Raw genomic sequence first — 144,179 nt, 5'->3', positions numbered from 1 at the left:
CTTCAAGGCCTACCCCAATAACAAGCCCTGGTTCAATAATAAGCTGCGCCAGCTTTGGAAACGCAAGGAGCAGGCGCACAAGTCTGGCTCCCAAGAAGAGTTTAAAGAGGAACTCCAGTGAAAATAATGTAATAAAAAAGTGCTTCATTTTTACAATAATTATGTATAAATGATTTAGTCAGTGTATGCTCATTGTAAAATCTTTCATTTCCCCGATTTACATTCTGACATTTATTACATGGTGACATTTTTACTGTGGGCAGGTTATGTAGCTGCTGCTAGCTGTTTTGGCTGTTAGAGACAGCTGTAAACAGCTAATTCCTGTCTGTGAACCTTGTTACATTGTAACAAACTGCCAAAAGTACCGCGGTCCCAGAGCTTCTTGTGGGAGGGGTTTCAGCACAAAATCAGTCATACAGCGCCCCCTGATGGTCTGTTTGTGAAAAGCAATATATTTCTCATGTAAAAGGGGGTATCAGCTACTGATTGGGATAAAGTTCAATTCTTGGTTGGAGTTTCTCTTTAAGGAGGCCAGGTATGCCCTGAAATGGGAACTGCGCACTGCAAAGAGAGCCTACTCTGACAAGCTGGGACTCCGCCTCCAATCCAACAACTCGAGGGAGGTATGGCAAGGCCTAAGAGCGGTCACCAACTTCAACCCCCCCCCCCCTCAACTGGTGACCCCGAGCACCCAGCTGGCTGAGGAACTGAATGAGTTCTACTGCAGGTTCGAGCAACAGCCCGAACAGCTCGGGGTCGGTGACTACAGCGGCCCCCTCCTCACTGAGAGACCACGCCATCACTGCACAGGTTGCAGGGTGGGGTCATGCTGCTTCGCAAGCTCAACCCCAGGAAGGCTTCAGGCCCAGACGGAGTGACATCGAACTGCTTAAGAACCTGTGTGGATCAGTTGGCTCCGGTGCTCACCACTCTATTCAGAAAATCTCTAGCGGAAGGTACAGTCCCCTCCTGTCTCAAGAGGTCCACAATCGTACCAGTCCCAAAAAAAGCCAGGCAGCACAGACCTCAACAACTTCAGACCCGTGGCGTTAACACCTACCATTATGAAGGTTCTAGAACGGCTAGTCCTCGCTCACCTCAAACGCACCACTGATGCACTGCTAGACCCACTCCAATTCGCATACAGGGCCAACAGGTCCATAGAGGACACCATTAACATCAGCCTGGCATACATCATGGAGCACCTCGTCAGGCCTGGCTCCTATGCCTGAATCCTGTTCCTGGAGTTCAGTTCAGTCTTCAACACGATCTGCCCAGACACCCTGGTCGATAACCTGGCGCGGCTCGGTGTCGACCCCACACTTCGCGCATGGGTCAAAAGCTTCCTTTCAGACAGGACACAGCAGGTCAAGCTCTGAAACTGCTCCTCCAGCGTGAGAACTACCAATACAGGGGCACCTCAAGGGTGTGTACTGTCCCCACTTCTGTTCTCTATGTACATCAATAATTGCACCTCCGCCTCGGACTGCGTCAAGGTCATCAAATTTGCTGACGACACAACAACAATCATCGGTCTCATTGGCAGAAACGGAGAGCGGGAATACCGCAGGGAGATGGAGAGAATCTGCAAGTGGTGCGAGAACAACAACCTGGTCCTCAACGCAACAAAGACTGTTGAGCTGATTGTTGATTTCAGAAGGAACCCACTCACCCACCAGTCCGCATAGGCGAGACCGAAGTCTCTAGAGTATCATCGGTCCGGTTCCTTGGCACAACCTTATCCACTGATCTAAGGAGGGAACAGAACACCATCAAAATTCAGAAAAAGGCACAGCAGAGGCTATTTTTCCTGCGCCAACTGAAAAAATTTGGCATGCCTTGGGAGCTGCTGACCAGCTTCTACACCGCTACCACAGAGTCCATACTTTGCTCCTCAGTTATCGTCTGGTACGCCTGCGCAACTACCAGCGACAGACATAAACTGCAAAGAATCATTAATGAGGCGGAAAGGATCATCGGATCACCCCTGCCACCTCTCGATCTCCTCCACATGGCTAGGATGAGAAAGAGGGCCACCAGGATTTCCTGCGACCCCGCCCACCCTGGTAGCCGCTTCTTTGAGCCCCTCCCATCCGGTCGCCGCTTCTGAACTATCCCATCCAAGACAACCAGGTGCATGAACTCTTTCTTCCCTCAGGCAGTTCTGCTGCTCAACAACTCTGACCCCTGACTCTTCCGTCCTAGCCTGAAACCAGCATACCTGTCTTAATGTTGCTCTTCCGCCTTCTCTTCTCTGTAGCCGCTAATGTATTGTAAATGCCTTTTAGTATGTGTAATTTGTTGCCGTATATGTAAAATGTACAACTGTCATTATCTACTTGCCCAAGCCATGTGTACCACAAGCAATTCTGAGTACGGCAACAACCGCACTTGGCGAATAAATCCATCTTGTATCTTGTAATAGTAGCCAGCAACTGATATTACTAATAATAAAGTTAATAATATTACACAATCTGGATTAAAAACGATTAAATATGGTTGCCTTTGCGTAAAGGGTAAGAACTTTAACCTTTAAAGTGTAACCGAGATGACATGTGACGTGTTGAAATAAACATGCGTATATAGAGTGGCAAGAACACAAATATACGGATGTCCACTGGATCTTCATGACGTCTGATGTTCCCTGGACGTTATCTGTGACCTGAGCCATTTTACAACCTTATAATGTGGGTTGTTGGGAGCTGGTAAGCCTTTTCTAGTTTTGATGTTTGGCGGATACCTACCTCTGAGCATTTGATATATTGTGGTGAAGAATTTTTCATTCCCTACATATGACTTTCTAAACCTGCGCTGTCTTTGATGTATGCCTGACTTCTGAACTTTTGGACATTGTTCTTCTCAGTGGCGGTTCCATTGTTGCCAATATATTTGCTATTATAAATAATATTACACAATCTGGATGAAAAATTATTAAATATGGTTACCTTTGCGTAAATAGTAAGAACTTTAACCTTTAAAGTGTAACCGAGATGACATGTGACGTGTTGAGATAAACATGCGTAATATACAGTGGCAAGAACACAAACACCTATGCTGTGCTCCTTCTTTTGTTTTCTCCCTGCCTGAAAGAGTTAATATCCAGCTATGCAACTGACAGTTTTTCTTCAGTCGGGACACAGTCTGGCTATAGTGTCCCTTACGGATAAACAAATTACAGCTATAAAACACTTTCCTAAGCAGATAACCGGGCTTCTGGCTGAAAGGGATATATAATCAGGTCAATAGTTCAAGTATTTTCCCCCTGGGGTGCTCGAGACACTGCAATTGAGCAGAGACAATAAAACATTAAATCTACTTTGTAAATGTTTATTTATTAAATAAAACTATGAGATGTCATTTCTAGGAGTAGGAGGACAGATCCAACTGTATATCTAATCAGTTTACTTTCATCTCGGGTTTACTTTAAGTCTTGTCACTGTTTCAGAAACTTCAGCACGTTGCTGGGTATTGTCTATAACATTTCAGCCATGTAGTAACTTAGGTGATCATTTCCAAATGACACTCTCTAAGTGAAAATCTGTTTTCTTCTTCCTCACTTATTGATCTAATTCCTCAGAAAATAAACCTTTCTGCATCAGGGGGAAGCAGCACATTATTACCTAGAGACAAAGATGGAAGACACAACTGCACAGAAAGGAACACATCACTGCTCCATCCCTACTGAAAAATAACGTGGGGCACCAGATTGCCATTGTTTCATTGAAACATGACTGCTCATTGATTTTTCTGGAGATACGTCAGTGTGATAGTCATACATCTGCACATAAACAAGTACATCTCTGCCATCAGAGGCTGTGAGCATAGTGATAGTAGTGTATAGTATTTCTGAATGCACTCGGGATAGGCCAGCAGCCAGAACATGTACTTCGGTCACAGCAGGACATTCTGTTTCCAGTGCTGGTAACTGGGCAAGCCACCAATATCCAGGAGCACGCTGAGATTCAGAGCCAGGGTCTACAAGTGGAACTGCGGCATGGAAGGGGAGTCATACATCACAGGCACAGATAGAATCCCAGTTAAGAACAGGCTCCTAACTCTCTGATAAAGAAACAAGTGTGGAGTGTTTTGCTATGAAGTGGGGACGGTATGCGTTATTCCCCTGGGTAATATGAGAGCCTAACATGGCTTGCAGAAAGGCAAACAAATCAGTGTTTTGTGCTGCTGCAGTCACGTTACATACATATAGATTTGCAAGCTTGCAAGGGCAGGTTCTCCCTATAGTGTTTCCTGTTTCTATCAAATGAAACGTACCAGTGTTGTCAGAAATGAATGAACAAAACCTTGAATTAAGGTTTTTAGGTCCGTAGATCCTGTTTAAATAATATAAAACATAACTTTTATTAAATACAAAAATGTGACAGCGTGTAATAAAACCAGTACTTCTGCCTTCAGTCCATCTGGCCACACCATGACTTCCTGAGCTGCACAATATTTGATGATGGCCACACTATATCTGGTTCTTACTTGACCAATCCATTGGGATTTCATTATCATTTCTCCAGTGATTACCATTGACAAACAATCTTTATTGATAAAATCTGATTGGCCCCTGGCTGACCAGACAGAAATGACACCTGAGGCATTGGACACATGGAATTATATTGTAGTCCACACACTGTTTTTAATTGTCTACTGCTTTGATCTATGGATATACAATGTTTAAACATAGCTGCCTTAAAAGAAGCGGCAAGCGGTAAAGCCGCGTAACATGCGTTAGGCCATTGACAGTATTGTTAGGTAGCATAAGGACTGTTTTTATTACATGTTGTCACATTTTTTGTACTTAGAGTTTTTTTTTTTAATGAAGTTTTCTTTTTAATTATTTGAATATGATCTACAGGCATTAAAACCTTCATATTTTTTTTTTATTATTCATTTCTGACAATTTCTAGAGGGGTGGCTATTCTATTACTTATTATGCCTTATTATGCCTATTCATTATGTACCAGTATTGCTGATGTTTCTAACTATACATTTGATTGTACTGCGCGTTGAGCTATTTGGGTATCTATAGTTACATAGTTACATAGTTATTTTGGTTGAAAAAAGACATACGTCCATCGAGTTCAACCAGTATGGTTACCACAATTGTGTGTTTGTACAGCCCTACAGGAGATGGCGCTATTTAAATAAATAATAATACATGAAAAAGAGGACACTGAGAGCCCAATATAGTGTAGTATGTACTAGTAGAAGCAATACTATTCACAAGACAGGGTCACCTCATAGGCTAACCACTGTAAATGCAGGTGGGGAGATTAAACCTGAAGATTAAAGGATACCAGAAGTGACATGTGACATGATGGGATAGACATGTGTATGTACAGTGCCTAGCACACAAATAACTATGCCGTGTTCCTTTTTTTCTTTCTCTGCCTGAAAGAGTTAAATATCAGGTATGTAAGTGGCTGACTCAGTCCTGACTCAGACAGGAAGTGACTACAGTGTGACCCTCACTAATATGAAATTCCCCTTTTTTCTCTTTCTTGCTCTCAGAAGCCATTTTCTGCTAGGAAAGTGTTTTATAGTTGGAATTTCTTATCGGTGAGAGTCAAACTGTAGTCACTGCCTGGTTGAGTCAGGACTGAGTCAGCCACTTACATACCTGATATTTAACTCTGTCAGGCAGAGAAAGAAAAAAAGGAACACAGCATAGTTATTTGTGTGCTAGGCACTGTACATACACATGTCTATCTCATCATGTCACATGTCACTTCGGATATCCTTTAAGAAGTCGCTCTCCATAGATCAAAAAAAATAAAGAAAAAGGGCGTAACACCCCTCCACCAAGGATGGACTCGTACAATATAATGTATAAACAGAGGTGCCAAAAAATAAAATAAGCTAAAAATTGTAAAAGTAGAGGAGATAGTGGTGGACTAACCTCCTCCAAGCACACAGAGGAAAAAGTTTGTTATATCAACAAAGAATTTTATTACATACTCAGGCGTTATATTATAATGGTATGCTGCAGCAGGAACAATTTTATTCTCTGAATCCAGGCCACGTTTTCCAGACTGGCCAGTTCAGCTCTTCCCCACAGTTCCTCAGTTTACTGTATGAGAACATTTATTACATTAGGTCCTATGAGTAATCAGATTCTTGTGTGTCCTCCTGTATCAGTTCCAAAGTATAACCTGGACCACACGTAAATTGAAAGGCTTCAGCCTCTCTATATTACCTGATAGGTTACTGCATAAAGCTAACAGCAATTAATAATGAAAGCTCTCCATCTAAGCTCCATCTAAGCTGAAATAGCTGAAACAGCCTCGAGCACAGGCACAAAAACAGACATCGGGTGTTTTACTTTATTATATCTGCAAAATCTCAAAACACTTCAGAAATATTTAAAACACCATAAAACACAACAGGCAGAGCGTTTTAGCACAAACGTGATTAAATGTGGAATGTATAATTAGATAAATGACTCAGTGAGGTCAAATACAGGAAATGTGATACATGCATAAAATTAAACCTAAAGCGAACAAAAGCGTTGAAACTGACCACAGTATACTGTGAGACAAAGCACTTACTACAGATGTAGTTATTGTTCATTACCTTCAGGATTCCCCCAGTCCCTTATTGTGACCAATTATAATATTCCACTGCACGAGCAGTGAAATCCTGTTAGCTGGAAACACGAATGCAAACACACTGGGCCCAACAAAAGGAAGTGCTTGTGTGCTTCCATTCACTGGGAATGCAATTTTTGTTTTTGTTTTTTAGGGGGATAATCTTTTTGATACACCCATGTAAAATGTCCAAAAACTAGTATCCCTTACTAGTTAAAATCAGGGACATAATAGACTCTGCAAAGGATGCAGTCGCCAGGGAGGCCAGAAGCTGCAGGAGGCCCCGTGGGGGAAGAAGATACTTTTCCCTGTCCTTAGAGACTGACAACTAAGGGCACGGAGAGAAAATGCTTTCTGCTCTCTACGCAATTGTTCTAATGACTCCATCTGCTCAGCCACTGATAAGGAATCATACAAAGATTTGTAGACAGTCCCTATTCAGTGTGCAGCCTAATAGAGACGGGGAGCAGACTAGTCTGTCTGTTTTCTGTATGTGTTTTCTGCACACCATGTGTGTCTGTATGTGTTAAAACATGTAGAAGCAGGTAGAAAGGCAGTTGGCACTGCAGCAGTATGTAGTCAGCATGGAAGGGGATTAAGCAGGTAAAACACACCTCACCCACAGTGTTGTAACTTGCATGCTCTGATCCAAGGGAAGTACATACATGGAAGAAGAAGGAGCAGGAATGATCGGCACTGAAATGTACATTTATTCTTCAACAAGTGAGGCACAGTCTGAATGCATAAATACAAAACTGTAGTGCAGCATACATGGACATACCGGTGCTCAGAGGTGTGATGGTGACGGTGGGTGCTGGGCACTGCTCGCCTGACGGCCGTTTCGCGCTATATCGCACTTCTACGGAGGCTGGAGGGCAAACTCCCACTATCCAGGATTTAAATAGGCTCTAAGGACGGCATTAGGTGTGTCTACGCCTGCAAAATCCGCCTACTTCCTTTAAGGGCAGCAAATAGCACAGTGGAATGCATATGTGTTCCACCAAAACTTCCTGATCAAATCATAGCAAGATGTTTCAGGAGATACGCAAAGCCATCCGAGTACCAAGACGACGATGAATTTGTCAAAAAGTAGAAAACCGTACACATGGAATACGCAACTAGGCTGTGCAATTTCGTCCTGGAACGTTCCCAACAAGAACACGTCAAGATGTTTGAGGAGCTCAGTATAATTAAGTTCCAGCATCAAGGTCGTGCTGACCATTAGTGTTGGGCGAACAGTGTTCGCCACTGTTCGGGTTCTGCAGAACATCACCCTGTTCGGGTGATGTTCGAGTTCGGCCGAACACCTGACGGTGCTCGGCCAAACCGTTCGGCCACCTGGCCGAACTAAGAGCGCATGGCCGAACGTTCCCCGAACGTTCGGCTAGCGCTGTGATTGGCCGAACGGGTCACGTGGTTCGGGCCCGAACGCGCTCTGATTGGCCGAACGGTCACGTGGTTCGGGTAAATAAATACCCGAACCACGTCATATCTCCGCCATTTGTCTGTGGGTTTAGCTTTGGGTAGGCAGGCAGGGTAGTTCGCTCTCCAGCCACGCTAGCCAGGGTCCCCCCCAGTCATTGTGTGTCGCTGCTGGGAACAGTAGTACACCGCTCGCTCAGCCACACTATATATAGCATTGTTTACTGCCACTGTGTACCTCGCTCAGCCACGCTATATATATAGCATTGTGTTTTCTGACACTCTGTGTACACGGCTTAGGCTAGCCTGACTAATATAGCATTGTGTGTACTGCCACTGTGCACCTCGCTCAGCCACGCTATATATAGCATTGTGTGTACTGCCACTGTGCACCTCGCTCAGCCACGCTATATATAGCATTGTGTGTACTGCCACTGTGCACCTCGCTCAGCCACGCTATATATAGCATTGTGTGTACTGCCACTGTGCACCTCGCTCAGCCACGCTATATATAGCATTGTGTTTTCTGACACTCTGTGTACACGGCTTAGCCTGGCTATATAGCATTGTGTGTACTGCCACTGTGCACCTCGCTCAGCCACGCTATATATAGCATTGTGTTTACTGCCACTCTGTGTACACCGCTCAGCCAGACTATATACCGTTGTTTACTGACACTCTGTGTACACCGCTCAGCCAGACTATATACCATTGTTTACTGACACTCTGTGTACACGGCTCAGCCTGACTATAAAGCATTGTGTGTACTGCCACTGTGCACCTCGCTCAGCCACGCTATATATAGCATTGTGTTTTCTGACACTCTGTGTACACGGCTTAGCCTGGCTATATAGCATTGTGTGTACTGCCACTGTGCACCTCGCTCAGCCACGCTATATATAGCATTGTGTTTACTGCCACTCTGTGTACACCGCTCAGCCAGACTATATACCGTTGTTTACTGACACTCTGTGTACACCGCTCAGCCAGACTATATACCGTTGTTTACTGACACTCTGTGTACACCGCTCAGCCAGACTATATACCATTGTTTACTGACACTCTGTGTACACGGCTCAGCCTGACTATAAAGCATTGTGTGTACTGCCACTGTGCACCTCGCTCAGCCACGCTATATATAGCATTGTGTTTAATGACACTCTGTGTACACGGCTTAGCCAGACTATATAGCATTGTGTGTACTGCCACTCTGTGTACACCGCTCAGCCAGACTATATAGCATTGTGTTTACTTCCACTCTGTGTCTGCTGGGCCTGGGAACAGTAGTACACCGCTCACCCGCCACTGTATAGCATTGTGCTCTGTGTCGCTGCTGGGAATAGTGGTACTGTATAGCATTTCTGTACTGCCACTGTACTGCTGCCAGTCAGCGTGTACTGTAAGGATAAGTGAAATGAGGAAGAAATCCGGTGAAAGAGGAAGGGGCAAGGGAAGAGGTGTTTCCCCTGACGGTTCACGTACAGGCCACAGGGGAGCACCCAAGAAAACCCACTCAATACCGCCCATGTTGTCCAGGACAACAACCCTCACAAATCCAAAAGAACAGGACCAGATAATTACTTGGATGACCTCTCAAGCGTCCAGCAGTGGGTTAAGCAGCACCAGCACATCACGCACGAGGTCCGAGTCCTCAGCCAGTTACAAGGAGCCAGTGGGCACAAAGCTGACACAACCGGCAGCGACACCACGCACACAACTGCCAGATAACCAGTCCTATGAATTACCTCAGGACACAATGGGGTATTCGCAGGAGCTATTCCCAGCCCAACAAACTTCCACCTATGAAAGGTCAATGGAGGAACAGCCAGAAATGTTGTGCCCGGATTCACAACCATTAACTGTGGGAAATGCACCGCGCACTGAAATACAAGGCGAGTCCGAGGAGGACTCGGAAACCCAAATCCCAGAGCAAGTTGGGCAGGAGGGGTTGCAATTGCAGGAGGTCGGCCGACAAGATCTGGAAGACGACGTTGGAGTGAGCTGCGCAGAGGTTGTTCTGGGGAGCTCTACTCCACGGCGGCGGCCCCCCACAATGACATATGACGAGTTTGAGGAGATGGAAGAGGAGGGTATGGACAATGTGGACAGAGACCCAGATTTTATTTGTGAACGAGAACATCGCCGTCGTAGCAGCAGCACAGATGAGTCTGTTGAAGAACCCACTGCTGCACGAGTTCGCCTTGTGCCCCAAGGTAGGCGGCGCGCAATTTCAGGCACCACAAGCGTGGAAGTTAGAGTGAGAGGCAAAAGAAGAGGAAACAGAAATCGCCAGCAAGGAGGCAGGTGCTCCAAAGTCTGGGCTTTCTTTGAAGACTGCACTGAGGATGTTACCATGGCGATTTGCAAGGTGTGCAAGACTCGCCTGAGCAGGGGGAAAAGTATTAACAACCTCTCCACCACCAGCATGAGCCGCCACATGCTATCCAAACATCCCACTCTGTGGGCAAACGCGGCAGGACAGGGTACCAGCAACACTGCCTCCCTTGGGTTCACCAGACTCACCACCAGACCCGCCTCAGCAGCAGCAGTAGCCCAGCCATTGCGTGGTTCACAACATTCACAAACATCAGACGACGCTGACACTGTCACTTTCCGGAGTAGTGCTCTTGAGGTCTCCCAGTGTTCATCAAACACAACAACCAACAGCCCTTCCGTGTGCAGCGCTACGGTTCAGTTGTCTGTGTCGGAGATGTTTGAGCGCAAGAGGAAATTGCCAGCAAATGACCCCCGGGCCGTGGCAGTAACAGCCAGCATAGCCAAGCTTCTGGCCTGCGAAATGCTGCCATATCGAGTGGTGGAGACAAACAGCTTCAAGGGCATGATGTCAGTGGCCATCCCACGTTACGTGGTTCCCAGCCGCTACCACTTTGCGCGCTCTGCAGTGCCTGAGTTGCATGAGCACGTGGTCAGCAAAATAACCCGAAGCTTGAAGAATGCCGTTGCCTGCAAGGTTCACCTCACCACTGACACTTGGACGAGTGCGTTCGGCCAGGGTCGATACATCTCCCTTACCGCGCACTGGGTGAACCTTGTGGAGCCTGGCAGCGATTCCTCACCTGCTACGGCGCGGGTGTTGCCCACGCCGCAAACAGCTGCACCGCCGTCCCTCCCACTGGATAACAACAGCAGCACCTACCTCTCTGACTCCTTCTCCTCCAACGCATCTGAAAGCTGTACCTCATCCGGAAACGCTAACCCAGCAGCAGTAGGATCGTGGAAGCAGTGCAGCACAGCTGTTGGCATGCGTCAGCAAGCGTTGCTGAAGCTGATCTGCCTTGGGGATAAGCAGCACACAGGGGAGGAAATTTGGAAGGGAATAAAGGAACAGACGGATTTGTGGCTGGCACCGCTGGACTTGAAACCGGGCATGGTTGTGTGTGATAATGGGAGTAATCTCATTCGCGCTTTAAGGTTGGCTAAGCTGACACACATCCCTTGCCTGGCGCACGTGATGAACCTAGTAATTCAGCGGTTCCTGAGGACATACCCAGGCGTGGCCGATCTTCTGTTGAAGGTGCGTCGAGTGGCCAAACATTGTAGAAATTCCAGTACTGCTTCGGGGGCACTCGCCAAGATGCAGGAGCGCTTCAATCTCCCCCACCATCGCTTGCTGTGTGATGTCCCTACGCGCTGGAATTCTACGCTGCACATGCTAGCACGCTTTTGTGAGCAGAAGAGTGCAGTGGTCCAGTACATGACGGCGCAGTACCGAGGCGCATCCGGCCAGCTGCCAAGCTTCTGTGGATCCGATTGGGCCAACATGTTGGACCTCTGCCAAGTCCTCCAAAATTTTGAGCAATCCACGTTGCTTGTGAGCAGTGACAACTCTTCAGTCAGCATTACCATACCACTGCTGTGTTTACTGAAGAGGTCAATGTTGAAAATCAAGGAAACAGCTGTCATGATGCAACTGGGGGAATCTGAAGGAGAAAACGATCAGCGTGATGGTACCAACATCAGGCCATCCGCCTCAGGGAACGCTGGCCCCAGCAGCTATGACGAAGAAGAGGAGGAGGAACAGCTGGAGTTGGAGCAGGAATTTCATGCCACCACTGACGAGGGCCAGAGCGGTGCACGTTGGACTACCACAATTCAGCGCGAATGGTCAGCAGAAGCAGACCAGGAGGAAGGTGACGACTATGATGCATCACAACAACTATCACAACGCTCACAAGAGGATGATGAGGATTCTGGTAGGACTCTTGCACACATGGCTCAATTCATGCTAGACTGCATTGAACGCGACCCACGCATTGTGCGCATTCTGGACAACACCAATTACTGGGTTTATACCCTTCTGGATCCACGGTACAAACACAATGTTCCAAAACTGCTTGAAGAAAGAGTCAGACAGGTCAAAATGGAAGAATACCAGCAGGCCCTTGTGGAGACTTTAGAGAGGAGATTGACATCCTCCCCCTCCTCTAGCCAGTTGTACGCCGACAGACTGACTTCCGCAAACCCAGGACGACCAGGAGGGCAGCAAACAACGCAAGCCGCAGCTAGTGCCCAAAAGGGAACGGTATCGGCAGTGTCCTTGGAGTGGGAAAATTTTCTGACACCCATGCAGCAGCAGCCCACTGAACAGGAAGCGTGCAGATCCACCTCCAACACCGATCGCCTGGAGAAGATGGTCAAGGACTACATGTCAGATGACGTAGCTGTGTCGAACAATCCATCTGCACCCTTCAACTATTGGGTATCGAAGCTAGACACCTGGCACGAACTGGCAATGTACGCAATAGAGGTGCTGGCTTGCCCGGCAGCCAGCGTTATGTCGGAACGCTGTTTCAGTACTGCCGGAGGCATCGTCACAGATCGGCGTATCCGCCTCTCCACAGAAAATGCAGACCGTCTGACTCAAATTAAAATGAATCAATCCTGGATTGGAAACGACTACGCAACACTCCAGGACCCCAACCAAGTAACATGACCAATGAACATCTGGGATGGTGTAGCGTTACCGGTCCCTGTTTATTGAACCTCTCATCTGTATTACATTTATGACTGCATGGCGGCAAAAAGCATTGCTGCTATATCCGCACGCTTTTTGTCCTCATGCAAGGCCTGGGTTGTTGTGTCTCACAAAGCGTGGCCTTCTCCTCCTGCGCCTGCTCCTGTTCCATCACGTGTGCTGCTGCTGCTGCTGGGTTAGCGTTGCCGGTCCCTGTTTATTGAACCACTTATCTTTATTACATTTATGACTGCATGGCGGTACAAAGCATGCTATCCGCACGCTTCTTGTCCTCATGCAAGGCCTGGGTTGTTGTGTCTCACAAAGCGTGGCCTTCTCCTCCTGCGCCTCCTCCTGTTCCATCACGTCTGCTGCTGCTGGGTTAGCGTTGCCGCGTGGTCCCTGTTTATTGAACCACTTATCTTTATTACATTTATGACTGCATGGCGGTACAAAGCATGCTATCCGCACGCTTCTTGTCCTCATGCAAGGCCTGGGTTGTTGTGTCTCACAAAGCGTGGCCTTCTCCTCCTGCGCCTCCTCCTGTTCCATCACGTCTGCTGCTGCTGGGTTAGCGTTGCCGCGTGGTCCCTGTTTATTGAACCACTTATCTTTATTACATTTATGACTGCATGGCGGTACAAAGCATGCTATCCGCACCCTTCTTGTCCTCATGCAAGGCCTGGGTTGTTGTGTCTCACAAAGCGTGGCCTTCTCCTCCTGCGCCTCCTCCTGTTCCATCACGTCTGCTGCTGCTGGGTTAGCGTTGCCGCGTGGTCCCTGTTTATTGAACCACTTATCTTTATTACATTTATGACTGCATGGCGGTACCTCATGCAAGGCCTGGGTTGTTGTGTCTCACAAAGCGTGGCCTTCTCCTCCTGCGCCTCCTCCTGTTCCATCACGTCTGCTGCTGCTGGGTTAGCGTTGCCGCGTGGTCCCTGTTTATTGAACCACTTATCTTTATTAAATTTATGACTGCATGGCGGTACAAAGCATGCTATCCGCACGCTTCTTGTCCTCATGCAAGGCCTGGGTTGTTGTGTCTCACAAAGCGTGGCCTTCTCCTCCTGCGCCTCCTCCTGTTCCATCACGTCTGCTGCTGCTGGGTTAGCGTTGCCGCGTGGTCCCTGTTTATTGAACCACTTATCTTTATTACATTTATGACTGCATGGCGGTACCTCATGCAAGGCCTGGGTTGTTGTGTCTCACAAAGCGTGGCCTTCTCCTCCTGCGCCTGCTCCTGTTCCATCACGTGTGCTGCTGCTGCTGCTGGGTTAGCGTTGCCGGTCCCTGTTTATGGAACCTCTTATATGTATTACATTTATGACTGCATGGCGGTACAAAGCATGCTATCCACACGCTTCTTGTCCTCATGCAAGGCCTGGGTTGTTGTGTCTCACAAAGCGTGGCCTTCTCCTCCTGCGCCACCCTCCTCCTGTTCCATCACGTGTGCTGCTGCTGGGTTAGCGTTACCGGTCCTTTTTCCTGGAACCTCTTATATGTATTACATTTATGACTGCATGCCGACAAAAAGCATGTTACCTGTGCAAAGAAAACAGACATTTCCCGCATTTAAAAGACAGTTTTCCCTTTGAAACTTTAAAATCGATTTTCTCAAAAACTATAACCTCTTTTTGCTAAAAAATTTTTTCCTCTTGTACCCACTCCCAAGGTGCACATACCCTGTAAATTTGGGGTATGTAGCATGTAAGGAGGCTTTACAAAGCACAAAAGTTCGGGTCCCCATTGACTTCCATTATGTTCGGAGTTCGGGTCGAACACCCGAACATCGCGGCCATGTTCGGCCTGTTCGGCCCGAACCCGAACATCTAGATGTTCGCCCAACACTACTGACCATATACAATATTCGAAAACACTTAAGAGAATTGATTATAAACGAACTATCATCCAAGGCACTATTAAAGAACGCAAGCTGCGAAATAGAGACATGTCTACATAGATTGTTACTAATTACCACTTAAAGAGAACCTGTACTGAGTAAAAATATTTAAAATAAACACATGAGGTAACTTCAAATGAACATTACATAGTTGCCTTGCCATCAGTTCCTCTCAGAAGCTTACCATTTTCTTCTGACAATAATCCCTTCCAATTCTGACAACATTTTGTCAGATCTGAAATATATCAGTTGCTGTCAGTAAAATATCAGTTGCTGTCAGTTATAGCTGAGAGGAAAACTGATGTACCAGGTAATGTCCATGTTTCCCTATGGCTCAAGTGGGCGATGTTACAGTTTAACTGTGTACTGACCAGAAAGCTGTTATGGGTAATGGCCATTTTCAAAATGGAGGACGGAAAATTCCCTTGATCACAGTGAACAAACAGGACGCGGGACAGGAGAAAGACATTGAGGAGTAGACTACATGGAAGGTAAGTATGACTTGTGTATGCTTATTTTAACTTTTAATTTTCAGTTCAGGTTTTCTTTAAGTGTCAACATCTGACTATGTTCCTGTTGCTTTCCCGGTCCCCCCCCCCCCCTATATCCCTCCCGCTTCCCCTTTCTCCTTCCCTCTCCCCCCTTTTTTCCCCTCCTCTCCCACCCTATTTACCTCCCTTCCTTCCTTCCCCTCCTTTACTCTTGCTAATGTAGCCATCTGATGGTATAAACAGTGGAGTTGCACCAATCCAGGCCATTTGCCTCCTCCCCAGTCTCTCCAGATACATATGATGCCAGAGCATCATTTTAAACCAGTCTATTCCCACCCAGTCCCCACCTTTGCCACTTTTGACTAATATGGTGTATTGCATAAAGTATCACATAATTTTGCATTTATATGTTTTTATAGATTTGTCTACGTATGCACTATCTGCACTTTTCTATGTGCACCAAGCATAATATGCAGTCACTGTAGCACGCTATACCACTTAGTGGTGTCTACTGCTCCAGTCCCTGCCTTAAAGGGACACTTAAGTCAAACAAAAAAAAATTAGTTTTACTCACCTAGGGCTTCCAATAGCCCCCTGCAGCTGTCCGGTGCCCTCGCCGTCTCCCTCCGATCCTCCCGGCCCCGCTGGCAGCCACTTCCTGTTTTGGTGACAGGAGCTGACAGGCTGGGGACGCGAGTGATTCTTCGCGTTCCCAGACACATTAGCACCCTCTATGCTGCTATATGGTATATGATATATGCTATAGCAGCATAGATGGCGCTATTGTGGCCAGAAACGCGAAGAATCACTCGCGTCCCCAGCCTGTCAGCTCCTGTCACCGAAACAGGAAGTGGCTGCCGGCGGGGCCAGGAGGCTCGGAGGGAGACGGCGAGGGCACCGGACAGCTGCAGGGGGCTATTGGAAACCCTAGGTGAGTAAAACTAATTTTTTTTGTTTAAGTGTCCCTTTAATTTAAATGCACTATATGTATACTTTTTTCCCTCACCAGTCATATTTTATTTAGCCACTAGATGGCACCTATACCTCCATTGGCATCCAATGCATGCAATAGCATCTTGCAGCCATCTAATAAGTTTGGTCTGCAAAGGATGCCATAAGAGGGAGGTGAGGCCACTACCAGGAAGTTTTGGTGGAACACATATGCATTCCACTGTGCTATTTGCTGCCCTTAAAGGAAGTAGGCGGATTTTGCAGGCGTAGACACGCCTAATGCCAACCTTAGAGCCTATTTAAACCCTGGATAGTGGGAGTTTACCCTCCAGCCTCCGTAGAAGCGCGATATAGCGCGAAACGGCCGTCAAGCGAGCAGTACCCAGCACCCACCGTCACCATCACACCTCTGAGCACCGGTATGTCCATGTATGCTGCACTACAGTTTTGTATTTATGCATTCGGACTGTGCCTCACTTTTTGAAGAATAAATGTACATTACAGTGCCGATCATTCCTGCTCCTGCTCCTTCTTCCATGTGTTTAAACATGCACATTTTATCACAGAAGCTAATGTAATTGATAGAGAATATGCCTGCAGCCTGTTTTTATCTGCATGGGGAAAACACAGATGTTATTTACCACGATGCAACAAAGTTCACAGACCACAAACTATCAGGACCATGGTCATGACATCAAACTGTGGGAGGGGTTTCACCACAATATCAGCAGCACAGACCACCCTGATGCACTTTTAGAGAAAAGAAAAAGATTTCTCATGGGAAACAGGGTATCGCTACTGATTTGGATGAACTTCAATCCTTGGTTAAAGTTCCTCTTTAGGATGTGTGCACAACTCTGACTGCCACCCTTAGTGATCCGATGCAGTCGCTAAGGCTACAGTTCAGGGTCCAAATACTGTACAGATGTATTGCTCTGCTGTTGGCTAGTGATGCATCTGTACATTATCAGGGCCCCTTAAACTGTCATCCTAGTGTTATAATTTAAGTAGGCCTCAGTTACTTGGCCTGAGTTTTAGGTAAAAGGCTTGTCCGCAGTGTATGCCTTTAAAATAAATAGAGGTTTTGTGATGCAGGCAGAGGCATCTCAGGGTCTGCGTGTAGCAGAGGATACACGCAGATACTGAGAACATGTTCCTAAAAGAAGGCCATCGGACTACTCTGACCTTAACACTACACCACAGGAACAGAAAACATTGGCCATATTTACTTATCATCCACGTTCCTGCATATGGGTCAAATGCCTCATTGATTATTAATCAAGTAGGTGTGTATGATGACACCACGAGTGGGTCCACCAATAATCTGGTCTAGGGGGTGGCGAAGATGATGTCATATTTAACTCTTTCCTAGTCGGTATAAAAGGCTGAGGGAGCTACGAGAGCTCACTTCTGCTTCTTCCTTCTGCACTAGCTGGCAAGGCTGACTGGGACGACTTCTAAGCATGTTCTTCCTTTCTGTAATCTGATATAATGTATGCTGTACATAGGTAGTTTAGTGTAACGTAGCTAGGAAGAAGGTACCTGATAGACTCCAGCAGGGAGTCTAATCACGAGCTTGTAACGCAACATGAAGATTGGCATAGCTAGGATATGATGAATGTATCTATCTGTATTCCTGTTTCCTGAATAAATAACGTGAACATTGAAGAAGCCTGAGAAAGTCTATATCCTGTTTGCGGTGTGGAGAGTCAAGTGATCTCACAGTCTGTGAGACGATGGTGTCGAAGCAAGGTGATTAGAACAGTTCATAACACCTAGCAGTCAGATCCAATTGCTACAGAGTACAGATGTGCAGTCTGGGGATAATCGTCCTCTACATACCCGACTAGTAATGAAATATGGCATATCTTGGGGTGTTCTAACTGGGAAGAACTAAGGAATATATTTTTAAGTGTTTTATAGCAGTAGCATTTGTAATGTAAAAAACAATTTGGAAATATGAAACCTGAATTTTTTTTTCCACATTTGTTGCTGTATCAAAAGTGAGAATAAAAAATGGTCAGGAATCTTAAAGGTTAATAACCCTGGGAAGCAAAGTGGTTGAACAATTGTAGGGCTGTTTTCACATGTGATACAGCATTGTTTTATTGCTCAATGTAATGCATATAATGTGAAAGTACCCTAACAGAGGTCCTGTGAACAGACCTGTGGGTGAGCCACAGCTTTTGCTTGACACTCCTGCCGAAAGATGACATAACGCGTCTCCTGCCTGATCCACTCACTGCCATGTTATCTACTTTACAGTACATATATTATGTGAAAAAAGTGCTCTAAGATAATGCCATAGTTATATAATTTTGCAGTTTAAATTGGTTTACGCAGTAATTTTAGCTGTGTACCTTTTGGCCCAGTATAAAAAGAAACACCAGGACAGGTTTTATGGGATCTTCAAATGTACACACACTGTAGATGCCTGGAGAGCGCGTGTAGCAGGTCAGACAAACCTGTAACTTAAGCCGGTGCCTTGTCCCAGCCGGATTGCTCCAACGGCTTTAGGCAATACCCAGAAAGACACAAGAGACGGCACACCACTGGCCGCAAACAATTTTGCTGTATTGGAACAAGTACACTACATGTTACGGATATTACATCCTTCCTCAGGTGTTAAACAGCAAATGAAACATACATGCACCATTATATATCATCAGGAGGGCAACCACACCCATCATGGCTAACTCCATCCTCTCCCATAATCACCAATGTCCATCCCTAGAAAAAGTCTTCACGGTCATATGGCACTCCAGCAGGCTACCAATAAAACATAAAAAGAACTGACCGTCATCCAGGCACTTCCTACAATGGACTGCCACTACTCCACCTAAAAATGACATGCAATAAATAGATAACATGTATAAACTGGCAACATTAAATTAGCATCTTAGAATCATACAGTGTAGCATTTTAATTCAGTATACAAACATCTTTTTATAAAAAACATTTGAGAGGTAACCTCTCGTTCATACCCCTCGGGGCTACTACATCCAACATGTGTATCCATCTGGATTCTTTTTGTTTTAGTATTTTCTCTAAATCACCCACTCTATTAGATGGGTTTAGTGACTCCAAAACACACCATCTCAGCTGTGCTGCACTATGTCCCATAGCAGCAAAGTGTCTCGCTACCGAGGTGTCATAGTTCTTTCGTTCACCTTCAGCAAATTTGCTGATGGCCCTCTTGTGTTCCTGTATCCTAGTCCTCACTGCTCTGGTGGTCTCTCCAACATACATTAGCCCGCATGGGCATTTAAGCCCATAAATAGCCTCGGGTGTAGAACAATAATGTCTTCCTTTGATAGTAATTTTACGCCCAGTGTGTGGGTGACAAACAGCCTCACCTTTAATGATGCCTCCACACACATTGCAATTGAGACACGGATGTGTCCCTGTTTTGCCTGTCCTCACCTCATCCCTCCTGGGGGAAGTATCAGTGTGCCTGACACTATCCTGAATGGTCCTACCCCTTCTAATCGAAAATATGGGCTCCTCTTTAAATAGTGCCCCAATATCTTTGTCTGTACTTAACAGGGGCCAAAATCTGCGTATGGAGTCTTTAATTAATGTAGTGTTTTTCCCCAAGTTAGTGACAAATGGTATCCCCTTGGAGCTATTCCTTCTAGAGGATCTATGTAATAAGGTGGACCTATCGATGGCTCGCACCTCCTATCTAACCTTCTCAATTTTGGAAACCTCATAACCTTTTTGTTTGAATTTAGAACAAATGGACTGGCTGGCCCGATCATAATCATCAGTGTTGGTGCAGATACGTCTGGCCCTAAGGAACTGCCCCTTCTGAAAGATGACATAACGCGTCTCCTGCCTGTTCCACACACTGCCATGTTATCTACTTTACAGTACCTATATTATGTGAAAAAAAGTGCTCTAAGATAATGCCGTAGTTATATAATTTTGCAGTTTAAATTGGTTTACGCAGTAATTTTAGCTGTGTACCTTTTGGCCCAGTATAAAAAGAAACACCAGGACAGGTTTTATGGGATCTTCAAATGTAGCCTGTAATTTTCATAATGTGACAAGTCCAGACTTCCTTCCATTCTTAGGCTCTGTAGATGAAAATTTAAAATAAAGTCCTCTATTATTATTTAGACTAGATGAAAGTTTGCTATAAGCACCGAAGTGGTGGAAAGGTCTATGAGTAGTTAATCATTAGACCTCTGTGCCTGAACATTTGTATGTACGGTTAGAGAACTGATTAATATTTGAAAGGAAGTGGAATATTTCAAAAGTATTGTGATAAAACTGAATCGCATTATGGAAAAGAGGTTTTAAAGGGAAATTCCGTTTTCATTACAAAATTGCCATAATATAGATGGAGGCTGAATTTAGTTATTAGAAATGCGGTTTCCACAGTACTGTATTTTAATCTGCACATGATATTAACCAAACTATCAGTTACCTAAAATTACAAGCATAATTCCAGAGGGGCTATTAAGGGGGAAAGCTAATAAAGTGTAGTGTATGAAAACAATAGGATAGATTTTTATAAACAGATATGGGTGTTCACAAACAGTGGTCACATGAGAGGAAACCAACTACAAGGCAGGGGAGGAACATAATCTCATCCTCATCAGGGCCGGATTTGTGGGAAGGCCTCCAAAGCACGTGCCTAGGGCGGCAGACTTTAAGGGGCGCATTGGAGACCGTCTGCGACCGACTCCCGATCCATGTACACCCTTAATTATAAATTGCCCAAGCCATGTGGTTTATTCAAAACCGCGAGCAGAAACGGACATCTCCGCCCTCCTCTACCCCAGTTCCTGCTTGCCTGCCAGCCTGAGCCTATGAGTGGTGAGGATTCCCAGGAAGTCAGTGCAGTGGCTGGAGCTGCCGCCCTCACTCGGGTGTCACGGCGGGTGCAGGGATTCTGCTGCCTGCTGGTGGCTGTGGATCATGGCACATAGCGGCTCAAATGACTTCTGGGAAGGAGGCAGACAGGAGCCGAGGAGGATTGGAGCCATGTGCCCCACGGAGGACAAGTTCATCAGACTGGGAGAGGCACCCCCGGGACCGTGCCGAATGTCTGTGGAGAAACAGGCTGCGTGAGTGACAGCTGGGGGAGGGGACAATGGGCGGAATGCATTGGCTTAGCATGCCTCGATAGTTCACCTAAAGTTTCAAAAGTGCCAGCATAGCTATCAGGCACAGTGTATGCTGACACTTCTAGTGCATTACACATAGGCTATGTCGGTACTTGTAGTGCCTCACACACAGGTCTATACAGGCTATACTTGCATTTGTAGTTCACCCCATACAGGCTGTGCTAAGACTTGTAGTGCATCACATACAGGCTACACTTGCAGGGCAATTTGCATTTCAAATGCAAGTATAGTCTGTATGTGATGCACTACAAGTGCCATCATAGCCTGTATGCGATGTACTACATGTCAAAACAGCCTATGTGTGATGCACTACAAGTGCCAGTATAGCTTATGTGTGAGGTACTACAAGTGCCTCTGTGACGAATAATTGCTGGCACTAGTCTACTTTAGGTACTCCTGCTTTACCTGCACACTTCCTTGATTTAGGGTCCCATGCCCCAGGCTGAAATTTGTCCCAGGCAATGTGTTGGCCGCCGGACATCCTGGCAGAGAGACTCTGGACGGTTACCCACTGCCCAGATCCAGAACATGAATGGCGTCTCCTACTGTCCCCCAAGGTGTGTAGGAGGGTAACAGTACGCCACAACTAGCACATATTGGACTGCACTCCTGTCACGTCAAACCACTTCCTCCCTCTTGGTAGCATCAGGGAGGAACAAGCGAAAAAGTCACATGACCTTACTGAATGTCTGGATAGTGTAATGGTTAAGGGCTCTGCCTCTGACACAGGAGACCAGGGTTCAAATCTCGGATCTGCCTATTCAGTAAGCTGCACCTATTCAGTAGGAGACCTTAGGCAAGTCTCCCTAACACTGCTACTGCCCTATAGAGCATGCCCTAGTGGCTGCAGCTCTGGCGATTTGAGTCTGCCAGGAGAAAAGTGCTATATAAGTTTGTCTTTTGAATGAATCAGTCACATGACATGCACTCTGTCCTACAGGTCTTTCACATCACAACTTCTTTCCTGTGGGCAGTCACATGGCTGTGTGACATCACAAATAGGATTAGCTATCCACTGCTAGGCAGGTGCGATGGCCGCAGATTCAATTTCAAATCCCAGTAGCTTCTGAAGGATCCGTAGTATTATTATTTATAAAGCGTCAGCATCTTCCACAGCGCTGTACATAGTATATATTGCCTTGTCACTAACTGCATCTCAGAGAAGCTCAATATCTGTCTATATTGTGTAATGTATGTTTCGTAGTCTATGGCCAATTTAGGGGGAAGTCAGTTAACTTATCTGTATATTTTTGCGATATGGGAGGAAACTGTAGTGCCCGGAGGAAACCCACACAGGCATAGGAGGAACATACAAACTCCTTGCAGATGTTGACCTGGCAGGGATTCCAACTGGGGACCCAGCGCTGCAAGGCGAGAGTGCTATCCACTAGGCCACCATGATGCCCATTGATTTACCATGCTATTATTGATTTATATAGAGCCAGCATCCTCCATGGGGCTGTGGGAGCTAAGGGCACACAGGAGAGGTGCACAACAGGCACAGTATCAGGGACTTTATAAGAGTTTGGTGATTGTTTATGATAGGTCATGTATTGTGCAACAACAGAGGAAACAGGAGTCTGTCTCACCTAACAGCTGTTCACGCAGTCACAGCTGTTGGCCCTCATTCTGAACCAAATCTTCCTGTGTATTTATCTGTTTCCTAAATATGCTATCAATGAACAGATAATTGTACAGTTGATAAAGTACGGAGACCAGTTGTCCCGCTTTACCTGGGACACATCTTAGATCTAGCATCTTCCAGGATTAAATTTGTCCCAGCTAACATTTCATGTATGTCGGGTAATGTATTTGTATTTCACATGTGTCGAAGTTAATGTTTGCCGCATTTCACGTTTGCTGCATTTCATGTGTGGGTTGTAATATATGCTGCATTTCAACAAGTGTGTGTGTGTGGGGGGGGGGGGGGGGAGTAACGTTTTCCTCATTTCATACGTTTTAATACTTGATGGTCATAGTGGCTGCATGTTGTACTTTGGGGCTATTGTTGCAGTGTTTGGCATTTTGGGGGCTCATGATTACTAAATAGTACGCTAGTAAATGAACCAAAAGAAACCTGACAGGAAAATTGATATATTGCGCTGGCCACTTTATTAGGTACTGTATGTCTTGCTAGTACTGAGTTTGACACTTTTGCCTTTAGAACTGCCTATTCTTCATGGCATTCCCCAGAGATTTTGATCCACACTGACATAACGCTGCAAAAACTGCGTGATGCTATCATCTGCACATCCATGATGCGATTCTCCCTTTCCACCACCTCATGGGGGAAACACTGCGTTCTTATGTGCTGTCTAATTACGGTACCTTTAGGGTCACTTTGCCTGTGTTTTGGGAGTTACACTGTTGGAATTGCAGTTAGCACTCCCCGTGTCATGGCCCTGCCTATTTTGCACTGCAGCCACCTCGCTCCGAATCCCCTCCCCACACACCTAATTGCTATTCGTTTGAATTTAAAACGCATCCTGCGTTGGGGAAAGCAAGAGTTCCCCTTAAAATGAAAAAATGGTTAGGATGCTGTTGGTCACGGGGCGGCTGCTGAAAGTGGGCCTAGGGCGGTAAAAAGTACAAATCCGGCCCTGATCCTCATCCTCAGGCTCATAACCCTTGGAGGATTGTTACTCTCCCAAAAAAGAAGGGGAATGAGAGTAGAAAGTAAACTTCTCCTAACCCCCATAAAAAGTGGGAAAAATAGCAAATCAAGTATACCATAAGATGTGCCAAAAACAATGCATGGGGGTGGTGGGTGCTTTCCTGCTTCTTCAAATCAAACAAATGTTGGGGGGTTATAGTGCAGCAGTGGGGGGCAGAAAGCAGCGTGGGGGGACACAGAGGCATGTCCTTCACTTTTTCACTTATTTTTTGTGTTTTTTTTTAATTGCTGAGTAGTGTTGATCGAACACCCAGATATTCGGGCTCGGGTCGGCTCGGTCGAACATGGGCCAGATGTTTGGCGTATTCGGCCGAACACCGAGCCCAATGAAAGTCTATGGGGAACCGAGCATGCCTGCTGGAGGGGACGCAGCATGAGGGGAAATCCATGGTCACAGTTGGCAGAGAGGGGCCTCGGGGCTCTCCCCTCTGCGCTCCCCTCCAGCTTGTTACAGTGTGTGCAGCGGGCAGATACCCACCGCATACTCCTCGCTCTAGCGTCTGACGTCACTTCCGGAAGTGACGTCAGACGCTAGAGCGAGGAGTATGCGGTGGAACGCACGGAAGGTATGTATCTGCCCGCCGCTGCTCACACTGTAACTTAAGCTGGAGGGGAGCGCAGAGGGTAGTGCCCCGAGGTGAGGGGGGGACCGTCCCCCCTTCCCGCCGACTGTGGCCGTGGCTTTCCCCTCATGCTGCGTCCCCTCCAGCCCCCCCGAACAGTGCAGCCGAGCACCATGAGCTCGAGCCAAACCCGAACACCCCGATATTCGGGGAATAACGAACAGTGGTGAACACTGTTCGATCAACACTATTGCTGAGTGCTGAAAAGTAATTTTAACCACTTGAGGACCCACCCTTTAAACAGCGCTGGTCCTTAAGGGGGGCTTAAGGACCAGCGCTGTTTTTTGTGATCTGTGCTGGGTGGGCTTTGCAGCCCCCAGCACAGATCAGGGTGTATGCTGAGCGATCAGATCGCCCCCCTTTTCTCCCCCCTATGGGGATGATGTGCAGGGTGGGTCTTATCGCTCCTGCTGGCTGTATTGTTGCGGGGGGGGGGGCACCTCAAAGCCCCCCTCCGCGGTGAAATTCCGCTTCTCCCTCTCCTACCTTGCCTTCTGGTGATCGGGGCTGCACAGGACGCTATCCGTCCTGTGCAGCCTGTGACAGGACGTCCCCTGTCACATGGCGGCGATCCCCGGCCGCTGATTGGCCGGGGATCGCAGATCTGCCTTACGGCACTGCTGCGCAGCAGCGCCGTACAATGTAAACAAAGGAGACATACGTCTCCTACGTTTACATTTAGTCTGCGAGCCGCAGTCAGCGGCTCGCAGGCTATTCACGGAGACTCGCTCCGTGATCTGACAGGAAACGGCCGCTCGCGCGAGCGGCCTTTCCTGATTAATTAGGGAGGCACCTGGCGACGCAGAACTGCGTAGCTGGTCCTCCAGCTACCACGTTGCCGCCGCACGGTATGAGTGTGCGGTCGGCAAGTGGTTAAACAGAAAATGAAAAATGATCTCCTATGAGAAAACTTAGGAGAAAAAGTGAATTGGATCAGGCCATATGCAATTCACTTTTTCTCCTGAGTTTTCTCCTAGAATATGATTTTTTATCTTCTCTTTAAAATAACTTTAAAGCAATTTGCAATTGAAAACCTACCGAAAAAGCTGCTGAAAAAATACTACTAAAATTATTTTTAGTATGTTCCTGTTTGCTGGTGGTTTTAAAATCATTTTATTGACAAGATGTGAAAATATCACCAAGGAGAAAACTCAGGAAAAAAAAGTTGATATATGCATATGGGACTGTGTATAGATCATGTTGGATAAAGTTTGTCTTCTAAATGGTTAATTGAGACCTTGCAAGGCTAGGGCCGTGAATGCATTTGCCAATATACATTGGTTTTTCAAGGCTGTGCTGATATTAATCTGTATGGTTTTTGAGTGAATAATCAATGCAGGTTATTTGATATATGATATATCAGCTTAGCTTGTTTCAGTATCCAGGGGTGTACCTGGGTAATATAGAGCCTATGGCAAACATTGAAATTGCGCCACCCCCCATATCAAAACTTACGACCCTTTAAGAACAGCATCCTTTCCCATGTACATGTGTTATGGTTTCCTGTGTTGTTTCGCCCGGCATATTGCTGAATTTACTTTTTGGGAAATCTCTCATTATTCCCTCTCTGTTCTCTTTTCTAACACTGAGCCAAGTGTGCCCTACATACATAAATTGAGTAGCCATGTTCTCCAGATAACCAAATTAATCTGTTCTGTGTTCTGAGTGGCAAGGAGGCACAGGGGCAGGCATTGGGTATGAGGCACAGGGGCAAGCATGACAGGGCAGCACAGGAACAGGCATGGCATCACAGCATGGGGGCAGGCAATGGCGCCTATGGCATGAGCCATACTTGCACCCCTCTAGATAAGCCTCTGTCAGTATCTCTCCAAAAATTTAGAAAATGAACTTTAATGTTATTTACTTATAAGCAAGAATAATATTTCTGTAGAGTGGAATAATTATATCAAGCTCTTACTTTCCTTGCCAAGTGAAATTATAGGTCAAGTTTTATATTCAAGCATAATCATTAACTTGAGTAATTATGTTATTGAAGGATCCTCAAATATGTTATTATAAGTGCAAGATTTTTATGCTGTATTTCCCATAATTTTTTTGTGTGTGCGTGTCAACCTATTCAACAACTACAGCATTGTGACAGACAAATGCTGATGGCATGTGCTAAAAGTTTAATATGTAAAATTATTTATTTGCAGTGCATGTAATGTCAACATAACACTCAATATGCAAATGGTATATTTGTGGAACACATGTAGCTGTATAGCCAAACTTTGGATCATTGGTGGGCACAAGTCAAGGGATCGCATCTTGCAGTCTGTCAAACTGAAATGAGATCCTCCAAATAAGGCTGGGAGCTTAGTTGTTTGAATTACGTATGTTTTGCCGCAGAGCATAAAAGACCCACACAAAATCAAACTCGATGAAAATCTGTTTTGGCTACATTGCAAATCGCATCTTTCTGTGATTTGTAATGTACCTTTTTAAAATGGCACAGGATGGTGGTTCTTCCCACATTGTGCGATTCGCCCATGGAGCTGCAAAAATGAATGTGTTTTGCATGTGTTTCCATGAGAAACATTGACATTGTGTTTTTTAAGTGGTTGAAAAGACAGATTGTTAAATGCAAACACATGGAAAACACAAATGCATACATAAACGCATCGCATACAAAAATGCAAAAGTCAGAAATGTAATTGGCAGAAAACTGCCACAGACAAGCAGCTTCAGCTTCAAATTTTGGGGAGGCGAAAAGGGGACACGATGGCTGGCAGGGCCGGCCGATCAAAATCAATGTTTGAAGGAAAGCTTTAGATATTGGGTAGTACACTTGGGTAGTAAAATTAAGGCTAACTAGTTCAGCAATGATGGGAACCAAATGTAACCATCACAAAAAGAACTCAGAGGCTTTTGAGCAGAGCAGATTGTCAAAATGATGGTGCTATTATGAGCAAGAAAAGTCACCTACAGATTTACTTGGCTAATTAGTTGGCATGCTTAAATCCTCCTTACTTGCTAGCAAGCTGCTCCTATGTGGACAGATCAAAGACAAATAATTTCAGCATCCACCCTGTGTCTGAAAACTCCACAAGCAAGGAGAGGGGGAAGATGCAGGAGGGAGAGCAACATGGTGTGTGTAATTCCTTATCTTAGTAGATAAGCATTGCTGCAGGCTAGAGCTTCTGCAGACAGGGAGTTTTGAATCAAGATAAAACCATTTATTAGGTAATTTTAAAAAAATCAGTAAGCTTTCAACTGGTAAGCCTTTTTAGACTCTATTCTTTTTGACTGACAATGCTAAAACATACAATCAGAAGGCGGTAGAGAGATTTTTTGCAAACCTTAGGCCCCGTTCACACTTGCGGTTTAGTAAAAACCGCACCGGATGTCTGGACCGCACCGTATCCGGACCGGACCTGATCCGTACGGTTCCTATCCGGATCCGGTCCGTTTGCATCCGGTTTCCGTGCGGTGTGAACACGGTTGCGGTCCGGATCCGGTTTCTTAAGGGGATAACAACCTGTAAATACCTGGGGTCTGGGAGGTCAGCAGAAGGGTCTGGGGTCATTGTTGGAGACAGGTGGACGTGTGGAGACCATCCGTGGATACAGAGACTGCAGTTGGGACCATGGATCCAGGCATTTTTTACTCGTAAACCTGGGAATTCTCTCTGTTGTTCGCCTCCTTCAGACATATCAGACATGTTGCTGGCAAAAAGAGCTCCAGCATGAAATCGCTGCTGCCCCACTCTTCGCTGGGCCCATGTGGTCCCCATCCAAAATGCATAGGAAGTGGGGTAGAACGTCCGGTTTTTGTAGCCAGTGTGTTGTGCGCTCTCCGGCTCTCATTGCTTTGTATTGGCCGGATGGTGCAGTCCGGCTCCGCTCCGGATACGGCTGCCGGAGGAGCCGGACCAAAAAATAGCGCATGTTGGAACGGACGCCGGAGTCCGGATCCGGCCCGGATCCGGTCCGGCTCCGGTCCGGCAGAACGGACGCATGTGAACGGACGCATAGGCTTTCATTGCCATGCCGTGCGTCCGTTCCGTCCGTTCTGAAAGCGGTCCGGCTCCGGCACGGCGATTCCGGACGGCCACCGCTAATGTGAACCGGGCCTTAGTGTCATCAGATACATTAATTACAAGTTATCTTGCAAGGATTGAGAAGTATTTATGGCATAGATGAGACTCTTGGTTTAATTATTGCCCACGTAGACTCAGGCTGACATGGAGAGTTTTTTACAGACCCTATCATGTTCAGTGTAAGCTCCTGGAGCCTGGAAACAGTTAACTGTATGTTACTGAGTGTGTGTGTGTGTGGGGGGGGGGGGGAGAGAGAACAGTGTTTCCCAGTGGGGGAGGTCCATTGCCCCAGTGTAGCGCTGCATAAACATATACCCCAATAGATTTTACAAAATAAATACTATACCTGGTATTTTTCCACCCTGGTGTGCCGTTACTTGAGGTTTTTTTACTAAAACTCCATGTAAAACACAGTTCATCAGAAAAGCATATTATTTAGTGGGCTGTGTGCAAAATGAAATCACCATTTTAAAAAACTTCTTATGACTAACAAATCTAGATAAAAAAATATTTTTATATTTTTCAATATGCCCTTACATTAGCAGACACCAGCAGCTCCTCCCATCTCATCACACAGCTCTCTGTGATACTTTAACCACTTCGGCCTATCTGGACGAACTTACTTGTCCAGATAGGCTCTGCTGCTGCCTCTGCATGGTGCGCGCGATCAGGCGCGCTCCCGCCGCTAGCCCCCTGATCAGTGAATGGGAATATAATTCCCATTCACTGATCTAACTTCCCCACAGAAAAACCGACGCTTTCTATTGAGAGAGCGTGGTATTTCTGCCCCCAGGAAACTTCTCTGTCGTCTTTTAGTTCCTGGATGCGAGATCGTTTGCATTCAGGACTTTTTTGACTGTGGCCATCTTGTGGCCAAATAGTAAACTGCACCCACATACATTTTTCAATAAACAATTATTGTATTTTACATTTAAAATTAGCTGTTTCCCTTCCACACCAAAAATTACCCACATACATTTTTTATTAAGAAAAAAAAAATACAATAAAAAAACAACATAAATAGTTACCCAAGGGTCTGAACTTTTTAAATATGCATGTCACTACCCCAAGAAAGCCTAATTAGTGGCGGAAAAAAACAAGATATAGATCAATTAATTGTGATAAGTAGCAATAAAGTTATTGGCGAATGAATGGGAGGTGAACGTTGCTCGGGTGAATACGATTTTTGACTCTGTAGGCTGAAGTGGTTAAGTACTATACAGAACAGGAAAGCAGAGCTAGAAGGGGCAGGCTTGGGCTTGAAAAGACATCAGAGAAGACCGTCTCCACTATGATTCCTGAGCAAAGCCAGACTGAATGCTCAGTCGGGGATTTCATCAGGGCTGATAACAAGCAGGCTGAGCAGTAAAGGATGAAACCGAGAGCAGAGTAGGTGTTTTATCTAATGTTCCCACTGATATATATGGTAAAATACATGAGGATGCTTAGTCTCCGGTTCACTTTAAAATTAGGATGATTGCTAAACTTCATACCATCTTCCATGATAAACCGAATAATAATGCTATTTAACTACTTTGGCCTCCTGGATGTACCAGCTGCGTCCAGGATCGGGCGCAGGAGCCAGTGTGCGCTCCCGCGGCCGATCGCGCGCGTGCACGCGTGCTCCCGGCCGCAGTTCGTTAGCCTGGCAATCAGTGAATTGGGCTATGGTGCCCGATCACTGATTCCTCTCCCCCGCAGAAAAAGTGACCGCTTCTCTCAGAAGCTTCGCTTTTTCTGGCTGTTGCGTCCCCCATGCGTTCCTCTAAGCATATGTTACGCTTAGAGTGACGTTATGTAAACAAACTCAAAGTAAAAAGTAAAGTAAAACAACTAAAAGTAAAAAACATGAAACTCAACACACATTTACACTCTAAGACTACTGTTTACATCCCACCCTCCCAAAAAATACCCAAATAAATGTTCCTATGTTTAATATAAAAAAATTAAAAAAAATTACAATAATAAAAACATGTAAATATTTACCTAAGGGTCTAAACTTTTTAAATATCAATGTGGAGATGAAATATTTCTATATTTTTTTTATTTTAAACTTGTAAATTGTGATAGATGCAAAACGGAAAAATTGCACTTTATTTCCAAATAAAATATTGTCGCCATACATTGTGATAGGGACATAATTTTAACGGTGTAATAACCGGGACATATGGGCAAATACAATACGTAAGTTTTAATTATGGAGGCATGTATTATTTTAAAACTATAATGGCTGAAAACTGAGAAATAATGATTTTTTTTCAGTTTTTTTCTTATTCTAAAGTAAAGTGGCTTTTAGCAAAATGTACCCCCCAAAGAAAGCCTCATTGGTGGTGGAAAAAACAAGATATAGATCAGTTCATTGTGATAAGTAATGATAAAGTTATAGGCTAATGAATGGGAGGTGAAAATTGTTTGGATGCATAAAGTGAAAACGACTGAAGGCTGAAGTGGTTAATGAACTGTCAATGTTGCGTAGGAACATTTCTAGATCTGCTAGCAAATCCAACAAGCTTGATTTTAAGTGTATTCTGCAAATTCCCTGTAACCACATTTGGCACTCTGCTTGTAGGCACTCTGCTTGTAGGCACTCTGCTTGAAGTTCTTCAGAAGCTGCAGCTTCTTGTAATTAAATCAATGACCCTTATTTAATTCACTTTTCTCCTAAGTTTTCTCCTAGGTGATATTTTCTCGCCTTAACAATAAAATGCCTTTTATTGATCCAACAACAATCAAGAAAATACTCAGACCTTCAAAAAAACACTGAGATGATGAAGGATGGGTGGTGCTGAAGTCTTACCCAAAGATACTCAACTCATGGCATCTAGCACAGAAATCGCCCAGGTTCTCACCTATATCACTCTGAACGATTTTTTAAAAAATTTATTTAAGCAAGACTATCTTTCAAAATAAATCGGTAGCGCCACACACCGGTTCATTGAATTTGGCATTAACAGCGGTGGCATAGCAATAGGGGGTGCTGAGGCTGCCACTGCATCGGGGTCCTCCCTCAACCACAGTATTCACTCTTTATTGGTCCTGTGATGATAATAATCACTTCTTTAGATGCTTTGAATAGTAGTAATCATTAAAGAGAATCTGTATTGTTAAAATCGCACAAAAGTAAACATACCAGTGCGTTAGGGGGCATCTCCTATTACCCTCTGACACAAGTTCTCCGCTCCTCGCCGCATTAAAATTGGTTAAAAACAGTTTTTAAAAGTTTGTTTATAAACAAACAAAATGGCCTCCAAAACAGGAAGTAGGTTGATGTACAGTATGTCCACACATAGAAAATACATTCATATACAAGCAGGCTGTATACAGCCTTCCTTTTGAATCTCAAGAGATCATTTGTGTGTTTCTTTCCCCCTGTTCTCATGCACTGAAGTTTCAGGCTGCTTGTTTCTTCCTGCAAACAGCTTTGCCCTTGTCTGTAATTCTTGAGTATGTGAAAGCCCAGCCAGCTCAGAGAACGATTTATCCAGCTTGTAAAAGAGAAGAGAGAAGCTGCTCTAATCCTAAATAACACACAGGCAGTGTGCAGAGAGGGGCCTGGAAGGGGGAGTTCATAGCAGAACCACAACACTGAAGAACTTGGCAGCCTTCCAGACACAGGCCGACAAGTCTGACAGGGGAAAGATACATTGATTTATTACTGAGACAGTGATAGTATAAAGTGCTGCAGTCAGCCAGAACACATTAGAATAGCTTTAGGAACTTGTAGGATGATAAAAAACAGGATGCAATTTTTGTTACGGAGTCTCTTTAACACACTGTTTCCCATCCCCTTCTGGAACCGGACACTGACGCTATGGTTTACCTTAATTGGTTTTGGTGGGCCGTATCAATTGTTATGAATATAGGGCTTGGGGGCCCCAATGTAAAACTTGCGCCGGGGCCCTCAGCTTCTTAGCTACGCCACTGAATAACGGGATTACAATGCCAGGGAGATAAGACTTGCATGAAGTGAGTTTTTTTCTCCTCTCTACTCCAAACAGACCTGTGCAGTGGGAAAATAGCTGTATTGTGCTTACAGTTTGAATATTATGCTACATTATTAACTGTCTTATACAAGATAAACACTAGATTAATGTAACCATGAGGAACTTTAAATTTATATACAGATGGCATTACTTTTGGGTCAAATGTAGACTGGATAACTGTCTAGTCAATAAGCAAGTAGGAAACTGGTTTGTATTCATAGACAGGGCTCTCTCGCCATTTGGTGACTTTGAATTTGCATATACATTTTGATCATCAGATTACATTTGTCGCTGTAATTAGTACATGATGCAGAATTGATAGATATAGTAATGTCAATATTTTGTGTATGCCATTTGTATTATGTACCCCATATTTGTTTCTTACTGTTTATAGTGCCAGGGAATATGTTAACGCTTTATAAATCAATTATAATAATATTTCTAAACTGTAATTACGCTTCAAAGTATTGTGCTTTAATGCCTTGAGGAAGTATCTCTATATTTACAAAACCAATGGTGTAAGCTTCACAGGTATGGAAGATCTCTAATCCTTCACGCCAGGGCTGTCTTAGAACAGGATAATGCTTCACCCTTGAACTCCTTTCTAAATGAGGATTTCACTGACACAAGTCAACAAAAAGTGTTGCTCCAACACAACTCTGATTTTGGGTAGGATAGCCAAGCAGGTCAAGACATTCTGGGTTTGGAAGGCCAGAATCTGAACACCATTGAGTCAGCGGCAATAAAGAGGTGGTATGTTTAGTCTCCTATACGGAAATTCCAGCAGTTAAACGAACAATGGAAGCTTAGTCTAAATTTTGAGGAATAGGTTGCTGTTAAAAAAAATAAAGACATGTTTATAGTGTTGGGGAGAGGCCATTTTAGGAAGTGTGGAGGCTACATAGGTTGTACAGAACTATGGTGTCCCTTATCATTATGGGACTTCCATCAGTGACACTATACACGGTAGCTCTGTGGGTCAGTATTTATTTTAAAGTAAACCTGAAGGCCCCCCCCCCCCCCCCCCCAAAAAAAAACCTACATACTTACCACTTTAGATCTATATTTAGATGTTCCAGATGTGTCCTTGATCAGCCTCAACCCCTCCACTGTTGGCCGGAACCCTCTTCACCTTTGTGTACGAGGAAGGCCACACTGCGCAGGGGCCCATAGTGCGACCATGGTTGTACATGGAGGAAAGTGTGACCATAAACAATATTCTGCGTTAATGTTGAATATTGTCAAAATAGTCTCAGCAGAGGAACAAAGGGGTGTAGGAAAACTAGGGAAGCCTCTGGATATCTAAAGTAACTTTTTATTTTTTTCTTCTGGCTGCAGGTGCGCTTTAATAACCTGTTTATTTCTCCTCATGAGCACCCCTAAAAAAGATAATTTTTTAAAAGAAATATGAGAAAACTATTTAGAATGAAGCTCAGTTGTTGTTAGCCTGTATTAGCCTTGCATCGATCTGCTCCTCACAACCCCATTATTTCAACATTGTTAGTGGGTGAACTGGTTGTTTTTGTGAATAGTAAGTTACATTTGTAAATATAGTTCATAGCAGGCATCTGCCTTACTAACCTAAAATGAAAGCGTCAGCCTTCTGAGCTTGTTGTGTATTATGTGGGACTCTATTTGCATGCTAGGAATGCCTGCATGCTATAACGCCAAGCACAAATCGCTTTCTTGGTTACAAAAACGTGAGATTGAGCCCTTAGGTATATATGGGCATAATGACTCAGTTAGCCTGTAGTACCACATTAAGACATCAGCACTGAAAAGCCTCTTATTTCAGGCAGATGGCTCTTGAAGGTGACTTCCAAAATAAAAAGAAATAACTTTTTTAAACTTGTTTAAAATCTATCCCCTTTGATCACTTTATCTTGCTTAACGTAGCTGTTTATGTTTGCAATGGAAACAGAGGTGCCAGCAGAGTAAAAATTGATCACGGGTAAAAACAGATGCCCTGGGGGGCAAGAGTGGACTTACCAACCCAAAACCAAACACAACCACTATGTATGGTTTAAACAAGATTTAATTCGTACTCCAGAACAAACGCGTTTCGCGGGTCTCTAGCCCGGTTCCTCAGGCAATAATAAAGATGTCATGATCGCTGCTGCAGCAGATATTGCTGGAAGTAGTAGTGCTGCAGCTCAGGCAGTTCTGATCTCTTTCCATGCAAGCTGCATAGCTTTGTCTGCCTTTCCCTGCTGTCAGCTTGTGACTGATTACCATTCACCTGTGTGGGAATCTGCATGTCTGCTCCCATTGGATGACCTCAGTATAAAGATCTGCTTCCTGCAGGACTCCTCGGGTTTTCATAGCTTCAGTTTAAGCCTGTCTTGCTGTCGCTTCAGCCCCCGATCGTGTTTCTTGTTCTAAAGATACTTTGCTGGTTTTGCATCATATATTGGTTCATTGCCCATATATATGCATACCAGCACGTTTATTATTTTCCTTGTATTCGTGTTACGTTGATACATCAGTGACGCTGATATATACGTACACGAACTGTTTATATCCTGTGTTCAGCTAGTCAGTTCTAGCACGTTGATCACCCGTGCTGAGCTAGTTATCCTGTTCCTGGTCCTGTTTGTGGATTGCGTTCATCTCTGCGAGGAAATAACGAATCCTTCTGAATCCTGTCCTGTTACCGTTTGTGGATTGCGTTCATCTCTGCGAAGAGATAGCGAATCCTTCTGAGTCCTGTTCCCTGTATCATTCCAGTCCTAAGTCAGTGTTCCTGCTTATGTCATATATCGGTTCATTGCCGATATATACATATGTTAGTCAGACGTTACAAATAGTTTCATTGATAGCTGTAATTGTAATACGCAAGGAAATCATACTTATTGTATATTTATCTGTGTTACATTCATCTATCTTGATCCTGCTATTTCCTGACTATCCTGTCCTGTCTTTGTGAGGCACGACATCGCCGCAACGCATTGGCTGCCTCATTCCAGTCTGTTTTATTGTGGACGCTTGCTGTCACTAAGTAGTGGCTAATTAAGCAAGCGTTCATTCTGACTACCTGTCCTGATTTCCTCAGTTCTGGTTTATGTGCTCAGCACTACTTTGCGCTGAGACGTTATAGCGAAAGTATTGTTTGTGGCTGTCGGATCTGCACTGGCTCTGTGCGCCACAATCTCCTATTGGAGTCAGTCCTCCCCTCCACTATACTAGGGATAGCCTGTTTCCTTGTGCTAGTGTGTGTACCTCCTTCACGTCAGCTCATGCGTTGCATGCTGACTGTGGAGAATACACCACCAAGCCTTACAAAAGATAGGAGTAACTCAGAAGTTGTGTAGCCAAGTATAGCGCCTCTGTACAGATACTGGTCCCCCTACCTTCTATATGCCATTGGCAGGGGGGCTAGCAAACAGTCGCGCGCCTTGGCAGTTGGGCATCACCCTCATCAGATAATACAAGACCTTTAACATTTGTGTCATGATTTTCTCCTGGCGGACTCCAAGCACTTCAGGTTTGCAGCCACTTAGGGCCTTTGTAATGCCTGGCAGATCTCCTGCTTTTCAGCATCTATGCCCCAATCTACAACCACCTTCTTCACCCCATGTGACGCGTCACCGCGTCAGCTCGGGCTTACCACCATGAAGGTTAAATGTCAAAACTTCTTTAGTCCAGAAGGGGAAAACCGGTCTAGATGTGAAGTGGTTATTATATAATAAGCACTTTGTTGGTAGGCAATCCTGGTACTTATATGTATTGTTTTGTGCTTGTTGTGGATTTATTATGCTTCTCTCTTGCCACCATGCTCCAACTGATGTTTTATAGATGGTTTGTATAGAGTGCTTGGGGGTGCCCAAGGTGAAACTTGCACTGGGGTCCATATCTCCTTAGTTATGCCACTGGCTGCAATAGTGACTGAATCACACCAAAAACTAGCAGCTAATCTTGTCAGATTGGACAAACATTTCAGAAAGACCTGATCTCTGATGCATGCTTGTTCAGGGTCTATGGCTAAAAGTATTAGAGGCAGAGGATCAGCAAAATAGGCAGGCAACTGGTATTGCTTAAAAGCAGGGCCAGATTTAAGGCACTGTAGGATATCCGAGGCTTAATCAGTGCCTCCTGTGAAAGTGAGAGTAGCGTGGTGGCAGTGTGGATATTGCATGCTCCTCCCTCTTTTCCGGCACCACACCAGCTGCTGTGCAGACCAGCTGTGCAGTGGTGCTCAAATACCCCTTTTTAAAATTCGAGTTTGGTCGAATTCGAATAGTAAATTATTCGAGGTCAGTCGAATATTCGAGTCGAATAATTTTTACTATTCGATTCAACCTCGGACTTCGAGCTCACTATTCGAGTCGGTATTCGAGCTCATTATTCGAGCTGACTATTCGAATTGGCCTTAAATAGCTTCCAACACTTGTTTTGAGGGTGAATGATGCAAGAAACATCTTTTTTTCCATGTAACAACAGCAAGTGATTATGTGGGGATGTTCCTTTAAAAAAAAAAATGGTGGAAAGAGAAGTTGTGTCCAGAATTTTGTTCAGTACTGTATATACTTCTTCTTCTTCTTCTTCTTCTTTATCTTCTATATCTTCTTCTTCTTTATCTTCTATATCTTCTTCTTCTATATCTTCTTCTTCTTCTTCTTCTATATTGTCTTCTTCTTCATCTTCTTCTTCTTCATCTTCTTCTTCTTCTATATTGTCTTCTTCTTCATCTTCATCTTCTTCTTCTTCATCTTCTTCATCTTCTTCATCATCATCTTCTTCTTCTTCTTCATCTTCTTCTTCTTCTTCATCTTCTTCATCTTCTTCTTCTTCTTCATCTTCTTCATCTTCTTCTTCTTCTTCATCTTCTTCTTCTTCATCTTCTTCATCTTCTTCATCTTCTTCATCTTCTTCATCTTCTTCTTCTTCATCTTCTTCTTCATCTTCTTCATCTTCTTCTTCATCTTCTTCATCTTCTTCTTCTTCTTCTTCTTCTTCTTCTCCTTCTTCTCCTTCTTCATCTTCTTCATCTTCTTCTTCATCTTCTTCATCTTCTTCTTCTTCTTCATCTTCTTCATCTTCTTCTTCTTCTTCATCTTCTTCTCCTTCTCCTTCTTCTTCTTCTTCTTCTTCTTCTTCTTCTTCTTCTTCTTCTTCATCTTCTTCTTCTTCATCTTCTTCTATATCGTCTTCTTCTTCACTTATTTCTCTTTTCAAATTTTTTTTTTTAAAGAAATGCAGCTATTTTTGAGCGTAACAAATAGCTGGTGGCGCACGCATGTTGGAAGCGCCATTGTATGTGCTCCCTGGCAGTGGTAACACACAGACAGCAGGAGGTAAATTCAGCAGCAGGAGGAGGAGGATGAGTGTGTGGCAGCAGGCAGTCAATGAGGCAGGCAGCGTGACATAATAGCCCTGGTACCTAGCGGTGATACCAGGGCTGTAAATAAACACAGCAGGCAGGAGGTCCCAGACAGCGGTCGTGCAGCCCACATCGTGTCCAATACACAACTGGGACAACACAGTTTTCAACCCGGGCACCTCAGAAAAATTAAACCTTTTTTTTTTTTTTTTAATGGTTTTGTCGTTTTGGTTTTACAACCAATTACACAGATATAGCTATTGTTTGACGTAATAGCTGGTGGCAGAGTGGCAGCAGAATGTAATTCTGTGTACCCTGACAGTGGGAAACACAGACCGACAGCAACAGCAGCAGGAGGAATGGAGGAGTAATGTGAGCAGCTATTGTTTGACGTAATAGCTGGTGGCAGAGTGGCAGCAGAATGTAATTCTGTGTACCCTGGCAGTGGGAAACACAGACCGACAGCAGCAGCAGCAGGAGGAATGGAGGAGTAATGTGAGCAGCTATTGTTTGACGTAATAGCTGGTGGCAGAGTGGCAGCAGAATGTAATTCTGTGTACCCTGGCAGTGGGAAACACAGACAGACAGCAGAAGGGCAGTACACAGCAGCCCACTGTAGTTGTAAAATGTGTGGCTGCAGGCGACGTAATAGTCAAAGTGAACCAGGCTGGCTTAGTGAGCAGGAGCCAGGAGGTGGTAAAGGGTGGTAAGGCACATTAATGATGGTTCTAAGTTCCGGCAGCCAGTTCATGTCCCCCTCTCGCCGACAACAGGGGCCAGGAACTCGCCTTCCACCCACGCCTGGTTCATCTTGAGAAACGTCAGTCTGTCCACAGACTTGTGAGACAGACGTGAGCGTTTCTCGGTGACCACGCCACCAGCTGCACTGAAGCAGCGCTCGGACAGCACGCTGGAAGGGGGCAGGACAGCACTTCCAGGGCGTACTGCGCCAGCTCGCTCCAGATCTCCAGGCGCTTGACCCAATACTCCATGGGATCAACAGGGGCATCGCTGTCAAGCCCGCTGTAGGACCCCATGTAGTCAGCCACCATGCGGGTCAGGTGCTGGCTGTGACCGGAGGAGGATGCTGCTGCATGCACCTCCTCTCTAGTCACTGCTGCCGGAGCCTCTACAGTCCTGTAGAGCTCGTGGCTGAGAGACAGCAGGTCTGTGGGGCGCTTGCTGCTGGATGCAGGCACCTGCTGCTGCCTCTGTGCTGGCTGGACAGTGGGGGTGGAAGGCTGGGGGAAGGCTTCCTCCAAGCGCTCAACAAGGGCCTGCTGCAAGCTCCTTATTTGTTGCGCTGGGTCTCCTCCTGCAGGCGGCAGGAACTGGCGCAACTTCCCCTTGAGGCGCGGGTCCAACATCATGCTGATCCAGATGTCCTCCCTCTGCTTCATCTGGATCACCCTGGGGTCCCTGCGCAGGCACGTCAGCATGTGCGCTGCCATTGGGAAGAGGCGGGCCACGTTTGCTGGCACATCGGCGGCAGTGCTGTCCTCATCCTCCTCCTCTGCCGCCTCATCCTCTCTCCACCCCCGCACCAACTCAGCTGCGCTGTGCTGATCCCCCTCATCAGCAGCAAGGTCAGGGACCTCCACCAAGTCCTCCTCCCCCTCAGAGGTGGACTGTGCAGCTGCTTGCCGCTCCTGCTGGTCCAAGGCTGCCGCTCCCTGTTCCAGCAAAGCATCGAGGGCCCTGTTCAGCAGACAAACCAGGGGCACCCACTCGCAGACCATAGCATGGTCCCTGCTCACCATGTTAGTGGCCTGCAGAAAGGGAGCCAGCACTAAGCACACCTGCTGCATGTGCCTCCAGTCATCATCGGGGACGATGGACGGGATGTTGCTGGTCTTGTCCCTTCTCTGAGCGGCGGAAACAGTGACCAGGGCAAGGTACTGGTTGACAGCGTGCTTCTGTTCAACCAGACGCTCCAACATCGCCAGGGTGGAGTTCCAGCGAGTCGGAACGTCAAGGATCAGCCGATGGCGTGGCAGCTCCAGCTCCTTTTGCACGTCTTCCAGGCTCGCACAGGCTGCAGCCGAGCGCCGGAAGTGACGCACAACGTTCCTTGCCGTTTCCAGCAGTTCGCCCATCCCCTGGTAGGTGCGCAAGAACTTCTGCACCACCAGGTTCAGCACGTGGGCAAGACAGGGGATGTGGGTCAGGTTTCCCCTGTCTATTGCGGCAACCAGATTGGCCCCATTGTCGGCCACCACCTCTCCGACTCTGAGGCCTCTGGGGGTCAGCCGAATCCTCTCCTGCTCCTGGAGTTTGGCCAACACATGGGTTGCCGTCAGCTTGGTCTTCCCAAGGCTGACCAACTGCAGCAGCGCTTGGCAGTGGCGGGCCTTCACGCTGCTGCTGAGGCGGGGGGTTTGGCCAGGTGTGCCGGAGGATGGCAGAGGATCGGAGGAACCTGCTGCAGTTCCCCCGACCCTGCGGGGTGGCACCACCCACTGTGTTGCTGCTGCTGCTGTGCCCGCTGCTGCTCTCCCATCCTCACCCCCTTCCACCAAGCTGACCCAGTGGACAGTGAAGGACAGGTAGCGGCCTGTCCCGAAGCAGCTGCTCCAGGAGTCCATGGTGACATGGACCCTTTCACCAACCGCGTGCTCCAGCCCTCGCTCCACATTGGCCATCACAAAGCAGTGCAGTGCAGGAATGGCCTTGCGGGCAAAGAAGTGTCTGCTGGGGAGCTGCCAGTCTGGGGCTGCACAAGCAAGCAGCGCACGCATGTCGCTCCCCTCCTGCACGAGCGTGTACGGCAGGAGTTAGGAGCACATGGCCCGTGCCAGCAAGCCGTTCAGCTGCCGCACGCGACGGCTGCTGGGAGGCAGAGCCCTAACCACCCCCTGGAAGGACTCGCTCAAAAGGCTCTGGCGTGGCCTTTTGCTGGCACGGGAATCAGCAGACACAGCAGAGGAGGCCACTGAGGACTGGCTGCCAGAACAGGCCTCAGTGTCGGCGGCAGGAGTTGCAGAGGGGGGAGGAGCAGTGCGTTTCCGCACTCCTGCTGGTGCTGCTGGAGGAGCAGGAGGGCGGGTGGCTGCTGTTGCTGCTGCTGCTGAAGGCTGTGCAGTGATGGGTGTGGTGCCACTGCCAGCACCAGATGCATTCAGCCTCTGGAACTCCTCATGCTGGTGGAAATGTTTCGCAGCAAGGTGGTTGATGAGCGAGCTGGTGCTGAACTTTAAGGGGTCTGCACCTCTGCTCAACTTCCGCTGACAGTGGTTGCAAGTGGCGTACTTGCTGTCCACAGTGGGCATGGTGAAAAAGCGCCAGATTGGTGACAAAAACAACCCCCTACGGCATGGAACCGCTGCTGCCTGTCTCCCTGTGGTGGTTGGGGGGGGGGGGGGGGCTTGGGTGTGGCTGGTGGTGGTACTGGCAGATGCTGCTGCTGCTGCTGCTGAGCCTGAGACACCAGCAGGCTGGGGGACCTGCCTACTGCTGCCAATGCTTGCAATGATGCGCCTCCTTGCAAGGCCCACAAGCGCATCCTCCTCCTCCTCAGAGCTGCTGATGACGACATCCCCTGGAGCTGGTGGCACCCAGTCTCTGTCTGTCACCGTGTCATCATCATCCTCCCCCTCCTGAAACATGTCCTGCTGGGATGATGACCCCCCAAACTCCTCTCCTGATGCATGGATGGGCTGCTTGACTGTCGCCACAGTCTTGCTGTCCAATCCCTCATCCCCCAAAGTGCCCATCAGCATCTCCTCCTCCAAATCGCCAACAACAGCAGACAATACCCTGATGGTGCCTGGGGTAAAAATACTGCTGAGTGACAGGTCGCCAACTTGTGACGGTGAACTGGCCTCCTCCCCAGGCTCTGCTGGGCGGCTGCTGCGAACAGGGGTGGTGGTGGTGGTGGTGAGGGTGGAGGCCTCGGATGCAGAGCTGATGGCGGGCTGCTCATCCTCCGTCATCAGTTGCACCACAGTGTCTGCATCCGTTTCCTCAATGGGACGTTTCCGACCCGGCTGGAGGAAAATCGGAGCAGGTGCTACACGCTGCTGCTGCTGTGTCTCTGCAGCGTGAGTTGCAGATGCTCCTGCTGGGCGGCGCCCAAGGCGTCCACGGCCAGTGGCTATAGGAGGAATGTTAGCCACTGACGCTGCTGCTGCTGCTGCGGAACTGTGCATGGTGTCGCAGCCGCGCCCGCGGCTTGCCACAATGCTGCTCCCTCTCCTCCTGATTCCCTTGCTGCCCTTCCCCTTGCCCAAACCGCGCTGGCTGCCACTTCCAGACATCTTCGATGTTTTGGGCGTAAACACAAACGTTTTTTAAAAGGGCGGGTGAAAAGTGGGGTACTTTAATGGAGTGGGTTGGTGGGCGAGGTGACTGAGTGAGTGTCTAGTACAGTAAGTAAGTAGTAACAGTCAGGAAGTACAACTAGAAGTTACAATAATCAGTAGTAATAATCACAAGGAAATAGAGTGTGTGTACACAGACAGTGAGTGAGTGCACGCACACGCAGGAGCTAGCCTATGAACAGTGACTGAGTGTCCCTACTAGTACAGTAAGTAGTAACAGTAAGTACAACTAGAAATTACAATAATCAATCAGTAATCAGAAGGAAATAGAGTGTGTGTACAGTACACAGACAGTGAGTGCACGCACACGCAGGAGCTAGCCTATGAACAGTGACAGTGAGTGTCCTAGTACAGTTACAGTATATAACTATTCAGAAGGAAATAGTGTGTGTACAGTACACAGACAGTGAGTGCACGCACACGCAGGAGCTAGCCTATGAACAGTGACAGTGAGTGTCCTAGTACAGTTACAGTATATAACTATTCAGAAGGAAATAGTGTGTGTACAGTACACAGACAGTGAGTGCACGCACACGCAGGAGCTAGCCTATGAACAGTGACAGTGAGTGTCCTAGTACAGTTACAGTATATAACTATTCAGAAGGAAATAGAGTGTGTGTACAGTACACAGACAGTGAGTGCACGCACACGCAGGAGCTAGTAGCCTATGAACAGTGACAGTGAGTGTCCTAGTACAGTTACAGTATATAACTATTCAGAAGGAAATAGAGTGTGTGTACAGTACACAGACAGTGAGTGCACGCACACGCAGGAGCTAGTAGCCTATGAACAGTGACAGTGAGTGTCCTAGTACAGTTACAGTATATAACTATTCAGAAGGAAATAGAGTGTGTACACTACAGTACACAGACAGTGAGTGCACGCACACGCAGGAGCTAGTAGCCTATGAACAGTGACAGTGAGTGTCCTAGTACAGTTACAGTATATAACTATTCAGAAGGAAATAGTGTGTGTACAGTACACAGACAGTGAGTGCACGCACACGCAGGAGCTAGCCTATGAACAGTGACAGTGAGTGTCCTAGTACAGTTACAGTATATAACTATTCAGAAGGAAATAGTGTGTGTACAGTACACAGACAGTGAGTGCACGCACACGCAGGAGCTAGCCTATGAACAGTGACAGTGAGTGTCCTAGTACAGTTACAGTATATAACTATTCAGAAGGAAATAGAGTGTGTGTACAGTACACAGACAGTGAGTGCACGCACACGCAGGAGCTAGTAGCCTATGAACAGTGACAGTGAGTGTCCTAGTACAGTTACAGTATATAACTATTCAGAAGGAAATAGAGTGTGTGTACACTACAGTACACAGACAGTGAGTGCACGCACACGCAGGAGCTAGTAGCCTATGAACAGTGACAGTGAGTGTCCTAGTACAGTTACAGTATATAACTATTCAGAAGGAAATAGTGTGTGTACAGTACACAGACAGTGAGTGCACGCACACGCAGGAGCTAGCCTATGAACAGTGACAGTGAGTGTCCTAGTACAGTTACAGTATATAACTACAATACAAAATACAATCAATCAGTAGTAAAGGACAGCAGAAATACTGGTATAGATGAGAAATAAACAGAGGACAGGAGAGAACAGCTGCCCACACAGGCAGGCCCTGAGGCCTAAAGCTGTAAGCCTGCAGCAGCTGTCTCTCTCTATGTAACACAAAAGCTACTAACTAAGATACAATGTCTATCTAACTAACAACAATATAGGTGTATATAGGAGGTGTATGTGAGCAAAAACGCTAGGTAAATGACCACAATAAAGCTCTTGCTAAGCCAACGCACAAAGGAGCAGATCTCTCTCTGTGCAAAGTCAGGCAAGGACGGAGAAACGGAACATGGCGGCCGCTATTTATAGGGTAGGGGCTGGCCAGGGTCCCCCTCTGTGATTGGCTGCCGTCAGAGGGCCTGGGAGCCCTCTGATTGGCTCTAAGGACATCAATCTGGGCTATGACGCTATTCGAGCTCGGTATTCGAGCTCGAATAGCGCTGTTAGCTCGAATAGCGCGAATAGTGAATGGGCTATTCGAGTTCACTCGAATAGCCCATTCGAATAGCTCCAGCTATTCGGAGCTCGAATACCGAGCTCGAATAGCTGAAAAAGAGCTCGAATATTCGAGCTACTCGAATATTCGAGCTCTGCTGAGCACCACTGCAGCTGTGTACTCTGGCCACACACACTGCCATTTTCAGCCTGCCCTTATTATCTTGGTAAGGTGGTAATACCAGTTGCCTGGCTATACTGCTGACCCGCTCCCTCTAATCCTTTTGGCTATAGACCCTGAACAAGCACGCAGCCGATCAGGTGTTCCTGACAATATTGTCAGATCTGACAAGATTAGCTTGTTTCTGTATTTAAATACTGCTGCAGCCAAAAAGTTAAGTAGCACTGCCAGGTGACTGTATTGTTTTAAAGGAAATGCATATGGCAGGCAGCCTCCATATTCTTCTCAATACAGTTGCCCTTTAACACAGCTTCTGAAGCACCCCTATATGCAGTCTAGTGTCAGCACTTTTTCTTGCCTTTTGTTTGGCATCTTTTGTATGCTGTTTCACATCTGAAAGAGGGTGTCATCCTTTTTCTCAGCCATGTTTTACATCACCTCAAAGAATATTATATTATCATATTATATAATTTGTAGAATGCTAATGCTTCACAGCAATGACAATCTGGAAATCCTGTGGGATATGTAATCATGTGACACAATCAGAATTGTTAACATTTGAAATTCAGGTTTGAGCTTCTGTCTTATGGCATCCAAATCGCACATGCCTGCTAAGTAACTACTTCGGTAAGGGCAGGTTCAGACAACTTCCACTTCAAACAGTAGCTTTTCCTTTAGTAAAAAGAAAAACATAGTTTGCCATGGTGTAATTACTAACGCTGGCATAAGTGTTCTCTGATATGGGAACAATCAGATCTTGTTATCAAGGATCTTGTGTTTATAAATATAGAACTTTCTCAGCATTATTACCATAACGTCCCACGCAGGGTGTGAAGTGTGAATCTTTCTATTTGGCAGGCGTATAAATGAAATCTGACTACTACTAATAATCCAGTTTAAAGTTAATGGGAATCCAGATGTAAATAAAAAAAAAGTCAGATACTCCCCTAAGGAGAGGGAAGGAGAGAGAAGGCTCGGTCCTATTGAGCCATCCCTCTCCTCTCCCGATGCCCTCCGTGCTGCGCTGGCTCCTCCGTTCTCATCCCTCGCCGAGGGGACTTCGGAAATCTTCGGGAGCCGAGTCCTCCCGAAGACAGGCGGCGCACACGCGAGTGCGTCATAGAGGGCGAGCGTGCGTGCGCAGTGTAGAGTGGCCCGTCTTTGAGAGCTCTCGAGCTCCTGAAGCATTTCTGAAGCCTCCCTTCAGCCGGGAGACAGTGGTATTTGACCGAAATGGTCGAATACCGCTACGGGGGAGCCAGGACAGCAGCCGGGACCGGGAGAGGAGACGCTCTATGGGACCCAGAGCCTTCCTCTCCTTAGGTGAGTATCTGACTTTTTTTTATTAAAAAACGAGTTCCCATTCACTTTAAGTGAACCTGAGGTGAGAGCTATATGGAGGCTGCCATATTTATTTCCTTTTAAGCAATACCAGTTGCCTGGCTATCCTGCTGATCCTCTGCCTCTCCGGGCTCGTTCACACCTAAGCGGGAATTCCCGCTAACCGCAAACAGCTAGCGGTTTTTAAAACTAGGCCTATTGTACCCTACGGCAGTGTTCTCACTGCAATGATCGAGGGTGTTTTGCAATTAGCGATAATCACAAACGCGCTACCTGCAGCGTTTTGGTGGCAATTCTGGAGCGATCGCGATTAGCATGTATAGAACCGCTAATCGTGACCGCTCTCAAAACGCTACTGTGTCCAATGATTTTTCCAAGTCAAATTGCAGAAAAATCACTTTCTGAAACACTAACGCTAATGGCTAGCATTTGGCGATTTTTAGATATGAACGGGGCCTAATGCTTTCAGCCATAGACTCCGTACAAGCAAATGCAAATCAGGTGTTCCTGACATTGGGCATGAGTCACAAAGCTTTTTCACCTGTCTTCCTCTCTTTTCACATTATCTGTGTTATATTTTAAAGCTCACAAAGAGCAAAAATATAATATAATTAAGGTAAGAAAAGTACCGTATATACTCGCAAGCAAGCCGACCCGCATATAAGCCGACCCCCAAACTTTTACCTGGAAAACCAGGAAAAATGATTAACCCTCATATAAGCCAGGGGTAGGAAATGCTGTCCGTGTGATTCCCCCCAGTGTGTCCCGGTATAGCTAGTATAGTGCCCAGTATGGGTAGGTGGTGCCTCAGTATAGCTAGTAAAGTGCCCAGTATAGCTAGTATAGTGCAAAAGGTGGATCAGCGCATCACCAGGCCGCCTCCGAATGGCCTACAATCAGAGGTGGGCTGAGCCCCCCCAGAAACTGCAAACACACCTCGAACCCAAACAGAAGCTCTGCATATACACCAAAAAGCAAGGCTGCTAAGTGGGAGCAGCTGACCAAAAATTAATTAAATTAGTACATAGCAAAGAAATGAACAGCGCTACTTAAAAACAGATAAGTGCCTACCTGCAAGAGAGTGCAAGCCCCACTTGTGGGATAAAATACACACCTAGCCTACACATAACCTGTCTACCACTGGAGGATGTTGGTTTCCTGTAACAGTTTGCATGCAACTTGTTAAGTACTCGTCCCTCCCACTGCGGAGAAGTCATCCCCCTATGGGAGGGGACCTAACACTAACTAAATCCTAACATATGCATATGCATAGCATGGGTGCGCTACCAAGTAAAATCGAAAATTGAAAATTGCGCAAAAGGTGGATCAGCGCATCACCAGGCCGCCTCCGAATGGCCTACAATCAGAGGTGCGCTGAGCCCCCCCAGAAACTGCAAACGCACCTTGAACCCAAACAGAAGATCTGCATATGCAGAGCGGCTTCCTGTAGCGGCGATGTGTATCGCCGTTACTATGGGAACCGCTCTCTCTTTACGGCTCCCTCCCTCATCACAGCAGCCACCGTGGGGCGCGCTGCTGTAGATTATACAAGCAGGACAGGGGAATAGAAGCGGCGCCGAGCTAACATAACAGCAGCGGCGGGTGCGGGGAAGTGGAGGGGGGGCTTCATTGACCCCCCATCTTTTGACCCACTTTTTGGAGACTCAAAAATTCAGCTTGCTTGCGAGTATATATACGGTAATATTGAAATGCAGTTAATCTGGAACAACAGTGGCGTAGCTAAGGAGCTGTGGGCCCTGATGCAAGTTTTACAGTGGGGCCCCCCAAGCACTCTATACATAACAGTTGATACAGTGCACCAAAACCTGCCAATGGCAACTACAGTGTCAGAGGTGCAAGAAGGGGATGGGGGACAGTTTGTTAATGATTACCACTATCATAGGCGTCCGCACATAGAGCCAGGGGGGTGCCGCTGCCTCCCCCTGGCAGCCGCTCACCCCCCTGTAGCCACCGCTAACCCCTGTCTGGCCGCTGCATCAGACTTCGATCAGGTGGCGACCAATAGTGCGGGCGCTAGGACCTAGCACACTGCACTGATATGCGGAAGTGACATCACTTCCGCATATAGAGCGGGTGCGTCCGGCGCCCGCACTTACTGGTCGGGTCGCCGCTGATCGAGGTCTGAAGTTGCTGCAAGGTGAGGAGGGAAGAGCGGCGGCTAGAGAGAGGGGGCACCTGTCACTCACTGTCTAATTGGGGGTCCGTCACTCGCTGCCTAAAGGGGTCCCTGTCACTCGCAGGCTAAAGGGGTCCCTGCCACTCGCTGACTAAAGGGCTCCCTGTCACTCACTGCCTAAAGGGGCTCCCTGTCACTCATTGCCTAAAGGGGCTCCCTGTCACTCGCTGCCTAAAGGGGTCCCTGTCACTCGCTGCATAAAGGGGTCCCTGTCACTCGCTACCTAAAGGGGTCCCTGTCACTCGCTGCCTAAAGGGGTCCCTGTCACTGCCTAAAGGGGTCCCTGTCACTCACTGCTTAACCTGGGGGGTCCCCTGTCATTTCCTAACCTGGGGGTCCCCTGTCACTACCTTACTGGGGGTCCCTGTCACTACTTTACTGGGGGGGTCCTTGTCACTTCCTAACCAGGGGGTTCCTGGCGCTACCTAAACTAGGGGGCGGCATTTACTTCAACCAGCCAAGCACAGCCCAGCATCACCGCCAGCCAGGTCACAGCATCACCGCCAGCCAACCCAGCCACAGCATCACCGCCAGCCGGCCTGGCCACAGCATCACGCAAGGCCTTTCAGCCCGCACGTCATCCCCAATCCAGCCAAAAACAGTATTGCCAGGCACAGCAGCCAGTAGAGGAGAATTGAGAAGCCAGGTGAGAGGTGTCTACCATATTAAGGGGGCATTCTGCCTATTTATGTGAAATGCTGTCTATTTATGTGCCTCATGACTGCTGAATTTGTCTTGTTGGGGGCCTCAAGATTGCTGAATGTCTTGTTGGGGGCCTCATGATTTGTTGGGGGCATCATGATTGCTGAATTTGTCTTGTTGGGGGCCTCAAGATTGCTGAATGTGTCTTGTTGGGAGCCTGATGATTTGTTGGGGGCCTCATGATTGCTAAATTTGTCTTGTTGGGGGCCTCTGGGAAAAGCTGAATCATCATCCTATGAGACAATAGCATTAAACCTACTTTTTAGCTTTTTAAAACACTGCCACTTTGCGATAGATAAAGTGACTTTTGGGTTGCAGTTTGGGCACTCGGCCTCCAAAAGGTTCGCCACCACTGTCCTAATCTAATGTCCCACATTGCTAAATTAATGAACCACCCATGGCCACACCCACATTCTGGTCCATGGCCGCACCCATTTTTCGGCACAACATAACCAGGTTTTTCGGCGCGCACATCTTCTCATAAATTTGCGGCGCGCGTACACACCATTTCTTCCCTGCCTTTTTGCCCCCCCCCCCCCCCTGGAAAATTTTCTGCGGACGCCCATGATTACTATTCAAAGTATCTATAGAAGTGATTATTATGAGCACAGGACCAATAGAGAACTAATACTGTAGATGAGGGAGGGCCCTTCGGGGACCCTCTGACCCTAGGGCCCCGATGTGGTTGCAACCTCTGCAACCCCTATTGCTACGCCCCTGGGGAACAACTTACTTAGAGTGATTATTTTGCTTGTAAATGTACTGAGAGGTTATTTTTAGAAATCAGATAAGTCATTTATGAGAAGGTTTGTGAATAGAGCCCATTATTTTCACATCTGACAAGATTAGCTGCATGCTTGTTTCTGGAGTTATTCAGACACTACTGCAGCCAACAGCAGGGCTGCCAATGAACTGGGATTATTTAAAAGGAAACAAATATGGCAACCTCCATATCACTCTCACCTCGGGTTCACGTTAACGAAAACTCTGCAACAATATATCAGGCTCAAAGTGCCATTTAAATTCATTGCTAGAGGTGGTAAGTAAGATCCAAATAAATTTGAGTTTATGCAAATGTTATGTTAATTTTAGCGGATATATGTAGCTTGGAATTGTTATTCTGATTGGCCCAATTGTATGAAATACACAAAAAATATAGTGAACATTTATGAATAAACTTATTTGTAAAAGGTCCATCATGCTGCAAGTTTTTTTTTTTTTTTTACTATGCATTATCATGGAAATCATTTAAAGAGACTCTAAAGTCTCATTTTCTACTGGTTTTTGTTATATAATCCTCTTCAGCATGATTGACCAAGCAGAATCGCTGCATCCCTGCGGCAGATGACAGATTTATTACAAGAGAAATAGCCCTGCAGAGATCCAGGGCTTGCTGGGCTATACTTCCTAGAAGAGGCAGAGCTTTAGGCTGTAGCTCTGCCTTCTCTGCAGTCAATCTCTGCTGATCACCGCCTCTCCCTGCCCCTCTCAGTCTTCTTTCACTGAGAGGGGCGGGGAGGAGGCAGAGATCCGTGGAGACTGATTGCGGAGCGCAGAGCTACAGCGCAAAGCTCTGCCTCTCCAGGGCAGCACGATCTGCGACCTGCAAAGTCATGGAATTTTGCAGGTCGCGTTCTCTGTAATAAATCTGTAATCTGCAGTGGGGATGTGGCGATTTTACTTGGGCAATCATGCTAAAGAGGATTATATAACAAAAGCAGGTAAAAAATGAGACTTCAGAGTCTCTTTAAGGACAACTGAAGTGAGATGTATACGGAGACTGCCATATGTATTTCCTTTTAAACAATACCAGTTGCCTGGAAGCCCTGCTGATCACTTTGGCTGCAGTAGTGTCTGAATCACACCAGAAACAAGCATGCAGCTAATCATGTCAGATATGACAAAAATGTTAGAACTCCTGATCTTCTGCATGCTTGTTCAGGGTCTGTGGCTTAAAGTAATACTGGCAAAGAATCAGCGGGACAGCCAGGCAACTAGTACTGCTTAAAAGTGTCATAGCCTACTGTTGTAAAATGCATGCCGTCTCCCCTCTAAGATATGGATGTTGCAACATCTTTGGTAAGCATACTAAAGAATATTATTGCATTGGTAAGGCTATAAGAAGCGTGCACTTTATGTATTCTATATTTCAATAATTTTTTTTTTAAAAGAGAATTTTTATTAAATTTTTAAACAAGTAACAAATCATGTCATTTCAGAAGGTTTAGTAATTCAGCTGGGTTACATTAGATGCATTATAATTACCGTGACATCAATCAGAGCAGTGACAAAACTATCTAGATACATTCAATAGTTATTGAAGAGATATGTCTGAGGAAAGATTTACATAAGTCAGAGGTATATTGATTATAGAATCAGTGTTTGATGCGTTTCCAGCATAAGTATCACCATAATTAAGCTTGTATAAGGTCCTGTACAGTGGCCGTGATGTTAAGATTCGGGATAATGGAGTCTGTTGCTTTTACCCATCTATTCCATACTTTGTCAAATTTTTGAAACTGGTTACGTGATTGATATGTGAGTTTGTATAGTGGTAAAGCATCATTAATCACATTTTTCCAGTTGGATAGGGAAGGTGGCACAGAAAGTTTCCAATTAAGTATTATTAATTTCCTAGCGTAGTATAGGAGTATGCGGATTAAGGACAATTGATGTTTATTACATGGAATATCTCCTATGATCCCCAGTAGGCATAATTTTAGGTCCAAAGTAATTGGTAGATTTAATGAGTCCCTCATGAAGTGCAGTACTGACTTCCAGTATTGATTGACCATTGGACAGGACCATACACAATGTATGAAATCTGCATTACTCAGTTTACATTTAAAGCATCCATTACTCGACATAGGTTGCATTTTTATATTTCAATAATAAAATACTCAGTAGAGATTAACATAAATTAGAACTATGTGTGCTTAGTTACAAATTACAGCAAGGTGCCTGACGTCCTTCAGCATGTTTGCTAGCTGCATACTGCAACTAGTACTGTTAGAAGAACTGTGAGCTATAGCATTCCTTGAGTGCTGTGCTGTGTGACTTGGGTATAAGTGCGTGCACAAATTGGTTAGGCAATGTACTTACTGCAGGGTCACATTATCGCTCAGAGCTACCATAGGAAAAAATAGGCAGTTGCCCCAGGGCCCCAGAGCCTGTAGGGGCCCCCAAGTTGTCCCTCCCCCATCTGAACTGTTGCTCCCCAGGGACACTGCAGAGTCTGTTAAGTTGGGGGATGATTGGGGGAGGGTCAGCAGCCAGCTCAAGGGCCCAGGAGGGAAATTTGGCTGCAACAAAGGGCCTCTGATGACGCTTTTTGGTCAGGGTGGTGTCTGTTGGGGGGCCCCCAGGCTAATCTCGCCCTAGGGCCCCATTGTTACTTGAACCGGCTCTGTTGTCGCTTATCTAGCTGTATTGTGCTACCAACATAGAGAACTGGTGCACTGTTCGCTTAGAACAGCCGTTGTACGCGCGTGTTTCTGTTAGAGGCTGGGGACCAGGCTCTGGCAATCCAGCGATAGGCTGAGATATCCTGTGTATGCCGAGGTTGGTTGCTCCGAATAGCCTAGCTTTCCCGCTGCACTCCCTTTCCTGGAAATGCAAGATTAGCGAGTGTGCATACAGACTAGCGGCAGCACAAGGGAAACACGTCACCATTTCATAAACATTAGATTCAAACTTGATGTGCTTTAAACCCTTTGGGAGAAAAGCACTTTACAAATGTTATTGATTTATTGTATAATTGTCACCACTTATCTGAACACAAGTGAAGTGGTATCACACACTTCAGGACAACCAACCTCGACAAACACAGAACATCTCTACCTACCGCTGGATTGCCAGAGCTGGTCCCTGGCCTCTATGAGGGACACATGCGTATAACGACTTACAAGCAAATAGCCCACCAATCCAGGTGAGATCTTTCCACTCAGCTCCATTGAACTTTGAGTGCTTTTGTTTTCTTGTTGTTCTAATGGAAGTACCTGTAAGTATCTCCAGGTTAGGGAGCATCACCTGATTGAACTGCCTTAAAGGGGAATTTCCAGTCCCACAATTGTAAGAGCGTAGAGGACTGTCATTTGGAAGATTTATTGTATTCTGTTTTAGTACATATTTACTAACTGTACGATTCCAACACAGTATTTGTGTTTATATTGCGCCCACTGCCCACCCCAATAAAAATACCTTCATTTCATTCCATGTTGACATTTTCACTCAGGGTGACTGACTGACTGACTGTTAAATTGCAGCTTTTAGCATTCTACAGATTAGCACCCTAAACATTTCACCTCTGACAGGTGTTTGAAAAATATAGGGTGTTCATTTATTTCACAGTTTCAGACACTGATGTGTTGTATACAATTGCATCAGCAAGATCTGACAAGATTAGCTGCATGCTTGTGCTGATTCAGACACTTCTGCAGCCAAATAGATCAGCAGGGCTGCCAGGCAGCGACTGGTATTGTTTAGCAGGAAATAAATACGGCAACCTCCAAATCCTTCTCCCTTCAGTTGTCCTCTGTTGTTCAGATTCAAAGCTTTAAAAAAACTGCACTGTTTATTCAATCAGCAAAGCTGCTGAAGTCTCCTGATTGACTGCTTGCCTAATCCCAGCACTGTTAAGGTGAATATACACTTCCAATTTTGATTGGCCACCTCAATGTAGTACAAAAGCCTTCCTACACAATCTCTTCATGGTATTCATAATATGTTGGCTGTCCTACAACATGGAAGTGGAAATGCCCTTGGGGTGCATACACATATACAATTTTAATTGGCTAATTTTACCACCTCCATGTAGTATGCAAGCTTACCCACACAATCTGTTTATAGCAATCAAAATCTGTTGGCCCTCATATTACATGGAAGTTATAAAATTGCCCAATCTTTGATATACGCATGCAATTTTGATTGGTCAATGATTGTCCAATTTTACCGCCTAGATGTAATATGAAAGCTTACCTACACAATCTGCTGTCAGTATTCAATATCTGTTGCCCCTCAAACTACATGGAGGTGGTAACATTCTCCAAACACTGACTAATTCAAATTGGAAGATTTGTGTACGGACCCTTAGAATATACAGATGCCGGGACACCGTTTAGATCATATATTAATCGGATCGGAGTACAAGGATCTGCCTGCGTGTCCTTCATAGTGAACACGAGGTGAGAGTGCTATGGAGGCTGCCATATGTATATCCTTTTAAACAATGCCCGTGGCCTGGCAGCCCTGCTGATCTATTTGGCTGCAGTAGTGGCTGAATCGCATCAGAAACAAGCATGTGGCTAATCTTGTCAGTTCTGACAATATTGTCAAAAACACCTGATCTGCTGTGTGCTTGTTCAGAGTCTGTGGCTGAAAGTATTTAGAGGCAAAGGATCAGCAGGACAGCCAGGCAACTGGTATTGCTTAAAAGGAAATAAATATGGAAGACTGTGTCACTCTCACCTCGGGTTCACTTTAATTGTCTATGGCCCCAGCAAAAAGGAGTTAAAAAAGAAACCTCTTTATTTCCTGCTAACAAACAGGAAAGAATGTAGTTATATAGGCAATGCTTATTCCTCGCAAGACAAAGAGCTTTTCTTCATATTATGCTGCGGTTCCTCCCAGCTTTGTTTTCTTTACTTGGCCTGAGCTAAATAAACTTGACTGAAATTAACAAAAGCATTTTTAACTTTTATTTAATCAGCTGTCACCCTCACATAAAAATGTAAGACAGCTTTTAGCCTTATAACTGGATTATGTTGTCCCAACAGTTTATCAACATGCATAAGTGGTCACAGAAGATTATTCTAACTGGTCAGATTAAACTAGATCTTGTTTTTTTGCCAATCTCTGTGTGAACTTCGGTATCTGAGGATGTAAGCGGTTTGGTAGAGTTTGCTGCACTCAGGGTTGTAACTATGAGTCATGGGCCCTGGTTCTCTGTAAAATATTACCGCATTTGTGCAAGTAAGTTAATGTGTGTTGCGCAGGTAGTGCAGCTCATGTTAAGCACACAACGTGTACATTATACTAGCAATGCATGCCTTTGTACATGTGCTACTCATGCAACACAAGTTACGCTACTTGTACAAATGCAGTGTGCACATATAAATGTTACTGGCCTTTTGTCTATCAGGGCCATGGAGTCTGAGGCCAAAAATTAAGATGATCCCCAAACAACATTAATTTGTAAATGATTTTGTCAGTGTTTGCCCATTGTAAAATCTATCCTCTCCCTGATTTACTTTCAGTAATTTATCACAGGTGACAACATCCTTAGTACAGGCAGGTGATCTCTGCGGAATTTTAATTTACTGAGAACTCTAAAGCCAGTAGAAAAGATCGCTAGTCTCCCAGATTGCTTAGGAAGGTGTGTGGGGGGGGGGGGGGGGGAGAGACACTGTATAATAAAAAGTCTAGCCTAGCCTCAGTGGGAGAGTGAGGTCACACACTAATAGAATTATACAACCATAGGAAGTGTTTCTGATGCTGAAACTGAGGACTGGGGCTGTTCTGTGTGATCTGCGCTGCGCGGGCTCTCCAGCCCGCAGCGCAGATTGTGTGCAAGGCAGGGCGATCACACTCCCCCCCCCCCCCTTTTTTTCCCCACTAGGGGGATGACCTGCTGGGGGGGGGGGGTCTGATCGCCGCCGCTCCGTGTGGCCGAGCGGGGGGGGGGGGGGCTCTTCAAAGCCCCCTCCGCAGAGTTTTCCGCCCTCCCTTCCTCTCCTTCCCTCTCCCTCTGATGTGCGCAGGGCGGATATCCGTCCTGCGCCGGACAGGATAGGCTTCAGCCTATCAAATGACGGCAATCCCGGGCCAATCAGAGGCCGGGCAGCGCCAAATTGATGTAAATAGCAGGGATTTTTTCCCCGCGTGTTTACATTATGCGTGCGAGCCGCGATCGGCGGCTCGCACACTGTTTACGGAGACACCATCCGTGAACTGGCATGGAAAGGCCGCTCGAACGAGCAGCGGTTTCCATGCAAAACCACAAACGACCAGGCGCCGCCTATCGGCGTTAGCTGGTCGTTAAAAAGTGGGTATCCCAAATATTTTACTGCATTCCTCTAAATGTCGTTACGGTTCCTTTTTTAATTTTATGCATTAACCATTTTTGCAACATTTAGCTGTTGTAACCTCGCTGACGGGGGATTTCAGTGGGGAATTTCTGTGCTAATGTCAGATAATGTTTGGCTGGATTGAACAATTGGATTGAACATGCTGTCCAAACTCCTCCTCCTCCTCCATACCATCATTACAGAATTTGACAGGCTTGTGTTTCCTTTCTATTCTTACATGAAGGTAATTATGGAGGACTAGGGAGGAGGCACCAGTCAGTCTAATGCTACGTACACACATGCGACAACGATCGTTCGTTGAGAACGACGAACGAACTTTTAATTGATGAAAGAACGACCTAAGTAAAGTTAGTTTTAAAAGGTGTGTAACGATCTGATCGTTAGAACGAACGTTACATCACGTAAAGCAACTATTGCGCCTGCGCATAAAAATGAGAAGTTTCACGGAGAAATTGTGAAATGCGCATGTCAAGCCTAGTACGAACGACCATTTTCCAACGATGTACTACTTTTGCAAACGATCGTCGTTGGTTAAAATCCGCCGAGACAAAACTTTCTTTTGTAGCGATTTGGCTCGTTCGTCGTTTGCCTTAATAGTCGGTGGTTCGTTTTTTGTAACGATCGTCGTTGGTAAAGATCGGGGAACGATCGTTACAAACGACTATAGTCGCATGTGTGTACGCACCTTAAGGGTGGCCACACACCATACAATTTTTTTAAAATATCTGTTCAATTCAAGAATTGCAATCAATTTTTCTGATTGATTGTAACATTTCAAAAAATATGACCAATGTACCACACACCTATGTTCAATTTTTCCCCAATTATAATAAACATGATTGGAAACTCTGAGAAAATTGATACAGTGTTGTATTAATAAATTGACAATCTAACACACACCATACAATCTTTAGAAAAATTGAAGAAAAATTTCCAGCATTCTGGATCCATAAAAGCCGGGAAAAAAGGGAAATCCGATCAGATTTTTTGGTTGAATGAAAAAAAAAGCTTTCAATTATTTCAGGACACCAGATCATATTTATCGAATTGCCGTAAAATCGAAACATTTTATTGTATCGTGTGTGGCCACCTTAACTTAGACCCAGATCTGACCCTGCCCACTTTTTCACTGTACTCCATCCACAGGAGGGGTAAAAGAGGAGGTGGGTAAGATCATGTGACAGACCGCTCTGGGCAGAGCAAGAGACTCCCACTCTACTGTCAGCTCTATACTTTGCGTACAGATCTCATGTGACTGTCAGTCATATGACTGTGGGTTATGTGACTGACTTTTTCAAAGAGATTTTCACTGGAAAAGTTTCATGAAATATGAAAATTGTATGACTAGTCTCTGTGAGGGTGAACTAGGGCTTTAAATCTTTGCTCCCTGCAATGATCTTTAGGCATCTTTTTTCCACTGTAGTGTGAAATTTTCGGGTCCAAAAAATCGTACACAATTTTTCTGACTGGTGAAAATTTGCATGTAAATTTTTACACATATATTTGATTTAGTCAAAAACTAACATAATCTGCCTAGTAACAGCTAAGTCTTGAGTGCTGACAACTTCCTGTAACCAAGCATTTAATGCAAATTTTCACGCAAATAACGTGAAAATTTTAGCTGCTATCCGATATCATTGCAAAGCATTATATATGCGAATTGCGGCCGATACGCGTAAAATATCTGAAAAAATTAAGCAGGACCTCAGAATTTATTTTCGCATACGAAAACCACTGGCGTAACAATAGGGGATGCGACCCCTGCCGTCGTGGGGGGGGGGGGGCAGGGCCCCCTTAGGGCCCGCTCGGGGACTTTTGGGGTGCAGGAGGGGTCGCAGCATAAGAGAAGAGTGTGGTAGATTAGCGGGGAGGGGGGAAATCCCCCCCCTCCCTCACCTCGGGCTCTCCTCTCAGCGCTCCCTCTCCTGCAATCATTGGTGGCAGCGGCAGCAGCGGCAGGATGAATACATTACCACCTTCTCGCTGGAGGACTTCTGTTCTCTAAGAGCTTCTTGCAACTTCCTGTGTAAACAGGGAGTTGCTCTTAGAGAAAGGGAGACCTCCGGTGAGAAGGGGGTAATGTATTCATCCTGCCGCCACCGCCGCTGCCACCAATGATTGCAGGAAGGGGAGCGCTGAGAGGAGAGCCCGAGGTGAGGGAGGGGGTGGAATTTCCCCCCTCCCCACCGATCTGCCACACTCTCCTCATGCTGCGACCCCTCCTGCCCCCCAAAAGTCCCTAAGCGGGCCCTGGGGGGGGGGGGATTTTTTGTTTTTTGCAAGGGGGCCCGGGAATTTCTAGGTACGCCCCTGACGAAAGCTTATGAAAATTCACAAACAGCGCGACTTTAAAGTCGCACATTAAAACAACAATTAACGCAGAATAACTCACTGCAATAAAAAATCAATGCCCCGTTCACAGTGCACACGTTGCGTTAGTGACTAACACTTCACGTTAAGTGAAAGTACTGCATGCTGTGCGTTATACACGTTATTAGCTGCGTTAGACTGTTTGCACATGCTCAGTAATGACTGGGAAACATACTTTTCATTGCCTGTATGCTCTACTGTATGCGACCGTAACGGGGCATTAAGTTGTGACTTTTTTGGGGCATTGCAATTTGCATTGCAACTTTAACGTCGCATCAAAATGCAATGTCCTACTGTGAAACAGGCCTAAATGCAAACAGCCCTGTTCACTACCATTTGTTGCTAAACTAATACGAATTTTAAGTGAAAAATCTAATACAAAACACATAAGTGGAAACCTAGGCTAAAAGATTGATTCAGGCAGCAGTTTTAGAATGATTGTTGTACAATGTGCACCCATCCTGGCAGTGTGTTCTGCTCTATAGAGAGTAGGGAGAAAAAAAAGTGTTAAATAGTAGTAGCATCATTTTATAGCCTGTCTAATTGCCTGTAACTTCTCAGGGGATGTTGGTGTTCAGCTATGAAAAAAGACACCTGAAATTAACAATAATTTTTGGCAGTCTAAGTCATATAAGCATGTACTTGTATTTAATGTCATAAATCGTTTTTGTATTTGTTTAGCTATGGGAGCTGTCAGAAACCATAGTAAAGATGTAGCAGCTGCTAAATCATGAATGAACACATGCATACAATTTCTCACCATTTCCTGTCCTTGTTACCCCTATTTAAAGGATGGTAATTGAAGAGAATCTCTGCAAATGAAATGCAGACTGCAGTAAAGACATCAGGGAAATGTTTCAGCATTTGCTACTAAAAATATAATGTCAATGCTTTAACACTAGTATTTATTTTGAAAAGGTTTCAGTTTTTACTTTATTTATAAAAAAAAATATTCTAACTAACAATTATAAATATTCAGGATAAGACTGGAAATGATAAAATATAAGGTCTCTGCTCTGGTTGTGCTATTTTCATTTAACAACAAGGTTGACTGTAAGTATTAAATATATTGGTAAGCATTGGGATCTCAGCAACAATACAAGAATCACACTAAATACTAAACAGTTACAAAAATAACAACAATATTACAAAAGATGACTAATACATTATCCTAATGGTACCCATACACTGTACAATAAAAAACGTTCAATTTTCCTGTTGTTTTTTTTTTATCCAATTAGACATGTTGGAAAAATCGTAATATTCGATCTAACGGAATAATCAAACTAAATTATCTAATAGGAAAAAAAAGTGAAAAATTGTACAATATATGGGCACCATTAGAAATGCTAAGCCTTTAAGCAAATCTAAAGAAACCACTATCTCAGATTTATACTACAAATCATCTAATGTCTGATGATTAAAGCAGGACAGTGGTATAGTGGTTAGTACTCTTTCCTTACAGTGCTGTGTCCCTGGTGCGAATCCTAACTAGGGCATTACCTGCACAGAGTTTATATGTTCTCCATGTGTCTGTGAGGGTTTCCTCTGGGCACTCAGTTTTCGTCCCACATCCCAAAAACATAGAGAAAAGTTAATTGGCTTCCTCCTAAATTGGCCCTAGTCTACGATTCATATATAGACATATGACTTTGGTTAGGGCCTGTTTCCTCTAGCCGCTGTGCGGAGCTGCGAGACACGTGGCGACAATTCCTAGTCTGCAGGTACACAGATAAATCCCAGAAGCTGTGCCATGCACGGCTGTGGGATTCGCTGTTGCCTGCACGGAAAAATGCTGCAATGTCGGCCGCATTGCTAAGGCAAGCGACTCGGATGGCTGCAGCATTATCCCCTATGGCAGAGATTTACCACACGATTTGCTTGCAATTTGCTTGCGGGGAAACTCTGCGGATTCGACCCGATTTCCACAGCAGTGGAAACAGGCCCTAAGGATTTGATTGTGAGCTCCTCTGAGGGACAGTTAAATGACAAGATAACATATTCTGTACAGATGTTGGCGCTATATAAATGCTAAATAATAGGGAGGAATTTTAACATCTTTTATTTATGGATGTAATTTTGTTGCCAGCGCTTTAGACATTGACTGAGTGTTGAGTTATTTTGATGGGATAGTAAATGTACACTGTTATACAAGTTGTACACTGACTACTTTACATTGTATCAGTGTCATATCTTCAGTGGTGTCCCATGAAAAGATAGAATCGAATATTTATAAAAATGTAAGCTGTGTACTCAGCTTTGTGAGATACTGGATATGTTTAACCTTTTTTGTAAAAGTTCAAGCTCAAAAAATCAGACAAAATTGTCCACCATAAACGGCACTTCTGCTGTTAAAAAGGAAGGACATTCCTTCCAGCTGATGTACAGGACCGATCAACACTTAGGCCCGGTTCACATTAGCGTTCGCTATCAGGATTTTCCGCATCGGATCCGGAACGCACACTGTACAAACGGAACGTAGGTTCCGCATAGCAATGTAATGTCTATGCGGACGTTCACACGCGTCCGTTCCGTACGTACCGGAGCCGGATCGGATCCGGACCCCGGACTCTTTTCCAACATGCGCTATTTTTTGGGTCCGGATCTCGGGCCCACGCATCCTGACCGGAGCCTGACCGGAGCCTGACAGCACCATCCGGAACACAGAAACCAATGGGAAACGGAAGGCACAGAACACACTGCCTACAAAAACCTGACGTTCTACCCCCACTTCCTATGCGTATCCAAGCGTCCATTTCGGATGGGGACACATGGGCCAAGCATGTCTGGAGTGGAGCAGCAGTGACAGACGTGCTGGAGCTGTTTGGCAGAATGTCGGAGGTGGAGGTGAGGCCTACAGCGGAGGAACCTGATTGTACAGGTGCACCAGGTGCACCTTCTGCTGACCCCAACATTTTTTTATTTAATTAAACTATTTTTTGCCCACGGATTCGGATGGAAGCCTGATGCATGCCTGATGCAAACGGACCGGATCCTGATCGGATCCTGATCGGAACCGTACGGTTCCGATCAGGATCAGGTCCTGATCCGATCAGGATCCGGTCCGTTTGCAAGGCAAAACGCAAGTGTGAATGGGGCCTAACTGGAAGTGTTTAGATTCCATTATTACTGCTGCCCCAAGGGAGGTACATAAGTTACTGAAAGCAAAAGTTCACTTATATTTGCCACATGGATATGTCCTTTTGGATCATTTTTCTCTATTAATAAATTAACAAGCATCTTATTTTGGATACTTTGTTTAACTGGGCTCTCAATATTTCATTTTAGAACTTGAAAAAGGAATTATGTTTTCATATTTATGCAGAAATACTGAGATTTCAAGACTTGCTCGCAAACTTTAGCACACAGATTTTGTATATATTATATCTTTATGAGGCCGGTGATTATATTGGTTAAACTTTACTGGTGTTCCAACCTTGTCTGGACTGGTAAATGTAATACCTTTCCATCAAAAAACAATCAGACAGAAAATAGAACATTGGTGCATGTTTCTGCCTTTCCTGCTCCGTTTGAGCCTGGTCTGCTGTTTTTATTCTTTGCCTGAATTATTTTGATTTTGGCACGGGCTGGTCAATCACAAGCTGCCTGATAGGATTCCTTTCATCTGTTCCTTCACATCCGCTCTGCTTTATTTATGTGCCAGTGTGTTCCAGTAAAGGCAAAGGGCTTATGAACTCGGCAGTATACAAAACTTCATGATAAATTTTCTTTCTGTTATCATTCTGTAATGCATGATTTCCTTTCTATCTGTTATTAGTGAACTCAATGTACTCTAGCTTACAATGGATGGAGTTCAACTGCCACTCCCGACACCAGTGTTTTTCCAGTGTGGTGCAGGTACTGCATGGAAGATTAATCAAGGCAGGTGTAGAGACAATTGGATAAAAGGTGGAGCAGTTGCCCAGGGCAGGTAGTTAGATTTCATCAAGGATTCTTTGTGCCTCTTTTACTAATCTGGCTTTGTGTGACAGAGCTTGATCTTTATTTGAGTATGAGACATTTATTAGATGATATCAATTAAATTACTTTTAAAATATCAGAACTGGATATGTTGAATAAAATATCTCCCAGCGCTGTCACATAAGACCTAATGCTTAGTCCAACAGTTATGTCTCCAACACATTAGTCCAAACACATAGCAAAGGTCAGTCTTACCACTTTCATGCAAATCTATGCATCCAGGGCATGCTTAAAAAATTCAAAACGTCAGTCAATGTTCCATCTGCAGGAGAGGCTGCTTGTGTTTTTTAGGTTTGTGCGGATATATAGTAAACTACACCACGCAGCGGTGGCCAATGTGCACTCGAATAGTTCAGTCACAGAGATAATCCACACAGCAGTGGTATCAGGGCAGCCAAGCGGATCAGCCGCACTGTACATATATAAACAGCAGTCTTACCACCTCCCAGTGTCATTGCATTCCAGCGGTTCTGGAGGTGTGTTTAGCTTCTAAGGGTATTGCATTCCAGCGGTTCTGGAGGTGTGTTTAGCTTCTAAGGGTACAATGGTTAATTTGCATATATTCAGCAGTGGTGCTCTGGGAGACATCTCGAGCTCACTCCAACCTGAATTATCGCAAATTCTTAATGTTTTAGGAAAGCAAATTTTTGTTTTTCTTAACATCTTAGTAAGGGGGCTTTTAGGACCATTGTAGTCCCTTACACACTCCAATGAGTTCTGGGTCACCATGAGCTTGCTGGTTAGTCTGTACCTCTCGGTTTACAAGCCCTACCCCATAGAGCCAAATTAATCCATGCCATGCACTGATGAGGATCAAACAATCCGAAACAGTCTGTATGCATGTTGGATTATTATGGCTCTGTACAATTTAACAGGCTGACACATCATTGCATTCCAGCGGTTCTGGAGGTGTGTTTAGCTTCTAAGGGTACAATGGTTAATTTGCATATATTCAGCAGTGGTGCTCTGGGAGACATCTCGAGCTCACTCCAACCTGAATTATCGCAAATTCTTTCTGTTTTAGGAAAGCAAATTTTTGTTTTTCTTAACATCTTAGTAAGGGGGCTTTTAGGACCATTGTAGTCCCTTACACACACCAATGAGTTCTGGGTCACCATGAGCTTGCTGGTTAGTCTGTACACTTCCCAGTGTGTACCGCTTCTGCAGACTTTCTCCACCAAAGGTGAAAACTATTTTATACAGATCTCCAGCCAATATTGTTTTTCTTTCAGGGATTAAAACGAACACAAAAATTATAAAAATAAATCTGATGCAATCAAACTGTTTGAAGTAAGGAAATGCACATAAGTCTTAAGAATTTAATAATCCAATAAAGAGCATAAACATACTAATTTTTTTTTAGAAATAATCAAATAGACTGCACTTCTCAAGCATACAGCTAATTCTGTGCATAATAATGAAAGGGGACATCTGTTTTTACACCAGGGAGCAGTTAACTGTACAGTTCAGTGGTGCAGTGTGTTTCATTTTATTGTTCTTGACTTATATACACCTCCAATTGTTTTATTTTTTGGGGGTCCTTTTTATGAAACTGTTAAAAATTTGAATTGTCAGGTTGAATTTGTATCGCTGACACTTGCTGGCGTCCTATTTATAAATATGTAATGAGGCACATAGTACAACAACCATCAGCGTTGAAAGTTCACAGAAGGCAATAAATCACCCGGTGTCAACAGTTCTTCAGTGACAAATCAACTGTATCAAGTAAATGAGAGGCTTACCAGCCCACAATAACCTGAGCTACAACATTATATATGGCACTGGAGAGATGTTCTCCAAGTCTCAGATGTAGTGGTCCTCAGAAACTCCATAAGGTGGAAATAAGTCCCTGATCAGGACAACCGTAAAAGATAAAACAAGCAAGATAGACCTATCTAAGTGTAGACTGTTTAATTTCAATAAGAAATATCCATAAAAACACAAAGGGAAAAAACTTACATAAGGGGCCCTAACCAAATAAGGAACCCCCAAAGTGTAAAGTGCGCTCTATAAATATCAGGCTCAGTAAAGTATGGTGCCGTCCGTCTCCTTACTGACTAGTTTTCTTTATGGCGTCTTCATGAGGCACATGGCTAGATCTGCATCATGGGTAGAGCCGCATCATAGCTAGATAGGTAATAAGGCTAGAGCCGCATTATGGCTAGAGATGTATTATGGCTAGAGGCACATCATGGCTAGAGGCGCATCATGGGTAGAGCCGCATCAGATCCGTAATAAGTCTAGAGCCATACCATGTTTAGAGTCACATCTAGAGATGGCCCGAACGGTTCGCCCGCGAACGGTTCCAGGCGAACTTTAGGTGGTTCACGTTCGCCGGCGAAGGTGAACTTTTGCGGAAGTTCGATTCGCTCCCATAATGCTCCATTAAGGTCAACTTCCACCCTCTACATCAAAGTCAGCAGGCACATTGTCGCCACTCAGACTACACTCACTCCTGGATCCCCCCCTTATAAAAGGCAAGGTTCTCCTGCCGTTTTACTCACTCGTCTGCCTACAGTAATTAGTTAAGGGACAGCTGCTGACGCTGACAGACTCTGGTAGGGAGAGCTTAGTTAGGCTCTTGTAGGCTTGTTAGCTTGCTCCTGGCTGATTGTTATTCCTTATATTGCACCCCACAACAGCTCCATCCTCCCTCACTCCCTCACTCCCTCCTCCGCCGGAGGGTCTTGTCTTCCAGGGAATTGTAGGATTTCAAAAGCCAGCTTACATACCTTGGCCGGGAATCGAACCCAGGTCAAGTGCTTGGTAGGCAGCTCTCTTCACCACTATACCACCACCAACACTACATGCTGAAGCCAGCATAGCATGTACCATTAGGATATATCCAAGAGAAAAATGAGCTTGCTTAGGGATTTGTAGGATTTCAAAAGCCAACTCACATACATTGGCCAGGAATCGAACCCAGGCCTACCACGTGGTAGGCTGCTATCCTAACCATTATACCACCAACACAACACACTACAATGCTACATGCTGAAGCCAGCCTAGCATGTACCATTGCAATATACCCAAGAGAAAAATGAGCTCTCTCTCTCTCTCTCTCTCTCTCTAGGACTTGATGCCATTGAAGTGAATTTTTAGCTTAAAACCATCAACGGATACCGGCAGAATTCCACAGGCAATTTTGGAATTCCGCCGGATTGAAAAAGCAATCCCGTTCTGACCAAACAGAATGGAGTGACCAATTTCCGCCCAAAATTGTGGAAAATACAATTCCGTGGAAAGCAGTGACCATCCCTACGAGAGAGAGAGAAAGATGAATCTACATGGCTATCTGGGGTTCTCTTCGGACAACTGTTGAACACAAAAGGCAAGGCCATGCCTGGATGAACTTGAACCACCAACTTTTCAGTTAACAGCCAAAACACGCTAACCAATTGTGCCACAGAGACTGTGTACCACAAAGACTGTGCATGCAGCTGCTGTTGAATGATTTTATGGGGATGTATATGTGTCTTTTGGAGGAAGTAAGTTTGCTCCAAGAAGTTTCAGCATGGTTTGTTGGTGGTATAATGGTGTGGATAGCAGCCTACCACGCGGTAGGCCTGGGTTCGATTCCTGGCCAATGTATGTGAGTTGGCTTTTGAAATCCTACAAATCCCTAAGCAAGCTCGTTTTTCTCTTGGATATATTATAATGGTACATGCTAGGCTGGCTTCAGCATGTAGCATTGTAGTGTGTTGTGTTGGTGGTATAATGGTTAGGATAGCAGCCTACCACGCGGTAGGCCTGGGTTCGATTCCTGGCCAATGTATGTGCGTTGGCTTTTGAAATCCTACAAATCCCTAAGCAAGCTCATTTTTCACTTGTATATATCATAATGGTACATGCTATGCTGGCTTCAGCATGTAGTGTTGGTGGTGGTATACTGGTGAAGAGAGCTGACTACCAAGCACAAGACCTGGGTTCGATTCCTGGCCAAAGTATGTAAGCTGGCTTTTGAAATCCTACAATTCCCTGGAAGACAAGATCATCCTCCTCCTCCAGGAGGAGGAGGGAGGGAGGGAGTGAGGGAGGAGGGAGTGATGATTATACTTCCTGATGTTGTAAAGCAGTGTAGGCCTGCAATTGAACATTTCATGAAATTTCTGACCTTAAAACACTGCTGTGTCAAATCCAGATTTTTTTCTGGGACTTTTGATGTCTATTCCACTCAACCATGTCTCCCTCCAGGTATTAGACCTTGTGAAACATCTTTTCCATCATTATTCTAGCCAGCATACATTTTTCTAAATTTTCAAGTTTGCCTCTCCACTGAAGTCTATTGCGGTTCGCGAAAGTTTGGGCGAACCGAACTTTCGCGGTAGGTTCGGGCCATCTCTAGCCGCATCATGGCTAGAGATGTATCATGTCTAGAACCGCATAGTGGCTAGAGCCACATCATGGCTAGATACATACATAAGTCTAGAGCCGTACCATGTTTAGAGCCGCATCATGGCTATAGCTGTATCATGGCTCGAACTGCATTGTGGATAGAGCTGCATCATGGCTAGAGCCATATCATGGCTAGAGCCAACAACGTTTTTAGGTTAGTACTACCAAAACAAATGTATTGGTAATATTACTTTAAATATAAATACTGTGCAACAGGCCAAACAACATATGGCAAACAAAAAAGAAGACCAAAATAGTTGAGCAAGGATATAGTAAGTAGCAGTCCTTTATTAGATTATTCAGGGACACTTAAAACCTGTTAAGAACCAGGAGAGGAAAAATGGCAGAGTTTGAGAGCATGGCAGCCAACAACGTATAATGTTTCAGTAGACACTCATAATATACCAGTATAAAGACGCCAGTGCAAATCGCCTAGATATATTGTACAAAAGTATATGTGTAATTCACAGTAATAAAGCCTAATACAGAATAAATATAATGCCTGCTGCCAAGAAAGAGTCACAAGTGAAGCAATGGTAAGAATGGGAATTGTGCAAATGTGCAAAAAACAACTGGAAAGTGCATTTGTGCATAAACCTAGCCATACAACTGCGTGTGTGAGAAGACCAATAGGTGAAAGTAGCAGTGTGTAAACTCCGTCCATAAAGAATTATGCATGGAGGGAGCAGAGTGAAAACACAAGAGTCACAAAAGAGGAGTACCCAAACAGGCAAGGCTGCAGAGGGGAAGGCGGTGGCTGTCATGGCTAGAACCATCACAGAGGAACTTATAATCACCAATGAATGCAAGTCCCTCCCACTGAAGAGGCTTACCTTTAGTCAGCCTTCACCTATTAACTGTGGTTATTTCTTTGATGAGGGGATGGAATATTGCCCTGGTGTCATTGCTCAGCAGGGGCGTTGCTAGGATCCTAAGAGATCCGGGGCACTTTTGGGCACTTCAGCCAGAAAATGGGTATGGCCATGCCCCAAAATGTGGGTGTGGTCATGGGTGGAACTAAATTTACATGAACTTGACATAGGTCTAAGTAGGCCAGCCCAGCAAAATGTTGGAGGAACCCTCCCCCTCCATTAATACAAAAAAACAAACAAAAATGCAGCGTATCACATAAATCGACAGTGTAACTTAAACATAACTAGGCAGAGTTACCTGGCTTATGTTCTGGCTGGTCTAGCTTTCTTCTGGGCAGCCTGGCCTGCTGCCAGGTTATCTGGCTGTTCCCCCATAGCGTTCCCTGACCGTCTAGTGGACCCCCTCCCATGCTCCCACTGGCCTCCCATTGAGGCACTGCAACTCCGCGCATGCCCCTTAGAAGAACTACAGCTCCCTGCATGCCCCCATAAAGGCACCACAGCACCCAGAATACCCCTGGTTGATGCACCAAAGCTCCCAGCATGCCCGCCATTGAGGCACCACAGCTGACTCTGCCTGACTACATCTGGGGCACTAAAGAATAGATCCAGGGCATGTGCCACTGATCTTTGGGGCTAGCAACGCCCTTGTTGCTCAGAGAGGTTACATAAGATTTCTTGCTTGTCGCAGCACTGTCCACAACAAAAAGTACAACCTATTATTATAAGTGGGAAGATATTTGTTTTTGTGCATCTCTACAATCAGCAGTGACTTTGTATATCGGGATAGAGTATAAAGCAGTGGTCTGCTGGGTCTCCTCAAATTGGCCCTCACGGTGCATAAAATGGGTACTGATCTGGAGTATTTCTGCTCACATTTTGTTCTATTGCCAGAAAGGGGTAAATTTCCCAGCAGGGGAAATAAAAGTTGGGCAGGCCTTCTAACTCTTACACACTCGGCCAAATAAACAGTTCTGATTCAAGTTTTGGTTAAAGTTAACTTGAGTTGTACCCGGAATTGATTTTGGCACAACAGAGTCGGTTATGGTACAGTAGCGAAATGGTGCAATTAGCATACACTAGGTACACAGTAGATACATATAGTGCATACGTATACATATACATACAGTAGGTACAATGCATATACAGGCATGGAGTAGAGCATAGGTAGAGGATCTATAAAGGATGGGCCTAGGAGGAAGAACCAAGGGGAAATCCGCTGCAGTCTATGGCACTCAAATGCTTCTTCAATGATAATTTGACTCCAATGCCCCCAGTCTACCCTGGGGAAGAGAGAGAGGAGCTGAAGAACAGTGAAGTGAGACCCCTGGGATTGTTGTGTGACCTGGCTGGTTAGTGTCCCGTTTGGCTGACTTGCGGCTGCAATGGAACCGTGGTTGCTGGTCCGGCATCCTCTTAGTCCACGTGTGTTGGCTGGTGTTCAGCTACTAATGAGGGGGCTGGCCACCTTTTATAAATTGGCGGAATGACTGCAGCTAGAGCGGGCTGCCTGCTCAGAACTGGAGGTGCTGGCACCCTTGTTGTGGTGGTGGGATGGTGGAAACTGGGGCAGGCTACCTGCACAGAGCAGAGTAGAAGGACCGAGGGGATGAGCTGAGGCATGCTGCCTATGTCATGGGCATATTATTGACTAGGCATTGAATAACATTCTTTACCTCATAGGTTATTGATTAAATCCAGGATTGACTGATTAGACCACCCCCCCCAAACAGTCACTGCTCATATCTCTCAATATATATATATTGTTTTATACTGCTCGTTCTCTTGTGTAATGTGCTGCAATTAATTTAGCTTATGTGGAAATACCCAGCTTTGTCCCAACTCTGGGACAAAAGACAAAACATAATCAGCATTAAAGGTCAATCACAAGACGTTGTGTGATGCCTGCCGAGAAAGTTGGCAATGCTGGCCTGACCTAGACATCACAGGACACTGAGCTCATTGGATTGCATCATATTTAATTATGTACACCCCTTACACACCTCTTAATAATTATTTACACCCTCTACTAACCATAACCCGTCCCTCAAATGAATAAAGATTAATTTTTACGTCATGTAATCTATAAAATCAAGGGCTGCATCCCAATAAACACACTTGTTAATTATGAATGTAATAGATATGGTCTCCGTGTCTCTTTGATTCAAGGTTTCTAAATGCATGCCTAGAAACCGATATTAACATTTAATTTGGAGCACCTGGATAAATCCATCAAGGTGGTGTTCCCCGCTGTATCACCTGTAGGGGGCCAGAGGAGAAAAGCAGAAGGGACAAGCTGGTGGTGATTGAGGAGCATAGCTGCCATGCTGTATGGATGGATGGTTGGCCAGGCTGCTGTGACCCTGATCCGATGCAGGCTGTCCACCTGGGGGGGGGGCATGTGGGTGGGCTGGAGACCTCCGGTGGCTCTGGAGCAGCTACTAGTGGGGCCGGTGCAGGCTGCTGGGGGAGCTGGTGGGGACCCCGTGGGTGGGCTGAATACCTCTGCTGGCGATAGAGCTGCAGCTGGTTTGGGCTGCTGCAGGCTGGACCATGTGGGTGGGCTAGAGACCCCTGGAGGCGGTGTAGCGGTTCCCCTTTGTTCCCCATGCGGCGTCGAGGAGCAGTCCGGGCAACGAAGGAGAGCAATCAGGGTCCTCTTGTGGGCTGTGGAGTGGCCAAGTCCCGTAGGCTCTTCATCAGGCGGCATACCCTGGTTCTCTCTGCAGGGTTGAGAGAAGACCGAGCAGCGGAGGAGAGATCCAGATCCCTGTGCAGCCGGAGCATGTTGGCGTGATCAGCTGAGCACCCGATCAGCTGGCGGCCTGCCAGCAGGAGATGCGGCTGATCCAAGTCCTGTCCGCATCAGTCTGGCCAGCACTCCACAATCCCTGCAGCCTTCTCTGGAGATTGGGAGAATTAGAGGGAGAAAAATACAAAGTAAAATAAAGAGAGGCTGGAGCCCTGTGGCCGTGGTGACCACTGCTGTGCCATATTTACCTTTTTATAAAAATGAATAAAATGTATATTAGACCATTTTTAAGAGGACTTTGTTCACTATAAACATTTCAGTGGAAACTGGCAGCATTTTCTATTTACAGCAAGACTTAAACTGCACCTCATATCTGCTGTAAAATAAAATATATTGTATTTTAAATTACTTATAAGATCTGTAAAACTCCATAGTTTATTTTAGTGTGGTGGGTGGCTCAGAAGAGTACAGCCATTCCGCCCTTGTTGCTGTTCCCCTGGATGGCATTTATGCATTTATCTGTATTTTTATAGCCTAAAATAATTGGACAATAAAAATGCCTCTTGGTGGCCACTGCCGATTAAAATAAACATGCTGGCTGACAAGCAGTACCAGCACTGGACCACGCTCTGATTGGCCTGTGACACCGGGCAGTGAGTTCATTTGTACTAGCCAATGGAAAGTTTTGTTTATCAACATTGCTTCAAAGAATGAGTTAGGGTTAGGGGTTCGAAAGAAGAAGTTGTAGCACTTATTCTGAATTTAGTATTATTAGCCTCTTCCAATGTACATGCTTCTATTTTGCTAATGCTAATAAAGAACTAAGTGGGTCCAAACCTGATAAAGTAACAAAAACTATTTTTCATTTGAGTAACAGGCAATATAAGTGATGCATACGTATACACTATAGCAAAGTTTGTTATGCAAATCCTGGTAACCTCAGCATGTGATGTTTGCATACATTAACCATTCTCTTGTGAATTTAACTCAAGGTGTTGCAATGGTGCTGTGAAAGTGTACATCTCAACCCAATCAAAATACAGTGGCTGGAATTTAGGAGACCAATAAATGAGTGCCTTACAAATCTGTCACCTAATCATCACATCCTTCTTCATGAGTTCTCATTGAATCCTTTTAAACAAACTAAGGTAGTAAATATTGTCTCATGTACACAGATGCATTGGGACTGAGCAGCTTAACTATTTGTCTCACTCTTTGTTGCATTTTCCTGAGGAAAAGTAACTAAGAAGCTAGTTGTATTGTTGCTAGGTTCTTGACGATATACCCAATAATATATAGAGAATAGAGTCCAGAGAGAAGAAACAGGAAGTTCAGCTCATAGCAATGCTCTAGTTGTCAGAATTTAGGGTACATATCCTCAACCAGAAGGACTCAGGCACATCTTCTATCTCCAGTGCCTCCTCCAGCAATACTGCTTGCCTAGCATTAGTTTATGCTATGTTGTGTTTGAAAAGCACTTATTCTTTTGTCGGTGTAGGCATATACATGAGCAGATACTTAAAGAGAGACTGTAAAAAGAAAAAAGTCCCCTGGGGGGTACTGACTTGGGGAGGGGGAAGCCTCTGGATCCTAATGAGGCTTCCCCCGTCCTCCTCTGTCCCACGGGGGTCTCGCTGCAGCCCTCTGAACAGCGGCCCGACAGCCTGCTCAATATTTACCTTTCCAGGCTCCAGCGGGGGCGCTGTTGCAGCTCTTTTGACGGAGATGGGCAGAAATAGCCGATCTCCGTTGGGTCCGCTCTACTGCGCAGGCGACTTGCGGCCTGACGTAGTTCGGCTATTTCCGCTTATCTCCATGGGAAGTAGTGAATTCTGCTCCTGCGCTGGGGCCAAAAGGTAAATATTGACATCGCCGCCGCTCCGGGAGGATTTTCGCCACCACTGTGGGACCAAGGAGGACGGGGAAGCCTTGATGGGTTCCAGAGGCTTCCCCCACCCGAGGTGAGTACCCCCCAGGGGACGGTTTTTTCGGTACAGATTTTCTTTAAGCTTTTTTCTTAATTATAGCATTTGTTGTTTGTGCAGTAGTGTGACGTAGCTACATTTCAGGTCTTTAGAGTTTTGAGTTTCATTTGTCTCTGTGTTGTGGGAAAGTGTAGGTGGTCAGTAAATGATGTAAAATGTGGGTGGTCAGAAAGTTACATAATCCTGTTGAGTGAACTAGTCATCTTAGTAGACATGTACAAGCTTGCTATCACACAGCCTTCACCAATATCTCAAATGAAGTCGTATACTTTGCAATTATTTCTTCAGAATATTTAGGTTTGCCAACTCCGTGAGAGATCAATCTTTATCTCATCTGTCCACAGCTCGAAGATAACTAGAGTAGATAACTGCATCATGGCTGACTGCTCTTCCCATTACTATTCCTTCAGGCTAGTGATAACAGATTGCTGCTTCTTTGTTCTCCATATTTTCTGACCTTATGGTGACTTTTTTAAAAGTACCATACATTTGTTGATTTTTCATGGCCGATTTGACCATTCTGATTGAATCTGCCAGAGATCGATGCCGCCATATGGCTGCCAGATCATAATTTCAATCAATTTGTGTCTGAAATTGATTGATAGTATTGATCACTCAGGAAGGAAAGATCTTGTTTGAAAGGGGTTGGTCAGATGTGTGGCTGTAGATTTGGGGATGACCAATGGTCAACCCATTTAAAATGAGCTCCACAAGGCCATGCAGAATGTTGGCAGCAGAGCGCACACTCACCTGTCCACCAGCACGCTCCTCCTGTTTCCTCTCTATCCCCACCTGTGTCCCATAACCCAATGGCATGTACGTTAATTAAAATTGTACATGCCTCAGGGTCACGGGTGGAGAGTAGGGGGGTAAAGTGGCACAGGCAGGGATGAAGAAACGATACAGGAGGAGCATGCTATCAAACAGGGGAGTATGCATTTTGCTGCCAAGACTATATAGAAGCCTGGGGGAACTCCTTTTACATTAGGGAAACCTGGTGGTCCTGGCAGTTGTCCATACATGGAGGCTCCATATATTTTTAATAGATTTCAAGGTAAAATCTATTACAAATCTATTTGTGGTGTGTGGCAGTAATAGATCTTTCTCTGATCAGATAGGGATCGATCTGTAGGTCAAATCTGGTAGCCTTTTACTAGTGTATGGCCACCTTAACACCATGTTTATTAAGGAATGAGTATATGTACTACTGTAGTGACCATTGCCACCTTAAATGGTGATCTGCAGCTCGCTTCACTTGAACAAAAGCATCAGTTCACAAGTCATGCCCTTCACTAATTGCTACAAGAAGGGGTGGCGGGGCCTGCCAACGGGTCTGTGTGTGTGTGTGTGTGTGTGTGTGTGTGTGTGTGTGGGGGGGGGGGGGGTCTATTATAGTTATGCACCTGTATGAAGCTGCAATATTTTTCCTTTGACGCAATGCAGGTTGCTTGACTGTCTTCCTGATCCTGATGCTCTGACTTAAGTCTGACAGGATTAGCTGTATGCTTTTTTCAGGGTTGTGACTCAGATGCTGATAATGCCAGAAGATCAACAGGACTGGCCTGCCAGGCCACTGGTAAAAAGAAAGAAATGTGGCAATCTCCATATCAGCATGGTACACTTAAAGGATACCCGAACTGACATGTTACATGATGAGATAGACATGTGTATGTACAGTACCTAGCACACACATAACTATTCTGTGTTCCTTTTTTTATTTCTCTGCCTGAAAGAGTTAAATATCAGGTATGTAAGTGGCTGACTCAGTCCTGACTCAGACTGGAAGTGACTACAGTGTGACCCTCACTGATAAGAAATTCCAACTATAAAACACTTTTCTAGCAGAAAATTGCTTCTGAGAGCAGGAAAGAGATAAAAAGGGGAATTTCTTATCAGTGAGGATCACACTGTAGTCACGTCCTGTCTGAGTCAGGACTGAGTCAGCCACTTACATACCTGATATTTAACTCTTTCGGGCAGAGAAAGAAAGAAAAAGGAACACAGCATAGTTATGTGTGTGCTAGGCACTGTACATACACGTGTCTATTTCATCATGTCACATGTCAGTTTGGGTATCCTTTAATAGAGAACAGAAAGTATATGAAATATTTCCCTTCTTCTACACCCAGAGCCGGATTTCTGGCAAGGCCTCATAGGCCACGGCCTAGGGCGCCAGAAATTCAGCTCTGCTTGGGGCGGCTAAGGGGAAGAAAAGTGTGCTCTGGCAGGCAGAGAGTGTTAACAATAATGGGCGCCCATCCTTATTCATTTATGACCATACGCTGCTCTCCCGGCCGCCAGTTTAAGCCTGCACGCTCTCTACCCCTCCACCCTTTCTGCTCCTCAAACACGTCCTCGCACTCTCGCAGCAGCGTCTGTTCGTCCCCAGCCGCCCTGCATTAAAAGTTTGCATCAGACATTGGCTGGCAGCAGGCGGCCGCGGGCAGGCTGGACTCGTGCTGAACCTCGCATGTGCTGCCTAATTGAAGATGTATCGGAGTCCATCCGACCACGGACAGAGCTGCTCTCCCCTCTCCTGCAGCATTGCGAGTGGCAGAGCACAACAGCCAATCGCTGCTCTCAGATGCTTAGAGGCAACCAATAGCGCTGCTTGGGGGGAGTGGCTTTGTCAGCACTATTATTTTCATTGGCTGGAGGTGGCTAATGAATTGTGGCGGCAAGGAGTACTCTTTGAAAGATCCCAGCAGCAGGGGCTGAGAGAGTGCTGTGCACGGGCGGACAGTCTCAGGCAGCGACGTGGCTCATCAGCAATCATTGCTGGTAAGCTATTAACAAGATTGATTAGGACAAGGGCGGACACCCAGGGATCAGTGTCAGGGGAGCTATGGGGATGGAGGTTTCACACTTGAGATGGCCAGGCTGGGACAATAAGTAAACAAACAGGCGGCTGCGATATACTGTCTGTAGCTGACTTGGCAGCTGAATGCTTTCTCTCAGCATGGCTGATTTATTGTTGTTCTGTCTCCATGAGAAAAGTCTCCTTTTTTCCTCCACTTTTCTCCACGCTCTCACTCTATTTTCTTATCGTATCTTGTTCTCTATCTCTTTTCCCTCCTTCTAATCTCTCATTTCCTTCTGTTTTGCTTCTGTCCCTTCCTGTCTCAACTTTCCTCTCAATTTTGTGTTTGGGGGAGCAAGAAACATGTAGCAACATCAAAGAAACTGCACTGATATCTCCTCTCACTCTCTGTCCCCCCCCCCCCCCCTCTCTAGTCTCTACCACTCGCTACTTTCCTCTTCTCTGTGTCATTCTTTTCCTATCTCACACCCCAAGCTACCCTCTGATTTTCCATAATTGTCCCCTATCTTGTACTTTTTGTATTCCTTCCTTCTTGTGATCTCTCTGCCCTGTGCTCCCCTATATTGCCCTACACCACCTTTTCTCCACTATTTCCTCTCCCTATCTCTCCCCACGTCTATATTCCCCTCTTTTTCTATCTAAAGCATTTAGCACAAATATATGAGGCTTGCGAGGGGCACATGTGGATACTTACATCAGGAGGAGAAAGCCTCTGGATAGCTTTCCTTGTCCTCCGGCGCCAGGCCGATACAACACTGAGACCCCCGAGATAGCAGTAGCAAAGCCACTCGGGCTCTAGCAGAAAAAGCTGAGCCTGACCATGTTCATGCTACTGTGCAGGTGCAGACGTATTACTCTGACACTTAATATAGTGTTGACATCTTATCTAGTAGCCCTTTGTAAAGTCATGCCATTGATTGTCCTGAAGAGGAGCTCACAATCTAATACTACCGTAGTTTAATGTTCACTGTATTAATATAATGTATTTATATAGCACTGACATATTTTGCAGAACTTTACAGAGTACATATTCAAGTCACTGACTGTCCTCAGAGGCGCTCACAATCTAATCCTACCATAGTCATAGTATAATGTCCCACCATATTATTATATTGTATTTCTATAGCACTGACATCTTCTATAGCAGATTACAGAGTACATAGTCATGTCACTGACTGTCCTCAGAGGAGCTCACAATCTAATCCTTACCCTAGTCTAATGGCTGGTGCACATGATGCAACTTCCCGTCAGACCGATGAGTTGACTCAATTATTTCTGACACGTCCAATCTGCTCCCTATTGATAACGGGATCCATTTTGTGCAGTAATGATCTGAAGATGTATCCTGATATCAATCTGGAGCAGAGCAGACGTGTTAGAAATTATCGGTTCGACCCATTGACCTTACTGGAAGTTGCATTGTGTGTACCAGCCATAATGTCCTACCACATTAGCAGATTGACTTGTCTGGGGTGCCATACAATCTTAAATGGACTTGTCAGCAGGCAGCAGCCATCCAGTTTGTAGCTTACCCTGCTGTTACGAAGGTTGACTCTTTGCCCCCATGCTTTATCTATGCACATTCTGATTTGGAGGACCTCTCTGAAGGGCAGGAGAGCTCCAAAGAATCCTGATTACTATCACAGGCCTGTGCGGCTAGAATGGGGGGGGGGGTGTATAATATTTTGCGTGCATATACGTGTGTGTGTGTGTGTGTTTGTGTGGGGGTGGTGGCGGCTATTGACAGTTGGCCTAGGGCTCTAAAAGATACAAATCCGGCCCTGACTACACCACAACAGAAATTTGAATTCTACCGAAACCATCCAAAAATAGCAATTATATTATCTACAGATGTAAGTGTTAGATAAAATTATTAACCTAAATTATATTTTATAATTACACTGGTACACAGCTAAATGCACTTTTTCATCCATTCTGAAATTTGTGCTTTGTACTGATAAAGAATGCCACACATTTCCTGCATCAGATAATGTTAAATACCGTTTTTACTACAACTTTACTGAAAAAATAAAAGCTTCCTTGACACTTGGCAACATTTATTGACTGAGGGAACTACCGTACATAGGCTCAGGAGAAGATGTATCTGACTGGAGGACAAGGAATGGCTGCTGGGATTCAGCTACTGTAAACCAGGTAGTGAATGTAATACACTGGCATGGAGGATTAAATAGGGTCTGCCTTGAAAGTTATTAAAATGGGACCTAAAAACAAATTCTGCTTAAAAAATGACACTGTTCACCACAATAGCGTGGTCCAGAAGCTGAGGATACAGGGATTAAGAGAAACACCCCAAATTATTAAGCACATTTTATTTTTCTCTGGTTAAAATAAATAACGGTATATTTTTCAAAAATAAAAAACGTAAGAGGCACTGTTCTGAAGTATTACACACAACAGAGTTTCAAAACATTTTATAGGTTGGGAAGAATTGAAAATGGTCATCTGTTGAGTTTTCAGCATTGAGAACATATTTACTGATTTAAAGCTATTTCAATCAAAAACATCTTAACAGGTCCCGTTACATATTAACGTAGGACCCCTTATTTGATAGCATCTTCATATTTCTTACATCCATTGAATTTGTGAGGTTTTGTAGAGTTTTTCTTGAATTTATTTGCAGGATGTCATCATAACCTTACAGAGCTGCTGTTTGGATATAAACTGCTTTCCACCCTCATAGATCCATAGCTCCCAACTGTCCATCTTTTAGAGTAACAGTCTCTCTTTGGGAACCCAGTCCCTCTGTCTCTCTTTCTCCCTCATGTGTCCCTCTTTCAGGACTGATGTACAGATCTATGTAAATATTTGTATTTTTATACTAAAAAATGTATTAAACGGACTCTATTACTATCCTTTAAATTGATACATTACGGTATTTTTTTCAAATGTTAATATGGAAGGAAATGAACCAGGATAGGAAGGACCAGTGTGGCTTGAATTGCAAAACAATATATATTTATTATAAAATCTTTGTTATGCGTGACTAGGGGTGTGGCAGGGGCTTGATTAGGGGTGTTGCAGGGGCTTGATTAGGGGTGTGGCAGGGGCTTGATTAGGGGTGTGGCAGGGGCGTTGCTTAAGTGTCCCTCTTTCTTATCTCAAAAAGTTGGAAGGCATGTAGATCTTTTGCTTGGGTGTGCAACAAAGGTTTTCAATGATGCAGAGGTATTCCTTGCAGCCCGGAATGGTGCATTGTTATGCATGAACTTGATTTTGTCACAGAAAGCACGGTTATTCTTTTATACCATGGAAAAAAGTTGTCAGTCAGAAACGCCACACACTTTTCAGAGGTCCTTTTAACACCTTCAGGGTCCCAAAAGGGGTCGACCAGCTCTCTCTCCATGATTCCGGCCCACAACATAACTCCGCCAGCTTCTTGCTAACATCGCAGCCTTGTTGGGACATGGTGGCTGTCCACCAACCATCCACCACTCCATCCATCTGGACATCCAGGGTTGCACAGCACTCATCAGTAAACAATGAAAATTAGTCTTCATGTAGTTCTGTTCAGGCCCACTGCAGCCATTTTTGCTTGTAAGTATTATTTAGGGGAGGCTGAATAGAAGGTTTATGCATAACTGCAATCATCTGGATGATCCTGCACTTTGATATTCAAGGGACTCCAGAGGCACCAGCATCTTCAAATACCTGTTTGCTGCTTTGTAATGGCATTTTAGCAGCTGTTCTCTTAAGCCAATGTACTTGTCTCGGAAAAAAGTCCTTATTTTGCCTTTATCTGCACAAAGCTGTGTGTGCTCTGAGTCGTTCACAAATCTTTTAACAGCATGATGATCATGCTTACGTTTTCATGAAATATTTAAGGTTTTCATACGTTTCCCAGGCATTCAACTATATCATGCTTTTTAGGCAACAGAGAGATCCTTTTTCTTTACTATGTCACTTGAAAACGGTGACTTAAACTACAAAAATTTAATAAGAGGCATGCAGTCCTATGTAGGCACCAGCACTGGTAATAACAGCTATAATACACTTGAAATAAATACTTGAAAATGATGGTGTGCTTAATAATTTGGAACAACCTTCTCAAGTTAGTTTTTAGCTTTTGCTCACCTTGCAAAGTAATTTTCACACATGTCCAAGACTGATTTCATTAATTAAAGGAGCCCTGAGACACAATATCATTGTAACAATCTGTGTCAGCAAGAACAGATTTTCTGATTATTGGTGATCTGCAGTATCACCAATAATACAGATGTTATATACCTGATTATGTGGTGATCTGCAGAATCACCAATAATACAAGTATAGCAAGACACAGGACACCCAGGTGTAAGATACGTGGTTGGTGCAACAGTAAATATAGATAGAGATACCCACTATCCCAGAGGAGCTGGTAGAAGGAGGTATCGCTAAAGAACACTGTAATCAGTACTCCAGCAGGCTGGAGACACAGATGAGTAGTGATAGGTTCACCCGAGGGGCGGGTGATGCACAGTAAAACAATGTATACTGATCACTCGTGGAGCGAGTGATTCAGACTGTACTGCAGCAGGTGATCACCTGAGGGGCAGGAGATCCAGACAGTACCGTAGTAGCTAGTCACCTGAGAAGCAGGTGATTAAGACTGTATTGCAGCTATCTACCGGAGGAGCAGGTGATAAAGACTGTACTGCAGCTATCTACACGAGGAGCAGGTGATTCAGACTATACTGCAGCTATCAACCTGAGGAGCAGGTGATACTAAACTGAGAATCCCTCACCAGAACGAAGCTCATTGGTGAGGGCAGAAGAGTCAGACAAGCAGGTTCAGCAACACACGGACAGATACAGTACAAAGGCAGAAGACTGAATCAGAGTGAGGAGTAAGCTAAGTCGGCAACTAGATCAGATAGGCAAAGGCACAGAATCAAAAGACAGAAGAGTAGTCAAGGCTAGCAGAGGGTCATAACAAATAATACAATTCAATTAGTACTTTAAGCTATCAACAGAATCTGGCTAAGTGTGGATCCCCAGCTCCGGCTGGTTCTAGCACACTTTCGGATCTGAGGGTCTGAGTGCTAACACCTAGCATATGCAACAGTAGACAAGGAACAACTGACAGGGATGTCCTATATATACTGGGAGCGCTCCTTAGCGCCGCCCCAGTCACTCAGCCAATCAGGATCAGTGTTGGAGTCAGCTGACCGGCTGATCAGCTGACTCCCCTTCTGCTTGCATAAAGGTCCTGTCTGTGCGCGCGCAGACCTCAGTCTATGTGTGACTGAGGGACCAGGCAAAGTTCCATCATGGAACAGCGCGGCGGAGGCCGCTGGCTGAGACGCGGGGACAGCCGCCATGCCGCTCAGCGCTGCGGCGGCCTCCCCCACATTCACCATAGTCCCAGGCACAACTCCATCATGTACCCGCGTGGCGGAAACCGTGCCACTCCCTGTTGCAGCGGTATCTCCACTATGCTTTACAACCATCCATGAGTTTAATTGAGAAACACAATATTTAATTTTTATGACCCTGAAATACAATTTGCACAATAATTTGGAACATGGTGTATTACACTCTCACTCCGCACTTAGCAGTAGACTTTCACAAGTTAGTATGGTTGAATTCCATTTTAGGTTATCACACTTTGCCCTAAATGTTCACTGCAACAGAAATGAATTAACAAAATCCTTGGCAAATCACTTAATGAAACTGAGAGTGATGATCAGAAAGTGGTACTAAATAAATACTGTATATACTCGCATATAAGCCGACCCGCTTATAAGTTGAGGTACCAACTTTTCCCTCAGAAACCAGGAAAAAGTGATTGACTCATATATAAGCCCCCTCCCCAGTAGCTAGCTGTGCCCCCAGTATGTTAGCCCACCTCCCCATAGCCAGATGTGCCCCAAGGATGATACAGCTGTGTCTTAAGATGCCACTAGATTGCATCATAGATATGAGACCGCGATTGCCACACAGAAAGAATCCCCAATCACTGCACTGCTGACACGTTGCTTGCACACTCCACTCCACAAGCCTGGGGACGCAGTTAATCTTGAGCAGTGCACTCTGCACACCATGTTGCAGGGGGTGGGGAGCATGGACACAGCAGGGAGCCAGCTGGCAAGAGCAGGATCACTAGTGCACAATCCTTATGCTCATCTGCCAGTAACAAAACCTGCTCCATCCATCCGTTCTGCTCCGCTGACTCGCTTATAAGCCGAGGTAACTTTTTAGCACATCGTTTGTGCTGAAAAATTAGGCTTATTCATGAGTATATAAGTTATTTCTGTAAAATCTACTCTTACCTGGGCATGTTTTCCCATCACAGTCACAACTTCTCAGAAAATCAGTTACAGTTGGCCTCTAGTTCTCCTTCTCTGGTTTTCTGTTGTTACTATAGATGAACATGTGATTATTCCATTGCTCTCACAATTTACATATTTAATGATGTTGTAACTGTTCCAGAGAGATTCTGTTTGGAAAAGTCAAGTCACATGACCCACAGACCTGGGTACAAAATACAGAGCTGCATAAAACCTTGCAAAGTTGTGCATTGAAGAGAGGTGCCTGTTTTTTGGGTTAATAGATTGCCGTAATCTAAATATTGTTTACAAATTTCTTATAACAGTTTTTAAGTTAACTTCTTCCTACCCTACAGCCTAACACTAACCCTCCTTTAACTATACCTGACACTAACTATTAACCTTTATCCCTAACCCTTTAATAATGAAACCAAATATTAACCTCTGATCCCCCTCTGGGCTATACTATAGCCAAGCATCAGAGCCAGATCCCTGCTGCAGATGGCACCCAAAATAAACCCTGGTGCTTGGCTATAGTATAGTTGAGCACTCAGTGGCACAGCTTATCCCCCAGCACTTCATGCATTGGCACTGCTGGTGGCCAAAGTAACCTTATGGCACTCGGCTATAGTATAAACACCCAGCCCTGCAGACACTACCAAACCCCTAAACTAAGCTTTGAGTGACCAGCCCTACAGTCACTACTGAGCCTTCTGCCAAAGGCTCAGTGAGAGTCGCCCGGGAAACCAGAATGGGAGCTGTCCCCACAGGCTCTGCCAAACCCTTATTGAAGGTTCAGTGGTAGGCATCCTGCAGATGCAAGAACCCAAGGTAGGAGGTCCCCAGGAACTGAAGAGAGGCAGGAAATGATAAGCAGTTGGAGCCAAAATGAGAGCCGGGGCAGTAGTTGGAAGCACCCTGGAGCCAGAGGGGAGCAAGGATCCTGCGCCTTGACGCCAAAGTGAAAGGGGATCCTGCGTGAGAGCTTAGAGCAGAAGACTGTGCCTTGGAGCCAGAGTGGGGATCCTGAGTGGGATCAGAAGTTAGAGCTGAAGTGGATGCAGATTGGAACAGAGTGGTAAGCAGCTGAAGCGAAAGTGGGGTGCCGCCTGCATCCCCAGACCCCACCTACCCTCTTCCACTGCTTCCTCATGTGGGTAGGATCTGGTTTGTGTTCACAGGGCAAGACTGGTTGGTGCTATCTGTGGGGTCCTTTATAACTGCCCTGTGGATGATGATGGGATAGGGGTTTGGAAAGTTCATGGGATGCTACTCATTCTGGCCAAGCCGCAACGGATATTTAGTAAGAAAGACAGCACTGCACACTTCTCTAAGGCAGTCACTGGGGAGGGGTGGCTTCAGCATGTGATGAGGCATAACAGAAATACATTTTTATTGCCCATTTTATTTGATGTATTAATTTTGCTTTATATTCTTTCTAGCAATCTTTTACCACACATCCATTTAGCAATTCTTGTATACTGAGTTTGAATTAAGACAGCAGCCTACTGATAATCAAAGCACCACTAGTCTCTCTTGTGAAGTGAATATGTGCCCGTTCAATGAAAACAAGGAAATCATAATAGAAAACAAATCATGTATATGCGTACAAAGTCTGCCTGTTAAAATGAAGTGTTTACATCCTGGAACTTTGAATAAATAACAAAAAAGGGTTTGTGTCAGCATATTGAACAAACACACAAACATTCAGAATAAAAGATGTATCAAGAACAACAATGTGCTCCATTGTGTACACTTAAAAAATGCAATCAAGTGCTGAGAAACACATGTTTGTTTAAAGAGGAAAAAAATGAATAAAATTGCTTATTTTTTACAATATTCATTTATAAATTTATTTAGTCCGTGTTTTTCCATTGTAATATCTGTACTCACCCTGATTTATATACCAAAATTTATCACAGGTGGTGACACCTTTAGGGGTCTTTCACATCAGAGCTTGCGTTGGAGAACGCTCATAGCATACGTTTTGTTGTATGTGTTTTAATGCGTTTTGATATGCGTTGCACTGCAGTGAGTGTGCATTTTTAATCCGTTTTCAATGCGTTACAGCACATAGAAAAACGCAGGTAATTTTTTTTCTTTTAGTTTTTAACTTTCTACATTGTTCCTCTGTTGCATTCTGGGACTGATTGCCTGCGTTAACGGATTAAAAACGCGCGTTTTACATTGACTAACATTGTAACGCATAAAGCGAGCGTCGGCCGAAAAACTGCGCCTGGGTGCAGTGTAACGCAACGCACAAAAAGGCTGCGTTATATGTGAAAGCTAAAATGAAAGTCTATGGACTTTCATTTCACCTTGGGTAACGCAAACTTTACCCTTTGCGTTGAAACGCAGAAAATCTGCCCTAATGTGAAAGAGCCCTTAGTCCTGTCAGGTGCAGCAATGTGGAATGTTTGTTTCTAAGAATTCCAAAGGCAGTGAAAATAATTTAAGCCAGAAAGAATCCAGGGTGGAAACCAGCGTAACTTCACCGTAGACTATTTATTGCTTAGCACTAAAATAGTGAAGATAATGCTTAGTCTCCCAGAATGCTCTAGGAGGAGAATTCCATATAGCTTATCATTATAGTGGGTATCCTGAATAATTTACTGTATTTTACTATATGTCACTACAGTGCCTCTTTAAACCACTTTTCGTTTCAAGGGTGTTTATTGAAAGGAAAATGCACATTACAGAAAAATTGTAACTTCAATCAACATAAAGTACCCCACATGGGGGAAATAACATGTTAGCAGTCAAATAAACTGTATGCAGTATGTATATGAATAGCATCTAATAACAGGTATTATCTTGAAAAAGCATGTGAATCTTCCTTGGTATATATGGGAAGGGGTAAGGGAAAAAGGGGGAAGGGTGAGTGTCAGAACAGTCAGGGCCGGGGGTGGGGGTACCACATCATTCCAGCCGACCCCAAGCTGAACCAACAGTGGGGAGCAGAAGGGAAAAGATTAGGGGTAATAGGGCGGGGGGAGAGGGGGAAACATTTAGTGCTAAATGAACATATTAACTTTTCTTGTCCAGATACTAATTATCCTGATGACCTTAATACAATTCAAACATGTGATGTCCACATCCTGAGGCCTAGAATGAATGTAGAGTATAGGAGAGACCTTGATTTTCTTGCCACGTAATCCATTTGTCCCAGATCTTAAAAAAATTGTCCATCCTATCATACAACTTAGCAAGAATGTGCTCTGATTGCATCGTTTCGTTAAGGGACTGGAAAACAGCATCTACTTGTAGGGATGAGGACCTCCATTTCGAGGCTAAATGTCTTTTGGCCTGAGCCATGATAAATTGAATGAATTTGTGAGTGGCGTATGGTAAGCCTGGGGGTTTGTTGCCTAAAAGTGCTATCGTGGGATCAAATGGTATGGATTTGCCTGTAATTAGTTCTAGCTTGTCCCATATTCTCTTCCAATATGCTTTAGCTTTCGGGCAGTCCCACCATATATGCCATATGTCGGCCTTCGCTAGGCATCCTCTGAAGCATGTGTCAGGTTGCGAAGCCGAGAATAAGTGTAACCTAGCGGGGGTGTAGTACACCCTATGTAATAGTTTGATGGAAGTCTCTATTGACGAGTAAAAAAGACTGTTCTTGGTTAACTGAGTGAGGCAATGTGACCATTTTATATCTGATAAATCTGTAGAACAATCTTTTTCCCAGTCAGTCTGACACTTTAATTTAGGGGCCATATCGTGGTATAGCAAAATTGTATAAATTTCGGAGATGAATCCTTTGTCTAATGAGCGACCTCTACACCTAACTTCAAAGGGGGTATATATTAATGTTTCGTTATCTCTATCTAACGATTTTAGGAAGTGAAAAATTAAATTAGTTCTGAAATGCTCAGTCGGTGGGACTGCAAAATTCTCACGGAAAGCTGATATAGACATTATCTTAAATGCTCTCAGGAATTTGCCTAGAAAGACCAGGCCGTTAGTGTACCACCATTTAAACGAACTCGTGATGTGGCCCTGGGGAAAATCTGGGTTTCTGAGTATGTGTGTCATACACGATACTGGGGCTTGCAGGCCGTAGGTGTATCTGTATTTCTGCCAAAGTTTAAAGGAGTGGGCAGAGGTGGGGGACACCTTATTGATTGCTTGATAGGGAATTTTGGTTGCCCACATAATGGCAGGCATGGATAGTGGTAGTACTAGTTGTGTTTCGAGGTCTACCCACAGTGGTGCTGCCGTTCCCGCATTAACCACAGCTAGTTGTGTGATATGGGCAGCAACATAATATAGCCATAGGTCGGGTGCTCCAAGTCCACCCTTGTCTTTAGGTCTCGTTAGCGTAGCGTATTTGATTCGTGGTTTGCGCTGTTTCCATATAAATTTTTGCATCTGTTTCTGGAGATTGTGGATCGCAAATTTCTTAATGGGGATTGGAAGGACTCTAAATAGGTATAGGAGGCGGGGGAGAAGCGTCATTTTTATTGAGGTAATTCTACCTGAAAGTGAAATAGGGAGATCGTTCCAGTTCTGTAGGTCCGACTGGAGTTTTCTGTATAGGGACGGATAATTTTTGTCGTATAATTGAGCAGGGTCGCGGGTTAGATTTATTCCGAGGTATTTAATGGATTTGGGTTGGGGTTGAATGCCCAGTTTTGAGGCAAGGTTAGATGTTACAGTGTATGGGGATCTAGTGAGCATAAGGTCTGATTTGTCAAGGTTAAGTTTGAACCCCGAGAATGTTGAGAAGTGTCGGATAATTTCTAAAGTATTGGGTATGGAAGTATGGGGGGATAGTAGTGTCAGGAAAATATCATCCGCAAAGAGACTAATTTTATGTTCTTTGTTGCCAATACGAACTCCCTGTATTTCGCAAGACTGTCTGATGGCATTGGCCAGTGGTTCCATCATGAGTGCGAAGATTCCAGGGGATAAGGGGCACCCCTGTCTGGTTCCTCGGTGAATGGGGAATGAGCTTTTATTAGGGGAGGGCATTTTGAGTGACATTGTAGGTGTGGAGTATAGGGCGTTAATTGCATTAAGGAATCTGCCCGAGAAACCGAATTTTCTCATAACCGCTTTCATGTAAGGCCATTTCACTAAATCGAAGGCCTTTTCCATGTCTAATGCTAACAATGCTAGATTGGTGTTCATTCGTTTGCAGTGGTATTGTATATCAATTATCTTCCTAATATTGTCTGATGCCTGGCGGAAAGGGAACCACTTTTAACCACTTACTGCACCAGGTGCCGTATAATCTCGGCCTGGGAAAATTTTCACTTCAAGTCCCAGGGCCGTAAATAATAGTCTTCAGTGCCGGGCATCCGCCACTCGCTCCCACGCGGGTACTCATCGACGCCCGTTAGTGGGGAGATGAATGAATGGGAACGCAGTTCCCATTATTTAATCTAAGTCCCCATGTCAATGAACGCTGGCATCAATGAGATGCCTGTGTCATTGTGTCTTTCGGAGTTAGTGCCACTGATTACATCCTATTCACGTACTTACTTCCTATTCACGTAAGAGATTAGTAAATAATGTGCAAGGACATTTTGTGGCCAAATAATAAAATTACACCTAAAAACATTTTATCTAATAAAAATACCCACACGAACATTTAAAATTAACTCCTTCCCACCCACATTATCCCATAGTACCCACATATTACTGTTTTTTTTAAGTTATGGGCTTGTAAATAGTGATGGACACAGAACTGAAAAAAATTACTTTTATTTCCAAATAAAATATTGGCGCCACACATTGTACTAGGGACATATTTTAAATGTTGCAATAACTGGGACAAATGGGCAAATAAGGGCTGGTTCAGACGGACGTCTGCGTGGCGTCACGTCTGGGGCGTTGCGGTAGCTGCGCGTTCAGGCTTTCAGTAGCCTTCAGTCGCGTTCCGATGCGGTCGCGTTTTTTATTTCCCCTAGGGGAACATTAGCCGTCGCGGTTGGCCGCTCCCTGAAAGCAACATGTCGCTTCCAGGGGCAGCTCAAACGCTAATGAAAATCGGGACCTGAATGCCGCGTTCGGGTAAAAGCGCGCAAAAGCTCGGTGTAAACGCTTCCATTCACTTGAATGGGAGCGTTAACCGCGACGTCCTGAACGCTTGCGGTAAACGCTCCGCAAGCGTCCGTTTTAAACCAGCCCTAAAATGTGTGGGTTTTATCCACAGTAGAAAATTTTATTTTACAACTATAATGGCCGAAAACTGAGAAATAAATTGTTTTCCATTTTTTTCTTATTTTTCCAATTAAAATGAATTTAGAATAAAACAATTCTTAGCATAATGTACCTCCCAAAGAAAGCCTAATTTGTAGCAAAAAAAAACAAGATATAGATCATTTCATTATGATTAGTAGTGATTAAGATATTGGCGAAAGAAAAGGAGGAGCACTGACAGGTGAAAATTGGTCTGGTCTAAAACGGAAAAAAAACCTCAGTGGTCAAGTGGTTAAGCTAACAGGCTATTTTACCCTTAGGGCCTATTTTCTCTACGCACGGATTCTGGATGCAGAAAACTGACTCCAATGAATGCCTATGTGAAATCTGCATCAGAAAAGTCACGTTTAGTGGAAACAGGCCCATAGACATTCATTGGAGTCCGTTTTTCTGCATCCAGAATCCACGCGTAGTGGATGCCCTTACCGCCAAGAGCCATTTTCATCTTTCAGCACTCCTCTGATTCATTTGGCCATAACTTTATCATTGCTTATTACCCCTAAATGATCTATAGCTTGTTTTTTTTTCTTTAGAATGGCTTAAAGTGAACCTCCGGACTAAAAATCGACACAGCAGCACTGAAAAGGCTTTGTGTTTCTTTAACAGTTTCACAGCATCAGAACTTTGTTTCTCTTATACAAGCCTCATTTTTAGCTGCACAGAAGAAAACTGCCCGGGCTTTTTTCCCCTGATGCTGTGCAAAGCATGATGGGATTTCTGATTTTGTTGTTCTCATTCTGCTGTTTTGGTGCAATTTTTTTTTTTTTTACGTTTTGAATTTGACATTTGAAGCCTAGTGTGTTCAGCTGGGAGGGGTAATCAGGACACAGGACAGTTGGAATTGTGTCTCCTGCTCCTTGTCACCTCCTTTCAACCAAAAATATGGCTGCCCCCATGACAAAGATGGCAGCCCCCATGAATCACAAACATTTGCCTGTTCTTTTAAAACAGGGTGGGTAAGAGATTATATTACCTATCTATTCTAATTAACATAACTAATGTAACTTGATGACAGTATGTTTGTTTAGGCTGAAGTTCCCCTTTAAAGAGACTCTGTAACAAAATTTTTAGCTTTATTTCTTCTATCCTATAATTTCCTATACCTGTTCTAATTTGGTCTGACTTACTGCAGCCTTTCCTAGTTGCACAGTGGCTGTACTATCTCTGTTATATAATCTAATCTTCTTTCCTCTGACTGCTTTGTCGGGCTCAGGCAATCAGGGAGGAATGTGCTGCTTTTCTTGTTATAGGATAGAAGCTATACACACCCTCTCTACACCCCCTGCAGGTTCTGTGTGAGTCACAGACAGAGCTTCTCTGAGCCTGTCACATTCTGGTCAGAAGCCATGTCTTTTGTTTGTAAACACTGCCTAAAACTGGCAATTACAAGCCAGAATTGCAATGGCAGAAACAGCACAGAGGGGCCCGGGAGAACATAATAAATACAATGGTATGCTTTTTATTGTAAGAATTTTAGAGTACAGATGCGCTGTGGTTAAATTTTAACCTTTTATCATGGATTTATAAATAAATAAATAATTAATTTTGATAAATTGATATCTCTAGTTGACTTAGTCTCTCTTCCCAAACTTGTTTGTGTATAAAATAACAGATTATCTTTAACCACTTGAGGACCCAGCCTTTACCCCCCCCCCCCCCTTAAGGACCAGCGTGGCTTTTTGTGATCTGTGCTGGGTGGGCTCTGCAGCCCCCAGCACAGATCAGGTGGCATGCAGAGCGATCAGATCGCCCCCCTTTTTTCCCCCCTATGGGGATGATGTGCAGGGGGGGGTCTGATCGCTCCGGTCGGCAGAGGCATGTTGCGGGGGGGGGCACCTCAAAGCCCCCCTTCGCGACGAAATTCCCCCCCCTCCCTCTCCTACCTCTCCCCCCTGGTGATCCGCGCTGCACAGGGCGCTATCTGTCCTGTGCAGCCTGTGACAGGATGTCCCCTGTCACATGGCGGCGATCCCCAGCCGCTGATTAGCCGGGGATCGCCGATCTGCCTTACGGCGCTGCTGCGCAGCAGTGCCGTTCAATGTAAACAAAGGATACGTCTCCTGCGTTTACATTTAGTATGCGAGCCGCGATCAGCGGCTCGCAGGCTATTCACGGAGACCCGCTCCATGATCTAACAGGAAACGGCTGCTTGCGCGAGCAGCCTTTCCTGATTAATTAGGGAGGCACCTGGCGACGCAGATCTGCGTCGCTTGTCCTCCAGCTACCACTTTGCCGCCGCACGGTATGAGTGTGCGGTCGGCAAGTGGTTAATAACTATAGTAATTTTTTTATGTATTTTAATTCTAATTTAACTTTAAGATAGGTTACCATGAAGTGTTTGATCTTTTTTTTTTTTTTTACCTTTTACATTTATTATTTTGAACCACCATGGCTCCAGATTGGACATGGCTACCTGTTTGATACATTCTAATAGCACATTCTAACATTCTAACATTCTAATATAACACCTATAAACATCCAGTTTGAGATAACTAGTTGAAGCTCAATTCCAGTGGACAAAGGTTGTCCAGATTTTAACAGTGTGGTCAAAGTCCAGGGGGGTAAATTCACAAAAGAAAGGTAATCTAGTCAGGGCATGTTAAATTACCGGGACTTACCCAATTTAAGAAGTGAAATACATAAATGGCATAATTTGCTTTAAACATCCATTACTTATGCTGCATGTTACACAAGCAATGTTTAGGTATTATTTTTGGGGAAGACTTTTATCATAAATGCTATTATCTTGAAATGGAAAGCTCAGGATTTTCAAAAGTAAAGTAAATAAATAAAAAAAGGCCAGTTTAACTTACCTGGAATTTCCATCACCCCCCTGCAGCCGTCCTGTGCCCACCTTGTCACACTTGTGATGTTCCTGTCACTTGCAGCACCCTTCTTTCTTCTAGATGCCTGGCCCCAGTCCACGTGCCTCCTGATAGTGCTCCCATGGACAGGAGTGCTCTATGCATTTGCTAGAGGTGCGTGATTGAGACGCGCAGGCTGGGCCATGCATGCGCAGTGGCCATCAAATCACTGATTCAACCGGCCAAAAGAGGGGCACTGTGGGGTACTGGAGACATCACTTAGTGATGGCGCTGGTACAGGGCAGTTTCAGGGGGCTGGTAGAAGCCCCAGGTACCTTTTTAAACTGGCTTTTAAAAATTTACTTTAGGTTCCCTTTATTAAGATGTGTATACGTACACTAACGAAACAATCTTTTTCATCCAATTTTACCAAATCTATGTAGTATAAAGGTAAACTGTATGAATATGTTGAATGGTTAATTTAGGCAGTTACCTTATACTACACCGAAATGGCAAGAGTGGGTGAAAAATTGGATGAAAAAGATTGTCTTTTTATTGGCCAGCTTGAGGGGACATTTACAGGTGTGGGTATCAATGCAGAGGTGAGGAGTGATGGTAGTTTAAAGCATGATGGAGCTGCCTGTATTCCATCTGGGAAAATTCATCAAATCCCATACTGACAGAAAATGAGTACCGTAAATCTTTCTAAAGGTGGGTACACACATCAGATAAAAGTATTTGGAAAATGAAAGCTCAAAGATCAATGTTACCCCTGCCATGTAGTATGAGAGCCATACTCTACACAGCCTATTCTATTGAGCTGAACTCCCCATCATAAAAATATTTGCAAGATGCTGCACACAAAGATGCTGTACACATTCAACAGATCAGTTCCTGCAAGAGATCAGAAAAATTCCCCTGTAAAAAACAGCATCCTCTGTCACATACGGTTAGCATTGTCTGTGTTTTTTGTCACATGATATTGCCAGTTACTTTTTTGGAAATATCTATATTATTTTACAAATTAAAGAGGAACTGTAGTGAAAATAACTTAAAGGACTTACGAGGCCAACGGAGGAAAAAAGTTAATTACCTGCATCGTCGTTTCAGGCACGGAGGACGCCGTCCGCGCCTACGTAGCGTGGATCGGGGAGGTTGGCCCTAGAGCTGCACAGCCGCACTCGCGGCCAGGCGGACTGCGCAGCCGCGGCCATCTTTGGAGAGGCAGGAGAGCCCGACCCGGGCCATGGGGTCGGGAGCCGGCCCGAGGGGATAATGAGCGGAGGGGCCCGGCGGATCGGCGTGGATGGCGTCCTCTATGCCTGAAACAACGATGCAGGTAATTAACTTTTTTTCCCTCCGTTGGCCTCGTAAGTCCTTTAATGAATAAAATTGCTTATTTTTTACAAAATTAATTTATAGATGTAGTTAGTGTTTGCCCATCGTAAAATATTTCCTCTCCTTGATTGACATTCTGAAATATATCACTGGTGGTGACATCTTTAGCTCTGCTAGGTGATCTGTACTAAGAGTTATATGCGCAGAGAGGAATATTTCTTGCTTGGTAGTTGGAAAAAGCTGTTATTTCCCACAATGCAATGAGGTTCACAGACAGCAAACTGTCAGGACCATGGTCATGACATCACGCTGAGGGAGGGGTTTCACCACAATATTGGCCATACAGCCCCCCCCCCCCCCCCCCTTCTCCCAATCTATTCAAAAAAATGTGCAGATTTCTTGTGGAAAAAGGGGTGTCAGCTGCTGATTGAAATTAAGTTCAGTCCTTGGTTATAGTTGCTATTTAAGTAGCCATATGCCTCAAAATTAACGCAGGCCATTTTACATGTGGGGGGGTGCATTTGGGGGGTCAGGTAGCCGGATCCCTGGTAGGACTAGCTAGGTATGGTGTCGCCAGTGTGGCCAGGTGTCCCCCGTAGGCGTATTGCCAGCATCCTTTACTCACCTCCCAGGCTCCAGCGATGAGCAGCTCTAGCCCCCTTCACTCTGGCCGGCATCCTTGCTTGCACTGCCGTTAAGTTCTGGGTCGCGGCTTGATGCTGTCATCAAGCCGGAACCCGACACTTATGACAGAATGAGCAGTGAAGCCGGCTGGAGCGGAGGGGAGCAACGATTGTCGAGGAACATTCAGGAAGGTGAGTGGATCCTCTTCTTCCCCTCTGCCGCTGTTCTAATAGTGATCACTACGATACGAGCAATGGCTCCTGATCACTGAGGGGTGATGTCATATGGCAGCTTAACCATCTTAGCGGTATGGACGAGCTCAGCTCGTCCATCACCGCCGATGGCTGCCGCTCAGGCCCTGCTGGGCCGATTTTAGTCAAATAAAGAGCAGCACACGCAGCCGGCACTTTGCCAGCCGCGTGTGCTGCCCGATCGCCGCCGCTCTGCGGCGATTCGCCGCGAGCAGCGGCGAAAGAGGGTCCCCCCAGCCGCCTGAGCCCAGCGTAGCCGGAACAAAAAGTTCCGGCCAGCGCTAAGGGCTGGATCGGAGGCGGCTGACGTCAGGACGTCGGCTGACGTCCATGACGTCACTCCGCTCGTCGCTATGGCGACGATCTAAACAAAACAAGGAAGGCCGCTCATTGCGGCCTTCCTTGTTTATTCTGGGCGCCGGAGGCGATCGGAAGAACGCCTCCGGAGCGCCCTCTAGTGGGCTTTCATGCAGCCAACTTTCAGTTGGCTGCATGAAATAGTTTTTTTTAAATTTAAAAAAAACCCTCCCGCAGCCGCCCTGGCGATCTTAATAGAACGCCAGGGTGGTTAATGTCCCCTTTCAGGTGCGCACGATCGTGTCAGGTGTGAAAATGGCAGGTGGCGTAAATCCTACATCACATCAGGCGTAGACCGCCACAAGTGCGGTGTAGGTTTAACCTACAGTGGTCCCCAAAAGGTTAAAGAAATAGTCACATGCTTCCAGATAAAATTAATTAATCATTAAAGGAATTATCAGGCTTTTTACAGCAACTAAATGCTACTTACACGGGGCTTCATCCAGCCCCAATCTCCCAGCATGTCCCTCGCTGCAGCTCTCCCTTCAGCCGTTCCCCGCAGCTCCGCCCCGGTCCCTGGCGATGATGCCTGGAGGTTGGTCTGTACTACGCCTGCGCGAGCGGCGCTGTCAATCACCACCACGTGGTTCGGAGCATACTGCGCAGTAGTTCTGTGCCTGCGCAGTATGCTCCGGTCCACGTGGCAGTGATTGACAACGCCGCTGTTGCAGTACAGGCCGACCTCCAGCTCGGCCTGACGTCATCGCCAGGGACTGGGAAGCAGTGGCGGCGAACGGCTGCGGCGAGGGACATGCTGGGAGATAGGGGCTGGACGAAGCCCCGGGTAAGTAGCACTTAGTTTGCTGTAAAAAGCCTGATAACTCCTTTAAAGAAAACTTGTCCTGAAAATTAAAATTCAAGATAAACATACACAAGTCATACTTACCTCCTGTATAGTCTACAGTTCAATCTATTTTTCCTCTCCTGCGTCCTGTTTGTCCACCGTGATCAATGGAATTCTCCGTCCTCCAGTTTGAAAATAGCCATTACCTCATAACAGCTTCCTGGTCAGCACACAGTTAAACTGTAACATCGCCTACTTGAGCCATAGGGAAGCATCAAGCATGGACACATCATTTCTCCTCTCAGCTGTAACTGACAGCAACTGATATATAACTGACAGCAACTGGTATATTTCAGTTCTGACAAAATGTTGTCAGAACTGAAAGGGATCATTGTCAGAAGAAAATGGTGAGCTTCTGAGAGGAACTGATGGCAAGGTAACTATGTAATGTTCATTTGAAGTTAACTCATGTGTTTATTTTAAATATTTTTACTCAGTACAGGTTCTCTTTAAGTAGTCACATGCTGCCCAACAAAAATTTTAAGTAGTAACGAGCATTCAGACCAGATAAAATAATTGAGTAGTCACACACCTCCAGATAAAATATTTAAGCAGCCAGTTGCCTCAAGATAAAAAAAAATAATTAGCCAGGTGTGTCAAAATAGAATAATTAAGTAGCCAAGCATGCCCTATTTACATAAATTAAGTAGCCATGTTCTCCAGATAACAGAATTAAGTAAGCAGCGTGCCCCTATATCGCAGTATTATGTAGCTAGAGGTGTCCCTTTTCCCAGTATAGGAAGGCCCCCTCCCCCCAGTTTAGGTAGTGAGAGATCAGAATCAGAATCATTTATTTCGCCAAGTACAACGGGGGTTGTACCCGGAATTATTTTTGGCACACACAGGGTCGGTGATGGTACAGTAACATACAGCAGAAATACACAGAGTAGTCATTATATACATTACACTTACACCTTACATTACATTGGATACAGAGGTCCGTCTAAGTGCTATGTTGGGTGTGAGCTGCCCCAACCTGTGCGGGTGCTCAACTATCCTGCAGCAGATTACAGATGCCCCCCGCATGTCTTGGAATGTGCAGGTGAAAGGGAGAGAAAGAGAGAAAGTAGGAGCGATCAGAGAGAGACAGAGTGCAAGAGTCCCCTTGGGTGGAAACAACAGTCCTGGCTGTAGCCATGCCTCATACCAGTGTCCATGCTTGCAAATTTAGCCTCAGGCTTTTGGTCTGGTTCGGTGCAGATGGTCAGCTTGTAGAAATCGAAGACCAAGCGGCAGCTGTCATTGGAGGGTTGTGGTCCTGGCCTGATGTAAATTCTGCTGCGGCTGCATGAGTGGGCCAGGACTGCGGTGCAGAGTGGGCCTAGCAGCTATGCCCGGAGTCATACGGTGATCAGCTAAGGCTGGTAGCTGCTGCGGTGGATTGGCAGCTGTGACTAACTTTTTGGCCCCAAGCCTATGGCCTGGATACTGGTGTGGTCGGTCTGAAGGCCAGGGATCTAGAAGGACTGTGGCTGGAGGTGGAGGGACCCAGTCTGGTGGAGGAGAGTAGAACGCCCCGCCAGACAGCAGGGATCCGTGGCTACAGCGCATGCTGGCACGGCTGACAAGGTCCCAGTGGCAGGGCCGCTTCAGATGGAGGAGAGCAGGACCTCACAGAGGCCATGCTGGACCGCTGCAGAGCGGATCCAGGGCTGCCTATGATGTGCTTGAGACACAGGGTACGTGGTCCTCGATCCACTGTGGCCTGTGTAGTAGATTGGATCAGGGCATAAGTAGGGCCAGGGGATTTGGCAGGACCTGTTCCGGCGGGGACCAGCAGATGCAGCGGAGACCGGACCAGCAAAGGAGGAAAGAAATCCGTGCGGCACTGTCGGCGGTGAACCAGCTTCAGTCGGCGAGGAGTCCCCAGGCAGCGACTCAAAGACCTACAGTGGTCGGGTCGTCAGCCGAGCCCGATCATGCAGAGAGCCAGACCTCAGCGCAAGTGCCATGGCGCCAGAGCCCTGGAGGCCAGAGCGTCTCTCATCCGCACGACGGTTTGGCGGAGCTGGAGGGGGACTCCAAAGCAGCTCTGTTCCTCTGGCGGTGTCCGATCTCCCTGGGCAGAGGCGGCGATGGGGATCACGTGGACGCTGAGTGTTCTTCCTTCCTCCAGGATTTCAGCTGCCAGCTAGTTGCGATGACCACGTGCAGCCCGTGGCTGCAGGAGGAGGCTGCTGGGGTGATGGAGGAGCGCACAGCGGCTTTGGATCGGAGAGGGCTGCACATCCCCAGAGGGAGCTGCACTTCCCAGGGTGAGTCCGTGAGTCCAGTCCAGGGGTACCAAGGGGGGGAAGTAACTAAAGAGAAAGTTTTTGAAGAAAAGGCCGGAGCCCTGCATGGCCGTGGCTACCCGACTGGCGCCATAGAGATGTCCCCAGAATAGGCAGCCCCCCACCAGTTTTAGTGAATGCTGTCCCCAGTACAAGTACACCCCCCCACCCCCAGTTTAGGCAGTGAGAGGTGTCCCCAGTGTAAAGGTGCTGGAGAAAGAGCACTGCTGAAGAGGACTTCCATCACTATAAACAAACTATCAGGGATGCCCTCACCTCTGTTAGGCAGTCTTATTTCTCCTCGCTCATTTCCTCACAGTCCCACAACCCAAAACAATTGTTCAACACCTTTAACTCCCTACTTCGTCACCCCACCTCCTCCCCCTACCACATGTCTGTCAGACGACGGCTTTGCATCATACTTTACAAGCAAGATAGATGCAATAGGTAATAGCTACAACACACAACCATTTTTACCAGCTCAACCATCGACTGTAAATTCCTTCTGTCCGCCTGCACCCTCGCCCACCACTAACTGCCTTCCGACCGCTCCACAAGACCACTCTCCCACTCTAACATCTTTCACCACACTCACTGAACAGTATCTTTTCTCACTAATCTCCAAAGCACATCTGTGTCCTGGAGCCCATTCCCTCTCATCTAATCCCCCAGCTTTCCTCCTCCTTTAATCAAGCTCTAAAAACTCTATTCCTCCTTCCTTATTCAAACAAGATATCATCACACCACTTATCAAAAAACCCTCTCTTGATCCAACTTCTCTATCCAATTACCGTCCTGTTTCGCTCCTCCCCTTTGCTTCTAAACTGCTGGAACGTCACATCCATTCAGAATTGTCTGCCTTTCTCTCTACCAATTCCTTACTTCACCCCTTTCAATCTGGATTCCACACACACCATTCCACTGAAACTGTCCTCACGAAAGTTGCTAACGACCTACTGGTAGCTAAATCCAAAGGCCAGTTCTCCATTCTAATACTCCTTGACCTTTCCTCTGCCTTTGACATGGTTGATCATGCTCTGCTTCTGCAGACACTGTCATCTTTAGGAATCAAGGGACAAACACATTCCTGAATCTCCTCTTACCTCTTTGGACGCTCTTACACTGTGTCCTTCTCTAACACCAATTCCTCCCCATGCCCACTGTCTGTTGGTGTACCTCAAGGCTCTGTTCTTGGGCCACTTCTTTTCTCAATCTACACTCGTGGCCTGGGACAACTAATGAACTCTTTTTGCTTCCAGTATCACCTCTATGCGGATGACACCCAAATCTATCTCTCAGGTCCTGATCTGTCATCACTACTATCTAGATATCCCCGACTGTCTACGTACCGTTTCTGCATTCATGTCCTCCTGCTTCCTCAAACTCATCATGAGTAAAATGGGAATTGTGATTTTTCCACCATCGCCATCTACACACCCACCAATTGCAACCATAACTGTAGACAACACCCCAATAACCTCAACCACTAAGGCCCGCTGCTTGGGGGTTATACTTGACTCAGAGCTCTCCTTTAAGCCTCACATTTCCTCATTAACCACCACCTGCTATTTCAGCTCAAAAATATATTCCGTATCCGTCCCTTCCTCACACAAGAGGCCACCAAAGTGCTTGTGCATGCCTTAATCATCTCCCGCCTAGACTACTGCAACACCCTGCTCTGTGGTCTACCAAAAAACAGGCTAGCACCTCTCCAATCCCTTCTAAATTCAGCTGCTTGCCTCATTCACCTTTCCAGATGCTCCTCTGATGCAGCCCCACTGTGCCATTCTCTCCACTGGTTACCCATTACCCAGAGGATCCAGTTCAAACTCCTGACCCTAACATACAAAGCCCTCCACGAGTTGTCTCCTCCATACATCTCCTCACTAATCTCAAGATATTGTCCCTCCCGCAACCTTCGCTCCTCCCAAGAAATTCTCCTGGCCTCTAAGCTTATCACCTCCTCTCGTGCTCGCATCCAGGACTTTACACAAGCATCATCCCTTATCTGGAACTCTTTTCCACAGCCTGTACATCATGCCCCAAACCTGGACATCTTCAAACGCACTCTTAAAACACACCTTTTCAGACAAGCTTATAACATTCTATAGCCCTTATTTACTTATCTGTCACAATGTAATCAGAGGCAAAGGGTCACTGCCTCATCCATCCTCCACCCCCTTCCCTAGTGTGTCCCCCACTACCCATTAAATTGTAAGCTGGCAGGGGCATCCTCCTAATGTTTACTGTTTGTAACAATATTTGTGCTGCTTGGAACTCTGCTGTACATTTGTTAGTTGTATCTATGGTCCCCTTGTCGTCTTATAGTGCTTTGTAAAGCGCTGCGGAATATGTTGGTGCTATATAAATAAAAAATTAAAAAAATAATAAATAGCTCCCTCCCCACTTAGGTAGTGACAGGTGGTGCCTCCCCAGGTAAAGTATTGACATCCCCCCCCCCCCCCCCAGTTTTGGCAGTAACAGGCCACCTCCCGTTAAGGCAGTGACAGTTGCCCCCCCCTCTTTTCAGTTTAGGTAGTGACAGGGACCCCCCAGCCAAGGTACTGACAGGGTGCCCTTCCCTTGCACATCTGAACACATACTGTGTCTTTAATTGTCTGACTGAGCTTGCTCTGCCGACCAGATTAATTGCAGGTGCTGTTCAGCAAGTAAGCAACGCCCTCCCATGTGTTATCACAGGATTACCTAAGATTACTGGTCATCATTGAATTTCATAAACTGTATCCTGAGTATCATCTCATACATATCATACATATACATATCACAGGTATCATCTTCATTACATATCTTCTTTAGTATATAACCTGTACAAGTAATAAAATATGTAGCGTATCACTTCCTTATCCCATTAGTGAAGCTAGCTGCATGTTATGGAAATCTGTAACCAGCTCTTTTACCCACCCCTCACCGCAATGTATGCTGGCATAATACTTGTGTCTCTGCTTTAGATCTAGAGAGACAGTGTTTACCTGGGAAGTTTAGTAAAGGACAATGAAGGGAGTGAACTTTTAAAGTTCTGGTTACCTGTGTTATTGTTTTTAATAAAAGCAGTACAAGTCTATAATAAATAAAGTGGTAGTGTCGAAGTAAAAGTTACCTGTCAGTGAATAGAACAGAGTACAATAAAGAGTAAATCACTCCGTGATTGGAAATTAACACATAAGAGTAGATGTACAGTGCTTTGGCAGGGAAACAGTAAAGCCTTGCACACATACCTGACTTCAAGCGGATCCGAGATGAAAAACGAACTAGAACAAGTAACCTCTATATATATATATATTTTATCTAAAGTTTAGATAGTTTACACAGCAAATCTAGCTGCAAACAGCTTTAACAGTATATGATTATTTCTTCCTGTGATACAATGAGAGCAGCCATGTTCTGCTTGTGATCATTACACACAGGCAAACTGCTCTGCATCTCCAGCCCTCAACCAGTGAAAACTTAACTCCCCTCTCCTCCTCTTTCTTTCCCTCTGCCTCTGAAATCTCTAGCTAGTAATGCCTCCTCCTGCCCATACTGAGCTCTCTTAAGCCCTTGTTACATGGATCTCAGAGTGCCTAGGAGCTGGAGGAGCTGTGAATGAGGCTTATTTAGTTTTACTAAAATGGCCACTGCAGCTTAGCAGGCAGGCCTAGCTGCAGGGCCACACAACTCAGCACACAAGTGATTCCCCCTTTTCTCGCACCAACAGAGCACTCTGTTCGTGTGGTCTGATTGCTCCCCCAATGTTTTTTTTTTTTTTAATACATTTTTTTTTTATTTTTAAATAAAACGCTGTAATTTTTTTTTTATTTTACAACCCTCCCTCCCTCCCCCAGCCAACCAATCACTGCGATCGGCTGTGATAGGCTTCAGCCTATCACCACCAATCTCTTCTTTGTCCCCCCTGGGAACAGCCATCCCCAGTCCCCAATACAGCGCTGCCTTAGATCGCAGTGCTGTACATGTACATTAGACAGCAATTTCGCTGTCTAATAGTCTCAGAGCGGCGATTGCCGTTAGCCTCATAGAAGGCCACACGATTTCCTGCTAGCCCCATAGAACAGTGGTTCCCAACCTTTTCCGGCCCGGGAAACACTGTCTGACCAAATTTTTCTCCGGGGAATGGCGCGGGGGGGAGGAATGCGGCCCCCGGTTGTTTGCGCGACCTAGTGGACAATGCCGTGCGCAGCAGGCTATGGGGAGGGGGGGAGGGGGGCTGGGGTGTGGCTGCATAGCTAGCATAGTTTCCCCAGTGTAGGGAGTTTAGTTGCCTCAGTGTAGCTAGTATAGTGCCCCAGTATAGTGCCCAGGGCCAGATTACCGACCAGGCAACAAAAGCAGTCGCTTGGGGCCCCATTCAGAGTCAAAGGGGCCCCATCAGCACATAAACCAGCCCTCGCCATCCTGTCAGCGGTGGCTGGATGGTATAATGGTTAAAGGGACTCTGAGCAGTGCAGTAACTATGGAAAGATGCATATCATTTTAAAGCTCTCTTTCTCCTCTTTCCAATGATATACAAACTGCCGCCCTATGCATTTTAGTTTTCGCTATTTTCGCGATCGAAATCACGGCCACTGCAATTTCAATCGTGAAAATAGCGTAAACTAAAAGGCGTAGGGTGGCAGTTTATCTATCATTGGAAAGAGGAGAAAGAGAGCTTCAAAATGATATGCATCTTTCCATAGTTACATTGTATTACACAGGACGACTTTTCCCCAAAGTCGGCAACTCGATTCAGCACAATGCAATGAAATATAAGGAACCCAGGGGAATATAATTACAAACATCATGCTGGTAGGTGTGAGGATGTAATTAATTCGTTGTGGGTATGCTTAAAGGCATACCCACAGGCACTGCTCGGAGTCCCTTTAAGGGCTCTGCCTCTGACACAGGAGACCAGGGTTCGAATCTCAGCTCTGCTTGTTCAGTAAGCCAGCACCTATTCAGTAGGAGACCTTAGGCAAGTCTCTCTAACACTGCTACTGCCTATAGGGCGCGTCCTAGTGGCTGCAGCTCTGGCGCTTTGAGTCCGCCAGGAGAAAAGAGCGATATAAATGTTATTTGTCTTGTCAAATGATGCCGTGCGCTGCTGATTGTCTTCAGAGCCAGGCTCTCCTCCTAGGTCCCCCTCCTGCTACTGTGCGCTCTGCTGCTGCCCACTCCTTCCTCCGTTTCCACAGAGAACCACAGCTGCAGCAAGAATGATAGCAGCAGATGCCAAACGCTCACTCACCTATCCATGATCCAAGCGATAGAGATCCCGTCATCTGAAACCCATCTGTCTCTTCTACAGTGCAGCCGCTCGCTCTGAACTTCCTGATTCTCAGATCAGACAGGAAGTAGGAAGTAGTAATAGTAGTAGTAACAGAGCGGCAGCACTCTAGAGGAGACAGATGGGCTCCGGATGACGGGACCTCTATTGGTTGGATTGCAATAGGTGAATGTGAGTCATCCGGTGCTGTCATTCTCCACCGCTGCGCCTGCCTTCTCTGCTGGAATATCCTATTCACTGGGATGGAGGCTGCGTGGTGGCTGTCTAGTTTGGGAGGAAATTGGTTGTTCGGTGGTGGGGGTGGTTATGTAATTCTGTCTGGGGAATGGCTTCCGGTTTGGCGGTGTCCAGAGCTTTCTGCTATTGCCAGGCTGGAGATGGAGGGGGAAAGTGCTTCTGCTGTGATAGCTGGCGCCTTCTTCACAGAGGTGCCCCAGCCCCTGAGTGCAAATGTCCCACGCCATTCATCTCTCACTCTGCATTTTGCCGCTGCTATTCCCTGCATTGTGCACCCTCAGAGGAAAGCGGGCTGTTGCCCATAGCAACCAGTAGCTCGGCTGCCCCGGTGTGTGCGGCATGTTGCTGTGCAGATGCATCGTCTGATTTTATTGTGACATGATGGGGGAGGGGGGGGGCAAGTCAACTTTGCTTAGGGCCCCATTTAGCCTTAATCCAGCTCCGATAGTGCCCCAGTATAGCCAGTATAGTGCCCCAGTATAGCTAGTATAGTGCCCCAGTATAGTGCCCCAGTATAGCCCCCCAGTATAGCTAGTATAGTGCCCCAGTATAGCCAGTATAGTGCCCCAGTATAGCCAGAATAGTGCCCCAGTATAGTGCCCCAGTATAGCTAGTATATTGACCCAGAATAGTGCCCCAGTATAGCCAGTATAGTGCCCCAGTATAGTCAGTATAGCCAGTATAGTGCCCCAGTATAGTGCCCCAGTATAGCCCCCCAGTATAGCTAGTATAGTGCCCCAGTATAGCCAGAATAGTGCCCCAGTATAGTGCCCCAGTATAGCCAGTATAGTGCCCCAGTATAGCCCCCCAGTATAGCTAGTATAGTGCCCCAGTATAGCCAGAATAGTGCCCCAGTATAGTGCCCCAGTATAGTCAGTATAGCCAGTATAGTGCCCCAGTATAGTGCCCCAGTATAGCCCCCCAATATAGCTAGTATAGTGCCCCAGTATAGTGCCCCAGTATAGTCAGTATAGCCAGTATAGTGCCCCAGTATAGTGTCCCAGTATAGCCCCCCAGTATAGCTAGTATAGTGCCCCAGTTTAGCCAGAATAGTGCCCCAGTATAGCTAGTATAGTGCCCCAGAATAGTGCCCCAGTATAGCCAGTATAGTGCCCCAGGATAGTCAGTATAGTGCCCCAGGATAGTTCCCCCCCGCCCGTCCCCGCCGCTGTTATTACCTTAACAGCTGCCGCCCCTCCCCTCTCCGGCACGTGTATATTTCAAGCAGCGTATCTCCGGCTGCTCTGTGTGATGTGGAAGGAGGCAGGGCAGCGGCTTCCTGTAACGGCGATATGTATCGCCGTTACTATGGAAACCGAGCCCTGCCTCCTGCGCATCACACACACAGAGCAGCCGGGAGATACGCTGCTAGAATAAAAACATACGCTGGAGAGGGGAGAGCGGCCGCTGCTAAGGTAATAGCAGCGGCGGCCGCGGGGACGTGCGGGAAGGGGGATAAGAGGACGGCACACCAGGCAACGTTCCGCGGCACACACTGGTTGAAAAACGCTAAGAAATGCCGTTCACGCCAACTGGCGTGGAGCGGTCCTGGGGCTACCGCTGCGTCCACGCCAATCGGCATGGAGCGGTCAGCAAGAAGTTAAAAAAAAAACAAGAAAAGGTATTTGGCTTGAGGAATGCCCTCTAAACTATATGTAAGGAACACAATTATACAATGAGTAAAAGTTTATCTCAGATCTACTTTAAGTTGGCTTAGGCAGTCATCATCAGCGTGTGTACGGCACCCGATGACAGCAGATCCCATTGTTCGTGCTGCTCCCCTGCCCGCCATGTGGCGTTACGCATGAGCCACTTGTCCCTCCATCATCCACCAATCCCCTTCCCCCCGCATAGCAACACAGCGCGTTGTCAGCTACACAGCTGACACACGTATGTGCATCAGGGCTCAGCGATGTTACCCTAGGGGATTAGGTGCTGATCCCAGAAGGGCAGCATCAGTACTTCAGTGTGTACGAGCCTCCGAAGGGCAGCATCAGTACGTGTATAAGCCCTAAGAGATGTAGACTGAACTGTCCAGTTAATAGTGGACACAGTAAACAGAGGCTCAGTTGCTGGCTCCCACAACAATCATTAGTGATCACCCTGGGTGACAGTTTTAGGAGCAACTGCTGTACAAAACCACCACAGTTCTATTTAGAGGGAGGAGGGGATGAAGAACGTGAGCCACTGAGTAGTAGCGATTGTCTGTCAGTAGTTTAACACAGACGTGAAAAGTGTCATGAGGAAAACCTAATTCGTGCTGGATGGCTCTCAGAATGAAGAAAGTCTTCCAAGAACACCTGACATGTCCAGTTAATTGTTCAAAAACATGATGCCAGAGATGTGATCCTATGGACAAATAAAGAATGACACTGAGAGCCCGATATAGTGTAGTATGTACCAGTGGCGTAGCTAAGGAGCTGTGGGCCCCGATGCGAGTTTTACAATGGGGGCCCCCCAGGCACTCTATACATAATAATTGATACGGTGCACCAAAACCTGCCAATGGCAACTACAGTGTCAGAGGTGCAAGAAGGGGATGGGGAAGAGCTTGTTAATGTTTACCACTACTCGATGTATATATAGAAGTGATTATTATGAGCACAGGACCAATAGAGAACTAATACTGTAGTTGAGGGAGGGCCCTTCGGGGCCCCTCTGGCCCAAGGGCCCGATGCGGTCGCTACCGCTGCACCCCCTATTGCTACGCCCCTGGTATGTACTGGTAAAGATGAATTGATGACAGAGTAAGTATCTTTACACTCGCAAGCCAGAGTTTCCACTCAGGCAACCACTGTAGATGCAGGTGGGGAGATTAAGCCTGTCCCCACTCAGGGTTAAGAAGTCACCCTCCGTAGATCAGAAGAAAGGGGTAACACCTCTCCAACAGGGGTGGACTCGTATAGTACAAGGTGAACAGAGGTGCCAAAAGAATAAAAATAACAATGACAAACATTTCTATAGCGCTTTTCTCCCATAGGGCTCAAAGCGCTTAGTCTCTCTCAGATTCAGTAAATGCTAGTAGGATGAAGTGTTGTTAACACAACAAAAAAAAATATTTCTGCAAATGCCAAACTGAACAGGTGGGTTTTCAGTCTGGATTTAAACACGTCCAGAGATGGCACTGTCTTGACCTGCTGGGGTAAGGAGTTCCATAATTTAAGAGCGGCATGACAGAGGGCTCTGGGACCAAAAGTTTTCAGATGGACTCTGGGTATGACTAGACTTTTAGAACCTGTGAATCTGAGATTGCTGGGATTGCTACACAGCTGCAACATTTCTTTCAAGTATCCAGGGCCCAGATAATGTAGTGACTTAAATGTCAGTAGGACGATCTAGAAAAGGATCCTCCAGAGTCGGACCAGGACACTAAGGGCCCACCAGGAAAGCTTTAGCCTGCCTCCCTCCCCGCCCATTTCCATCCCCCCCCCCCATTTTGGGCTCACATACACATGTACTTTAGTGTATATATATATATATATATATATATATACATAATTTGGTAGGACATTAGATTATGGTAGGAAATAGATTGTAAGCACTTCTCAGGACAGTCCCCAATGGAGAGATGTCCACATGCGACGTGCACAGCGCGCCCCAGCAAAAATAAATGGGTGTCACCACGCACTGGAACATGGACGTGGTCATGATGGGTCATGGGCAGACTTAAAAATACACAAAATAACAAAAAAACACACAAAATAAGTAGCAGTATAATTCACAGAGATTGGGTCCGACCAGATACATTTTAGATAAAATAATCAAATGGCACAAAATAAAAATATGAAGTAGTCCAGTGCCGTCCAACTTCGCGGGCATGGAGGGCCACATGGAGGAGGACTGACACTACCCCCACACAGAAAAAAAAAATCTAGCAGCAATTTCCATACAAAATGCAATCAGATTGGTTGGCAGCAGACTTCCCCACAAAATGCAATCAGATTGGCAGCAGATTTACCCACAAAATACAATCAGATTGGCAGCAGATTTCCCAACAAAATGCAACCAGATTGGCAGCAGATTTCCCTACAAAATGCAACCAGATTGGCAGAATATTTCCCCACAAAATGCAATCACATTGGCAGCAGATTCCCCACAAAATGCAATCAGATTGTCAGCAGACTCCCCAAAAAAGAGAGGGCCTGGCGGGCAGGTCTATAGGTGTCCCCAGTTTAGGTAGGCAGGTTTATAGGTGTCCTCAGTTTAGGTAGCCAGGTCTATAGGTGTCGCCAGTTTAGTTAGCCAGGTCTATAGGTGTCGCCAGTTTAGTTAGCCAGGTCTATAGGTGTCCCCAGTTTAGTCAGGTCTATAGGTGTCCCCAGTTTAGCCAGGTCTATAGGTGTCTCCAGTTTAGCCAGGTCTATAGGTTTCCCCAGACTAGGTAGCCTGGAAGGAGGAGCAGTGGCAGGCATAGAGCAGCGGGGAGGGGAGATGTCATGGTCAACTGTGTCAAAGGCTACAAAAAGGTCTAGCAGTATAAGCATGGAGCAATCTCCTCTGTCTCCTGCCAGGAGCAGATTTGGATGAGGGCAGTTTCAGTGCTGTGATGTTTCCTGTAGCCAGACGGGAATGGGTCATAAATGTTGTTTTGTAAAATGTTGGCTTCTAGATGGAGCTATACGACTTTTTCAATTAACTTCCACAGAAAGGGAAGGTTGGAGACAGGTCTGTGGCTGGTCATTGCATCTTGGTCCAAGGGAAGGTTTTTTTGAGGAGAAGCCTGATGATTGCTTGCTTTAGATTGTAAGGAACAGTTTACAATTTTGAGAAATACCGGTATAAACGGGTTGGGGCAGTTCAACATGAACTGTGTTGTGCCAGGATCCTGGTCACAGGTAGTTTGACGGAGGGTAAGAAGTATGCTTGATGCAGGGATGGTCGTAGTCAGCCAACTTCGCTACGCTAGAACTACACGTATTTTTACGCAAATACGTTTCACAATCTACGGCTCCGAAGATCAGCCACTACGTTAGCATACCGTAGACTACACATTAAAATATGCAAGCTTCATGTATTGCGTAGCGTAGTTGATGCGACCGCTTATGCCCTTATGCTGAAAAATTTTCGCAATAATCTGCTAACTATGCACATACACAAACTAATATAAGCATACATTCCAACATCCAATGCGGAATTGTATGCGTATAAAGGGCAATAAAATTTCTGCGCATGCGCAATGACCCATATAAATGCAGTTACCGCACGCGTAGTTGACTTCGCAATACATACGTCAACTACGCGTAGCGGGAGAAGCTACGCATAGCGGGACTACGACTATGCGGAAATGCGTACGTGTAGTTCTTAAACTTCGCCTACGAACTACGATGCGTAGTTGCGTACTACGATGCGTAGATTCGCGCTGGCTTAGTTTACGAGCAACCCTGGCTTGATGTGACTTCTACATCATTTTCCTTGAAGTTTGACCATGGTGTTACATTGTCTCTGCTAATGGTCTTTGCCACTATATTAGGCTCAGATGCTGTAAGTTGGATGGCGGACTGAATAGCAGAGACTTTGTCTGAGGAGAAATGACCAAATTGGTCACAGAGGTTCTTTGAAGACTGGATATTAAATGTTTGGCATACCAGGTTGCAGAGTTTTTCCACTGTGCGGAACAGTTTGGCTGGTTTTACTGCATTTGCAATCTCATAGATAGAAAGGATGACTTTTTCTTTGTGATTACCTTTTGATAGTTCTTCAAGTGGAGGATTAAGGCATGTTTGTCTTCTGGGGACTGAGAATTGCGCCATAGTCTTTCAAGCTTTTGGCCTTGTCTTTTCAGCTCTTTTATAGTTATCTAACCACTGTGCATGATGGTGCGGGGTAAGATGCTTGGTCCGCAGAGGAGCAATGGTCTCAAAGGTGGTGGACACACATTTGTTGAATTTAAACACCAGAGTATCAAGGTCCCAGCTGGAGTTTGTCAATGCATCAAAGCTGAAGTTATCTCTGGTGCGTTGCATGTTAGCCCTTTTAAGCAACAATATTTTATTTGTTTCTTGAACTGGTGTATGACAGCTGGTATTGATAGGGAGAAGTGGATAGTGTGATGGTCTGACCAGACTACAGGATTAATTTCCACACTGGCTGTTGACAGACCAGTATGGAATATACTGTAAGGTCCAGAGTGTAACCTTTTAAAACGTGGGGAGCCAGTGGTGTACTCTACTTACCTCCTCCAAGCAGACACAAAAACATATTAACATTTAAAACATAAAAAATGTATTGATACACTCCAAGGTTCTTTGAAACGCCTTTCACAGGTATGACCCTGCTTCATCAGGCGACTGGGTAGGAGTATATGGCAAATGCAGGTCTCATTCTGGGCCAAGCGCCTCTCTCACAATTCTGCAAATGTCACATAGTCCATGCACTAAGTGGAATGCCGTATACAGGGTACAATACAGAACAAAAACACAAGAATAACCCTACTGCCTATAGAAGGTGGGAGAGGTTGTCAGAAAAGCAAATGCTACATTTTAAAGGAGGAGACTGGGATTGGAATACTCTAATGTAGCTATAGTGACGATGTTCATGTTCAGGTTCAGATTTCCCATGAACATAGCAAATTTGAGCTCAGAGCTGAACATCTGCAATATTCATGGTGAGTAATTTAGCAGACAACCCTAAAATATATTATTTTGTATACAGTGGTTGTTGGCTTCTGTGTTGGAGCTGCAGTTAAAGAGGAACTGTAACCAAGGATTGAACTTCATCCCAGTCAGTAGCTGATACCCCCTTTCCCATGAGAAATCTTTACCTTTTCTCAAATAGATCATAAGGGACATCTGTATGGCTGATAATGTGGTGAAACCTCTCCCACAGTGTGATGTCAGGACCTAGGTCCTTGTTGCATTGTGGGAAATAATGGCTGTTTTCAACTGCCAAGAAACTAGTATCTCCCTCTGTGCATATGTAGATCTCCGACCAAGAATTTGAACTTTATCCCAATCAGTAGCTGATACCCCCTTTTACTTGAGAAATCTATTCCTTTTCACAAACAGACCATCAGGGGGTGCAGTATGACTGATATTGTGGTGAAATCCCTCCCACAAGAAACTTTGAGGACCGTGGTACTCCTGGCAGTTTCCTGTCCGTGAACCTTGTTGCATTTTGGGAAATAGCTGTTTACAGCTGTTTCCAACTGCCAAAAAAGCATGCAGCAGCTACATCACCTGCCAGCAGTAAACATGTCACCATGTAATGTCAGAATGTAAATCAGGGATTCAAAATATTTTACAATGGGCAAACACTGACTAAATCATTTATACATAATTATTGTAAACATTTTTAAAGATTTTGGCTGCATGTTGCATGCATTGTACAATCAGAACCTCCAGTAACACAAGTACCAAATACATATGTAGTTCTTATATTTTAAAATATTTTTATAGAATTTTTGTATCTTATTTTTAAGCCATTACATGTGAATACTTATTTATCAAATGTAAGAATGATAGAGTGCATGGAAATAGGTGAGAAAAACATAGAAAATCTTACTAAAACTGACTGATAAGCACAAAGAAAACTAGAGCAAATTCCAAAAGCAATGAATCAGGTTTCTACTGCTAAACAACCTGAGAGGTTTGATTGGTTATTTGGGCAGCTGCTCCACTTTTCTCTAAGATTGTTTGCACCTATTGAAATAAATACTGGTAGCCCTGCCTGAGGGTTACACATTATTTATTCTTGCTTTGCTTGCCCTGCTTTTATTTGTATGACAGACTGGATACTATTCATTTTTTTACAGTAGGGTGACCATATTTTGATTTTCAAAAAAGAGGACGATCACAACAGCATGTGGGCGTGGTCATGGGTGGGGCCAAATATACAAGACCTTAGCAGTGTGCTGTTCAACTTCGTGGGCATGGAGGGACGTTTTTTTTTTCCAGACCACATGGTGGAGGGCCGGCCAATCACAAAATGCAATCAGATTCGCAGAAGAATTTCCCACAAAATGCAATGAGATTGGCAGCAGATTTCCCCACAAATGTGCGGACAAGGTATATGTCCGCAGTATAGGTTAGATAGGAATATGGCCCCAGTATAGGTTAGATAGGAATATGGCCCCAGTATAGCTTAGAATCTTAGGCCTTTATGCTCCCACATGCTGGCCACACAGCAGAGTGACTTCACTGCTAACTCAGGCCCTTATGCTCCCACAGGCCGCCCACACAGCAGAGTGACTTCACTGCTAACTCAGGCCCTTATGCTCCCACAGGCCGCCCACACAGCAGAATGACTTCACTGCTAACTCAGGCCCTTATGCTCCCACATGCTGGCCACACAGCAATGACCAGAGGGCCCAACCGTCCCGATCTCGTCGGGACTGTCACGATTTGGGGGGCTCTCCCGCTGTCACGGTATGAGCCCCCCAAGTCCCGGCGGCAGTGGGCAGCAGTAAAAAAAAAATGATCGAGGCGCCAGCCGCGCCTAAGTGATATGCGGGATGCCGGCCATAGCATTACTACCTCCCTCCCTCCTTCCCTTGAGATCTGCCCCCCCTGTGTCCCCGTTAGCAGAGTGCGCAGCGAGCGGAGCGGGCTGTCATTACCTGCGTCCATGCACGCATACCGATGTCCGGCTTCACTCTGCTTCCTGTGACGTCACAGGAAGCAGGAAGCTGGAGAAAGACATCGGTATGCGTGCATGGACGGAGGTAAGATGACAGCCCGCTCCACTCGCTGCGCACTCTGCTAACGGGGACACGGGGGCAGATCTCAAGGGAGGGAGGTAGTAATGATATGGCCGCATCCCGCATACCACGCGCGGCTGGCGCCTCGATCATTTTTTGGCACCCATCCTCACCCTCCTCCCCACCCACGGGCACCCTTACCCTCCTCCCCACCCACGGGCAGGGTGTATGAGGGTATATTTAATAAAAAAAAAGAATAAGGGCATAAATATTAATAAAAAAAAATATTAAAAAAATGATGGTAGGCGTGTCTTGGGGGTGTGGTTGGGGGTGTGGTTAGGGGTGTGGCCAGTGTCCCGGTTTCTTAGTTTAAAATGTTGGGAGGTATGGCAATGACTTCACTGCTAACAACTCAGGGCTCAGGCCCTTATGCTCCCACAGGCTGCCCACACAGCACCAGCGTGACTTGAATCAATTCACTGACACTGACAGACTGAACTCAGGGCTCAGGCTGTGCTGCTGAGCTGCTCCCACAGGTCACACACAAACAGCACCAGTGATCAGCCCAGCGTGAGTCCCACTGAACTCAGGCTGTCTCTGGCTGTCTCCACCCCTCTGCTCTGCAATTTGCTCTGTCTCAGTGGATGGGGGCGGCTGGAGGTGGAGCAGAGCAGCAGGAAGGGATTGACTCACTGCCTAGCAGAGGAAGAGCCGTTTGAGTCAGGAGTCAGGAGCTGAATGAGATGAGCCGAACACTGGGAGCCCAAGCTGCAGAAGAACAGCTTGCAGAGAGAGAAGATCCACTGAGGCTGAGATGAGCCAAACACTGTGAGCCAGCGACAGAAGAACCACTTGCAGAGATCCACTGAGGCTGAGATGAGCCGAACACTGCGAGCCCAAGCAGCAGAAGAACCGTTTGCAGAGAATCTCTGCAAATGGTTCTTCTGCCTTGGGCTCGCTGTATTCGGCTCATCTCAGCCTCAGTGGATCTCTGCAAGCAGTTCTTCTGTCTCTGACTCGCAGTGTTCGGCTCATATCAGCCTCAATGGATCTCTGCAAGTGTGTTCGGCTCTCCGGACAGATCAAATATCCGGGAGGACAGCCCGGACAGGTCTGAAAAAGTGGACCTGTCCGGGCAAAAGAGGACACATGGTCAGCCTATTTTACAGGCGTTCTAAATATAAGTTGACTGCAACCCAAGAGGCCGGAGGTTCACCATGGTTGAGCTAGCTGATAGGTCATGGTTTCCATTTCCTATTCATGCAAACTGCTATAAAAATGATTTGCATAGTTAATTTTATATAGGTAGGAATAGTTGTGGAATATTGTTGCAAAATGTTCTCTAGGTGCATTTTCCTTTCCAGTGATGTGACACCACTACAATAAATATATTTGCTCATAGTAAATGTGAATGCTGTATGCACACATTTGTATTAGACAAGACACAGAACATTTATATATCGCTTTTCTTCTGGCGGCCTCAAAGCTCTTCAGTGCTGCAGCCCCAAGGGAGCGCTCCACGGGTGGCCTGGATGATTAGGTAGCCTTGCCCAAAGACTCCTTACTGTTTTACGAACTGGTTTGAGCCAGAATTCAAACTTTGGTCAAAAGATCAAATCGCACATCAAAGGCAGCAGCCTTACAGCCTTGCAATATCCAGCTGACTGTATTACAAAAGCAAGCAGCGATATTTTGTTAGCTTTAATAAACTTAATAAAAATATTTTTCATTTGATAGTGCAATTATCGTTCAGAAATAATTATGTTCATATTTGGTCTTGTGCTGCATGACTATGGTTCATATTTGGAGAGTGTAGAGTGTTAAGAGAGGCATGGAGAGAGAAGTTAGTGTTAGCAGTTAGATGTGGAGAGGGAGGTTAGTGTTAGGAGCTAGCCGTGGAGAGGGAGGTTAGTGACAGCAGTTAGATGTGGAGAGGGAGGTAAGTGTTAGGAGCTAGGCATGGAGAGGGAGGTTAGAGTACGTTGGGCGTGGAGAGGGAGGTTAGTGTTAGGAGTTAGGCGTGGAGCCGGAGTTCAGTGTTGGACATGGAGAGGGAAGTTAGTATTAGGCATGGAGATGGAGGTTAGTGTTACGAGTTAGGTGTGGACTCGTGGAGAGGGAGGTTAATGTTAGGAGCTGGGTGTGGAGAGGGAGTTTAGTGTTAGGCATGGAAAGGGAGGTTAGTGTTAGGAGTTAGGCGTGGAGCGGGAGTTCAGTGTTGGACATGGAGAGGGAAGTTAGTATTAGGCATGGAGATGGAGGTTAGTGTCAGGAGCTAGGCATGGAGAGGAAGGTTAGTGTTACGAGTTAGGTGTGGACTCGTGGAGAGGGAGGTTAATGTTAGGAGCTGGGTGTGGAGAGGGAGTTTAGTGTTAGGCATGGAAATATTTTGACCAATATTTTATAATTGGTTATAACTCCTGCAATGCTTTATCTGTGTCAATAATAAATGTAAATCTATACAAAATGATCCGCACACCAAGTAGTGATTTGCTCAAAGATTGTATTGTGTTAAGAAAAATAAAGCACAACAAAATTACAAGCATGTAAGGCTTAGTATAGCCTGTAAGCATCAGCAGCTGTTAACACAATGGTTATACAAAATACATAGAGAATTTAACAGGTTCACACAAGCAAGGAATGCAGTAAATGCACACTGAGTCCATAAATTGAAGCAATGATACAAACTGTGAGCATATAACGGACCAGTGATAGTAACAATGTACAAGTGAAACCTAGCTCATAATTCCAAGAGCCCTGACAGCGCTGTTTCCTCTACCTTTCTCAAAGGGTTCTGGATGTCAGGATCCGGCTGCTGTAGATGATACCGGCATGCAGCGTTGTTTAAATACTACCTATAACCCCAAATTGCCAGACTGGACACCGGGGGCCGGCCCCTGACGCGTCTGACGTCACATTTTCTTTCTTTTGCTTTAGACCAATATACTCCTCCCTTCGCCGCTGGACACCGCCTTCCATGACACACCATCACTGGACTTACTTGACTTTCAGCACCGCCTCCTTGCTACGTTTTATAATGTTGTGCAAAAGTCTCCCGGCGCCGATTGCCCGGTGTGCGCATGCGCGGCGGCCATTTTGGGGTTGGAGTTTACTTCCCCTGGTGGCTGTCGGCATGTCACCGAGCTTCGTGCTGCCGGAAGTGACGCGATGACGCTGCGGAGATCACGCCGCGTGACGTCAGACGCGTCAGGGGCCGGCCCCCGGTGTCCAGTCTGGCAATTTGGGGCTATAGGTAGTATTTAAACAACGCTGCATGCCGGTATCATCTACAGCAGCCGGATCCTGACATCCAGAACCCTTTGAGAAAGGTAGAGGAAACAGCGCTGTCAGGGCTCTTGGAATTATGAGCTAGGTTTCACTTGTACATTGTTACTATCACTGGTCCGTTATATGCTCACAGTTTGTATCATTGCTTCAATTTATGGACTCAGTGTGCATTTACTGCATTCCTTGCTTGTGTGAACCTGTTAAATTCTCTATGTATTTTGTATAACCATTGTGTTAACAGCTGCTGATGCTTACAGGCTATACTAAGCCTTACATGCTTGTAATTTTGTTGTGCTTTATTTTTCTTAACACAATACAATCTTTGAGCAAATCACTACTTGGTGTGCGGATCATTTTGTATAGATTTAGTAAGTTATGGTTGTGGTCCTATCCACGATCCAGCACCCATGTTAAGCCTCATACAAGTTTATTGCTATGTTATGCAATTTTGTGCATCAGGTGTGCAACCCCTTTTTTGATTAAATGTCAATAATAAATGTACCCATTCCTGTGTTCTTGTCTCCTCTGAGTGTGCTATCTCCCCTTATTTACATAATTATTTTCTAAATAAGACTGAATAAAATAAGGGCACACTGTATAAGAAGGAGGCTGCTATTTCTGAGCATTCTAGAAGGGTACAGAGCCTACAAAATATAACCTTTTACAAAGCTTTACTGGTGGTACAAACATGGATTTCCCTATATATTTATTCAATTTATGTGAGGAAAAAGTAAGCAAAAATGGAACAACTTTGGTAAACTGTACAAATACAGCTGCTTTGTGTATATGTATACATTGATAGTGAGGTTTGTGAAAACAATTCATTTTCCTCTAAGATACAATTATATAGGTAACTGCTGTAATGGAGTTAAATACTTCTTGGTGATTAAAATAGTAAAGGTGCCTGCTGGCTGTTTATGTGAAAAAAGGAACATGAATCTATAAACCTGATTCTAAATCTAGTTAAATATGCTACATTTTGGATATAGTGTGAATGGTCCAATGTAGGTGATGTGGATGTCCTGACATATGCAGAGAACCCTGTGACTCAGGCCTGGTCCTGCATGGAGATCTATCTATCGAACCTTGTAGATTGCAAGCTCCTTTGTGCAGGGTTCTCCACTGTGCCTTTGCCATGCTTTTGTCATTGTTTGATTCATATTTCTAATTGAATTACTTTATATTGCTGTAAAATATGTTGGTGCTTTAAAAAGGATAAAAATAACAAAATAATATTAAAAAGGATAACAATAATAAAAATAACAGTAGCAGTTTTTGAATTCTAGTAAAGGCTGGCTTAAAGCTAAATTATATTTTGCACTGACAGGTTTATACAGTTTGCTGACTTGTCTTCTTCCTTGCTTCCATAGGGCATAGGTTTTAATTATTGCTCTGTATTTTTATAGCAGCACGGTGGCGTAGTGGTTAGCGCTCTTGCCTTGCAGCGCTGGGTCCCCGGTTCGAATCCCAGCCAGGGCACTATCTGCAAAGAGTTTGTATGTTCTCTCCGTGTCTGCGTGGGTTTCCTCCGGGCACTCCGGTTTCCTCCCACATTCCAAAAACATATGGATAAGTTAATTGGCTCCCCCTAAAAACTCCCCCTAGACTACAGTACTTACACTACATAATATAGGCATATGGCAATGGTAGGGATTAGATTGTGAGCTCCTTTGAGGGACAGTTAGTGACAAGAAATCTGCCCTGTACCTTTTTCCCTTGGCAAATGTTCCTCCAGTTGTTTCCTTGTAGCTGGACTTTCTTAGTGCTAACCTTCTGCAGGCTTTATTAAGCACAGGATGCTAAAGAAATGTATTCCTGTGCTGCAGAAACTCAGCAGTTTGGCGCATCACAGTAGAGCACCCCTCCCTTCCTGCCATTTTGTGGACTTACTTAGTTGTCAACTTAGTCAAAAGTGAATTGACTTAATTAATTTAACATACTGTTCTTGTTAGAGCCCAAGTTCAGGAGCAGTTTGAGTATGCATTTCAGAGAATTCTATTTTAAATAAAGGATTGCTCCAGTTCATAAATCCTCAGCAATCTCAAGCTGCCTGATCAGTTTTCTGCTCCTGCTTCCTCTGAAGCTATGATTCCTGATAGACTGTGGGTAAGCAGGGAGGCACAGCTGCAATCACTCCACATCATGGGGTCCCGTAGCTAAACTTTCATTAACCCCCCCCCCCCCCCCAAAAAAAAAGTACCTTGGTGTGCAGATAGGTCCTCGGTATAGTTATGATGAAGTAGCCAGCTAGTATAGGTAGCAAGAAGGGCCCCCACTATAGGTAGCTACATTTGCTCCATGTACAAGTAGCCAGATTAGAACCCCAAAACCTAGGTAGCCACAGATAAGCCCCCATGTATAGTAAGCCAGATTACCCCCCCCCCCCCCCCCCCAGATAGAGGTAGCCAGATTAGTACCCCTCAAATATAGGTACCCCTCTCTTGAAAATGCAGAGTAGCAAGCGGAGCACTGGGAAGAAAACTTATACCTCTCTGGCATATCTACATTGCTGCTCTGCCTCCCCCATGCATAGTCCCAAAGTGATTACTATGGGACAACAACAATTGGCTGCTGGAGCATACACTATGAAAAATAAGTCTGCACATGCAGAGTCTTATGGGAATATGTACGGGGGAGGCAGAGTAGCAAAGGAGACATACCAAAGAGGTCTGTCTCTTACTTCCACCGCTCGGCTCACTACTCTGCATTGGATGTGAGCAGTCAGCAGTTAGTTGTTGAGAATCTTTGAATTGGTGGACCAGATATTCCCCTTCCTATTTTGTTATAAGTACAGCATTAAATAAATGCATAGACAATTTTAAATCCTGTGACATGCATCATGAGCGCTACACATAGCACACACAGCTGCAGGGAAGATGGAGCAGGTAAATTAAATGCTCTGCAGTGCTACTCTGCAACATGGGATATGGGAGTCAGCACTTGGGGAGGGGGGTTATCACTTGCATGAGTAAGAAGAATTGGTGATTACTTTAGCAGGCCCGGTCACTGCATACCACTCTCTTTAAATTGTACGCTGTTCTTGAGAAATCTGCCTCCCTGGCCTCAGGTTTCCAAACTTCTAATGACTGCTCAGGGGAGGTGGGGCCGGGGTGGCTGGCCTCTTAGGAGTAGGCAGTGGCTTTGTAAAGATGAACACAACAGGTTTGCTCAAATACAATTATTCAACCAGATTTTTACAATCAGAGATCAGATCATAGCTGAATGATGTGACTGATGCACACTGTCCATGTCAGGACATTCATGTGGGCTGTCACTTAAAGTGAACCTCCAGACTAAAAATCTACTCAGCAGAACTGAAAAGGCCTGGTGTTTCTTTAACAGTTTCACAGCATCAGAACTTTGTTTTTCTTATAGAACTATCATTTTAGCTGCATTTTTAGCTAAGCTCCGCCCCATCAAAGAAAACTGCCCTGGCTTTTTTCCCCTGATGCTGTACAAAGCATGATGGGATTTCCTATATTGTTGTTCATGTTGTCTAGCAACTGGGAGGGGTGATCAGGACACAGGACAGTAAGGAACTGTGTCTCATGCTCCCTGTCACCTTCTTTCAACCAAAAAGATGGCTGCCCCCATGAAATCACAAACATTTGTCTATTCTTTTAAAACAGGGTGGGTAAGAGATTATATTACCTATCTATTTTAATTAACATAACTAATGTAACTTAATGACAGTATGTTTGTTTAGGCTGAAGTTCTACTTCTGCTCTTTAAGTAAACAAGGACATTTCTTGGTGACTTAATTTACAATTGAAGGTAACATACAAACAAGAAAACATGCCATATAGACCCTTAATCAGTCAGTATTCAGGAAAAAGAAAGCAGTGATTATGCTCTCACCCTTCCTCTTTCATCACTGGCCATAGAACTTTAATCAGTGGAAGTGTACCCTTCAAGGGAGGTGACAAAACCTCCGACCCCCACAATGCAAAGAACAGAAGCCTTTTTCTACCTCCATGAGCCCCCAGGCCCAGATTTACATCACAGCCCTATAGGCACAGATGTCCTGGCATCCTAGCCTTCGCCCTCCATGGTCTTACAAACCCATGCCAAACTGCACCGCAAGTGTGCCGGCCTAGCTGTCACTTCTCCCTTACTTCCCTTGCCTCTCATAGGTAGCTGCAGGTGCCCTTTAGTATTAGGTAGACATAGGTACCCTCAATACTAAGTAGCTAGAGGTGCCCCCAAGTATTAGGTTGCTAGAGCAACCTCAGTATTAAAGGGACACTTAAGTCAAACAAAAAAATGAGTTTTACCTCACCTAGGGCTTCCAATAGCCCCCTGCAGCTGTCCGGTGCTCTCGCTGTGTCCCTCCGATCCTCCTGGCCCCGCCGGCAGCCACTTCCTGTTTCGGTGACAGGAGCTGACAGGCTGGGGACGGAAGTGATTCTTGGCGTTCCCAGACACATTAGCACCCTCTATGCTGCTATATGGTATATGATATATGCTATAGCAGCATAGATGGCGCTATTGTGGCCAGGAACGCGAAGAATCACTCGCGTCCCCAGCCTGTCAGCTCCTGTCACCGAAACAGGAAGTGGCTGCTGGCGGGGCCAGGAGGATCGGAGGGAGACGGCGAGGGCACCGGACAGCTGCAGGGGGCTATTGGAAGCCCTAGGTGAGTAAAACTTTTTTTTTTTTTTTTTTTTTTCACTTAAGTGTCCCTTCAAGTAGCTAAGGGTACCCCTGACTGAAGGGAGATCTCGTCTATGTGGAATGCCTTCTGATCAACTGGAATTTGTGCAAATTCAGAATGGTGTTTTATTTTTTTGTTATTATTCTTTATTTTATTTGTATCTTTTTTTTTTCTGTTTGGACTTGATGGACGAATGTCTTTTTTGAACTATGAGTCGGGTGAGTAACCTCTCATTTACTCTCTGCCCGGGACTCGCATAGAGAAGGAGGGAGGGAGGGAGGGAGGCACTAGGGGAGTGTGGAGTGATCCGCCTTTCCATCATCAGGTGCCTGTACATTGCCTTATGCTAAAACCGGCCCTGTGAGCCTCAATAAGGAGGCTTGGGTCATGAAACAGGAGAAAGTGTCTTGTGGAGAAATTTGAAAGCCCCCTTTATCCTTATTTGTAGCAACCATTTTTTATCGCTTACTTATTGCTGTTTGTAGAACTCATTCAAATACTTTGGCAATTGCAGCAGATTTCACCAGGCATACCAGTTATAAGGCAGGTTGTCATTCTTTCTCACTTACAAATTAGTGTCACCACTGGAAAAATGATTAACCACTTCAGCCTACAGCTTCGAAAATCTTATGCATCCGAGCAATGTTCACCTCCCATTCATTCGCTAATAACTTTATCGCTACTTATCAAAATCAATTGATCTATATCTCGTTTTTTCCGCCACTAATTAGGCTTTCTTTAGGTAGTACATTTTGCTAAGAGCCACTTTACTGTAAATACATTTTAACAGGAAGATTAAGATAGAAATGGAAAAAAATCATTATTTCTCAGTTTTTGGCCATTATAGTTTAAAATTAATACATGCTACAGTAATTAAAACCCATGCATTTTATGTGCCCATTTGTCCCGCTTATTACACCATTTAAATTACGTCCCTATCACAATTTATGGCGCCGATATTTTATTTAGAAATAAAGGTGCATTTTTTCAATTTGCGTCCATCACTATTTACAAGCTTATAATTTTAAAAAATGTAATAAGATACTCTCTTGACATGTATATTTAAAAAGTTCAGACCCTTAGGTAACTATTTATGTAGTTTTTTTTTTTTTAATTGTAATTTTTTTTATTATTTTTTTAATACAAAAATGTATTTGGGTAATTTTAGTTTGGGAGGTAAATAGCCAATTTTAGATGTAATATAATGTATTTTTTATTCAATACAGGTATGTGGGTGCAGTTTACTATTTGGCCACAAGATGGCCACATTCAAAAAATTCCTAGATGCGAACAATGTCGCATCTAGGAACTAAAATGAAGAGAAGTTGTTTCCTGGGGGCAGAAATACCACGCTCTCTGATGAGAAAGCGTCGGTATTTCTGCCGGGGACTTGGATCGGTGAATGGGAATTATATTCCCATTCACTGATCGGGGGGGCAGCGGGAGGCAGCGGGGGCGCGCGCGGGCGCGCGCCCGATCGCGCGCACCACACGGCTGCAGCACCACTGCCTATCTGGACGGATATATGCGTCCAGATATGGCGAAGTGGTTAAGTATGTATCATAACTGATGTTCCCCTTGCCAGCATCCCGTCCATGTGTGCGTTCGTGCGAGACAGTTCCCGCTGTTATTTCTTTGGTGATAGGTGTAATGCCATACAGCATTATGTGCATGCTCATTGTTGGCCAATTTGTGCCCACTACATATGTGAATTTGCTCTAGAAATAAAGTCCCTACACTCTAAAAGCCTGTTCTACATTGCACCAAGTGCTGATTGTTCTGTCAGCTTGGGGTAGCTGTGTAGCCCTCAGCTCCTTAGCCAGCCTGTATCCTGCTTGATATCCTGTTACTGATCTTTGGTGTCATTACCCAATTACACTCATTATCCACCTGCCTTGACCTTTGGCCTGTATCCAGACTATGCAAGAACTCTGTCTGTCCTGACCTTTGGTTAACGCTGTGCTTGACTTCCACCTGCCAAAACCCTTGGCTTGTGATTTGACTATATTACTTGTCACCTGTTCTCTTTTGTCACTGGTGGGGCAGTCCCAGGGGTCATGACCTGGAAGTCATTAGGCAGCAAAGTAGTCCATTGCCCACTAGGGGTAGCCATGCCCGTGGTGGAGTCAGCAGAACCTCCTTGATCATAACAGTATGGCCCATATGCATTTCACTTTTTCACCTGAGCTATCTCCTGGGTTATATTTTTAAACTTTTCATTAACCTGCCCGGCGTTCTATTAAGATCGCCAGGCAGGCTGCGGGAGGGGTTTTTTTTAATAAAAAAAAAACTATTTCATGCAGCCAACTGAAAGTTGGCTGCATGAAAGCCCACTAGAGGGCGCTCCGGAGGCGTTCTTCCGATCGCCTCCGGCGCCCAGAATAAACAAGGAAGGCCGCAATGAGCGGCCTTCCTTGTTTTGCTTACATCGTCGCCATAGCGACGAGCGGAGTGACGTCATCGACGTCAGCCGACGTCCTGACGTCAGCCGCCTCCGATCCAGCCCTTAGCGCTGGCCGGAACTTTTTGTTCCGGCTACGCTGGGCTCAGGCGGCTGGGGGGACCCTCTTTTGCCGCTGCTCGCGGCGGTTTCGCCGCAGAGCGGCGATCAGGCAGCACACGCGGCTGGCAAAGTGCCGGCTGCGTGTGCTGCTTTTTATTTGAGCCAAATCGGCCCAGCAGGGCCTGAGCGGCAGGCTCCGGCGGTACTGGACGAGCTGAGCTCGTCCAGACCGCCCAGCAGGTTAAGTTGTTTTTTAAACCATCAGCAAACAAGAAAATACTCAAAATAATTTTGATAGCAAGTTCTGAAACGTTATCTTAAATAGAAGATGAAAAATTATCTCCTAGAAGAAAACGCAAGAGAAAAAGTTAACTGCATATGGGCCATGTGACTTATTTGTGCATACATGTTTTCACATAGGGCATCCCTGCTGTAAAAGGGGTGAGTCATTTATTTTCTGCCTCATCTGTCTCAAAATCTTAAGGGTTACTTTTATGAGGTAAAAATAAAGTATATACCTTGCGCATACAAAGAAACTGCCATTTCTTCCCCATGGGACTTGCTGTCACAGCATGTTATTTTTACTATAAAGTACTTTGTTTGCACACACCTGTAATAATACAGGCAATCAAATTAAAAAAGTTGTCTGTGCCTTTTGTTATCACAAGTTATTGCTTCTGGCTTAACCATATAAATATGGTCGTCACTAGTGTGAGATCTCGGAGTCTGCAATAACATTATAATTTGTTTTCTTATGCTGATACAAATCTGTTTACCAACCAGAAATTATGGCGGCAGCATGGGAATCTATGGAGTTCTTAACGATTCCTGCAGAGATTTGCATTTACTTTTCAGCATTTTGAAACTCTTTGCCGCATTGTTATGAAAGATAAAGTGTCTTCGTTTTGCTCATGTGTACTTATCAAACATTAAGCCTTTGGAGATCAGGTGTGAGATGATAGCGTGCTTGCACATAACACAGTCAAATATCACCGTGAGCGAAAAAATATCATTTTGCATTTAAGAAGGTCTAGTTTGAGTTTCTGATGTGCAAGGCAGATCTAATCATATTACTATTAAAAGATAATTCTAATATGCTGTTTTCCTTCTAAAATATCAAATTACAATATATAAAGCGATTTGAGTCCTATGGTAGAAAAGCGCTAAAGAAAGGTTATTGTTTTGTTCTAAAATATTAATATCAAATATACAGTACATAATAATAATAGGGTTAATTATTCTATGTCAATCTATGTCAATATACAGAACTTTAGATTCAATTATATGTTTTTATTTTATTGTTGCTTTGACATATGCCTTGGGAAAGTGCTACCCTACTACTTAATTCTAATAGTAAAATATTGGTAATCTTTATCGATTTTTTGCTATGACATAAACTGGCACCCCCGCCCCTTCCTGCCATGAAGCCGCAATTAGCCACATTACAAAAAAAAAATTAGCAACTGGAGGCTAGAGATGGCCCGAACGGTTCGCCGGCAAACGGTTCCCGGCGAATTTCCGGGGGTTCATGATCGCGGAGAACCACAAACTTTACCGGAAGTTCGGTTTGCCCCCATAATGCACAATTAGGGTCAACTTTGACCCTCTACATCACAGTCAGCAGGCACATTGTAGTCAATCAGGCTACACTCCCTCCTGGAGCCACTCACCCCCTTATAAAAGGCAGGCATCGCCGGCCATTTTACTCACTCCTGTGCCTGCAGTAAATCGAGAAGGGAAAGCTGCTGCTGCTGAAGACTCTCATAGGGAAAGATTAGTTAGGCTCTTGTAGGCTTCTTAGCTTGCTCCTTGCTGATTCTTATTGCTAAAATAGCACCCCACAACAGCTCTTTTGAGAGCTAATCTTGTTCTTGTGATCTATTTTTTTTCCTGTGTGTCCCACTGACACTTGTGTTGCATAGACAGCCCTGATAATTCATACTGTGTGTGTGCCACTGCCAAGCCCAGCACATTCAGTAACTACCTGTGTGTGTGACAGGTGCACATTGTAATACCCAGTACTGGATATACCTACCTACCTGTTGTTCTCAGTGCACCCACCTACCTATGTGAGTTGAGCGCACGCAGTGTCACTGTGCCTGTCCGCTACCTGCTACCTGTCTGTGTGTGACAGGTGCACATTGTAACACCCATCACTGCATATACCTACCTACCTGTTGTTCACAGTGCACCCACCTACCTATGTGAGTTGAGCGCACGCAGTTTCACTGTGCCTGTCCACTACCTGTCTGTGTGTGACAGGTGCACATTGTAATACCCATCACTGCATATACCTACCTGTTGTGTTCAGTGCACCCACCACATCACTGCATATACCTACCTGTTGTGTTCAGTGTACCCACCTACCTATGTGAGTGCACGCAGTGGGATATACCACTCCGTGCATACCTGTTAACTGCACCTGTGTGACTGCACATTGTATTAGTCAAGTCAGTGCATACCTTTCACTTCTTCCCCCCTGATATGGACACAACGAACAAAACAGGTAGAGGTAGAGGCAGACCAAGAGGAAGGCCACCCAGCAGGTCTGTGCGAGGTCGTTTTGATGTGATTTCATGCGGCCCTGGCCCAAAGTACAGTGCTCAGAAGAAGGCACGTCCCATCAACTCCCAAGATTGTCAGGACGTGGTTGACTATTTAACACAGAACACCTCATCTTCCGCAGCCACCAGCGCTACTACAAGCACCACCATATCCGCTGCATTTGACACTTTGCAGGTGTTAATTGGTGGGGAATTAACTTATTCATAGCCATTATTGTTACAACCAGATGAAGGCGCTAAGCAAGTTACACCACATCATATGTCTGAGTTAGGCGGCGACACTATGGATGTAACGTGTGAGGAGGAGGATGTTGAAGTACCTGCTGTTGGTGCATTTTTGGAGGTGTCTGAGGCAAGCGAAGCTGGGCAGGATGATTATGATGATACGGATTCTACATGGGTTCCTAAGAGACAAGATGACCAAGGGGACAGTTCAGAGGGGGAGTCAGAGAGGAGTAGGAGGAGACGAGTTCCTGAAAGAAGCAGGTGGAGCTCATCATCAGAAACAGCTGGTGGCAGTGTCTGGCACCATGTATCGCCACCTATGTACAGCCAGCCAACATGCCCTTCAACATCAGCTGCTGATGCCACCATAGTGCCATCACCCCAGGGGGGCTCAGCGGTTTGGAAATTTTTTAATATGTCTGCCTCAGATTGGAGCAATGCCATCTGTACTCTCTGCCTCCAAAAATTGAGCCGTGGAAAGGCCAACACTCACGTGGGGACAAGTGCCTTATGAAGGCACATAGAGAAAAGGCACAAACTGCAATGGGAAGAGCACCTGAGCAAAAGCAGCACACAAAATAAAAGCCACCCTCCTTCTCCTCTTCCTCCTTCAGGTGCAGCATCTTCAGCCGCTTTCTCCCTTGCACCTTTCACAGCCACCCTCCTCCATTTCGCCTCTGCCCTTGAGCGGTTCCTGCTCCTCTGCCCACAGCAGCCAGGTGTCCGTTAAGGACATCTTTGAGTGGAAGAAGCCAATTTCTGCCAGTCACCCCCTTGCCCAGCGTCTGACAGCTGGCGTGGTGGAACTGTTAGCTCGCCAGCTGTTACCATACCAACTGGTGGACTCTGAGGCCTTCCATAAATTTGTGGCCATTGGGACACCGCAGTGGAAGATACCAGGCCGCAATTATTTCTCTAAAAAGGCTATACCCAAACTGTACCGTGAAGTGGAGAGGCAAGTGGTGTCATCTCTAGCACACAGCGTTGGGTCAAGGGTCCACCTGACCACAGATGCCTGGTCAAGCACGGTCAGGGCTGCTACATTACTTACACAGCCCATTGGGTCAACCTGGTGACCGATGGCAAGCAGGGAGTACGTGGCTGTGCAGCGGACCAGCTTGTGACACCTCAACAGCTTGCAGGCAGGCCTCCTGCCACCTCCTCTCCTCCTGCTACATCCTCTTCTCTGTCATCGTCCTCCTCCTCCTTGGCTGGGTGGCAGTTCAACTCTACTGGTGCTGTGATCTCTCCAGGTACGCAGCCCCATCTCCCCAGGGCCTATGCTGCATGCCAGGTACGACGGTGTCACGCCATCTTAGATATGTCTTGCCTCAAAGCGGAGAGTCACACTGGACCAGCTCTCCTGGCTGCTCTTAACAAACAGGTGGATCAGTGGCTGACCCCGCACCAGCTGGAGATCGGCAACGTGGTGTGTGACAATGGCAGCAATCTCCTTTCCGCATTGAATTTGGGAAAGCTGACACATGTACCCTGCATGGCACATGTGCTGAATCTAGTCATTCAAAGATTTGTGTCAAAGTAGCCAGGCTTAGAGGACGTCCTGAAGCAGGCCAGGAAGTTGTGTGGGCATTTCAGGCGGTCTTGCACTGCCATGGCACGCTTTGCGGACATTCAGCTGAGAAACAACTTGCCTTTGAGACGCTTGATATGTGATAGCCCGACTCGCTGGAATTCAACCCTGGTCATGTTCTGTCGCCTGCTAGAACAGGAGAAAGCCGTCACCCAGTACCTGTACAATTACAGTAAAAGGACACCATTTGGGGAGATGGGGATGTTCTGGCCCGACAACTGGACACTGGTGCGAAATGCATGCATGCTCATGCGGCCGTTTGAGGAGGTGACTAACCTGGTGATTCGCAGTGAAGGCACCATCAGCGACTTGATCCCGTACGCTTACTTCCTGGAGCGTGCCGTGCGTAGAGTGGTGGAGGAGCGTAAACAGGAACAGTTATGGCAGGAACAGTTGTGGGAGCAATTTTCAGAATCAGATGTTTCCTCAACACCTGCGGCAGCACAGAGGGAGGAGGTGGGGGAAGAGTCGTGTGAGGAAGAGAAGTTAGATTCAGATGATGAGAAAGGTGTTTCTTTGGAGGAGGAGGTGGCAGAAGAGCAACCGCAGCAGGCGTCACAGGGGGCTTGTGCTGCTCGACATTCCCGTGGTATTGTTAGTGGCTTGATGCAGGAGGAGGACTTACCTGACATCACTGAGGAAGAGCAAGAGGAGGTGGATAGTATGTCTGGATCCAACTTAGTGCAGATGGCGTCTTTCATGCCGTCCAGCCTGTTGAGGGACCACTGTATAAAAAAACTCAAGGTGAATGAGCTGTACTGGGTGGCCACGCTACTAGACCCTCGGTATAGGCACAAAGTGGTGGACATTTTACCAACTCACCAGAAGGCAGAAAGGATGCAACACATGCAGAACAAGCTGGCAACTATGCTTTACAATGTGTTTATGGGTGATGTCACAGCACAACGCAATAAAGTACCACTGCCAGTAATCCTTCTCCCATGTCCAAGCAGGCAAGGACAGGACGCTCCTGCGATCTCATGGTGATGTCGGACATGCAGACACCTCGCCTTAGCCCTTCTGGATCCACCCTCCACCAACACCTTGACTGGCAGGTATCTGACTACCTGGCCTTAAAGTGAACCTCCAGACTAAAAATCGACTCAGCAGCACTGAAAAGGCCTGGTGTTTCTTTAACAATTTCACAGCATCAGAACTTTGTTTCTCTTATACAAGCCTCATTTTTAGCTGCACAGAAGAAAACTGCCCGGGCAGTTTTCCCCTTATGCTGTGCAAAGCATGATGGGATTTCTGATGATGTTGTTTTATTTCTGCTGTTTTGGTGCAATTTTTTTTCTTTTACATTTTGAATTTTACATTTGAAGCCTAGTGCGTGCAGCTGGGAGGGGTTATCAGGACACAGGACAGTTGGAACTGTGTCTCATGCTCCCTGTCACCTCCTTTCAACCAAAAAGATGGCTGCCCCCATGACAAAGATGGCAGCCCCCATGAATCACAAACATTTGCCTGTTCTTTTAAAACAGGGTGGGTAAAAGATTATATTACCTATCTATTCTAATTGACATAACTAATGTAACTTAAAGGATACCACAACTGACATGTGACATGTTGAGATAGACATGTGTATGTACAGTGCCTAGCACACAAATACCTATGCTGTGTTCATTTTTTCTTTCTGTGCCTGAAAGAGTTAAATATCAGGTATGTAAGTGGCTGACTCAGTCCTGACTCAGACAGGAAGTGACTACAGTGTGACCCTCCCTGATAAGAAATTCCACCTATAAAATACTTTCCTAGCAGAAAATGGCTTCTGAAAGCAAGAAAGAGATAAAAAGAGGAATTTCTTATCAGTGAGGGTCACACTGTAGTCACTTCCTGTCTGTGTCAGGACTGAGTCAGCCACTTACATACCTGATATTTAACTCTTTCAGGCACAGAAAGAAAAAATGAACACAGCATAGTTATTTGTGTGCTAGGCACTGTACATAAACATGTCTATCTCATTATGTCACATTTCAGTTGTGGTATCCTTTAATGACAGTATGTTTGTTTAGGCTGAAGTTCCCCTTTAAGTGTGGATGTAGACACTGTGAGCAGCGATGAACCCTTGGACTACTGTATGTGCAGGCTTGACCTGTGGCCCAGGGATGAGCAGAAACTACGCCAGTGCGAATTTACGCATCGTAGTTTGCATCTACGCATCGTAGTTAATAGGCGAAGTTTCAAAACTACGCTTACGAATTTACGCGTAGCGAAGTACTGCTACGCGTAGCTTACGCCCACTATGCGTAGTTAACATGTGTATTGCGTAGTGAACTACGAATGCATTACTCGCGTCTAATTTTCCGCATGCGATTGTATGCATACAAATTAACGCATTGGAAAGGGGAATGTACGCATAGAAGGGTTCGCAGTATATGCATTTATAAAGAAATTAATGCATACAATTTTCTGCATACGGGCATAAGTATTCGCATACACTACACTTCGCACTATGCATAATTGCGTATTTTAACGCGTATTCTACAAAATGCATACAAAGCGAATATTTGTTTTCGAAGCCGTAGTTTGGCGAAGCGTAATTGCGTAAGACTACGCGTATTTCCAGCGTAGCGAAGTTGGCTGACTACGACCATCCCTGCTGTGGCCAGAGCTGTCCCAATTTGCCATTCAACTTCTGTCTTGCCCTACCTCAAGCGTCCTGTCAGAAAGGGCCTTCAGCGCAGCTGGAGGCATTGTCACTGAGAAGTCGCCATAGTCACAAAAGTGTTCAGTACCTCACCTTTATTAAAATGAATGAGGCATGGATCCCGGAGGGCTACTGCCCACACACAGCATCTCTGCCTGCACGCCGTATGACTGGCTGCCTGCCCCAAGACTAAGTCGCTCCTCACACAGCATCTCTGCCCACAGGCCGCTTGACTGCCTTCTCCGCCACCACCAACTGGGTCCAGGACTCCAGGCGGATTCCTGAATTTTTTAATAATTTTTCTGGTGTGTGTACATGCCTGCCTAATTTTTCTGGCTGCACTGCAGCTGCAACAACAAAACAAAAGGCATGTACATGTGCCCATTCCCCTTCGTGATCATTACCTTGCCGCGGTGAAGGGGCTTGCGTATCACAATGAAGCAATTACCAACGGCTATATGAGTGTCTCGGGGGGTGGCACACCAAAGATAATAAGGTCGTTGCTTCATTGTGGACAGACCAAATTTGATCAGCTGGACAGTCACTGTTGTTTTATCAGTGAGCTACCACAGCCCGGCGACCATATGGGCTTGAAAACCGCCACGGCCTGCACTTTGGCCATGGTGCGCACCAGTCTAGTACGGCCGTCACTACGCAAACAGCTGTCTGCGGTGCATTACACAGTGAGTTTGGTGTGTCAGAAGTAGTACACTAATTACACTCCCTGATTGATGTATACACATGCAAGATGTTTTAAAGCACTTTAGGCCTCCAATTTAGCATTCAATGTGATTTTTGCCCTTAAAACATCTTTTCCATCACTTTTCTGGCCAGGATAAATTATTCTAGTTTTCAAAGTTTGCCTCCCAATTGAAGTCTATTGCGGTTCACGGAAGTTCGCGCGAACCGAACTTTCGCGCAAGTTCGCGAACCGAAAATTGGAGGTTCAGGCCATCTATACTGGAGGCTTGCACTATGTGTTTCTTGTACTGAGACTTTCTATTGCCGTTATATGTATTTCCCTATGATTTTTGTATTGAGACTTCCACTATACAATTTTCATATTGAGACTTCCTATTGGTGTTATATTAATTTCCCTATGTTTTTTTGTATTCAGACTTCCACTACATGATTTTTATATTGAGACTTCCTATTACCTTTAGAGAACAAGTGACTCCCATGCTAACCCAGAAATAAAAAACACATATATGTAAGTAGATAAATACTAATTCTATTTGCATAACAGATGTATTGCACTGTAGTGTACACGTTATGATTCCTGTGAATTTTATAAAGGAAAAGCAGAGAATCCTATTCTATGCCGTTTCCATCTTGGTTACCTTTGAATGAAGCTAGTCCTGACATAATTTACTCCCTCACCTAATTGTGTAATTTACTCTTGCTAATTGTGTATTCATTACCCAACCTCCTCCCAGAGTCTTCAGACACTCCCACTGAGGTCTATACTAGTAAGTGCACGGTCTTATGTCATTAGAATAAAGGGTAAATAAAGGGAAGAGGAGGAATATATTATAGATAAAAAGACCCCCCCAGCAATGCAACTGTTTTGCCAGTCGATGGCAATGGCAATTAAAAGGCCAGTGTGCTTAAGGTATGTGATAACTCCAAACCAAAACAGCAGAAAAAGTTTTGAATACAGGATTGCATTGTTATCACTTAATACACTCAGACCAGTTGCTGTTGAAATGTGATTTTTATGGTGACAATCCCACTTTAAATATTGTGCACTTTTATTATGTGGTGGGCACTGCAAAAGCTGCTAATAACATTGTGCTCTATGGGGTAGTGATGCTCGGATACCCCTTTTTATAATTCGAGTTTGGTCGAATTCGAATAGTAAATTATTCGAATTCGGTCGAATATTCGAGTCGAATATTTTTTACTATTCGATTCGACCTCGGACTTCGACCTCACTATTCGAGTCGGTATTCGAGCTCATTATTCGAGCTGACTATTCGAATTGGCCTTAAATAGCTTCCAACACTTGTTTTGAGGGTGAATGATGCAAGAAACATCTTTTTTTCCAAGTAACAGCAAGTGATTATGTGGGGATGTTCCTTTAAAAAAAAAAAAGATGGAAAGAGAAGTTGTGTCCAAAATGTTGTTCAGTACTGTATATACTTCTTCTTCTTCTTCTTTATCTTCTATATCTTCTTCTTCTAAATCTTCTTCTTCTATATCTTCTTCTTCTATATCTTCTTCCATATCTTCTTCTTCTTCTATATCGTCTTCTTCTTCTTCTTCATCATCATCATCATCATCATCATCATCATCATCATCATCTTCTTCTTCTTCTTCTTCTTCTTCTTCTTCTTCTTCTTCTTCTTCTTCTTCTTCTTCTTCTTCTTCTTCTTCTTCTTCTTCTTCTTCTTCTTCTTCTTCTTCTTCTTCTTCTTCTTCTTCTTCTTCTTCTTCTTCTTCTTCTTCTTCCTCATCTTCTTCATCTTCTTCTTCATCTTCTTCTTCTTTTTCATCTTCTTCTTCTTTTTCATCTTCTTCATCTTCTTCATCTTCTTCTTCATCTTCTTCTTCATCTTCTTCTTCATCTTCTTCATCATCTTCTTCATCATCTTCTTCATCTTCTTCATCTTCTTCTTCTTCTTCATCTTCTTCATCTTCTTCATCTTCTTCATCTTCTTCTTCTTCATCTTCTTCATCTTCTTCTCCTTCTTCTTCTTCTCCTTCTTCTTCTTCTTCTTCTTTTCCTTCTTTTTCTATATCGTCTTCTTCTTCTTAACTTATTTCTCTTTTATATATTTTTTTTAAAGAAATGCAGCTATTTTTGAGCGTAATAAATAGCTGGTTGCGCACGCATGTTGGAAGCGCCATTGTATGTGCTCCCTGGCAGTGGAAACACACAGACAGCAGGAGGTAAATTCAGCAGCAGGAGGAGGAGGATGATTGTGTGGCAGCAGGCAGTCAATGAGGCAGGCAGCGTGACATAATAGCCCTGGTACCTAGCGGTGATAACAGGGCTGTAAATAAACACAGCAGGAGGTCCCAGACAGCGGTCGTGCAGCCCACATCATGTCCAATACACAACTGGGACAACACAGTTTTCAACCCGGGCACCTCAGAAAAATTAAACCTTTTTTTTTTTTGGTTTATTTGTTTTGTTTTTACAACAAATTACACAGACAGATATAGCTATTGTTTGACGTAATAGCTGGTGGCAGAGTGGCAGCAGAAGGTAAATCTGTGTACCCTGGCAGTGGGAAACACAGACAGACAGCAGAAGGGCAGTACACAGCAGCCCACTGTAGGTGTAAAATGTGTGGCTACAAGCGACGTAATAGTCAAAGTGAACCAGGCTGGCTTAGTGAGCAGGAGCCAGGAGGTGGTAAAGGGTGGTAAGGCACATTAACGATGGTTCTTCAGTTCATGTCCCCCTCTCGCCGACAACAGGGGCCAGAAACTCGCCTTCCACCCACGCCTGGTTCATCTTGAGAAACGTCAGTCTGTCCACAGACTTGTGAGACAGACGTGAGCGTTTCTCGGTGACCACGCCACCAGCTGCACTGAAGCAGCGCTCGGACAGCACGCTGGAAGGGGGACAGGACAGCACTTCCAGGGCGTACTGCGCCAGCTCGCTCCAGATCTCCAGGCGCTTGACCCAATACTCCATGGGATCAACAGGGGCATCGCTGTCAAGCCCGCTGTAGGACCCCATGTAGTCAGCCACCATTCGGGTCAGGCGCTGGCTGTGACCAGAGGAGGATGCTGCTGCATGCACCTCCTCTCTAGTCACTGCTGCCAGAGCCTCTACAGTCCTGTAGAGCTCGTTGCTGAGAGACAGCAGGTCTGTGGGGCGCTTGCTGCTGGATGCAGGCACCTGCTGCTGCCTCTGTGCTGGCTGGACAGTGGGGGTGGAAGGCTGGGGGAAGGCTTCCTCCAAGCGCTCAACAAGGGCCTGCTGCAAGCTCCTTATTTGTTGCGCTGGCTCTCCTCCTGCAGGCGGCAGGAACTGGCTCAACTTCCCCTTGAGGCGTGGGTCCAACATCATGCTGATCCAGATGTCCTCCCTCTGCTTCATCTGGATCACCCTGGGGTCCTTGCGCAGGCACGTCAGCATGTGCGCTGCCATTGGGAAGAGGCGGGTAACGTGTGCTGGCACATCGGCGGCAGTGCTGTCCTCATCCTCCTCCTCTCCCTCCTCAGCCTCATCCTCTCTCCACCCCCGCACCAATTCAGCTGCACTGTGCTGATCCCCCTCATCAGCAGCAAGGTCAGGGACCTCCACCAAGTCCTCCTCCTCCTCCCCCTCAGAGGTGGACTGTGCAGCTGCATGACGCTCCTGCTGGTCCAAGGCTGCCGCTCCCTGTTCCAGCAAAGCATCGAGGGCCCTGTTCAGCAGACAAACCAGGGGCACCCACTCGCAGACCATAGCATGGTCCCTGCTCACCATGTTAGTGGCCTGCAGAAAGGGAGCCAGCACTAAGCACACCTGCTGCATGTGCCTCCAGTCATCATCGGGGACGATGGACGGGATGTTGCTGGTCCTGTCCCTTCTCTGAGCGGCGGACACAGTGGCCAGGGCAAGGTACTGGTTTACAGCGTGCTTCTGTTCAACCAGACGCTCCAACATCGCCAGGGTGGAGTTCCAGCGAGTCGGAACGTCAAGGATCAGCCGATGGCGTGGCAACTCCAGCTCCTTTTGCACGTCTTCCAGGCTCGCACAGGCTGCAGCCGAGCGCCGGAAGTGACGCACCACGTTCCTTGCCGTTTCCAGCAGTTCGCCCATCCCCTGGTAGGTGCGCAAGAACTTCTGCACCACCAGGTTCAGCACGTTGGCAAGACAGGGGATGTGGGTCAGGTTTCCCCTGTCTATTGCGGCAACCAGATTGGCCCCATTGTCGGCCACCACCTCTCCGACTCTGAGGCCTCTGGGGGTCAGCCAAATCCTCTCCTGCTCCTGGAGTTTGGCCAACACATGGGTTGCCGTCAGTTTGGTCTTCCCAAGGCTGACCAAGTGCAGCAGCGCTTGGCAGTGGCGGGCCTTCACGCTGCTGCTGAGGCGGGGGGTTTGGCCAGGTGTGCCGGAGGATGGCAGAGGATCGGAGGAACCTGCTGCAGTTCCCCTGACCCTGCGGGGTGGCACCACCCACTGTGTTGCTGCTGCTGCTGTGCCCGCTGCTGCTCTCCCATCCTCACCCCCTTCCACCAAGCTGACCCAGTGGACAGTGAAGGACAGGTAGCGGCCTGTCCCGAAGCGGCTGCTCCAGGAGTCCATGGTGACGTGGACCCTTTCACCAACCGCGTGCTCCAGCCCTCGCTCCACATTGGCCATCACAAAGCGGTGCAGTGCAGGAATGGCCTTGCGGGCGAAGAAGTGTCTGCTGGGGAGCTGCCAGTCTGGGGCTGCACAAGCAAGCAGCGCACGCATGTCGCTCCCCTCCTGCACGAGCGTGTACGGCAGGAGTTGGGAGCACATGGCCCGTGCCAGCAAGCCGTTCAGCTGCCGCACGTGACGGCTGCTGGGAGGCAGAGCCCTAACCACCCCCTGGAAGGACTCGCTCAAAAGGCTCTGGCGTGGCCTTTTGCTGGCACGGGAATCAGCAGACACAGCAGAGGAGGCCACTGAGGACTGGCTGCCAGAACAGGCCTCAGTGTCGGCGGCAGGAGTTGCAGAGGGGGGAGGAGCAGTGCGTTTCCGCACTCCTGCTGGTGCTGCTGGAGGAGCAGGAGGGCGGGTGGCTGCTGTTGCTGCTGCTGCTGCTGCTGCTGCTGAAGGCTGTACAGTGATGGGTGTGGTGCCACTGCCAGCACCAGATGCCTTCAGCCTCTGGAACTCCTCATGCTGGTGGAAATGTTTCGCAGCAAGGTGGTTGATGAGCGAGCGAGCTGGTGCTAAACTTTAAGGGGTCTGCACCTCTGCTCAACTTCCGCTGACAGTGGTTGCAAGTGGCGTACTTGCTGTACACTGTGGGCATGGTGAAAAACCGCCAGATTGGTGACAAAAACAACCCCCTATGGCCTGGAGCCGCTGTTGCCTGTCTCCCTTTGGTGGTTGGGGCGGGGGCTTGGGTGCAGCTGGTGGTGGTACTGGCAGATGCTGCTGCTGCTGAGCCTGAGACACCAGCAGGCTGTGGGACCTGCCTACTGCTGCCAATGCTTGCAATGATGCGCCTCCTTGCAAGGCCCACAAGCGCATCCTCCTCCTCCTCAGAGCTGCTGATGACGACATCCCCTGGAGCTGGTGGCACCCAGTCTTTGTCTGTCACCGTGTCATCATCATCCTCCCCCTCCTGAAACATGTCCTGCTGGGATGATGACCCCCCAAACTCCTCTCCTGATGCATGGATGGGCTGCTTGACTGTCGCCACAGTCTTGCTGTCCAATCCCTCCTCCCCCAAAGTGCCCATCAGCATCTCCTCCTCAAGATCGCCAACAACAGCAGACAATTTACTCATGATGCCTGGGGTCAAAAGACTGCTGAATGACAGGTCGGCGAGTGACGGTGAACTGGCCTCCTCCCCAGGCCCTGCTGGGCGGCTGCTGCGAACAGGGGTGGTGGTGGTGGTGGTGGTGAGGGTGGAGGCCTCGGATGCAGAGCTGATGGCGGGCTGCTCATCCTCCGTCATCAGTTGCACCACAGTGTCTGCATCCTTTTCCTCAATGGGACGTTTCCGACCCGGCTGGAGGAAAATAGGAGCAGGTGCTACACGCTGCTGCTGCTGTGTCTCTGCAGCGTGAGTTGCAGATGCTCCTGCTGGGCGGCGCCCAAGGCGTCCACGGCCAGTGGCTATAGGAGGAATGTTAGCCACTGACGCTGCTGCTGCTGCTGCGGAACTGTGCATGGTGGCGCGGCCGCGGCTTGCCACAATGCTGCTCCATCTCCTCCTTATTCCCTTGCTGCCCTTCCCCTTGCCCAAACCGCGCTGGCTGCCACTTCCAGACATCTTAGATGTTTTGGGCGTAAACACAAAAGTTTTTTAAAAGGGCGGGTGAAAAGTGGGGTACTTTAATGGAGTGGGTTGGTGGGTGAGGTGACACTAATCACTAAGTGATTAGATCGCTAACTGATTAGTACAGTACAAATACAAAATACAATAATCGGTAATCAGTAAGTGTGAACAGTGAGTGTGTCCCCTAGTACACTAACTAGAAATTACAATAATCAGTAGTAATCACAAGGAAATAGTGTGTGTACACTACAGACAGTGAGTGCACGCACGCGCACACACGCGCAGGAGCTAGCCTATGAACAGTGACTGAGTGAGTGTCCCTAGTACAGTAAGTAAGTAGTAACAGTCAGGAAGTACAACTAGAAATTACAATAATCAGTAGTAATCACAAGGAAATAGAGTGTGTGTACACTACAGACAGTGAGTGCACGCACGCGCACACACGCGCAGGAGCTAGCCTATGAACAGTGACTGAGTGAGTGTCCCTAGTACAGTAAGTAAGTAGTAACAGTCAGGAAGTACAACTAGAAATTACAATAATCAGTAGTAATCACAAGGAAATAGAGTGTGTGTACACTACAGACAGTGAGTGCACGCACGCGCACACACGCGCAGGAGCTAGCCTATGAACAGTGACTGAGTGAGTGTCCCTAGTACAGTAAGTAAGTAGTAACAGTCAGGAAGTACAACTAGAAATTACAATAATCAATAGTAATCACAAGGAAATAGTGTGTGTACACTACAGACAGTGAGTGCACGCACGCGCACACACGCGCAGGAGCTAGCCTATGAACAGTGACTGAGTGAGTGTCCCTAGTACAGTAAGTAAGTAGTAACAGTCAGGAAGTACAACTAGAAATTACAATAATCAATAGTAATCACAAGGAAATAGTGTGTGTACACTACAGACAGTGAGTGCACGCACGCGCACACACGCGCAGGAGCTAGCCTATGAACAACAGTGACTGAGTGAGTGTCCCTAGTACAGTAAGTAAGTAGTAACAGTCAGGAAGTACAACTAGAAATTACAACTTAATCAGATTCAGTAATCAGTAGTAATCACAAGGAAATAGAGTGTGTGTACACTACAGACAGTGCACACGCACACACGCACAGGAGCTAGCCTATGAACAGTGACTGAGTGAGTGTCCCTAGTACAGTAAGTAAGTAGTAACAGTCAGGAAGTACAACTAGAAATTACAATAATCAATAGTAATCACAAGGAAATAGAGTGTGTGTACACTACAGACAGTGAGTGCACGCACGCGCACACACGCGCAGGAGCTAGCCTATGAACAGTGACTGAGTGAGTGTCCCTAGTACAGTAAGTAAGTAGTAACAGTCAGGAAGTACAACTAGAAATTACAATAATCAATAGTAATCACAAGGAAATAGAGTGTGTGTACACTACAGACAGTGAGTGCACGCACGCGCACACACGCGCAGGAGCTAGCCTATGAACAGTGACTGAGTGAGTGTCCCTAGTACAGTAAGTAAGTAGTAACAGTCAGGAAGTACAACTAGAAATTACAATAATCAATAGTAATCACAAGGAAATAGTGTGTGTACACTACAGACAGTGAGTGCACGCACGCGCACACACGCGCAGGAGCTAGCCTATGAACAGTGACTGAGTGAGTGTCCCTAGTACAGTAAGTAAGTAGTAACAGTCAGGAAGTACAACTAGAAATTACAATAATTAATCAGTAATCAGAAGGAAATAGAGTGTGTGTACACTACAGACAGTGCACGCACACACACACGGTCACACGCAGGAGCTATGAACAAACAGTGACAGTGAGTGTCCTAGTTAGTCCTAGTACAGTTATATAACTACAATACAAAATACAATCACTCAGTAGTACTAGTAAAGGACAGCAGAAATACTGGTATAGATGAGAAGAAATAAACTAACAGAGGACAGGATAGAACAGGTGGGCTGCCCACACAGGCAGGCCCTGAGGCCTAAAGTTGTGTAAGCTTGCCTGCAGCAGCTGGCTTTCTAGTAACACACAAGCTACTAACTAAAATACAATGTCTATCTAACTAACAACAATATAGGTGTATATAGGAGGTGTATGTGAGCAAAAACGCTAGGTGAATGACCACAATAAAGCTCTTGCTAAGCCAAAACACAAAGGAGCAGATCTCTCTCTGTACAAAGTCAGGCAAGGACGGAAAAACCGAACATGGCGGCCGCTATTTATAGGGTAGGGGCTGGCCAGGGTCCCGGTCAGTGATTGGCTGCCGTCAGAGGGCCTGGGAGCCCTCTGATTGGCTCTGAGGACATCAATCTGGGCTATGACGCTATTCGAGCTCGGTATTCGAGCTCAAATAGCGCTGTTAGCTCGAATAGCGCGAATAGTGAATGTGCTATTCGAGTTCACTCGAATAGCCCATTCGAATATCTCCAGCTATTCGGAGCTCGAATACCGAGCTCGAATAGCTGAAAAAGAGCTCGAATATTCGAGCTACTCGAATATTCGAGCTCTGTTGAGCACCACTGCTATGGGGTGCCCTTTTTAACCACTTGAGTGTGCGCCCTTTTTACCTGCTTTGCCTTAGCTTAGCCTTCCATGTTTAATGCATATGATAGTAAATTTGCATTCATCGGGGCTTATTGAAAAATCTAAGTTTATAGTACAGATGATATAAATGCACAGTGCATACTGAGTGTTGCAGCAATGTTATTTCTTTACCCATATGCAGATAAAAGCTGAAAACTAGTGGTGTTTGAGGTAAGAATATTGATTTGATAATGCACCATTGTGCCTCTGTTTACACATTATGCTGATGAACATAATTACTTCTTCTGTTTTCTGCAAATATATCTTCTGTCAGCAGCGCATGAAAAATTGTTATACCTGTGACTCTAGGAAGATAAGTTGTAGAAGCAGAAGTGGAATTTATATTCTTTGTATGTTTGCATAGTTTTTAAAAAACCCAAGTTCAAGCTCTTTTTTTTTTTTTTACTAAGCATTTAATAGAACATTGTATTATATGACTTATTTATAATTTAAGTGTAGACTATATTATAATAAAACAAAATAGTAAAGCACCTGCTACATGAATTCATAATTTTTAATTGCCTCTATAGTAATCTATATATTCCCGCTGATCTGATCTGATAATAATCTGAACATTTGTATAGCGCTTTTCTCCTGTTGGACTCAAAGCGCTCAAGAGCTGCAGCCACCGGGACGCACTCAGGAGGCCACCCTGCAGTGTTAAGGAGTCTTGCCTTGAACTCCTTTACTGAATAGGTACTATTTATAGCCTGGATTTGATCCCTGGTCTCCCATGTCAAAGGCAGTGCCCTTAAAGAGAAACCGTAACCAAGAATTGATCTTTATCCCAATCAGTAGCTGATACCCCCTTTCCCATGAGAAATCTATTCCTTTTCTCAAACCGGATCATCAGGGGCCTCTGTATGGTTGATTTTATGGTGAAACCCCTCCCACAGTGTGATGGCAGCGACTCACAGCACTGAGGTACTGACATCACGCTGTGGTACCCTTGTTGCATTGTAGGAAACAGCTGTTTCCAACTGCCAAAAAAGCAAGCACCATCTCCTTCCAGTGACATCACCTGCCAGCAGTAAAAATGTCACCATGTGAATAATGTCTGAATTTAAATCAGGGAGAGAAAAGATTTTAAAATGGGCATAATTATTTTAAAAAATAAGCACTTCTTTTATTACATTATTTGCACTGGAGTTCGTCTTTTACCAGTACAGAATCCAACCACTCAGTTAAGAGTGGTGTGGCTTCAGCTTACAAAGAAATCATTCCCCACATTCGTGCCTATGTAACTAAAGAGTGAGCTTTTCAAGCAGGCTGTGTGTGAATAGGATGAGCGTAGGCAGTTGCCATAAGAGACTAGTGTAATCCTCAGACTCCACTACGCGCAGGGATGCTGATAAGAAATTCAAACCTTCCACATGGAAGATGCATAGCATAATAATATATAAATACATTAATAAAATATAAATAAATAACTTTGCTAAAGTGAACCTTAACTGAGATGGATATGAATGTTTCTAGAGTTGAGCTGAAATTTTCGTAATTTCGCATTACTATAATTACGCATGCGAAATTTGCGATTACGATGCGAAATTAGCGTAGCGAAATTGCCATTAAAATCGTAATTGAAAATACCGTAAGCGTAATTTTCAACGCGAAATTTCGCGTTTCGTTCATGCCGTAATTTCGCATTAAACGCTACCGTAATTTCGCGTTAAACCGTAACGCTCCGTATAATATAAAAAAGCCGCCGACTTTAAGGGTTAATAGCAAAGCCCCCTTAAATGCTAAGAGCCTCAAATTTGGAGAATATATTAAGGAGATCAGGAGGAATAAGAGGAAAAATTTTTTTTTCAAAAAGACCTTATAGTTTTTGAGAAAATCGATTTTTAAGTTTCAAGGGCGAAAATGTCTTTTAAATGCGGAAAATGTCAGTTTTTTTTGCACAGGTAACAATAGTGTATTATTTTCATAGATTCCCCCAAGTGGGAAGAGTTTTACTTACTTCGTTCTGAGTGTGGGAAATATAAAAAAAAAACGACGTGGGGTCCCCCCTCCCAGACCTCTTTAACCCCTTGTCCCCCATGCAGGCTGGGATAGCCAGAATGCGGAGCACCGGCCGCGTGGGGCTCCGCACCCTGACTATACCAGCCCGCATGGTCCATGGATTGGGGGGTCTCGGAAGGGGAGGGGCAGCCAAGCTTTCCCCTCCCCCTCCGAGCCCTTGTCCAATCCAAGGACAAGGGGCTCTTCTCCACCTCCGATGGGCGGTGGAGGTGGAGGCCGCGATTTCCTGGGTGGGGGGTTCATGGTGGAATCTGGGAGTCCCCTTTAAAAAGGGGTCCCCCAGATGCCCACCCCCCTCCCAGGAGAAATGAGTATAGAGGTACTTGTAGTACCCCTTACCCATTTCCTTTAAGAGTTAAAAGTAAATAAACACACAAACACATAGAAAAAGTATTTTAATTGAACAAAAAACATAACCACGAAAAAAGTCCTTTAATATTCTTAATTAACCATTAATACTTACCTGTCCCTTTAAATAAATGATCCCACGCAATATCCTCGGAAATGTTCTATCAGTTACAATGTAACAAAGTTATTACAATATAACAACTTTGTTACATTGTAACTACGCCGCACCCGACGTCACTCACCGCCGCCGCCGCCACCGCGTCTGCGCTGCAGGACCCGAGCTCTGAGCTATAGCTCAGAGCTCTCAAAAGCATCTTTGTATTTGGGCTCCAAGGAGCCCCATTGGTCCTTAGCAGACCAATGGGGTTCCTTCTGATTTGAAGGAACCCCATTGGTCTGCTAAGGACCAATGGGGCTCCTTGGAGCCCAAATACAAAGATGCTTCTCAGAGCTTTGAGCTATATAGCTCAGAGCTCTGTCGGGTCCGTGCAGGACGCTAAGTCCCCGCCGGCTCCGCTGCCCTCCCCGCCTCTCCCACATGTCACCCACATGTCACCCACATGTGGGTGACATGTGGGTGACAGATGTGGGCGGGGTGGACAGCGGGAGCTGCGGGGACTTAGCGTCCTGCACGGACGCGTATGCGGCGGCTGAGCGGCGAGTGGCGTCGGGTGCGGCGTAGTTACAATGTAACAAAGTTGTTACATAATAACTTTGTTACATTGTAACTGATAGAACATTTCCGAGGATATTGCGTGGGATCATTTATTTAAAGGGACAGGTAAGTATTAATGGTTAATTAAGAATATTAAAGGACTTTTTTCGTGGTTATGTTTTTTGTTCAATTAAAATACTTTTTCTATGTGTTTGTGTGTTTATTTACTTTTAACTCTTAAAGGAAATGGGTAAGGGGTACTACAAGTACCTCTATACTCATTTCTCCTGGGAGGGGGGTGGGCATCTGGGGGACCCCTTTTTAAAGGGGACTCCCAGATTCCACCATGAACCCCCCACCCAGGAAATCGCGGCCTCCACCTCCACCGCCCATCGGAGGTGGAGAAGAGCCCCTTGTCCTTGGATTGGACAAGGGCTCGGAGGGGGAGGGGAAAGCTTGGCTGCCCCTCCCCTTCCGAGACCCCCCAATCCATGGACCATGCGGGCTGGTATAGTCAGGGTGCGGAGCCCCACGCGGCCGGTGCTCCGCATTCTGGCTATCCCAGCCTGCATGGGGGACAAGGGGTTAAAGAGGTCTGGGAGGGGGGACCCCACGTCGTTTTTTTTTTATATTTCCCACACTCAGAACGAAGTAAGTAAAACTCTTCCCACTTGGGGGAATCTATGAAAATAATACACTATTGTTACCTGTGCAAAAAAAACTGACATTTTCCGCATTTAAAAGACATTTTCGCCCTTGAAACTTAAAAATCGATTTTCTCAAAAACTATAAGGTCTTTTTGAAAAAATTTTTTTTCCTCTTATTCCCACTGATCCCCTTAATATACCCTGGGAATTTGGTGTTCCTAAACTTTAAGCAGGCTTTGCTATTAACCGTTAAAGTCGGCGGGTTTTTAAATGTTTACATTTTTCCTTTGAAACTTTAACATCGATTTTCTCAAAAACTATAAGGTCTTTTTGAAAAAAAATTTTTTCCTCTTATTCCTCCTGATCTCCTTAATATATTCTCCAAATTTGAGGCTCTTAGCATTTAAGGGGGCTTTGCTATTAACCCTTAAATTCGGCGGCTTTTTTATATTATACGGAGCGTTACGGTTTAACGCGAAATTACGGTAGCGTTTAATGCGAAATTACGGCATGATACGACTGTAATGCGAAAATTACGCGAAAATTACGCTTACGCGAAATTTCGCGAAATCCTTCTTCATTACGATTATGTACTTACGGCCATAATCGTAATTACACTAATTACGCGAAATTTCGCAAAATCGTAATTAGGTCATTACGCTCATCTCTAGATGTTTCCTTTTAAACAATACCACACACCTGAAATAGGCATGCAGCTAATTCAGTCTGACTTTAGTCAGAGAACCTGCTCTGCATGCTTGTTGATTGGCTGTGGCTGAATGTATTAGAGATACAGGATGAGCAGGAGAGTCAGGCAACTGGTATTATTTTAGAAGGAAAAATCGAAATCCTTCTCAGTTTAGGTTCCCTTTAAGATGAAATTCGGCAGTGGTCACGTGACCAAAACTGATCATTCAATGCCATGCTGCCTTGTGGGAGGGGAAATGTAAGCAATCTGCTGCTCTCCATCCCTCCCAGTCAGGATATGGGAGGAGGCTGTGGCCAGTTGGGCAGTCAACCAATCTTCCCCAAGGGTTTATGGAAGGACGTGGCAAAGTCAGTGGTGGGACAAAAGTTTAGACAGAGTGGTTCTTCATGTCTGCCAATAATAGTTGCCCCATCACTTACAAGCTACCAGTAGTGGTGGTCACATGACCGCATCTGCTCCCACCAAAGTTAGGATATTTAGGGTTTGATGAAATAATAAACTTGAAATAGACTATAAACGGTATCAAAAACCATGAAAGTTTATTCAAAACTATCACTATACTATTTTAGTTAGAATCAGAATCATTTAATTTCGCCAAGTACAGCAGAGCTATGCTCGGAATTTTTTGTTGTACACATGGCATAGACATAGTATAAGAGGCCAGACGCGCAACACATACAATTGACAATTAATACAAGTTACAAAAATGCAGTAGTGGTATAGATATGGCCTTCTCATATATAACAGACCCAAGGCATTTATTTTATTTATAAAGAGCCAACATATTAAGCAACGCCGAGAAACTATACTGAGAAACAAGATAAGAACTAATGTATTCGTTTTAATATTTCATTATTATGATAGTATAGTGAGAGGTGTAGAAAGCCATAGAGTTAATAAAACGGATCATTTTGAAGTTTAATTTTTCTTAAACTGGATCGAAAATATGATTTCTTAAAAAGGATTATTATAAACAAAAATGGAGCAATACACTTTGTTTCAGGCAATAATATGCGTGTGTTTGGTACAGTTAGGTTTGGCACCATTGGAACACTTGGCTACACAGTTCATGTCTTGGCTATATGACTGGCATTTTCATCAATCCTCCCCGTCTTTCGGTTAATGTTAATAATGTCTCCTACCAAAAATCCCACCAGATAGCAGGATAGCCAGTACCCCACAGCATTCCGGTCCTCTTCAGGTCAAATCAGTGCTATCCTTGCTACCTTACTACTCCGCACATCTCCACACCACATCTCCAGAGTCGCAATGTCAATGCTTCAACTACCATACCGAAACCATTCAGAGAGAGCTCAGTTAGTGTGATGGTGCCGAAGGGAGGTGGTAAGTGGCACAAGCGCTACTCCTCTTCCCAGTAGCTACTGCATGGAAGCCACTCTGAAGACATGGGAGTCCAGGCCGCCACAGTGACATGACAAGCTACCAAGAAACAACGGGGACTCAAACTGCAAGACCTAATTTCTATGACCTTTTAGGGCTCCTGTTAAACAAATAGGAAGTTGTGTAGAGATAGAGGCTCAGTGTAGAGTTAGCTGGGGAAGGGAAGGTGGTATAAGGAAAAAATAAACTGCCGATAGGCTTTAAATACATTTTCCGATAAAATCATGGTTGATGCAGTGCCCTTTCCAGGAATGAAGAAAAATGTCTATACTTTTTCTTGTTTTGAAAATCCCAAAAACGTAGTGAAAAATGTTAGATGGTTGTATCAAGACTTACGTCATTTTAATATTTGTTACTCTGGGAACACACTTAGATGCCTTTTTCATATCAATATTTTAGGTGCTAGAACAAGGAAGTACATTGTGAACAATGCTGAGCCCAGCAAAGTGCTGCTGCTGCTGTCCACTGACTGGTAAGCGATACACAAAACTAGGTAAGTAGCGTTCCGTATTTTTTCCACCGATACTAACATGATCATTCAGAGTGTTATGACTGTAAAGCCCGCCTTTTTTTTACAGAAAATACAATTTGTTCTGTACAGTGGTCCAAATTGTTCTTCATTGGTCCGCTGCAAGCACTGATCACATGTTTGTCAGATAAACACATTTTTTATACATGAACTGAAAGTAGTACAAAATGACTTTTGAATAACAAATAAATAAAATGGAAATTAATTGAAGGATATCTGTATGTATAAGGTAAATATACTAAAACTATACTATTCCAAAATGCTGCTACAGTTTAAAATAAACGTATAGAGTACCAGGGACACATGTAGCAGTTTGCTTTTTACCATGTCGCTCCAAAACATTTGCTGCTCCCACTTGCAGCACTTTTCTAAGGCCTTGAAATTCAATGGGTTATTTTTAAAAAATCAAATCCCTCAAGTGGGATCACACCCATAGCATTATATTAGCAAGAGCTTTCAGATCCCAAGCACTTAGAAAAGCGCTGCTAGTGTGTTCCAGGCCTAAATGGAATGAAAAATAATAGTTCAACTAAAGAGTGGTTGCAAACTACTACCCTTAGGATATGTAACTATTAATGTACTTAAACACAAAAACTTAGGTCATTTATATACCTGTATGTGTAAATTACAGGTGCAAGTGCTGGCGACCAAGTAACCTGTAA

General features: G+C 45.5%; 1 protein-coding gene across 1 annotated transcript; it reads right to left on the bottom strand.

Moving 5' to 3' along the window:
- Positions 1-37,439: 37,439 nt before the first annotated feature.
- LOC137561570 (high mobility group nucleosome-binding domain-containing protein 5-like) lies at positions 37,440-130,419 on the bottom strand (the record flags this gene model as incomplete). The annotated part of the gene is made up of 4 exons (XM_068272881.1): positions 37,440-37,927; positions 40,719-40,732; positions 118,174-118,204; positions 130,014-130,419. Coding segments are annotated over 4 exons (939 nt in total), but the record flags the coding sequence as incomplete, so codon positions are not given.
- Between the last annotated feature and the right edge of the window lie 13,760 nt (positions 130,420-144,179).

The sequence above is a fragment of the Hyperolius riggenbachi genome, chromosome 3 (assembly GCF_040937935.1).
Source record: "Hyperolius riggenbachi isolate aHypRig1 chromosome 3, aHypRig1.pri, whole genome shotgun sequence".
Lineage (NCBI taxonomy): Eukaryota > Metazoa > Chordata > Amphibia > Anura > Hyperoliidae > Hyperolius > Hyperolius riggenbachi.
This window is presented reverse-complemented; position numbering and strand designations above follow the sequence as displayed.